At 39.3% G+C, this 144,179-nt stretch overlaps 2 protein-coding genes and 1 pseudogene across 3 annotated transcripts; all 3 read left to right on the plus strand.

The window, feature by feature from the left end:
• The first annotated feature begins 32,789 nt into the window (after positions 1 to 32,789).
• Positions 32,790 to 34,343, plus strand: LOC148028448 (uncharacterized; annotated as a pseudogene).
• Positions 34,344 to 41,937: 7,594 nt separating this feature from the next.
• Positions 41,938 to 84,963, plus strand: LOC148028449 (AT-hook motif nuclear-localized protein 5-like). Its single transcript, XM_087690243.1, has 5 exons — positions 41,938 to 43,024; positions 43,700 to 43,752; positions 74,605 to 74,727; positions 84,033 to 84,194; positions 84,274 to 84,963. Exons 1-5 carry the CDS (start codon positions 42,424 to 42,426, stop codon positions 84,580 to 84,582), a joined length of 1,248 nt encoding a protein of 415 aa, XP_087546369.1. The 5' UTR covers positions 41,938 to 42,423; the 3' UTR covers positions 84,583 to 84,963.
• A 1,348-nt stretch (positions 84,964 to 86,311) lies between these two features.
• LOC148028450 (uncharacterized) lies at positions 86,312 to 92,673 on the plus strand. Of its 2 annotated transcripts, none has more exons than XM_087690244.1 (8): positions 86,312 to 87,808; positions 87,956 to 88,172; positions 88,317 to 88,808; positions 88,941 to 89,514; positions 89,816 to 90,959; positions 91,052 to 91,199; positions 91,333 to 91,776; positions 91,907 to 92,673. In XM_087690244.1, the coding sequence occupies exons 1-8, from the start codon at positions 86,466 to 86,468 to the stop codon at positions 92,426 to 92,428; spliced, it is 4,884 nt and encodes a 1,627-aa protein (XP_087546370.1). In that variant the 5' UTR covers positions 86,312 to 86,465; the 3' UTR covers positions 92,429 to 92,673. The 2 variants fall into 2 exon arrangements, with proteins under 2 accessions (XP_087546370.1, XP_087546371.1); XM_087690245.1 differs by having other exon boundaries at positions 91,055 to 91,199.
• Positions 92,674 to 144,179: the final 51,506 nt, after the last annotated feature.

A 144,179-nucleotide genomic window follows, 5' to 3' on the forward strand; every position in this document is an offset into this window, starting at 1 on the left:
ATTAAAAGTTCAATATGTTTAAACCATTATCAAGTTACATAATAAACATATAACAATTAACAATTAAAACTTCAACGTGCCTGAAAATGTATGCATCGATCTAGCACACCGCCAATTGGTTGAACCATGCTAGCAATTGAAAACAACAATATTCGACAAAATGGAACCTACAAAGAGCACAACATAGCCCCTATAAATTTAGCATATGCTAAATAAAAGCGTATGTTAGACCTAGAGCACTAACTTGCTTCTAGCCCATGGGCTCCAACATGGTAGACTATGTACTAGGTTCCATCGAGATGATAGAACTAGTTAGATCATTGACCACCACCCCTACTTGATTGGAGCAAATCATACCTACTTGTCCCTCACCATATCCTCCTCCCCACATCCACCAATGCCAACCACTACCCATACCCATTCCACCACTTTCTATCTTAGCCATGAGTTAGTTTACATAAATAGCCATCACATATATGATGGGCTCACACAATTTGAGCATATTGCCCCCTTAGGGACACTCGCCTCCTAGCTCATGTCCATCCTCCACTCGGCTACTCTCCACATCTTCCCACACTCCACACGCACTAGCAAACCCACCCAAGTTGGGACCATGCCTCAAAATAGGTGGTATGATGGTGGGTGCAAAGAGCTATACAAACACCATCTAGAGGGGACTAGGGTCAATCACAGAGAGAGGGGCCCATAGGCAAATGCAAATTTTGAATCATCGTAAATGACAAGCATACAAGGAGGCATAATATTGGGATCTGTACCATCTAGTCATTGTGAGAGTCACGTAACCCCACACTCAACAATGACTCAAAGACATTGCACTCTTGAGAAATATAGCACCTACAACATGGATGGTTGATGGATCACATGGGTATACATGGTGAGCATTTCATTTTATGCAATTGAAATTTCGACTTCACTCCTTGCTTTTATGTTCAATAGGGGCCTAGTAGAAGGCTTCCCAAATGAGTGGACCATGCATACAATCATGCCCATCCACATCTGGAGACCCCCTAGATCCAAGTAAGTACATAACTATCATGGCGAACCACATGTTGGCAAAGATATATGGAGCAATGATGGAGGCATAAGTTACAACAATTTGTGTGATGATACAATCATCTAACAAAGAATAGTAAATGTAAATGAAGAGTAAAAGGAAGCTAAACACTATAGAGCTAACAATTAATAGAGAGTTCTAGCAATACAACCATGAGTGGTAAAGCCTAATGTACATGGATCAAGAGTGGTAATATCATGCAAGTATATGGGGCTTGGATTTAGCATGTGCAATGATCTCATGTATCCTCACATGCGTATGTTGGTGCCACATGTGTGGGGGTTTAAAATGTTTGGATCGGCTAAGTTGGAGCTCTCAATCAATTAGTGTCCCTCATGTTGTTGTAGGTTATGGCTATGTTAGAGTCTTGTAATTGCTCCTCTTGGATGTACATTGAGACTAGGGCTGAAGCCCCCTAGGTCTCCCTCATAAAGAAAATTTGTAAGCTATTGAGAGACAAGATAAGAGACCCAAATGACCCAGGGGGTCAAACACAATAGGGCATCCCCCAAGACAACAACCCAAAAATTATGGCATAATTTTAGGGGCTATCCTTGCACTCATAGCATCAAGCTCTTGCTCCTAGCACTCCTTCCACTTATTACTCAACATTTGGGGGTTCTTCCCAACTTCTCTAACTCTGTCTTGAGTTTTGTTTGCAAGGTTTGAGGTCAACCATTGACCTAAGTTCAGAATAGGTTTGTTATTTACTATTTGGATAGTTTGATATGTAGTGAGTTAGTTGTAGATTGGTAAATATTCACTACTTTTGGGAGATCTAGCATGCACGGTTGGCTTATGTACATGCTACATTCTTGGTTGGTATTACATCTATGTCTTTGATATCTTTGGGTCTCTAACAATATTTGGCACCCTGGTGGTTTATGCTTTGTATTGTATTGCTAGTCACATTATATATCCCAATTGTTACTCGCTATATTCTTGGCAGTGTGCAATTTTTATATCTTGCTCATTTTCCTATAATTGTGCATTCATTTACTACAGTTTTATGACCATCGACATTGAACGACGTTGAAAATTCAATTTTGAACAGTTCTTTGAGAGAGAGAACACTTCAATTGTGCACCCCAATGCTTCTTGCTTGTGGACAACAATGTACTGGCTTAGTCTCTCCTTGTCATATGCTTTTTGGTTGAGTTTTTGGGCTGATTTGCAATTATTACAGTAGTCCACATTCTCTTTGGTTTGCAAACACCATGGCAAGTGTTTCAAATGCTTCTAGTGATAGTGCCATCTTTAACATTGAGAAGTTGGATGGCAATAACTTCCAATATTAGAAGACTCTGATTTACCAGCTATTGGTGCAAAAGAAATAAGTTAGGCCATTAAAAGCCAAGGAAATAAAGCTAGAAAATTGGGATAGAGATAACTGGGATGAGCTTAATGAGCTATACAAGTCCACCATTATATTATATGTGTAAGAAAGTGCACATCAATGTTATTTTGATTGAAGATGGTACCTATGGTTCATGAAAAAATATATGTGATTTTTATGACAAGCAAAGTCCTGCATCACAACTGTATTGGTTGAAGAAGCTTATGAATATTTACATAATGGAGGGCATGCTTATGCCCACTCATTTCAATGTGTTTATTTTTAGCCAATGTGAGGATAATATAAAGTATTTGTTCTTGCTTGTCACACTACTCGAGTCTTGGGGTACATTCCATACTACTATGAGTGCTAATCCTCCTAAAGATGGTTTTAAATGTTACAATGTAGAGAGTGCATTGTTTATTAAAAAAGTGAATAGGAAGTTCTCATCTACTTACAGTTAGAGGCTAACATGATGGAAAAGAAAACAATACTTGTAGTAGAGACTCATAACCAAACAGGGGCTTGTCAAAGTTGTGGGTAATCAGGCAATAAGTCTTGTTGTCCTAAGCCCTCTCTTACATGTCATTATTGTGGGTTGCATTAGGCCCCAATTCCATAAGATATGGAATGATATGGATGAAAGACACAAAGGGAAATCATAGAACAATATAAAGTCTTCTAATGATTGCACCACTGTTCCTAAGTGGTGTGTTAAAATAGAAGAGATAAACGCCTTGAAATATAATTAAGATGATTACATACTTGCTACTTCATCACTTGATTCTACTTAGCTACTCGATGTTCAATTTGCTTATTCTTAGTGTTCGCTTCTTGATTGGAGAGCTTCTTTCCATGTTACCCCACATCATCATTGGTTTTATACCTACTACACTATTACATATCTAGTCACTCTCAATGATAATCATGTATGCAATATTATTGATATAAGTGATGTGAGATTGCAATTTGATATTAGTGCTCCATTTATGCTTCATGATGTATGTCATGTTTTAGCTTTGAGTAAAAGCCTTATTTTAGCCAGTGGATAGTTGGACGATGATAGGTACCATGTCTCTTTTGGTGATTTTGCATGGAAGATTGCACATGGCAACCTCATTTTTGCTAGAGATGCTAAGGTTGGTGGCCTGTATCCCTTGCTTGTATTTGAATCTACTGATCATGTTATGGTCATGACTGATCTTGTGTATCTCTCTCTTTGGCATTGCCATTTTGGGCATATATCCCTTAAAGAAATGAAAGCACTCACTTACTAGCAATATGATTACTCATGTTTTGACTCTTATGATCATTGTTTATATGGTAGGTAAACTTGTAACTTGCACAAAAAGTCTAGTTCTATGCACATTGTATGGATGAGTTGTTTAACTCTTGTGTATTCAAATGTCTATGGTTCCATGCCCTATCAGTCCTAGGTGGTTCTAAGTATTTTGTCACCTTTATTGATGATTATTCGCACAAGATCTAGGTCTATCTTATTGAGGAGAAGTCAAAGGTGTAACCCACTTTTTAGTGCTTTCTTGCTACGATTGAGAACCAATTCAACACCATATTAGAGATTTTAAGTCCCACTTTTAATTAATGTCTTATTTTTGTGAATGAAAGAGAGCACTATCTTTACTTTTATCTTTAAAAGGCACTTTGTATGTTACAAATGTGAGATTACACATCTTGAGAGCTTAAGTGTAAGCTATGTGGCTATTAGGAGATTTGGATTTCACTCTATCTTTTCCAGCATATTAACAAAATACGATGTTGTATGGTGGTGACATTAAGGAGGCTTAGCTAGAATATACCTAATAAATTTCAAAGTTTGATATAAGAATACAAACGTTTGAAGGAGTGTAGAGAGAATTTAGAATACAAGAGCCTCAAACATTATATGACGATATGTTATCATGGCCAAAATTTATAATATTATGGATTTGAAGATATTATAATATGAGTTTCTTCTTTTAGATATAGCATCATTTAAAGTGACATGTATAAGTTTCATGAACTAAGGCCTTAAAAGAGTCACTACTAAACTAGGTGTGGTTTAATAACTTGATTTGATACCATATAGTAATAAGTTTGGATAACCTATGATGTGATGGTTCTTTTTTTGTGTGTAAACCAACATACACATGTATGTTAAATAATTGCTCACTCCATTTGCATTTTTTGTATGTATATGTTACATATATAAATGTATTTTGTTCAAAAGTTCCATCTATCTAGATGGATATTGGCTTTAGCCAAAATCAACTAGCTTAACACTTTGAATAACTAAATGAACTTTCATATCATAAAATGAAAATTTATATACAAAGCTAGAAGTTTATGATTTCTCTAAGACCAAAGATTTAACCTTTGACCAATGGTTTGTGTTTTCAAAAAAATAGACATAAATTTTATTATTATTTAAGACTTATTTATCAGCTAAGATATAAAGTACAAAATTGGACTTAAACCACTTTACAAGAAATTTCAACACAATTAACTAATGTTATTGAAAGAATAAAAAACGTTAAGTAGATTCTCTCGTTAATATTTGTGGTGTTTAAAACACTAAGGTAACTAGATAAAATACTTTAAATTTCTAACAAGCATATATTTCATAGCCATGCAAAAGCCCTTAATATAAGTGATATATTTATTATGAGAGTGAAAATTAGTCCATATAAAGTCACTGCCTTGTTACATCATGTATATTGAAAAAATACAACTTTTGTAGATTTTGTATAAAATGTTTAGGTGCACTATCATTTATGAAATGTTTGTGATATCCTAATTGATGAGCAAGTTGTATTGCTTCCATAACTTTCAAAGTAAAGACTAAAGGAGTCTACTTTAACTTGGATAATTGTGAGCTATTCAATGTAAGAGACGGATGGCATGAGGCATTTGTTGAGGATGTTTGTATATTAGATGGTCTCTTGAAGCAAAAAGTGATTGAAGGTTGAATATATCTTCCATCTTTATCAATCATGGTCTCGTGCGGTCCTAATGATGAAGATGAAATATCATCATTCTCTGCTCTCTAGTCCATTCATCAATGACAACCTTGAATTGTGTATACAATTCATGTCCATATTGAACTGGCTCATCTCCATATTGATCAAACTTGATGACTTCATCATGGTATTTGCTTAAGCAAGTCAAGTATGATAGAAGTTCTTTGATCAAGATAGAGTCTCCACAATCAATATCAAATGTTTTTGGATAAATTTAGCTCTCAATAGGATTTGGACATCCTTTGTAAGGACTATTTTCTATGAGAATAGTCTTGGTATACTGACAAACATCTCCATATTGATCCCATATATACTTCAAAGGCTTGAACATTGCTTCTACTCCCATCTTATCTAGCCTATATATGATTTTGAGTGGATGTCTATGACATTGTTCTTGGCCCCAAACCATGAAGAAAGGATACCTCCTTTTTACATGGATCTCCAAGCACTTAATAACTGCCACTTGGAATCTTGCAAATAAGGCTTTAAGAAACTCCATACATCCTAGTCAAAGAACAAGCCATTACTTTCCCATTTCAAAACTTTTAAACTTTTTAGACTTAGCAAAGCATTCTTGTAAAAGAAGACCATTGAGATCAAGTATTACACATAATTGTATTGCATTTCTTGTCAAGGACACATCAATCACACCATTATGCTCTATTGTTATTGAATCTATTAGATATCCAACCATAGATGTCTTAGTTGAAGTTACAGAGAAGAAAAAGAAGCATGTTAGATTCATTTATTTCCTCATCATTCTACTTAATGTTTGAGCTATAAACTAGCATAGAACACTAAAGCAATTTAACTTCATATAGACAAATACATGGATAGGTACTAGTTAATAAATGATATCTTAATTAAAGAGACATTTGACCATGTGGACAAATCTAACCAAGAGTAATATCATGAGATGAAAAAATATATATGATGATTTCTTTGAGGTAAAATCTATTCTAATAAAGTTATTTTTCCATACCTAACTTTTATCACTAGTTATAAGTATACTTGGGCTACTATCAATAGATTATTATTGTTATTAGTTACAAAAATTATATTATCATTATAGTATTAAACATACTTGGATTCTAAAAAGGCCTTCAAAATGGTATGTACAAAGAAGGTGTTTATTAATTCTAATTATTAAAGGAAAATTTAAATATGATACATTTGACCATGTGACCAAAACTACTATCACGTATAAGTGACACATAATAATTTAATTGAGATAAGGTATACTCTATTTGGATAAAGTTTTCATAGTTTCTTCTTAAGGACTAACCATTCTTTTTTTAAACTAGTTGTATCCCATAGATATTTAAACTTATGAATTGTAATAAGCATTTTATTTTAATATTCCATATACATATCTCAAAAGATACATTGGAGGTGAAATCTTTGTTGTAATATTTGCTAGTGAGGTAAAACTCCTTTGGGAGATGCAATGAAACTTTTTTGGGGTGTGTAATATATTGTTGGCTCTCTTATCCTAAGGTACATGCATAGACATACACTAGTGATGTAGTAAAAGAGATTATAAGAGATAAGAGATTTTACAATGTGGACAAATCTAACCAAAACTAACATGACAAGATCATTACACAACACATATGAGAATTTGAAATAAAATCTAAAATAAAACTAAGTAAATTTTACATAGCTAGCTCAAACTTTTCATTATGATAAGTGTTCTTACACACTAGATTACAATATCTCCTTTAAATGGTTATCCTTACAAAGGATGATAATTTTTAATGAGCTCTTTAATACTATTTTAGCAAAATATTTACTTAAATAGATTTTTTTAAATAAAACATGCTTGGTACCTTTTGCAAAATAGAAAAAAAAAAGCAATATCACCAAAGAAAGAAAAGATCGCAAATGCTAATGGAGGTAACTTTTCAAGAAAAAAACCAAAATTATATCAATGTGTCTTCCTTAATGAAAGGAGAAGGAACAAAGTTTAAACACCTAAAGTAGCCTTTAATTTATCTTTCATAATTAGACTTGCTATATCTTGGCTTGATTCTTCTATGCCCTCGGATGGTACTTCAAGAACTTGAACTTCAGTAGGAGGAACCTCTTAGGCATTTGAATTTTATTTGTCAACTCTCATGGACTCTCCACAATTGTGCTTCAACTTCTCTTTGCTCTTGACTGTTGCAAACCACTGCAATAGTATTCATGTGATTTACCAATGCCACCTTAGATGCAAGTCCACTTGCATATACATCAAATACAACCTCATGAGCATCATTGAATGCTTTGATTGTAGTCCGCCTAACTTTCCTTTTCTTTCTCAAAACAGCCTTTGCAATCCTCTAGTCTTCTTGAAGGTCTCCATCATTGCACTCCTTGTCCAAGCCTTCAAAGTCCAAAATGGAAGGCTTGTTGACATTGTTTATATATCACTCAAAATTGATGAAGCTTTTTTCCATGCTCACTAATGTCAAAACCACAAAGGAATCTATAGATCCAAAAGCAAAGGTTCTAACCATTGGTAGGAAGTCAATGCTACCAACTAGCATGTGATACTTGCAAGAAATGCTTTTTTAATAGCATTTTTCAAAGCTACCATTTACTTTCAATCAAGAAATGATAACAACATGAATTGTTTAGGTTCAAGTGTCATTTGTAGTAGAGTGGATACAACCTTTCCAAACTTTATAGAGTCCCATTTCATTCCTTCAACTCCATATGCTACATTCAGAACAACAACCCCCATGGTACTTGGATCTTTGTAAACATTATGTATAAGTTCAAAGGTTTCTAGATTGCATCTGACAACATTTATACGCCAAGGCAAACTAGTGGAGGACTGAAGAGGATTTTACTTTTTTCTAATTAGAAAGTTCACAATATCTTTTGCTCCATTTGGTAGGGACCCTACATCAGCTCCATATGTGAGCTTCTTTGATAGCCAATCATTGCGAATGCCTAAAATCTTTGTGTAGACTTCATAATTGATATCATAGTCATCAACAAACTCTTCCCAAGTCTTTATCACAGTGCTACTTTTTGGAACCGAGGCATTGAAAAGAGTGATTAATTCCTCCTTTAGGACCCTATCTTGCTTGATTTGCTTAGCCCTTGTTTCCATATCAATCATATCTTCCTTATCCCATCTGTTTCTAAGAAAAAGGATACAAATTTCATTGATCTCCTCTTATAGTAGAATGTCTCCATACTTTAGACCCATAAGGGAACAAAATGCAATAGGAGAAGGTTGCCTTCCCTTCTTTCTCGAACTCTCCTCCTAGGATATAAGCTTACCTCTAGAGTATCTCTTCATGAATTTTGATTCAACTATCAAATATTTCCTGGGAGCTAATAATCATATGGCAATCTCTAGATATACAATTTCTCCAATGTATGCCACAAAACTCTACAAAAAAATGATCAAAATAGTAAGCATAGAACAAAATAAAGAGCATCACATTAATCTTCACAAAAAGAGAATGTAAGCTTATATGTGATTACCTGCCATAGTACTCTTTGAGACCTTGTCTTAGAAAGCCCTTGTTGGGGTTTTGGTGGTGAACCAAATGCTAGCCAATGATGATCTCTTAATTGTTAAAGTTGCTCAACATAAGGGGCATTCTCCATAACATTATGTGATTCCATATTTGTCATTTGTGAAAGCTCAATGCACATTTCGGCAGGACACTCAACTAATATTCTAGCATTTCTCACGGTGTATAAATGCTTGGTTGCTAGAAAATGTGTAGTATTACTTTGAATATATATCTTTGCTACATGAAATGAGTGACACCCTGATATAATCCAATAACTATAAGTGTCCAACTTATTAGCATCCACCTCATCCCGATGCATGGGTCTCTTCTCATTGTTATCTTGTACAAAAGGCATAAGATATGCTACCATTGTTGGATACATGGGATTGTTTATGAAAGACGTGGTTAGCTTCTCCACATAATCCCAACATAGTGACATATAAGCATACAAAGGTGGTGCCTCATAACACCTATCAACAAGAATAAAAAATTGTGTTGTTGAATCAAATGGGAATATTTTTTCAAACATGTGAAATCTAGATTCTTCCTTCTTTCCTTCTTCTTAATATTGGCTTTGCAGGTGTAACTTCTAGCATGGAAGGTAAAGTGGCATTATTCTCACTAGTGTTAGCAGCCATACTAACAACTAGAACCTATGACAATGAACTTTATTGCGGTGATTTTGACTTTGAGCTTGTGGGATTTGGTATTTTATTTTCTTCTTGAGGAGTAGTGAAGATCTCAAGTTTGTTTGTTTATCTTGGAGCTTCATTCTTTTGTTGGGGTAATCACCTTTTCTTGATAAAGAAAGTAGCTCACTATTTTGGACATCTTGGAATGCTGATATAATGTCTTTTACACCCTTTACCTCCTCAAATTAGGTCCATCCATTTTTTCAAAGAGTATTCTTCGTCCTCTTTAATACGTGCAAAGTGAAATGATAAAAAATCAAGTTTGTATACTACATCTTTCCTCTTGATCTTAACAAGATTACATGGTATTCTCTCTTTCCTAGCATATCCATCTATTATCTTCTCTATGATACCATCTTGTTAAAAAAATGCAATATCACTCTTTAAAGTAAATAAGAGAACATTGTTGGCCCTTTTTCCTATACTATCATAAACATCCACATACCATGGATACACAAAATTACCACTAACTCCATCAATGGCTTGGGTCTCCTTTTTTGATGTACTATTTTTCTTTGCCATTGAAAAGTTCTACAAAGAGAAAAAGTTATCAAACAAAAATAGATTTACAAATAATCAAAATTCACAAAACCTAAATAAATGTATAAGATTTCTAGGTTGAAAATTGAAAACACAACACCACAAGATTTTACAAAATACAAGATAAATATACTCCAAAGGAACTCTTTCATAAAATGAAATATTAAAATTTGAGACTAAATGTAGTATGAGATCTAACCATAAATAGATGTGCTTATGTATCAAATCTCATGGATTATTTTGGCTCTAAGTTAGCATTAATTATGTTTTTCTTGCAAGAATCATATAGTAGAACCGTTGCCATGGACTCTGGTCAGAAGATCAAATTCTATTAATAGTGAGACTTGGCTATGGGCTTAACTAAATGATCAAGCAATAATGAAATGTTGATTGTCATTGTGGTATGAGATATAGTGAAAAATCATTGTGGTTATGTAGAAAATCTCATGGATGATTTTGTCCCTAAGTTAACATTGGATTTCTTCTCCATGTAAGTTGCAAGGATCATACTCTAGGAACTTTGCTAAGGTTTTTGGCCATGTGGTCGAATCATCCCATTTAATCAAAGAATGATATTTAGTCCAATATGAGATCCACCCATATATCAATGTGGTTATGTAGCAATCTCACGACTCTATTTGGCCCAAAGTGAACATTTTGATTGTTGTACATGTAAGTTTCCCTTGGAAAGAGTCATATTGTAGAAACATTGTCATTGGTTTTAGCCATGTGGTCAAATTCCATTTAGTTATAAGACTTATCTATGAGATTGGAAACTTTGCCATGATTTTTACCATATGGTTTTTAAAGGCTAGCTAAACAAAGGACGGGGTTTATTGTGATATGAGATTCATATATAAACAAATGTGGCTTTGTAGCAAATCCCATAGATATCAACATAAGATAATGTGAAAAACACTTAAAATGTGGAGATTTGACCTCATGGTGAAACTTACAAGATATCTATATTTTTATAAAGTAGTTTTAACCATATGGCCAAATCTAGTTTCATAACCATAAGAAAGTGGTTTATTTGTTGCAACATGTTGTGAAATTGGATTTGACTATATAGTTAAATATGGTTTTGTAGTGGAATGAAAAAAGTGGTCTCATGGTTTGCAAGATGTATGAGATTAGATTTGATCATAGGGTCAAATGAAACAAGAATGGGGGGTTCTTGGATGCTAACAGCATTGATAACAAAATGAAAAATTTGACCATATGGCCAATTTTTGTTTTGTAGTGGAATGGACAAAGTGGCAAATTTGTGGCAAAATGACATGATATTTGTATATGACCATATAGATAGGAAGTTATGAAAATTTGAAACGAAACAAATGGTTTATGGAAACAAAGTGGTTCGCTGTTGCTACATGATAAGTTTTGACCACATGGCCAAACTTCATATAAATATAGTAGGTAATTAAGGAGTTCCAAGTAGAAATATAGTCTTCCGTTTTGGAGATAATATAGAGTATGTTTGTCCTAGAAGATTTTGCCATATGGCCAAATTTGGCATATCCAAAATTTGTGTAATCGAAACCACCATAGATTTAGTTTTACTTTTTCAGGATTAATTTCCAAAAAAGTGGTTTGTTTGTTGCAAGACAATATTTGACCACATGGCCAAATTATAGAAAGTAAGGAATTCTAAGTAGAAAATAGTCTTCCCTGTTGGAAGTAAGTAAAGGTTGATAATGTAAGAAAGCATCTGACCAAATGGCGAAATGTCGTTCTTGTAGTAGAATGAACAAAGTGGTCGATTTATTGCAAGATATTGTGATATTGCAAGAGTCCTTGTTTTGGCCAAGAGATAGCTTAAGAAGAACATGGCCAAATCTCACAGTATATTGGAGAAAATAATAGAAATCGCATCTTATATTGTAAGAAAAAATTTGACCACATGGGCAAATCTCAAATTGTATTGGATAAGATAACAAAAGGTACTTCTTATATTATAAGAAAAATTTTAACCATATGGTCTAATCTATAGATTGATGAAAAATCATGATATGTGTTATTAGAAGATCACATTTCATCCTATGGCAAAATCATATATTGCATTCCATGTAATATGCTCTATTGAGTATTGGTAAGTATTGTATGGCCATATGCTTATTGTAAAATTATAAAGAATATAACGATCAAATATTAAAAAAATGATTTTACTATGAAAATATAGTATAATAGAGAGTGTTATATAGTAAAGTATCATACGATGCATAAGAACTTCATAAAATGCTCTAATATTAGTGAACTATACAACTGATATAAGGCTAGATTTAGCCTTAGGGTAAAACCTTAAGTTATATACCATCACACAATAGAAAAAAATGTTAGTACTTTAAAAGCACTCGTTGATGAAAGCATTACACAAATCATTTATTTCATATTCATATCCAAGAGAGTTTATTCGGCATTACATGAATCATATATTTCATATTCACAGCAAAGGAAGTATATTCTGTGGAAAATCAGAGTTGGAAGCATGAAAGAGTGTGCACAAGAGGGAGAGAGAGAGCTCAAGTATAAGAAGAAGATATTGCTTAGTAAGTTGTTCAAGGTACAACTAGTACACTCTCCTCAATTGTGAGGGTATACTTTAGGTAGTTTATATAGCCTCTAGAGGAGTTAGGGTTAGGGTTTCCCCTTGCTCCCATGTCCTCCAGTTCATTTACACCTAGCTACCCTTATCCTCTCCAGTATAAGGAGAGTTCACATGCTTACTTCTCAACACCCCCCTCAATGCCAAGTGGCATTGGATAAAGCATGATAGGATGCCTCCCCTTAATCCACAATGAGATGTCTTTATAAATCAAGCTACAAAAGATGGTTATAGGTAGAGAGTGTTACAAGACTCAAAAAAATCGATCATCTGTAGATTGGAAGGCAAAATTGGCCTCTAATTCCTTAGGTACTTTTGGAACACTCGGACACTTACTGGTGATATGCCCCGGTCTTTTTGCATTTATTGCATTTAATTTTGTCAGGATATTTCTTCCAACAATTGCTTACAATATGCCCTTTTTTGTGACAGAAGGAGCACTTAGTAGAAGTTGTATGGACTAACACTTTCTCACGGGAAGTAAATGTTGAAATCCCTTCATCATGGTTCCTCTTCTCTTCATCCAGGCATGACTAGATGGTACTTGCCAAGGTTGGGTTTGAGATATTAGTAAGGGTAGTAACAAGGGTTGCAAAGACCTTCACAGACTTCAAAAGGATGGCAATGGCATCTTCATCATGAATGGGTGCTTGAACAGAGACCAGCTGTGCCATGAGTCCCTTCATATGTGAAATAAACTTGCTTAGATCTTCTCTCTATTTATACTCCAAGCTAAAAAACTCAATCTTTAGAAAGATCTTGGAGTTCTTCCCTATAGCACCATAGAGCCTTTCAAGCTCATCCCACTTCTCCTTGGCAGTGGAGAGTTGGTCAATATGATGAATTCAAGATTCATCCAAATGAAGCATGATGATGGAGCTCTTTCATCATCTTCTACATCAAGGGGATTGGATGGGTCAATAACTTTGGTCCCTTTTATGAAGGACCAGTAGCCTCATTCCATCATTTTATATTTTATGAGAACTTGCCAGGGATGGAAATCTTTTCCATTGAACTTGTGAATTTGAGGCCTTACATTTGCATAGGCCATGGCCATTATAGAAAGATCTTACCTATTGCTTTAAGTAATGACAATGTCTAGTCCTTTACAGATGGCTAAGTACAAACCAAATAGCAGAATTGAAAGCCCTACAAATGATAACCAACTTTAAAACTGTAAAGATAAAAAAGGTTGGAAATCATACATATGTAATATCTCAAGATGGTGGTTCTATTCTGCGAACAACCCTTGATTTAAGTTTTACTATTTTCCTAGGTTTCAATGAGGTGAACTTTGTCTGGACTTCAGGCTCCTCCTGATAATGTGGCCTATTTGAGGAGTTCTTGGTGGAACATGGCTTATCAATCAACTCTATGCTATGGGATGAATTAGATGAGAGTACAATAACACTCACTTCTCTGATTTACCAGCCAGCAAACAATAAGAAGCATCAATTGAATGCATCGGTAGTGCTAAGAAGCATTCTTACCAACTTTCATTCTTATACTCATAATGTAGGTTGATCTTTACAAACTTAATATTGCCCATGAAATGAGAAGAACCTCTGCATTTAAGCTCCACAGGGTAGTAACAAATCTTGACAAGGGTTTTTCAATTATTAAATTCACTGTTGATAATGCCTAGATTGAAAAAATAAATGAAAATGAGTGAGCTTGAAGCTTCTTGGCTATGGCTACTAGAAACCCACATTTAGGGTTTTGCTGATAGCAGCCAGCAGAGGAGGAATTTCTCCAAACCCTCTTAGAGGGAGATGGCCCACTAGGGGCGCTATAAAAGCCCTATGGTGACCACCATCATTGCGCCTTCTACTGGTCATGATTCAACTCAAGGCATGTCATTGTCAAAAACCGCGCCGAATCTATGTTTGCTGTAATGTCGTCCTTTTGCGTCCACGATGTTGGGGTGTCTCGTGCTATGTTGCTACGCCTTGAGCTGGGGAGGAGTTATTTAGAAGAAATTAGAGGCCAATATGCCCTCTTTTGCTCACACAAGCTCCTCCAATGGAGATAGATACTAGCTGGAGGTTGAAAGATCAAGATGAGAAAGTGGAGCTTTTCTTGTGCACTTAGGTTGAGCTGAGGTTTAGGAAACCTAAAGGGATCAGAGATGGCTCTCATACCATGTGGAAAATAAGAGTTGGAAGCATGAGAGAGTGTGCACAAGAGGGAGAGAGAGAGAGAGCTTAAGTACAAGAAGAAGATCTTGCTTAGTAAGTTGTTCAAGGTACAACTAGTACACTCTCCTCAACTGTGGGGGTGTACTTTAGGTAGTTTATATAGCCTCTGGAGGAGTTAGGGTTAGGGTTTCCCCTTGCTCCCCTGTCCTCCAGTTCATTTACACCTAGATACCCTTATCCTCTCTAGTATAAGGAGAGTTCGCATGCTTACTTATCAACATTTTCAACATTGCACAAAATCATATTTTTCATATTCACAATAAAAAAGATATCATTTGTTGCAGGGTAGTGAGCATAAAAAAAGACAAGCACTCTAAGAGATCAATCAAGCAATTGAGAAGAAGAAGAAGAAGAAGAAGACATTGAATTTCCAAGAGTAAGTGCCTAATCTCATTGCTACAAAAGTAAAGATTACATTTAATTTTCATACGTGATTCTTCTTTAGATAATGCTTGTGATGCCTAATCTTAATATCATTCTATACTAATCATATGAAAGATTAGTTGTGTGATTTGTAGTAATTGCATGGATTGAATTGATCAAGAGAGAGTATGTATTAGTAGAGATTAGAAAAGAAGTGGAGAATCTGTTATAGAATCCGAGATACACGCTCCACTTTCTTATATACTTAAAATATATATGGCGAATATTATGTTGGCATAGAGGGAGAATAGATGAGAGAAAAGAAAGATGTAGAGAGAGAGGTAGAAAAATTAGCAACACACTAGGGACTGGAAGATGGGCAAGTCCCCCCCCCCCCCCCTTGTGGAGTTATATTATTGACAAGGAGTAAGCTCCTCCGTTACACATAAGTCAGTTCTTACTTATAGATCTTGGAAACAAGATCACGGTTCCTTGCACGATATACAACCGGCTAACACTTGCACAACTTGGAAGTTGGCACCTTTTGATCCTTCTTAAGTCTCCTTCTCTCCTATACAATATGTGTAGGGCTCTCCTCTTGGTGCTTGATTTCAGCAGAGCTTCCACAACACTTGCACCTTCTCTTCTCCTCTTGGAACTTAATTTCGGTAGAGCTCCCGCAGCACTTGCACCTTCTCTTCTCCTCTTGGAACTTGATTTCAGTAGAGCTTCCACAACACTTAATTTCAGCAGGGCTTTCACAGAACTTGCACCTTCTCTTCTCCTCTTTGATACATGCAAAGTGATGCTTCCTTCATGATGTTAGGATGCATATTTCACGGTGGATTCCGTGCCACGATGGATTCCGTGAGGTTTTACAGTGGATTCCGTAAACTTTTATTACTGGGGCTCATACACAAAGTGGATTCTTTGTGCGAGAAGTCGATGGGGATGCCTATCCTTTTCGGGTGTTTTGTTAATTTAGTGTGTACATGGGTGATTCTGCAAAATACATATTTAAATTAATAAACGTTTATGAGTTTAGAGTGCGCACTCGTGATAAATTAAGGTTATGATTTATTTCTAACCAATTAATTTATTTATGTAGCTGAAGACTGCTAGGTATTCACTTTTGTCGGTTTAATTGTATTATTTTACTAACGATTGTGAATGCTTCAGTTGATGTGTAGAGATAGCAGTGGTGGCAGAGTGGAAAGCATTGGAGGATAGCGTGTATTCAAATTTATCGTCAATATTTTGATGGGCGCATACCTTAGGCATGGCGCCTATATTTTGTCACACTTATTTATCAAGGCGCTTGATATTTATTTATTATTTTTATATACACATGGGCGCACAATTTAGATATTTATATTGGACATTGTATTTGGGTACGCTTGACTTCTTGGGTGTCCATTAGCTTTATTTCTATTTGGCACAAAAGCAAACTCAAAAGCTAAAGCGTGCTATTTTGTAAATTGGGCTATTATTTGAGCTTGAAGATGATTAATATATGAAATACATGCTTTGTGGAGTGCTCACACAAGGCATGGGGAGAGATTGCATCCAATTGGTCTCTTGTTCATGTCATGCAAGCTTTCTACATTGATTTTTGTGCAAAAAGTAGAGTTCTTTTGTTCTTGGGGACTTTCTGACACTCACTACGCGCGCTTACGGCATCCGATCTGTGCAGCAGTGGTATCAGAGCGAAGCTGAGATCAAGAACTTCCAATCACTTACAATCTTGCACGAAGGCGAAGCTCCTGGAACAATCGAGCTCTACAGTCAATTTCGTCGTGAACGATCGATACTGGTGTATTCCTGACGATCAAGAACCCCTATCTGCATCCTCTGATTGCGAAGGACCGGCCTGAGGAGGCGGAGGACCACTTGTACATCTCCTTCTTCAAGTTTTTTTGAACCAGAGACAGTAAGCTTCCATAGCTACAAAGCTTAAAAGCTTTATATTAAAGTTTATTAAGCTTAAGTGATAAGCTTTATAAGAAGCTTTAAAAAAGCTTCAACTATGAAATTCAACGAACTGATATCGCGGCATCTCGACGTCAGAAACGGCAGCAAAAAACAGCCTCCCCTCTTAAAATCGAATTCGTTGCCAGTGCAGAATCTCCAAGCTTAATCACATAAGCTTTAAACTACTAAATCCACTAAGTCTTCCAAGTTACTTTACTCCTGCAAGTTACTTAAGTCACAGAGGTCATTATTGACTTATCCAACTACTCCATAAAGACTGTTCATACGCAGAAGCACAAAATTTGTTTATTGCTCTCTGGAAGACTATGTTTCTATTTGCAGACTTACTGAACTAGTTTCAGCAAACGCAGAAGGTCATACGCAGGTCATACGAAGATTATACGCCACTTCTACGAAGACAATGAATACCGCAACTGCAAAAGACAAAGACTACAAAAGCCAAACAAATTTTATAAGCCTTGTATACCCGACTTTGAGCTACGCTCATCCCGCTAATCAGATTTCGAGAGTGTGAGGTCTTTTGGATTTTATAGGATGACGGAACAAAATATGGACGATCTTATGGCTGAAGATGATTTACTCGAACCAACTATGGAACAAAAATTGGATTTGATTATGATGCAGCTTGATGAAGAACGAAGAGCCCGACAAGCTTTACAAGTTCAATTGGCCAATTTGCAACGATCTACCACCAACAAAGATGGACTGCAACTCGAATATCTTATACGACGTATCATTGATACGACACTCAAAGCCCAATCCATCCGCAAAGAAACAAAGATAAGTAAAAGAAACTTCAAATTTCGTACTTTCAATGGATCTCGAGATGAAAAGACTGTACTTGCATTTATCAGCCAATTTGATGATTACTTTCATTAAGAGACATATGCTAAGAAAGACAAAATTAAATATGTCACTAATCATTTAGTCGATCGAGCATCTCTATGGTGGACTATGGTTCACAAGAGCATTGATTGTCCCACTTCCTGGGAGAGTTTCCAAAATTTTTTTTTGCAGAATTTCCTTCCTCCTCAATTCCATGAAAAATCCATAAAGCAATGTGATCTTCTACAGCAAAGAGATTGCAAACCTATTTCCCAATACACTGAACGTTTTTGGAATGCACTACTACAACTACGCATGCTTGAAGATGTACCTGAAGCGACTCACAAACGCAAGTTTATGTCTGGCTTACTTGGACATTACTATGTTGAAGTCAATATGTTCAAGCCAACAACCCTTGAAGATGCAATTTCTTTGGCTCATGACACTGAAGACAAGATTCGAGGAAGAGACAAGCGTCCACAACAATTTCAAACTAATGGTAACTATGGTTTCAAACAATTCAATTCAAATTTTAGAAGATTCAATCAAAGTTGTTTTCTTCCATCTTCATTCCGTAAGTCTTGGACACGACCACCTGCTTTGCCATCAAATACCAATCCAAACCCTAAGCCATCCTCACAGCCAAATCCCAATATTCCTAAACTTCCTACCATTACCAACAATGTATCTAAAGCCAAACCAATAGTTTGTTACAAATGCCATCAACCTAGACATCTAGCAGCCAATTGCCAAACCAAAAAGCCACCTGTCCATATCAATTATCTTGGAGCAATGGAAGAAGAAGAACATGAGGAAATGCCCAACTTTACAGAAGATGATGACGACATTGGTACTACTTCGGATACTTTACCAGGTATGCCAACTCCACATTCTTTGTTGACAATGAAATGTTTAGTGCATGGTAAAGAAAAGATTATTTTACATGATAATGGTAGCACACATGATTTTATTTCTGTAAAGTTAGTGAAAGAATTGAAATTACAAACTGTTTCTACACATTATCGCATTAAAGCAGCATTCTTAGGTACAATATATAATGAAACATAAGAAGTGCATAACTTAGAAATTAAAATTGGAGAATATACTGAACGAAGGAATTTCCTAGTTGTACCTTTACAGTCTAGTGATATTATCTTAGGTATGCCTTGGTGTCATCAGTATAATCCTGACATAGATTATTCTACGCATTCAATTAAAATTTATTTTCAAGCAAAACAAATCATATTGCATGGTATGCATGCCTCCAATAATTTTTCATTGCTTACTCATACTCAAGCTAAACGTGCATTACATAAAAGTAGTAAATCTTATTTAATTTGGGTGAATGAACTTCAAGCTAAAGAAAAACATATGCATCCTAGGCATACACAATTTCTTGCTCAATTTAAAGATTGTTTTGCTGATGATTTACCACTTGGACTACCACCCTCATGTCCTGAAGATCACAAAATAGATTTAATTCCTGGTACACAACCACCATGTAAAGCACCATATAGGCATAACCAAATTGAATAGAAAGAAATTCAAAATCAAATAGAAGAATTGCTTAACAGAGGATTAATTAGACCTAGTAGTTCTCCATTTGGTGCACCTGTCTTATTGGTAAATAAGAATAATAATACTTATCGCATGTGCATTGATTATCGTGCCCTAAATAAAATTACTGTTAAGAATAGATATCCAATTCCTAGGGTAGATTATCTTATGGATAAACTACAAGGTTCTGCCATATTCAATAATATAGATCTTAAATTTGGTTATCATCAAGTAAGATTGGATAAATCTGATATATTCAAAACTACATTTAGAACACAATTACTTAATGGAAACATATATTCAATGGAAACATTACTTAATGGGTTCTGAATTTATGATTAAAACTGACCAACAAAGCATTAGACATCTCCTTAGTCAATCCCAAATATCCGACCAACATATTAAATGGGCAGCTTTCATTCAAAGTTTTCATCCCCTTATACAATATCAACCAGGAAAAGAGAATGTTGTAGCCGACGCTTTAAGTAGAAGACCAACAATTCATAATATTTCTGTGATATCATTTGATTCCCTTATCCCTATGAAAGATATTTATCATCGGGATCTTACTTTTCAAGCTGATTGGAATAAATTAGGTGCAAATAATTGGATTCCTATTGATTCACTGCTTTACAATAATGGATTCATGTTTTATGAAAAGAGATTATGTGTGACAGTTCCATTTAGATCTTTTGTTTTGAATGAGATTCATTGTCCTCCATATCAAGGTCATAGAGGTATTATATCTACTTTGCGTACATTGACTGAAGATTTTTATTGGCCACATATGGACACTGATGTATCTAACTTTGTTTCTGAATGTTTAGTTTGTCAACGAGTTAAAAGACACCATGGTAAACAATATGGTTTACTAATGCCATTATCTATTCCATCACGACCATGGGAACAAATTTCAATGGATTTTATCACTGGTTTACCTAACACTAAAGCTAACCATGATATGATTTGGATTGTTGTATACAGGTTTAGTAAACAAGCATATTTCATTCCATGCAAGAAAACTTTAACTGCATCTCAAGCTGCTCAATTGTTTTTGAAAACTGTGTTTACTAATCATGGTTTACCAAAAGTCATTATTTCTGATCGTGATTCTAGATTCTGTAATAATTTTTGGATTACTTTGTTTGCTAACTTAGGAACAAAGATTGATTTTTCATCTGCATTTCATCCTGAAACAAATGGTCAAACAGAAGCTACTAACAGTACTATTTTAGATCTTTTACGTGCTTACACCATTTCAAAACCACACACATGGGATACACATCTACATTTACTTCAGTTTGCATATAACAATACACCACACACAGCTACAAAGAAAGCACCATTTGAAGTTATTTATGGTTATAGATTGCCTACACATGTTGCATCATTATTAAATAAAATTCAGACTGTTGATGATATTGCTAACATGCACGCTACTATTTTTTAGGAAGTTAAAGATATGATTACCAAAGCCCAGCAATGATATACAAAACAAGCAAATAAGAAAAGACAAGCCATGAATTTCAAAGTTGATGATTATATTTGGTTACGTATAGAAAAACGTAGATTACAAAGTGTAGATAAACACTCAGTAGTGAAATTGGCACCTAGATTCTATGGACCATTCAAGATCATACATAAAATCAATGACAATGCATTTAAACTAGAACTACCACAACATTGGAAAATCCATAACACCTTCCATATTAGTTTATTACGACTCTTTAGAGACCAATTACCTGTACACCCTGTCTATGAAAACCCACCTTTGTTAGATGAAGAGACTGAAATCCTTGAACCTGAAACTATTATAGATACTGACTTTATGACCACTAGAACTGGCCGTAGATATTCTAGATATTTGGTCAAGTTTAAAAACCATCCTATTGAAGAGGCCCAATGGATGCACACTAGAGACTTAAATGCTTTCCCCACTCTGTTAGCTCCACATTGAGCTAATAGCAATTGAGGACAATTGCTATCCCACCCCGGGGGTATGATGCCAGGAGGCATATTTCACGGTGGATTCCGTGCCACGGTGGATTCCATAAACTTTTATTACCGGGGCTCATACACAAAGTGGATTCTTTGTGCGAGAAGTCGATGGGGACACCTATCCTTTTCGGGCGTTTTATTAATTTAGTGTGTACATGGGTGATTCCATAGCGGGTGATTCCGCAAAATACATATTTAAATTAATAAATGTTTATGAGTTTAGAGTGCGCACTCGTGATAAATTAAGGTTAGGATTGATTTCTAACCAATTAATTTATTTATGTAGCCGAAGACTACTAGGTATTCACTTTTGTCGGTTTAATTGTATTATTTTACTAACAATTGTGAATGCTTCAGTTGATGTGTAGAGATAGCAGCGGTGGCAGAGTGGAAAGCATTGGAGGATAGCGTGTATTCAAATTTATCGTCAATATTTTGATGGGCACATACCTTAGGCATGGCGCCTATATTTTGTCGTGCTTATTTATCAAGGCGCTTGATATTTATTTATTATTTTTGTATGCGCATGGGCGCACGATTTAGATATTTGTATTGGACATTGTATTTGGGTATGCCTAACTTCTTAGGCGCCCATTAGCTTTATTTCTATTTGGCACAAAAGCAAACTCAAAAGCTAAAGCGTGCTATTTTGTAATTTGGGCTATTATTTGAGCTTGAAGATGATTAATATATGAAATACATACTTTGTGGAGCGCTCACGCAAGGCATGGGGGGAGATTGCACCCAATTGGTCTCTTGTTCATGTCTGCAAGCTTTCTACATTGATTTGTGTGCAAAAAGTAGAGTTCTTTTGTTCTTGTGGACCTTCTGATGCTCACTACGTGCACTTACGGCATCCAATCTATGCACCACTTCACCTCTCCCTTACACCCAAGGAGAGCCTCCTCTTTTATAGACTTTCAAGAGGTTCTCTTCTTGGAGAGAGAGTTGAGTTGATCTTCATGCAAGATGTGGTTGTTCCACTCTGCAACACTAATTTTGAGATATCTCTTTGTGCGTTGTTTGGATGAAAAAACGTCCAACACAAAACTTATAGATCTCGCTGTTTTCGATAACCGTATTGGCCCGTTTTTAGAGATCGTTTTTCTATTGCGAGATATTTTTAAAATGGATTTTTCAAAAAATAGCTTTTTAAACTGTACTCTTAACTTGTGGTCTATGCAACCACCTTGAGTCATAGATAAGGAGATTTTATTAGATTGCATTGGGCCTCAATCTTAAGATTGAATTCCACACAAAAGCTTGTGTCATTTTAGACCTTAGAAAGAGAAAATCACTTCTCTCCTCACTTCTAGAGGATCACATCTCTTATCTTTCTTAGTGAGAGAATTCCCTCTCTCGTCTTTCTTAATGAAAGAAAAGACCTTAAACCTTGACTTGTAAGGGAGAGGATGACCCCAAATGAATGCAATGCTCATTACATACAAGTAAAACATTCCTAGGCGTTCGTGGATGCATACATAAATACATATACACAATGCTAATGCACTTCCTCTTCCTAGAACTCAATCCATCTTCATTTATGTGTAACTCCTTGGTTCTTGTGTATACTCTTACACTTGGCAGACACTTCTTTTCCCCTTCATAACTTGTACTGCCTGTACCAGATATCCCCGTCGCAGTGCTCTGATCACCCCATTAAGTGATGTACTAGGAATATTGGTCTCTAAACGGTCTCATGGCCATGCTAGATCATCATGAATACTTAAAGAAAAGCGAGTCATTAATTTATTGACATGAATTTATTAAATAGAGAATGCGTAATAAGCAATCAATTTAGTGACAGAATCACTAGTACTAAATAAGTGTAATTTAACTTAAAATCATAAATAAGGTAGAGAAGAGTTTAAAATATGTTGTAGTTAGTAGAAGTAAGCAATCTGTACCATTCGGAACATAATAGAAATCACTCATGAAGCAGAGCAAACATGTTGGGGAGTGGTGATCATTCACTGCTGCCCTATAGAATTGCTGAACCCTTGGAGCAAGATTTTTTATTTGAAGAGACAAGCAGTTTTGGTCGTAGCACTAGATTCGAATCAAAATTTGCACTACACAATTTGTTTTAGTTGAGAAAATGAAACAATAGAGAGTACTCAAAGAAAAGTAGGGGGACAAAACCACCAAAGATTAGGGCCGCAAAACTTGCAGTAAGAGAGGGGAGATAGGAGTAGAGAAAAAAACGCAGAGGATTAGGGATGCAAAACTTACAATTGTAAAAATGCAACAGAGAAAACACTTAGGTTAGAAAGTTGTGTGAAAGAGAGAGGGAGGGAAAGAGAAACTCGTTTTGAAAAATGCCATGATTAGTTGTAAAGACTGAACTCATAAAAAGAATTATTTAATGTATCATGCTATTCAAATTACCATAACTTATTACGAAATACGAGCAGATTTAGATCTTATTTTTGTTACTATTTTTTATTTCTTTAAAGATTTTAAGTCGCGATTTTTTTAAAAATCATGTAATGGCTATACCATCATCACGCTACTTCTGGACCCTCACTAGGGGCATTGCCTCAAGATTCCCACTAGAGGGCATTACCCCCTAAGTGTGTTGCCCCTAGACCCCACCTAGGGGCATTTCCCCTAGACGGCCCCCCCTAAGAACCCACAATTAGGATAGAGTGCTATTATTTAGCAAGCTCTTCATTTGGAGCTTTTTAAGTGCTTCTTGAAGCTTTTTGGTCATCACTTGGATTTTTTTGGTTATTTTATGGAGCTTTTTGTTTGATTATGTTATTGCTTTGAATTTAATTATTTTGCAATTGCAAACTAATTAGATCAATTATATTAGGATGTTGAATTGCAAACTAATCGCAAACTATTGAATGCTTTGATCTCTAACAAAAAATAGGTATGCAACTACTTCTAAAGCATGAAGTTTTAGCATAATTTTATAAGTTTATGAAGTAATCCCAATTTAAGTGAGATCCAAAATCCATAGAGTCATACATAATTCCCAAGCATCATCAAGTCCCATGGCATGCACTACCAATACAAGGCATCATATTAAAAATAATGCAACTACAAATCATGTGAAATCATCATCGTCACTAGGCTGTCCGCATGCCACATCAACCAAGCACTGGTTGTAGAGGCTAAAATCACCCTCAAGGCACATGCAAAAACGATGCATCTCTATACATGCTCTACCAAGGCCGCCACAACCTGAAAAAATATCCAGCACATAGTCGAGATCCTCTGTGAACGTAGCAAGGGGCCACCTACAAAAGAAACCATTTAGTAACATCCATAACAAAAGCATGACATATCTCAATGCAAAGTATAAACCAGTCTAAGAGTATATAACGCACCTATAAAAAACTAGTGATCTTTCTGCACCCCCTCGAACCTCTATACCATCCACATAAGTGTGCTCAAATGATGTGCCCTGGAGGTCTGTCTCGAAAAGGAAGCTACGAGAGGCAGGAAACCTGTATGGGCTAACCCTCTCGCCAGCCTCTCTATCATATGAAGGGACATGCATCCCTCGATAAAACAAGCCAATAGTAAGGTCCATGACCTAGCAATGCAGAATCATCTTGTTAGCTACTTAAACTTTTATTTTAAAAAGTTACAAGTTTGTCTTCAACACACTTACCTCCTCTCGAGTATCAGGGTGTCTATATCCACCCTCACACACGAGAGTCCATGTGCAATGGAGCTTCAATCCAATGGCATGAGCTCCTCTAAGCACTTTTCCAAAGTGTTGTGCAAGTCCCAAAGTCACCAAGAACCCCTCATCTGCCAAGAATCTATGGGCTAGGTCCATGACACCTTTGACAAGTGCACTAGAAAATGTATTCCATTCAGGAATCCCTTTCAAATGTAAAGATGTATAAGACCATGCAATATCACATGAGTTTATAAACTAAACTAATGCAAGCACATATACCTTCTGCCTCAAGGCCAACAACAAGCAAAGATGTAGGAAAATCTGCAAACAACAACTTAGCAACCTCATATGATGGGACACCATTACACTGGTAAGAGTTGATGGTATTTCCCTCCATGAAGCGTTTAATGCTAAAATTGAAAACACAATAACAAAGCATAAGTAACCATTACAATAGATGTGTATATAGAGAATGGTGATAAAATATACCCATCCAATGCAAAATCATCGATCGATATCACGTCTACCAACAGAGCATCTACGATAGTTTGGTATTGAAATCCTATCATCAAAATAAAGTTTACTTACAAATATTGATGTTGGCTAAATGTTAAGACTCAGAATGTAAAGCTAGAAATCTACATACCTGTCTTGCGTATAGCGGGACGTCTACAAGACTCTTGTATAGGCTTTGATGATTGAGTCATGAACAACATAGCCCGAGAAGGTGTAGTATGTTGCAAAGATCCCTCAAAGTGACCCTCACTTTTTTCCTTTTCTTTCCAAATGCTATGCATGTCAAAACCATCTTTTTTACCTAAAGTTGTAAAGAAAAATATGAAGGAAAGCAAATTATTTAGTGTTTAATGTTTAGATTTTATATTATCTTCAAAAATATATAAAAATGTACTTTTAACATGACTCCAATAATCCAAAAAATGATACTTGATTCACCTTCTAATTCTTCATCCAATTAAACAACTTTCTCTTTGTGTTTAGACCTTCGCTTTGTTGTACCAATCTCATTTGATTCACTTATATTACCTACGCAATATAAAGACAACAAAATAATACTTTAATAAATTGACTCGTCAAATGAAAATCCTAAACTCTATCATTCATGCAAATTTGCTTACCCTTGCTATGCTTCAACGCATCATCTATCGTGGGGATATTCTTATGTTTTCCCATGGACTTTTTCTTCATTGTAGTATCAATAGTTGCATCACTAATGGCACCTAAGTAGTGTGAAGTCAACACAATATAATATCATATTCATGCAAATTAGAAGCAAGGCTACTTGGATCAAACTAAAAATTTACATTCCATCCAATATACCCTTTGCCATGCTACCACCACAAGTCCCCTTTATCCCCACAATATAAGGGACCATGTCTATTGTATTGGACATTTCTAATTTGCAAAAACAACAAAGTTAAGAAAACACAAAAGTCTAAAAAGTTATGATAAGTTTCATGTTAAACAAATACATTTTTAGAAAGTACCATTTCCTTCATCCTCTTCTTTGTGCATAGAAATTACTCTATTTTGTTCCAGAAATCCTGCATATAAGGCAAGTATTACTAAAACAAATAGCTAAGAGCAAGAGTTACCACATATTTACCATGTTTGGCTCTCAAAGTACTTACTCTCTCTTAATTCAATCTCTTGCCGTGGAATGTCATCCAATGGATAGTCTATCCACCATGGACAAATACGCATTTCCCATTCCGATAGACCCCTCTCAAGCAATGCTTTTGAGAACATACAATTTTCACATCCCAAGTCCATCCACTCCTCCACTAGAGGAGGGAGGCTTTCTAGCACTCCACTTTCATGTAGACTACGCAACCATCTTTTCCAAAAACATAAGAACAAACAACAAAAGCACTCTTAAGTTAGAATACATTTGTACATATGGTATTTAGAAAATATGGTTTCTTTATACTAGAAATACATGTATACCACCCTCTTGCTTGATTGTGTGAGCTCTGGAACCTTCTCAGAGTCTCCAACATTCTTCATTTCACCAAAAATATTTGCAAATGCCTTTAAAATATGTAAACGTCTTTGGCCTTTTTAAAAAAACATTAAAGCCTCCTGGAATCTCAGTGCCATCAACTTGTAAGCTCCTGATCAATAAGGAGCATTCTCCAATCATATGAAACCAATACACCTCTTACTTCATCTAGCTACGAAATCTCCTTACATCCGCAAGGTGTGACATAGTGGAGTCCTTTGCCTTTGTGACAGTCATGAGAAGTAAAATCTCCCTTTTTCTAATATATTGGTTATTGAACAAAACATAACTTCAATATTGTTGAACCAAATTATATTCAATTCCAAAAAATAAGAGAACATTAGTCCATGAGGAAAACATACCTCTCCGCAGCAATATTAGCACTACAAATGGCATACAGTTTGTCCTTGGTAATAGCCATCATGTTCTTTTCATCCCAATTCAATGCAAACAAAACAGAAAAGAAATCCTCTCCATGCGCAGGATTAGCTATTCCAAGGTACTTGTATCCTTTGTCCCTCCATTCATCTTGCTCTTTGTTTATGAATTGTTTTCTTTTTGCCTCATAATTTGCCTCTGGCAATGCAAGCTCCTTGAGGTGGGCCTCCTCTTTGAGTATGGCAGAGTTATAGTCATCCTAAATAGAAGAACCAATACACTATTCTTAGTTATGGTTAAATTCAAGATACCACAATTTGTTATGCTGAAAACTAAAATACTATACCAAACTTTTTACCTTCCACACCAAAAGTGATATTAGCAAACATGGGTTCTTGTACCATGGATCATTGCCATGGTTACTTTTCCCCTCAATTTCATACTCTATTTCAGCCCACCGTCTTTGAGAAGGGCTCATCCTTTCCAAAATGGTTTGTTTATCAGCGATGCCAAACTTTTGGAACATGAAAATTTCATGGCCTAGGTTGGGTTTGACATGTGCTCTTGTTACACTACAACATTGAAAATTGTCTTTAAATTTTAAGATTCACACATAAATAAAACCTATTCACATTCACATAACTAATAAATGAAACCTATTGGCATTCACACGCAAATGAAACCTATTGTTATAAATAAAATATCTTAACATTCACACATAAATTATCTTTATATTTTGAGATTCACACATAAATAAAAACTATTGGCAATATTCACACACAATTGATGATTTATTAACCCATTTGAAAAAGTTAATAGTGATAAGTATACTTACGCATTTTATGTATCCAATGCTAACAATAGTTCTCCTTCTTTCTTCTTCTCCACTTGAATGAATTGACATAGAACTCTAACATGTCGCGAAATATATTCATTATAAACTACATACATCAAATAATAAAATAAATAATTAGTCAAAGAAGGAAGTATCATCACAATAAATAAGAGAAAGCAAGACAATGCATAGTTACCTTCCTTTATCCTCTTCATCCATGTCTTCAACCTATGATTACCATCCCATACCAAAAACTTGCGCCCTCTTAAATCAGCCCAGTCATCAGTCAATTCATCTTCAAACCTTTGGTTAACTTATCTCCAAAGAGGGCCCCACTCTTCCAAATTTTGGGGAGATACATCCATTAGCTCACTAGTGGGCCTTCTCAAAGAAACCAAAAATTTCCCCATTGTTTCCATATACGAAGCATTATCGAAAGATAAAATCAACCATGTAGCAGAACTAGATACAAGCCTTATAGCCTCATAAGGCACAAGTCTACACAAAGGGATAGGAGGAGGAGAAGTAGACATCGTTACAAAAAATGAGGCCAACACATCTGACATAAGCCCAAACTTGACATTCTCTCCAATGTGTCTATCATGCTCACTGACCTCTTTCTTTTCTTCATAAGCAACATCCTCATTCACCTCTTCATTTTCCTCATGTACAGTTTGCAAATCTAAAGACCTCCCTTGTGTTGTTTCACCACACTCCGTGGTGGTAGTGTGGGTGCTCATAGGATCAGCATGAATGTCATTGCTTGCTTCATCCATGCTATCCTCAAGTGCTTCATCATCAATGAAAGAACATTTTTTCATTGGTTTTCCACCCTTGTTATTTGGAGATTCAGAGAATGCACGGGAGGATGCTTCTTGATCGATACTTACTAGTCTATTGCATAGACCGGAACTTAACCTTGTAATTGGAGTATCTACAAAAATAATTTGAAAATAGAATATAACATTTATATGGAACTTTAAAAGAGTTGCTTAATCATTAAGAATGGAATATGTAAATTTACAAGAGTGATTGAATGACTTACTTGGAAGGCCCCTTCTGCTTTGACCTCTCCTACCACCACCACGCCGACCTCTAGCCATGCTCAGAAGTACTAAAACAAACCACAAATCATTTTAAAAATGAAGACAACTCAACTAAATCACATGTTCTATTAATTAATCTCCACCAAAATATGACCATTTGACGCAGACGGCACACTTTAATATCATTTGTTATTTGGTTTTAATAAATGTATTAAATTTTCTTAATCATTTGAATCTCCTGACCACATTTTCACCCCCGCACCCCCAAAGGGGGGATACTCCCAACCCCTTGTTCCTGTCTGCGTTGACGCAGACAATGCTGAGTGCTTGACAATTCCCAATCCAAAAAAATCAAATCATGTCACACTTATTTCTTTAGGATGATTTGCGTACGATTTAAAAATGGTTTAATTTTTCATGCCTTGGACTCGCGCGATTTACACCCACTCTATATGGAGGGGGGTGTAGGGGGGGCATCAGCCCCCCCTACTACTGTCGCCTGGGGATGGCGGGGGTTCGGGGGCAGCGCCCCTGAAGCCAAAAATTGTAGGTAACTTGGCTATAGAAGAGGTTTAAGGGGCGGTTTAGGGAGGCGCAGTGGTTTAAGGATGAGGGGCTGAGAGGGGAGTGGTTTAGGGAGCAGGGACTGAGAGGGGAGTGGTTTAAGGAGGAGGGGCTGAGAGGGGGGCGGCTGTGCACTACCCGCCCCATTTCATAAGGTACCCCGCCCCCCCACCAGGTCGTCTATGTTGACGTAGACAACGGGCGGCGGGTACTGAGGGTTCCCCCTCCTCGCCTTCTCCCTCTCCTCCTCCTCCCTCAAAAGGGGGTTGTGCCCAACCCTCGAGAGTTATCTGCATTGATGCAGACAGCCCCGGGTGTCCCAAAGGTCTCCTCCTCTCCCATTTTTCCAGTTTATCGTCTCCTTCTCTACCTCCCCTTTCCTTCTCTCCCCTCCCATTGTTGTCCTCTCATTGTCTACCTGCTCTTCCATTTCTTTCAGCCATGGATGAAAAATGAAACTTGAAATATAGATTTTCAGCCATAAGGATGGAGTGTGGAGCTTACCCGGTGAGTTTGATGGAGAATGTTGATCTTGTTTGAGCTTGTTGCAGGGGCTGCTCTCCTTCTTGCTTCTTCTTTATGCCTTCCAACTTGCAATGGGAGAGAAGAAGAGGGAAACAAAAGAGAAAAGGAAGAAGAAGAAAAAGAAGAAGAAAAAGAAGAAAAAGAAGAAGAAGAAGAAGAAGGACAAATAAGAAGATATGTTTAAACCGTTACACACAACTTTCAATGGCAAGCGGTACGTGCATATTGAACATCCATCATGAGAGAATGTTTCTCTCGAACACCGAAAATTTATTTACTAAAAAATATAAATGTTGATGGCGCCTGACATCTGACAAAATAAAACATGCTTATAAAAATATGTGCTACAACACGACATGATTTTCGAAAAGACATGTTTTTTAAAAAAATTTATTTAACTAAGTTTTGTGATTTTTCAATATGTAGACTTTTTTTAATGATTTGGTTCATTAATGGACTGATTCGCAACTTCAACCGTCACTAAGAACTTGCCCATGGAGTAAGAGCTCATTTAATCCATATTTGGTGGGGGTAACGGACTATTATTTCTACGTTCAAAGAAATTGATAAACAATAGGCATGCTATTAGATATAATATTTCGCCTTCATAGCTCCATTGTTTGCTGAGTTTCAAACCGGCTTTTGTGAGAGACGATGGCAGAAGTTACTCTTCAATGGTCAATTCGCTCCGAATCACTGGAACGTGTTGTGCCCCTGAGGGATGGAAAGATTCTTACGAGCTCTTATTTTCTTCAATCACTTCTACCCCCTGACCGGAAGCTGGTAGGTTTGTATGCTATTTTCCAACTTGATGCTTACAGTGAAGAGATCGCGGTTTATGGCCAAGCGGATATCAATGGTGCGGAGCAATTTTTGCTCGATTCTTCTCTTTCATGTCGGTATAAAATAGTACATTGTGATACCACTTTCACCATGGACCAAGATGAAGGACTACACACTATAGAAAATAGCAAACAAGCTCATTCACTTTCAAGACCTGTTGTAGACATTACATCCGATTCCTTTGCAGAGACGTCGTCTCAAACTTCTTCGCCACTTATAACAAATGCTTTTTATGCACCCGTCTCAACTCCGACTATTGACTTAGAGTCGGATGATGGACTTGATAGTCCTCATTCATTTCCACAAATAAAGAAAGAGATTTTACCTTGGATTGCTAATAGCCCTAGAGGAAAGAAGTTGAAGGCTTTATTGCGGATGAGCGAAGGCCCTTTTTTTGTTAGTGAGATTCCAAGAGAGTACAATGGTTCTATTGCTTTTGTTCTTCTGCCGACATATGGCACATCTTCAAACATGGATGGGATGCAGCAATAATATGATGGTCATGTCTGGACAAGACCCCATCCAACTAATATTTTCCCTGATGCTACTTCGAGAATTAGCCATTGCCTTGGAGACTTACAATGTCATCGAGTCAATTGTCCTTACTATGAGAGCACAATCAACATAATAAAATGTATTTTCATGGTTACCTCAATAGCACAGTGAGCAAGGGGCTACTTGCAAGTGAAGAAAAACATTCAATCACGTGTCACTATTGTAGTAAAGCTGTCACTTGTTATGCAACTTGTGATTGCAAAGTTTATTACATTTTACCAAAGGACACAAGCATGGAGAGATTGATGCTTCATGTAGGCACTCACACACACAATGTGCAACCAGGGACTTCAATGGCTGCAATTAAAAAAATTAGATCTCTAGTTCACTCAGTTTTGCAAGTGAATCAACATTGTGGTGCTTGGAAGATTCAAATGATTGTAGCAAAACAAATTATCACTGAATCTTTGACAACTAATGGTTCAATGGTGGAGGGAGAACAAGAGCTGACAAACTTTTTGGAGGAGTTGATGCCATTGGTTCAAAATCAGAGGTTAGTTTCGATTATTCAAGTCTGCAAACTATGGTTTGTAGCATTGTTATTAGTTTAACAAACTTTCGTTTGTTGAGGTTGCAGGTCCAATAGTATCGTGATATGCCAGAAAAAAAAGAAACATGTGTTGTTGGAGATGGCTTTGATAACATTTTGGAGTTGAAAAAAAGATGCATGTTTCCTTTTTTTCATGGTAGTAGATTTCTAGGGCAAGGAGGGGTGGGTGAAAAAAGTTACATTTTCAAGATGTCTACTAAAGGACCCGGCTCTGGAGTGGAATTGGTTAATCGAATGCGACGCTTAGGAAATGGAGACCTTTGCAAGTCTTAGGTTCACTTTGACTTTACACACAGAATAGATGACTGGGCAACAATGTCTTGTTCTGTGCACAATCCATGGTTTGTTCGGGAACCTTACTTGTTATCAATTTTTGTTGACATATTCTAGTTGCTAATCACTGTATTTCTTATTGTAGCTTGAAGGGGATCATGGTGATTGCTATTTGTGATACAAAGGAAGAGGATACAGAAACACAAATTCTTTTTTGGAGATGCCTTAATAATGTGATGCTCGAGTATGGACACCCTCTTGCAGACTTTGCAGGTTTTATGGCGGACGAAGCCGGTGCAAATTGGATGGCGATCCGCACTATTTTCAATGCAGGACCTGACAATGTTTTGGAAGGAAGAGAGCGATCGTGTTTGTTTCACTGGGAACAAAGCTTACAAAAGCACACAACAAAATACGTGCCTTCAAACCTTTGGAAGCATCACTTGAATTTATGTGAGAGGTGGCGCCTTTCAAAATCCATTGAAGAGGGCAAGAGGAATGCCATAGCTATACAAAATTGGTGGCAGCAAGTAGGACTATCTCGAGATAGTACCGTACCATTGAAGAGATGGATCAAATGGTGGGAGAATAGGATAGACCGTTGGGGTAGTACTACACATGTAAATGTTTTTTTTTTGTTTCTATTTGTTACATACACATGTACTAATATCATTGGGGTGGGAATACCCAAGTATGAGAACAAAATAGACATGTAAGAGGAATTGCTGAGTTTTTTATTGGGTTGCAGGCTTCCTTGAGTCCTTGGGAGAGGGCTTGTATTCCCAACAAAAATCTTTCTGAGAGCGTGCATGCAAGTTGGTTGGCAGGGGAGGATGGAAAGAAGAAAATTGGTTTGTATGATGCATGCGTCACTGACTTGATCAACTCATATATTCAATGTTCAAGGCAACTGGCCTTCACAACTGGAAGATACTCTGGAAGTGGTCCCAACATGGATGCTCTTATTAATAGGGTGGTTGCAAGAAATACCCCTTCACATGCATTCATAGCTCAAACAGTTCAAGGAGCAGTTCTTGGCACCCCCATGTATGGAGAGCCTTTCATTTCTGGAAACAAAGAAACAGTTCAAAGGAAAAGAAGAACTCTAGATGGTTGTAGCTCTCATAAACCTGGCTATGTAATGGAGTCAAGGGATAGAAAACAAAAAGGACGACCACACAAGATAAATTTTCAAAATAGAAATGACCAACTTACAGAAGTGGGCTTGGACCATGAGGTGCATGCAGTGCCGATTGAAATGGATCTCCCAACTAATATTGTCTCAGAGGAGGAAATGCATAGAAGTTTGTGGGCCATTCGGAGAATGCATGTTCATTGCAAAAGAAAATGTTTTGGTATTATAAATAGAAAGAAGTGCTGCAACGTGATAGAAAGTAGATCACCTGGGTTACTTTGCCCTTCATTTTGGTCAGAGAGGGAATTTCAAGGTAAGTCTATTGCACAATGGTTCTGGTTTTGCAATCATGATGTGGAGCATACATGGGATGTTGATAAACAAGTTAAGCATGTGCCCTTGCGACCAAGGATTTGGTCTATTGACAAGGGCACCAATGCTTCTGCAGAGGAGATTTCAATTCTTATAAAAGGAGGTTTTGTATTCAAGCATGATGGCATTCCACCTACCCCCAAAAATACTACGACCCATGGGACAGAACCACTTACCTCTTCAAGTGGCAAGCGAAGAAAAAAATGGAGACATGGTATTTCTAAGGATGCAGAAAGAAAATTTGCATTGGCTGAGACATTGGATGTAGTTTTCATGGAAGAGAAAGTAGTGGTGGCAAATGAGAAAGTCATATTTTATGTTATGTCAGAGCATTTGTATGAGGTGCATGTCAATCCCGAGCCCTTCTACACGTGTCCTAACTTTCAAAAGAGAGAGTTGGAAAGTAAACCCTTCCTGGCCTGCAAGCACATGTATTATGTCTGCATTTGTGTGCTTGTGATGGACAAAAATCAACATATGATGATGCATCAACCTTCCCTTAAGCAAACTGATTTAAATTTTATGCTTACCCTTCCGCGATGCATAAAATGCAAATCAAAGACTTGAGAGTTTTATGTTGGCTATTGTTCAATGAGATGGGGACCATGCAGTACTGAATGAAAGATTTAAAAGGCATATGAAGAAGTGAGGTGGACGTTCATTTTAGATACATGATGTGAAGGGACCACATATTTGGTATTTTTCTTTTTGAGCATAATGAAAACTCTAGTAAAAGTAAACATTATTAATCATGGACTAGTTATCCATTTGTGGACATGATTGGACGAGGATCTAAAAGTGGAATTATTGATCATGCTTTTTTAATTCATTGAGGGGGCCATCTATTTATAGGTTAGGGATCTTTTTATAAACTATGCTTATTTAGTATGCAAAGTAATTTCATTTTTCCTGATTTGATGCTCCAACTTCATTTTTGTTGAGCCAATTTTTTTTCAAGGTAATCTAGATCTTGCTCCTCTTCTCCTATTATGAAAAGTATGCAAGTTTATTGTTTGCCTTTTGCTATGATGAATACATCCATAAAGCTTGGTATTCACTGAGGGGGGTACCTATTTGTAGTTGATGGATCTCATTATAAATCATGCTTATTTTGTGTGCAAAGAAATTTTATTTTTCTTAATTTTAATGCTCCAAGTTCATTTTTGCTAGTTGTGACAATTTTTTTCTCAAGGTAATCTCGATTTTGTTTCATAAAGCTTGTTGATCACTTCATTTTAATTCCCCTCAGAGGATTGTCTATTTATATGTGAAATATCTCTTTATAAATCATTCTTGTTTTGTGTGTAAAGCATTTTCATTTTTCCTGGTATTGATGTTCCAAGTTCGTTTTTGTTGATTGTGATACTTTTTTCTTAAGGTAATCTTGATCTTTGTCCTTTACTCCTATTATGGAAAGCATGGTTACATAGAATCTAATCATGTATCATCTACTCTAGTCACATTTCTAATATATATTATGGTTGCTTCTCCTTCCCATATTACACCTTCTCAATTGTTTGCTTCCCCTTATCACGTTATCAAGGTGTTTTTTAATCTAAACCATGTTCTAATTTCTAATTTTCATTTGTTAATTGGGTATTTTTTATCTAAATCATGTTTCATCTAACCTTTGATTGGCAAGTCTGCTATTGATATAAACCATGGCCAAGTTTGATGTTGAACCAAACCATGATATGGTTGCTTCCCGTCCTTATGCAACAACTCTACTCTTTGCTTCTCTTTTGCATATTGCTCTTCCTTCCACTTTCCATAGTCAATTCTACTAATTTTTATTTTTAGCACAAGGTTTTCTTTAAATTCTACATGAGTCAAATCATGCCTAAACCTACACAGGAGGAGTTAGACATGAGAAAGACCTTCAGAACCGCAAATGGTAAACTAGATTCGTTGTCAAAAGCTACAAACTATGATGAGAAGTGGTCAATAAATGATGCAACCTTTGCCATTGGAAAGGTTGAACAAATACTTGGCCAAATTTTTCAACAAGAGGATGAAAATGATATATCCCTTGTAGATATGTTAGAGTTAAAGCTCCCTACAACCATTGCATATATGAGAAGCTTTGGAATGATTAGTAAAAAAGATTAGGAAGATATTGACATTTATTGCTATCAAGTCCACATGTCGATACTATATAATAATTATATATAAGTGGCTTTCATAATTTGCCTAAATAGTTGCAAGAGAAATAATTATATTTTCCTATATTGAGTTCTTTTTGTGTTTTGTTTAGATTGACTCATAATTTTAGAGATTAGTCTGATTGATAAGGGTACTTTTTGAGATGTGTGGTAGAAACCCAATTTTGTTCATTTTTCTCTCTTCGGTATATTTTGAGAGTTTGAAAAAAATTGTCCCTTGAATAGCTTGTTTAATACAAATTTTCAATATGGGTAACAAGATTATCCCTCATAAAGTTACAAATTTTATGAAAAAACTCCAAGTTTTGGCAAATACATTGAAAAACTCCAAGTTTTGGAAAATCTTGTGAAAAAACTTCAAATTGGGAGCTTGCTTTTTTAAATCCCCCATTAGGATATTGCCTCCTATTTCCACAACCAGAGATATCACCTACACACTCCCTATCCTACCCTACTAGAGATTCTACTCTCGAACTATCACTATGGTGGCTTCAAAATTCTCAATGACATTACACATTATACATTAGACACATTAAATATACATAATCTTATAAAATATGATTTAATATATTTTAATTATATTTATTAATTAGTAATAAGATCACATTAAAGTGTATTTTAAAAGAATTTTTATATATATTTTAATACTATATTCTATGACATGCACATCGTAGGATATATATTCCATGATATTTTGATACTATATTCCATGATATGCACGTAGTACGATACATATTAATATAACATGATTTAGACTAAAATAGTATAACATAAAAATAAAATGCAATATGATACAATTTATTATAAATATTTAACCTTGATACAAATTATCTTTCATTCTTAAATAGCTTCTAATTGATGGTGAAATTTCCTCAATCTTTATAGCTTCATGTCATAGGGAATGAAATCTCGTATTCTTTGGAGATCCTTGTGGTTTCAACATTTAAGCATGAGATCAATGTTTTTCATAAAATATCTTTATACTTGTTGTCATGTGGAATACATGAAATAAAAGTTTTGATCATTTGACCAAATGTTTGCTTATGGAGATCACAAATACATATAATAGAGTCTTTGACCATTTGGCTAAATCTTATTCAATGGACATCACAAAAAATTATTATCCTTGCTACCATCTAGGTTACATACAATATATATTTTGACCATATGGCTATATCTTTTCTTGTGAATATCACAAAGATTTTTAATCCTAAGTCTTGTGTAAAATACTTGCAATAGAGGTTTTAATCATTCGGAAAATCTTTTCCCATAAAAATCACAATGAATTTTTATACTTGTTGTATGTATTTTACTTGAGGTTTTGACCATTTGGCTAAATATTTCTCTATGGAGACCATAATGAACTTTTATCCTTTTGTTATATGGAATACATGCAACAAAGGTTTCCATCATTTGAATATGTCTTTTCCTATGGGGATCACAAAGAATTTTTATTTTTGCTATGGTGTGAAATATATACAATAGATTTTTGACCAGGTGGCTAAATCTTTTCCTATATACATTATAAAATATTTTAATCCTTGTTCTCATGTTGAATAAATATAATACAAGTTTTGACCATCTATTATATATTTTCCCAATGAGAACACACAAAGAAGTTTTTGCTTACACAAAGAGTAGCTAATACAATAAAGTAAAATCAAGGGCAACTAAAAATAATAGAAGAATTTTCTTATTTAGTTTAGGATATAGTTCATAAGAAAGTCTATTTTTAGCCACATGGTCAAATCTATCCCCTTTTTATAAGATGTTTCCAATAATACTTAGTATTATGGAGGTTGGGCTCATTATATCTAATGTTTGAGTGCTTTTTTCTTTTCAATGAAACTTGATACTTCTCCCAACAATCAGCATGTCATCAATATATAGCATTAAAATGATAACACTACTACCACAAGCCTTCTTTATGTAAATACATAGATTCATATCACTACGCGAGTAACCTTGTGGATGCCCATTCAATGTTGCGTTTACTTCTACCCATATATCTACCTGCTTGTAAACATATAGGATGACCAATTGTGTCTTCCTTGATCCATCTTGCATTGTTCTACTCTTATGTGACATTTGCTCTACATTCTTCTTGACAACTAAGGATGGCTCTTCCCATCTCTATATGATCCCAAGCTACTCTTATTCCCCCTGTAACCACAATTTGGAGCAGGCGGGCAGCAAAACAGGCTATAGGAGTGTGTATCGGGTTGACAAAGACCTCCAGGACCTTGGTATAACTATGACTCCTAGATATTGCATTTGGACTCTATGAGTGCCATTCATTTAGCATGTAATCTGATCTTTCACGCAAAGACCAAGCATATTGAATTTTGTTACCACTTTATTACAGAGATGGGGGTAGGGCAAGCAAATAGAGCTTATTAAGATATCGACTGACAAGAATCCTGTAGATTTGCTCACTAGAAGTCATCAAATGGAATGTTATCCCTTCCTTAGGAAGATGATGTTTATTTCTCATCCTATTGTACTTCTATGTATACATTGTACTTTGTCGCTTTTTTCTTATTTTTTCCACACTTAGGTATCTTTGCCCTTAAGTGGGAGGTTGTTGGGAATTAAAGGCCACATGTACCTAGTTGTCTACATTTACTTGTACTTACTATTCATACACTTGTACACTGTAAGTAAGGGCCGTACGTCATTGTCACTTTATTCTTTATTCTTTATATGAAAATAGAATAAGGGAAGGTAGGTCACACAATGTGATTGTTGGAGTTTCCACACACCATCTTGCTCTATCTTGCTTGAGCTAGCACTTGCATCTCTCTTGCTTTCGCTTCTGCCTCCACTCCTGCTCCACCTTTCATTCTAAAACTAAAGGGACTTTTCATTGTCATAATGGGTATGCCATGCCATTGATGATAACATTGTATCATGGTCAAGAGGAATATGACATGGTGTTTTGGGGGGATAGGCAATAGAGGCATGCATCATTCTTGGGGGCATTAATCCATAGGTGGGTAGAAGGGCAACACCTTATCATGTATGTGTGACATACAATGTTAGAGGGTGTCATATCATGATGACATATGACCACCTTAATAAAATAGTGCACGTCTACTACTAGTGCTTCCAAAATCTTGAGATGGTAGCATTTGACTCTTGAAGGTTGATCATAAGATTCTTGGCCTTTGAGAGGCTTAATTTGCGCATTCATCTTGTGAGGTTGCATTTGTTTAGAGTATTGATGTAGAGAGTTGCATTTTCTACAAATTTACATCATAGATTGAATTTATTATTCAATTGTATAAATTAAAGCACACTTGCTTGTAAATAGTTTGTTAATGTTTGCAATATAAGTCTCTCTCTACTTTAGTGAACCAATACATAAAATTAGGTCTATCTCTACTTTAGTGAACCAATACATAAAATTAGGTCTATCTTTATTTACGATTTATAAACAGATGATGCTAACTTCCTCATTTCATTGTGAATGCAAGAATGTATTACCTTTCTCATTATAGCAATAGGATGTTCCCATACTCATAGTAGAGCACCCACTTTTGGTGTTTGAGGGTTTATCGTTATATTATTTTTGCATGTATTTTGGTAGTATAGAGATTGTTTTTAATGTTATATTGTAGCACTTTTATATTGATCTGTTTATTGTTGCTTATTTATGGTGTTTTGTGTTCTTAGCTCTATACAATCTAGGCATGGGAGATACACATGCATAAATAGCTCATTTATGAGACTAATGTGATGTTAGCGAGTTAATGGTATGTATTTACTATCTTAGCATTGCTTGGTATATTTGTCTATGTATTGGTGAGCATGTAAAAGTGTAAGTCATTCAAGCTAAGTGTATCCCTCTTACGTTGATGGTCCACACTTTGGAACTTATAAAGACCATCCTATATAACATTTCGCATTTTAAAGAATGGCACATGCAATAGCTCAATTATTATCAATTAATCAATCAAGTTTCTTGGTCACTTCAATAGGTGAGTGCACTTAGATTTCTTTCTCACCCTTCCATATATCTACTTTATATTGCTTGGGTTTAGCTTTGGTTGCCAATAAAGATAACAATTATTGATGCATGCAACAAGGTTGTGATGATCACACAAGCTCACATTAAGAAGCATTTTAATGATACAGGTCAAGTAAGTAGGTTAGGGTACAAGCTAAATACCATGTTGAAGCACTTAATTCATTGGGCATGTGAAGTGGATAAGTTTTGCTTATTTTATCATGCAAACCTATTATGTGACTTATTTGTATATCATTTGTACAAAAAGTAATCATGAAGAATGATGAGATGGTAGATTCCATAAAGTTCCATGTTATGAAGGCTAAGAAAAATTACAAATGAGATTTGATCCTACAAAAGTCAAGACAATAAAAAAATGGTTTGTGAAAAGTTCATCCTTGTAATGCAAGGAACTGGATAAAGTTTATTCTTGTAATGGAACTCGACAAAATAGAGAATGCTTCGCATATCGACATGCCTCAATGGAATCTCTTATGTGGAAAATTGACAAAGCAAGGACAAGGAATGTCTAGAAAGGAGGGAATGAAGTGGTGAAATAGTTTTTGAGATGTAGATCTAACATTATTTATTGTAGGATCTAACATTAGTCACAATAATTATTGTTTGAGCATGGTATACAAAGAAATGGTGGCTCCAAATCACCTCAAAAGGAATGAATTGTCGACTTAAAGTGCACTTTCAGAGGGGTACAAATGTTTTATGATTCACCTTGAGAAGAGCAAATCATAGAAATATGATGTTCAATGTCAAGCAAATTGTTTGCTCAAAAAGTTCTTGGAATTTTTCGAGAAAGCGTTTTCTAATTTATAAACCTTTGATCAATTAGGTCGTTTCGACAAATCTTCTCTCATGCCAAAAACAAATGATTACCCGCAAATAAAAGAATAAGCTGAATCTAAGCTCTTGATGTCGCTTTCTTCTACGCTTGTACTATTATGATGTAGAGTAGTAAATACAAGCAATATCCTTAACAAAAGCTACATGTTTCACGGCAACAAATATAATTTACGGAATAGCTATATATACATTATACATTTTGTAATGTGGAAGAGGCATATGGATTGTGATTGGCATAGAAAAAATGCGTGTAAAACCGCGGGTACGTCCTAAGGGCATCCTAGCAAAGGGAAAAGGGGGAAATTGTGTTCCCAAAGCACTCTTACAAGAAGCTATTTTCCTAAGAGACACATAAGGGGAACCTAATATTGGTCCTTAGAAAAGAAAAGGAATAGAAGGTGGTTAGGCTACTAATTTTTGAAGGGAACCAAACGACATCTCTCGCTCTCAACCAACGACATTAAGCGAACACACACGAAGCTGCAACAAACAAACATACAAAGCAAAGCCAAACTGCCGCAGCAACAACAACAACAACATCATCATCATCATCAAAAGCACCTTCTCTCTCTCTCTCTTCCCATCCCTCATCACATCCTCGTCGTCGTCATCGCTCGCCATCCATCCATCCATCCATCTTCTCCTTCCCTTCCTCGCTTCGCCATATCCGCGTTTGGTCGTTCGTACATGCCTCCCCGCCTTCGAGAATCCGTTTCTTGGCCCCTCCCTCTCTCGGCCTCCCCTCCCCTGCCCTCCTCCCCCTGTCCCTCTTCATGGCGTCCCGCTGCCCTCCGCATTGTGCCTTCGGCGGCCCTCCTGCCCTTCAAACCTAGCGGTTTTCCCTGAATGCTGCGGCAATTCCCTCCCCCGTCTGAAGCGTGCTACGCCGAACGGCTCCTTAATTCAACGTCCTAGGGTTCCCGGCGCTGTCTTTTGGCATGCATGGATGCGAGAGACTCAGGTGGCTCTCGACCCTTGGGGATGCAGGGGGCTGCGGGGTCCTTCGGCGCTTATTTCCATCATCACCAGCAGCAACAGCAACAGCAACAGCAACAGCAACAGCAACAGCAGCAGCAGCAGCAGCAGCAGCAACAACAACAACAGCATCAGCATCACCAGCATCGCGCTGGAGCTGCAGGAGCCTTCTCTCAAACCAGCAATCCGTTGATGTCTAGTCCTGCATCCATTATCCATGTACCCGCTGCAATGCGATACCCCTCGGCTTCTGGCTCTCAGACCTTGGCTAACCCTAACCCTAACATTGGCTACCCTTCAACAGCAGAAAGTCCCGTGCACATGATCCAGCATCAGATGCCATTGGCACCAAATCCTTCCCCTGGTATGAGCACTGGGATGGGTGTAGGACCGGGTATCCCTCGATCGGATCCAGTCAAGAGGAAGAGAGGGAGGCCAAGAAAGTATGGCAATGATTCTAATGGGGTCTCGTTGGGACTGTCGCCAATGCCACTGTGTGTTGCCTCTCCTCGTGAGAAGCGAGGACGGGGATCAGGATCTGGCAAGAGAGCACAATTGCCCACCCTTGGTTGGTGCCACCATTTCTCGTGAAACTGAATTGTAGAAAGGTGCTAGTAATTCGTGCAGGTCATTGTGTCACATTGGAGTTAGCAAAACAGCAATCCTTGTGCATGCGCATGCTATGAACTGATTGGTGGATAGCATTAGTGCAATTTGATGTCTTAATTATTTGTCTTTAAGTCAGAGGTAATTCTATGAAGTAAGACCTTTATGACTTGAAATGCATTGGAGCAGCTTGTAAGAAGGTATAGATGCAGTTGCAAGCTGAATCTGAGATTGACATGTACAGATTTTTGTGAAAGATCTGGGCACAGCCACATCAGCTAATTCCGCTGTTCGACGCCTGTTTATGGAATTGGAACTAGAGGTGTTGCAGTACTTTTTTGTGGCATCAAGAATCTTAAACATGTTGCAGCACTGTTGAAAATTAGTTCTCAGGGAAGACAGGACTAGCTAGGAATCCTTTACCTTTGCACATTTGAAAGTGAGTCTGCATTGTAGAAGTGGGAGTTTGTTCACTGTAACTAGTGAGTAGTATATGCTATTCCTGTCATTGAAAAATAACGTTGGCTGTACTTGTATAACTTGATATGCAGGGAAATTCATGCTTAAGCACTTGCAGTTTCAGATTTCTAATGGAGTTCTGCAATGTGCATAACAAGGTTGTCTTTAACTTGTGCAGGTGCAACTGGTCAAGGTTTCACCCCTCATGTCCTACCAGTTGCAGCAGGAGAGGTGCAAGACTTTAACTGTTCTTTTAAATAAATTTAGAAATCTTTAAAGACCTTTATGCACATCAGCTGTGTGAAGTTGCAATAAGAATAAATGATGATTTGCACAATTTGGTAAATGCAATTTCTGCTTGAAAGCTACAATAGACATGGAAGAGATATGCTTGCCCAAGTTCAAACATGCTTCTATCTTGATTTAGCAATGAGCCCGTGTCATCCCAAACAGACCTGAAGAGAGGCACCTAGATTTTCATCCGGACATTTACAATTGCATCTTATCTGAGGCGTCTCTACACATGAAGGAGGCGTGCATGCACCATTCTAAGTCATAATCCTGCTTGTGTGGCAGTGCTTTTTAAATGGTACACTGTAAACGTTCACTTATGTGAATGCTTACAAATCTCTGTGATCTCTCTGCCTTCGAGATGCATTCATGAATGAGGCATGGCTGCACATTAAGTTCAGAGTCAACATTTAGCTTTTGCCATAGGACTTTTGAACGTACTATTAGGTAGGTTTAGCTGAAAATGCAGGCCATGATTAAGATTATGGAATCAGGTATTTGTGAGACGAAAGATAGAAGGGCTCTTGGGCTAGAAATCGCAACTAATAACACGTAATGAGATGAATGCTAGGGTGAGCTAAAGGAAGGGCAGTGCCTATTTTTGCACATATGGAAAAGTGCTTGTTGAAAAGAAAAGTGATATAATTAGGCTCACATATAAAGTAATTACTGTCAAGATGAACAGCATGGGAAAGTTTGTTGTAAGGCTGTCCCACTCATGGGATTTCCATCTTTCAAAGCTAACAAGCATCCTTCCAATTTACTTCTATGGAAGGCTTTGGGCTACTTGAGGATTCATAGTCCAGGTAACAAAGTCATTGAATAGAAGAGCAGCAAATATTCCTATGAAATGTTGCTTGTGATACTTAAAGTCAATCCTTGTCCTATATTCAAGATCCATTGCTTTGCATGATGCTTGGGAATTTTGCGCAACGCTTAATGATGGCTGTTGCTATCAAATTGCTATTGAATAAGACTTTAATAGACGTGAAGTAGACGAATATCGGATGCCATAATATTGTAGATTGATGCAATGAAAGTGGTGGTTGTAGTGCAATGAAATTTCATCTCTTAGGTTATAGTGAACTTGGCTTTGCTTATGCAAATTTGTCATTTATCATTAATCCAGTGGTATGTGATATTGGTTGAGGATAGTGTAGTCCATTATGATACCAAGGGTATAGTACTATTTAACAAAGAAAGAGAACCTTACTCATTGAATTCTTTAACTCAATACTAGTCATTTTAATTGTGTTAGTAGTGACATTTGTTGAGATGAAAACAACCGCTTGTGGTGTGTTGGCTAGTATTCGTTTGAAGTTGTTCTATGCTAATGGTTCTAGGTGTCTTATTCAACCTATGTCATCCAAGATTGTTGTTCTATGGCAAAGTTTTTGGGTGTCCTTATTCAACTTATTGGATCCAAGATTGGGTGATCGACAATCCAATGAGCTTGGAAGGATTCACTCATTGAGGAGGAGTTGATTGTTTGAGAGTTTTGAAAAGATGGCCTTCTCTTACACTACCAAGCAATTTTTTTGGGTGTAAGATTCACTTTTTGAGGAATTGATGATTTTGTCTCCAATGTATGAAAATATAAAGTTTTAGGTGTTCTTGTTTGACTTGTTTGATCCAATATTGGGTGATGGGCAACACAATGAGCTTGGAAGGGTTCATTTCTCGAGGACCTTATGCTTAATCAAGAGCCTTGAAAGCCTTACTTTTTGCCTATATTAGAATCATGCAGATTTGCTCAGGCTCATAGAAGATATGGGCTTTGCATGTATCATTGATCAATATAAGGCAAACTAAGAGCACGTTTTTGGAATTTTGCATTGACCCAACCAATACAACAAACTCAAAGATTGGAAGATTTAAAACTAATTTAATGCGTAGGCTTATGGAAGATCTGGGCTTTACATGCATCATTGGTCAATCTAGGGCAAGCTAAGAGCATTTTTGGACTTGTTTATTGATCCAACCAATTGGATAAACTCAAAGATGGGAAGATTAAGAAATAACTTGTGGTGGTTGTGTTCTTCATTGTATAGTATGTCTATGATTTGGACTTACAAGCATGTTCAATATGATGATTAGACTAGGATGCAAATGCATTAAGGCGCATGTCCAAGCCTTTATGATTGCGAAAAGGTAATCTTAGCAAAGTTTGGAAACATATTTGCTGAGCTACTTAAATGAAGATACTACTTGGGAGGTCCTTTTGTCGATTGGAGTGACTCCCTTGGAATGATGCCTTGACTTTTAAATGAGGATGGAGCTATGTTTCTCCTCCCTTGTGCATCTTGCTGGGCCTGAGAAGAGGTGTTGAACAAGTAAAATTAAGGCCTGAATGAAAATTTTAATTTATTTTAGTTCTCTAGTTTGAATAAACTTCAAAAATAGCCCTCAAAAATAATTATTTAAGAATGGAAAATGCTTTAAATGTGGTAGGACAAATGGGTCAAAAAGTCCTATAACTAGGCAGTTGTGGGCTGATCACTCCATTCCTATTACCCAGCTTTTCATTGCTATTGTTGCCTACTCCATTCCTTACTGGTCATCACCATCATCTAGCTTGTGTTTTCTGCACTTGCCCCTCAATGACCTCCTCGTGTGTCCTGTGTTTTCACTCCAAGAAGATTGCTGCTATCATTTCCAGCCTTGGTAGTCTGCCATGCCATCATTGGTGGCCTCTTGTTGTGTTGCTCTAGATCCGTCTTGGGTATGACATAGTTTTGGATTTGTCTTTGGTGTCCTTGGCTCTTTCATTAGCTGATCTCAACCTCAGTCCTCTAGACATGGAGGCTGAAACCAGTCTTCCTTCTTGGATGGGGTGGTAGATGGACCTGATTCAACACTAATTACAGCAAGCAAATACGTCATAAATCTGAGATAAATATTTTACCACAATAATCTTGGAGTACTGACACTCCATTGGCTCCAAAATTGGTGGCCCTTTCTTGTATTTCTTTAAATGTGTTGCTTGAACATGTAGTACACTGTGATGTAGTCTGATCTCTCAGAATTCCAATACTTTGGGCTGTCCCAAATGACCACCAGCATAATGATCCAATTTGCCCCTTGATTTTGACACAGTTAAGACACAAAATGAATTGTGAATACTTGCATGGTGATTAGGATGAATGAGGATGTGCTAACCCCATCAGAGCAGCTATAATTTCTTCAATTGCCATTGCTACTTTGACCATTGGGCCTTGAGGCAATGGACACGTTTCACAAGATGGCTGAGAAACCCTAAGTTCTATAGTAAACTAGGGTTTTGACAACAAATGCACTGTTGTCCACCTCCAATCAGCTGAAAGCTGCTGAGAATTTATCGGAGGAGAGAAAAGAATCAGCTGGAGAGAGAATTTTTCAAACAATAACTTTGATGGCGTCAATAATTTTAAAAGCGGGTAAAACACTAGCATAGCTTTGGTGAGCCCTTCTCTTCTATTGTCACCTCTCATCGAGGTGGAGAAGGAATTTGTTGCCTGTCTTGTCACTCACACGTGATCTGCTGTTGCATGTTGTTTTCTCTCTTCGTGATGGCTGTTACCTGATTTGGCAGCCTGCTCCCTGCTGGAAATCTCTGACTCAGCTGTTGCTGAGACTGGAATGGGTTCTTCTCTGCCTTAGCCACCCCTAAACTGCCCTAGATCAGCTTGCATGGTAGGTTCCCTCCTTGGCTGCCATCACACACATGTGATCTGCTGTCGCCTGGTGTTTTCCCTCTTCTTGATGGCTGTTGCGTGATTTGGCTGCTGGAAACCTCTCCCTCAGCTGTTGCCGAGGCTGGGATGGGCTCTCTCTCGCATGGTAGGTTCTCTCCTTGGCTGCCATCTGGAACTTCTTATGCAAGACTTAGCCTCTAGACCTGATTCTGAGCTATTTATTACTGGAAATCAATTATTCTCTTGTCTGTGCCCATTAATTGGCCTTTGCCCATCCATATTTAATGCAATCCTTTCAACCAGAATTCTCCTATTAATACTCCAATATCTTTGCCATCCTTTCAACCTGAATTCTCCTATTAATACTCCAATATCTTTGCCATATCCGCCACTACTTAATCTACAAGTTGAAGGGCGGTGTAGTGTGCACAATGATCAAAACTAAATGTTGGAGAGAATTCGGAGTTCCGAGTTGGAAGAGCACACATTGATATCCACCACTGCTTAATCTACAAGTTGAAGGGAGGTGTAGTGTGCACAATGATCAAAACTAAATGTTGGAGAGAATTTGGAGTTCCCGGTTGAGAGGAGCACACATTGATACGGCTACAATGGCTATCTAATGTTATATGGTTCATATTTTGTTTTTTCTTCCTTCATTGGGCACAAGTTACTATGGAGACTCTCAACTCATCCTAGAATGAGAAGAGGAGGTTTTAGAGGTGGAAGGACATGTAAGTCTTGAAATTCACAATTTTTTTCTTAAGAGTTTACTTTTGGTGTACCATCAATTTGAATTCCAAACCCATGGATCCCACCCACTTCTCTCATTCTTATCTTCTGTTAGTCTAATCTACCATCCTTTTTCTCATCGATTCTCTACCCCTATGTACTTGAGGGTACTCGTTTATCTACACACACAACCCATGGGTAACTAATGATAGTTCAAAGGTCAATTAATTCCCAAGACAGCTTGGGAGGCAAAGCAGCCTAGTCAATTTAATTGTGGATGGGCACATTAAAATTTTTTGGGATGGGGACAAAGGCTGAAATTAATTTTCAGAATTATTAATTCTGAAAAGTAATCAAATGGTTGGTTGAGCCTCATTCTAGCATGGTGGAGGTTGGGAGAGGAAGAGAGAGAGCTGCTGTTGCAAGTTTCCAGCCATTGGTGATCAGCCTAGCCATTGTAGACTATCAAGGAGCTATTATGCCAGTTGATCAGGAGGCCATTAGAGGCAGGCGATTGCATGTGGGGCTCCTCTTGATGGTGGACCGCAGTCATTCAAATATTTCCAGCAGGGCAGCAACAAATTTGAGCACTTCCTCGTGATAAAAATTAGAAATTTCTCTCTCTGTAGCTTTCTTGCTCATCTACAGTCGTTTTCTTAGTGTTTCTTAGCCATAGAAGGTGGACAATAGAGCATTTGCTGTTGTGAATCCTAATTCACAACTGAAATTAGGGTTTAGCAACCAACTCGGGCCTCGTGCTAGGAAATTGAGTCCAAAGGCCCTTCTTGAAGTGCAAGGGTATGATGACTGTTGCTGCATACTCTGGCTACTAATCATCAACGAATACATGAATAGCTACTTGCCGCACATAGACCATTGCATCCCCTCCAATGACACTCCATAAATCAAACATACTAGTTGTTAACATTACCTACTGATCGAGCCCTCATTACATCTTTAGGTAGCACCCCTATCCAAAACAAAGGTTCCTTGGCTCCTTTGATCTCATTGGCCACTTCGTCTTCACATTTGCACATTTCATTAATGCCTAAGCCAAAACACCAAGCACAACATGAAAATTTCATGTCAACATTAGACCTCCCCCTTGAAATCCTTGTAATCGCCCTTGATTACACTACAATTTGTCAAAAGCATCCATTGTCATTATTGGGAATACATGCTAGCAGCATATGGTTAAACATCATGTATACTTGTTGCTTAATCATGCCAATGTCCTCTACATGTCTGAAATTCTATTGACTTAAACTAGTAATAATCCACATAGTGAATTATAACATTTGTCAAAATCATAAGGGATGCATCCTTGTGTCAAAACCCAACATTGTTTTGAACACCAAGGCAAAGTAATGCATAAATTGCACATAAAATAATGCCTCATAGAAATGATGTACCACATGATACTCATGTAAAGCATACACCAATTGCAAACCATATATAACTTAGGCATTATATAAAACTTCGGCAAATGTATTTCTCTTACATGACCTACAAATGTACATAGTACAACATCCATGTATCCAATACATGCCTTGCGAATGTACATTCCATATATCCCATGTACTCTATATGTGCCAACAACCTTGCAAATGTATAGTTTGAGAGTGTAGTGTAAGCCATATATATTAACTTAGGCAAATGTACTTCTCTTACATGACCTACAAATGTACATTGTACAACATCCATGTATCCAATACATGCCTTGCAAATGTACATTCCATATATCCCATGTGCTCTATATGTGCCAACAACCTTGTAAATGTATAGTTTGAGAGCCTCGGTGCAAGCCTTACATATTTGCATATCAACTCACAGTGACTAGTATATTGGATAGTGATTATAATGGCAAAAATATTGTGAGTACACAGTACCTTGGATGAAAACCAAGTACATCCAAGTTCCACTATATAATTGAGGTATCCATTATTGCGGAGTGGAGGTGCAACCCCCCCCCTTGAGCATTGAGCATCAAGCAATACTCTGGACCGTCTATGCTGTGTTGAAGCTGAAAGAGCTTGATCCACTATTAGCTCCAACCAAAACTCATCAATATATAGTGCAATTGAAACCAACCTTCCTTCTTGGAGAGGGTGGTAAGACTTGATTAAGCACTTAATTACAACGATTAACAAATAAACATAAACTGAAATGCACTCTTTATCATACCATTCTTGGACATTGGTCACCCTATTGGCTGCAAAATTGGTGCCCTTCCGGTATTTCTTTAATTTGTATTGCTATTGGATGGAGTACAAATGAGATTTCTTAATCTCCTTTGCTGATCCAAAAGCCCCTTGCTGTCACAAACGATTAGCAAGCCTTTTGGGCAATTGGCCCCTTGATCTTTACCCAGGACTTGTACAAATTGGACCCTTGATTGACTAAATGCTGCCCCATTTAAATGGGATGGGTTGGCATCTGAAATCCTTGGTAGTTCCTTGAATTCAAGTTGGCGATTTTAGTGTACAATGCCTTTAGTTGCTGGCACACGGGTCCTAATGTGGTTGACTAAACCCTAATTTTTATTGTGAATTAGAGTTAACAATAGAAATTCCTTTGCTCTCCACCAAATTTGACTATGAATTGTTGAGAATGGCTGAGATTTGTTGAGATAATTAGAGAATGTTGAAGAAGATAAGAGAATGTTGAGGAGGGAGAAAATTTTGAGTTTTCATGTGGAATACCTCTAAACTGCTTGTTGCCTACTCTAATCAGGATTTAATGCAGTCGCTTGTTGCGTGGAGCCTCCAAAATGCTGTTGCCAGCCCCAGTTGAGTGCATCCTTGTTGTCACTTGCCTCTTGAAGGCCTTTGGCTACTGTTGCTTGCTCTAGAATGCTGTGCAAAACTCCAAAATCTGATTAGCAGCTCCCCCTGGCCCCGCCCAGGCCTTGAGTCCCCCCCTCTCTCTCTCTGAGCTAGCATGAATTGAATGCATCTCTATAGCTCCCAAATAGCCTTCTCCTCTATTGCTTGGGTATTTTTGCCAAGTGGCAACCTTCTAATCCCAATTTTCAGCCATTTAACTAAATTTTAGAATTAATTAATTCTGAAAAATAATCTTAGCCCTTTCGACCCTTACGCCCAAAATTAGGTGTGCCCATCCACAATTTAATTGGCTAGGCCATTTGCAACCTTAAGTGGTTCCCTACCTTAATTGACCCTTGGACATGCGCAAATTAATTAATTAGTGCCTAGTTCTTAGTGTCATCACTATCACTTATTGGCCAATCAATTGTCTTAGGGCTAAATTGGCACCAACTATCAAGTGATGACACTTATTGGCCAATCGACTTGGGGCTAAATTGGCACCAACTGTCATCCAAAACCGAGGTGGCATAACTTGTCACAACTTTTGTCTTTGACATCCACTACTTTCTTAAATCAATCAAATGTTACTAGCAAAAGCAAAGCATCTCAAAAATTTCACGTCCTTGTGAGAGATCCCCCCTTGAAATATGTGCAATCGTCCTCGATTGCACAACAATGTACCAAAGCAAAAAGATACCACGTGGGAATTTCCACAGGGCATCATGGTCATAATATAGGTTATTGCTGTCTAACCATGCCATATGCCCAACACTTATTGAAAATTTCCAGCAAATATTAACATAGTATAAGACTGAAAAATAGTCCAAAACTGTTTGTAGAAACGAAAACTGATCACAAACTGTTGTAAATGTGACCCCAAATCGATCACAAATTGAATGCAAAAACTGACGAGAAAGTGATGTAAAACTGATTATAAATTGATGTAATTGTATACTCGTAGAGCCACGGTAATAACCATACTTGTCTACATATATCTCACTATGACTAGTATATTATATAGAGATCTCATGGTAGACATACTGTTAGCACAATACATTGGATGTATGCTGAACACATCTGAGATTCACTGCATACGAGAGCTGTCCACAATTGTATTAGTAGTGCTATCTTCCCCTTGAGCATTGGGCACTGCTTTGGAGCCTTGCTTTGTTGAATGTGACTGAGCTCAATCAAAGTCGGCTGAGAGTCATTTAGGTAAAGTTGCACTAGAGATGGTTTGCCAAGTTACCCTCTTCCATCCATTCAACATCCATTGGTAAATAATTTCATAGAGATGTGAAATTTTGAGATGCTTTAATCTTGTTGATAACATTTGATTAAGTTATCAATCAAATGTGCAAGGTTGTTTAGCACATGTGATGCACATGGTAGTTATTTCATGGTAACAGGCCAAGGACCCCGAGGATGCAATGGGTATCAAAGGCAAAAGTTGTGATAAGTTATGCCAGTTGGGCTTTGGGGGTCAGTTGGTGTTAGTTTTGACCTTAGGACAATTATTTAGCCAATAAGTGTTGGTGGTAACACTAGGGACTAGCATTAATTAATTAACTAATGCCAGTCTAAGGGTCAACAGAGATTGGGAACCACTCTAGGTTGCAAATGGCCTAGCCAATTTAATTATGGATAGGCATATTTAATTTTGGGAGGGTCAGAAGGGTTGAAATTAATTTTTAGGATTATTTAATTTTGAAAATTAATTAAATGGCCGAATAATGCTGAAAAATAGATTTAGAAGGTTGTCACTTGGCAAAAATGCCCATGCAAATTGAGAAAAGGTTTTTGAGGGTTAGGTCTCAGCCATTCAGTTAGTTTACAACTTGAGAGAGAGAGAGAGAGAGAGAGAGAGAGAGAGAGAGAGAGAGAGAGAGAGAGAGAGAGTTGGTCTATTTTTTGATCAGAGAACAACAATTTGCTGCAGAAGACAACCATCTGGGGGCCTTAGTATGCAGGGGACAGCAAGGAGTCACCTTTCAAGGGCTGGCAACAGCATTGTTGATTAGATGACAACATTTTGAAGGTGCTTGTAGTAGGTGATTACATTAAATTTAGGTGGGAGTAGGCAACAAGCAGAATTTAGGGTTTTCTCGCGAAGAAAATTAGGTTTATCTCCCATCTTGGCTTCCTCTCACCTTCTCCAACCCATTCTTAGGAAATCTCAGCATTTCTCAGTCATTTTGAGTAGACCTCAACCAAATTGGGTGGACAATAGAGAGATCTTCATTGTAAACCCTATATTTCTAGTGAAATTAGGGTTTTTAAGCCACCTTGGGACTCGTGTCAATTGGTGAAGGCATCGTACATTGAATTTAGGACTTGAAATTTGTGTAATTGTCAAGGAATTTAGATGCCAGCCCATACATTTTAATTTGGGGTAGCATTTGGCCAGTTGGTGGTTCCATTTGTGCAAGTCTTGGGTGAAAAATCAAGGGGCAATTGGCCCAAATTGATTGTTGATCATTACTTCAACAAAGAGGCTTTTTGGAATAGCAAAGGAGATTGTGAATCTTTAGCTTGTATTCATTCCATTAGTAATCAAATTAAAGAAATACCGAAGCTATATTCATTTGTTAATTGCTGTAGGTAAGTGCTCAATCAAGGAACTATCATCCTTTCCATGAAGAAAATTTCAAGTTATATTCATTTGTTGATTGCTGTAGTAAGTGCTTAATCAGGAAACTATTGCCCTTTCCACGAAGGAAGGCTGGTTTCATAGTTCCATTGTCGGATACTACTCAATCCCTTGATTTGGTGGGCTTGAGGCACTTGATTGCAAACCAAAGCTTTGTGCTGGTGCTGATTTTTGCTCTTAGTTGAGAAATTATAGGAATATGTCTTCATACAGTGAGATGCAATCAAGCAGTGAGGATGCCTCTTAGTATAAATATTCTCAAGCGAATGAAGAAAATGCAATGCTTGACCTTGGACAAGGCTCAAACCATGGACAACAAGTTGAAAATGTTGCTATTGGGCAAGATGTAGGGCCTTCAAGGCATAATGAGGTTGATGACGAGCATAGTGAAGAGGAATTTGATGACCAGTTTAAGAATTGGATGAGAACAGTAGCAAATCTCTTTACTGAACTGGCAAAGGATCCTCAATTTACTCGATTTTTGAATGCTTCGAAGAAGTACAGCAAAGGCAAGAAGAAGAAGATGTCTTCCACACCTTCGGGACAGCTAGGTGCATTGAAGATAATGCCAAAACCTTCATTTGAAGCTCCCAAAGATGCTAACAAAGTGAAACAATTGGTACCTATGGGGCAAGGAATGCAAATGCAAGGCCATCATGGAAGTGCCAATCCAATGGATTTTGGATAGTTGGTTATGCATGCTATGATGGGGTAGCCAAGATATTTTGGTGAAAGTACGATTTTTCATGCTATGGTTGGATAGGGACCGCATACGGGAATGTATGGCATAAATCTCTATGGTATGCAGCAGCCAATGTATGGTGTGCAAGGCCCAATGTATTCAGGTATGATTGGAAATGTGCAAAACCCTATGTATGGCAGCATTGGTTTGATACCTGGGGCATAAAATTGCATGTTTGGTAATGCATTTGCACCCCTGAATGCTTATGTGGCTCAATGAATGAGTGCTGGCCATGCAAATGCTCTATTTGGTGTTGGTTTTGATGTAAATTCAGCAAATGCACCCTTTTTGCAGCAGCCAGTGTATGACAACTTGATACCCAAAGGGGCAGCAAAAGATTGATGAGGGTAGAAAAGCAATGAAGTTTGAGTCCATTAGTGGTGCACAAGCTAGGTTGAAAGCTTTGACTTTCATTCAGCTATTTGATGTAGTCTATTCAGGGGGAAACTTCAACGAGTCCTCGAAGGTTTGAAAGGCAGCCACTTTCTTGAAAGGAAATGCATTGCAGTGGTGATCCACTCTTCTTATGCAAGGTAGAGCACCGTCAACGTGGACACAATTCAAGCAAATGTTTGTATCGAATTGGTCGAGAAGTACCTTTAAGGTGGACATCATGATAGCTTGGAATAAGCTGGATGCTAAGGAATGTAAGAATTTGGAGAAATATAATAAGAAGTTTTGGGATGCATTGCTGCCTATTACTTCTTATCACCCTGTATCCCTTCATGAGCATGTGGAAAAATATATTTGTGGGCTATCCAAAAGAATTAGGGATTTTTGCATTAAATCCACTGTGTCTAGCATGTCTCAACTCATAGGGATTGCTACTATAGCCGATACTTTGATGCGTGGGAAGGATTCAAGCTTCCTGGAAAGTGGGGAGAAACGAATAAAAAGTTGTTTAAGGTTGAGAAAAGGGGCATTATGAAATTTAGCTTGAAAAGAGGCCAAAAGAGCAAAACATTGGCACAACAGCGGGAATTGATGGCTGCAAATAAATGTTTATTTGTGAATTGGAGAGTCACATTGCAAGGGATTGTCCCAATAGGTAGCAAGCTAGAAAATCGGAAAATCAGGGAGATTCTAAAGGAAAGAAGTCTAAGACATCAATGGAATTGGTGCTCGATGTTATTAATGATTGGCCCAATGATGATACTAGTGAGTTGTGCAAAGCATGGGGCAAACTAAAGATCAATATGCATTGATTTTCTTTGATAATGATGCATGTGTCAACTTCATCTATGTTGACATGGCAGCTTGTCTAGGCATTAGAGGGGATGAGATGGGACCCATGGGAGAAGTTGGAATGGTATATAAAAGCCATGCAGAGCATGTCACCCTACTCATTGGAAAGCTTCGGTTGTATATATAGGGATATGTGGACAGCAAAGAGTTCTTCATTGCTTCACTCGAGGGTTGTGATATATTGCTTGGTATGTTATGGTATCAATGTATGCATGAAGTCATTGATTTTTGTGCGAAAAAAATCACTATTCAGCAAAAGGGAAAGACACTCACACTTGTTGTGAAGTTGAAAGGTGGATTTGTCCCTTTTGTATCCGTAGTGGCTACTTCTAAAGTAATGAAAAATCATATTTCAGTGTACTTGGTTTTTACTAAGGATAAAGATGATGGTGAGAATGTTGGGAACATGTCTAAGTTACAAAAGGATGGTATGCCATTTCTGAAAATGTATGTCGATTGCTTTTCTCAATTACTTCAAGGGCAGCTACTGCGTGAATGCCAGAAGATTATGGCATAGATCTTATCCCTGGAAGTAGCCCATCTAATAAGCCACCCTACAGAGTTGGTGCAGCCCAACAAGAGGAGATTACAAATTAGGTGAATGAGTTGTTGAAAAAAGGGCTGATTCAGCCCAGCTCATCTCCCTTTTGTTTTCCAGTGCTTTTGGTGCAGAAAAAGGATGGTTCATGGTGTACATGCATTGATTATCATGCTCTGAACAAGATCGTGGTAAAGAATTGCTTTGTGATTCCTCGAATTGATGATGTTATGGATAGATTCCAAGGGGTAGCCATATTTAAGTGTACAGATTTAAAAAGTGGGTATTATCAGATGCGCATTAGATGGGAGGATGTGTCTAAGATAGCTTTCAGAACATCTTTTGGGCTATATGAGTTCCTTGTCATGCCTTTTGGCCTTATGAATGCTCTTGCCACTTTCAATCGGATGATATATCGCATTTTTAGGCCACATAGAGGATTTGTGGACACCTTCTTTGATGACATGATTGTTTATTCAAAGAATGAGGTAGAGCATAGAAGACACTTGGAGATTGTGTTCAATGAACTGCATAAGTAGAGGCTGGTTATCAATGACAAGAAAAGTGAATTCTTTTCGCATGAAATCCACTTTTTGGGGCATACTGTATCGGCTGATGGTATTCGCATGGACCTTGCAAAGGTTGAGGCAATACGATCATGGCCACCTTTGAGAAATGTGCATGAGATCCGTAGCTTCTTGGGTTTATGTTCTTACTATAGCAAGTACATACGCGGTTTGCTGAAATTACATCTCCATTGCATGCTTTGCAGAAGAGGGATGGAAGAAAAAGATGTCCTTAGTGCATTCGCACTATTGTGACCAATGCTAGTAGTGCCATTCGGATGTCTAGGGAGGTAATAAGAATGACATTTTGGAGTATAAGAACATGAGTGTGATCGAGATGGCTCGAACTATGATGGAGCATGTGCAGACACCTCAATGTCTTTTGGCTAAAGTAGTGGCCATTGTAGTTTATATTCTAAATAGATCATCCACATTGTAAATTTGTTGTTATTGATATGACTTCTGTAGAGGTATATTTTGGACTAAAGCTAAATGTTTTCTATTTTGTGGTCTTTGGATGTGATGCCTATGTTAATATTCCAAAGAAGTAAAGGGATAAGTTCGAGATAGCTTCCAAGAGACAAGCATTTGTTGGCTATAACTCAGTCTCAAGATACAGGATTTTTGATCCCATCTCACAGGATCTCTATACTAGTTGAGATGTTCGGTTTGTGGAGTTTCTAGCTGCAAAGGGGGGTGAAGAGCACCCTATTCTTGGAGATCAAGTGATAGTTGGGCACTTGAGCCAATTCACATGGAGCCTATGCCTCTTGAGACACCAATTGTAGGGGAGGAGATTACCTCTCCATTGGATTTCCCACCAGAGGATGTTCAAAAGACTTCGGTAGAGGTATAGCAGCAAGAGGAATATTGACCTTCTCATTGGGCTTGTGAGACACTCCATGATGCAAGGATTGAGGGGCTTCTGAAGGAGTGACAGCTGTAGGATGGCTTGCGGTGATCTCAAAGGAACCAAACACATTCCACTGAGCTTGTTTGTACTAATTGTGGTTTGATGACTTGTGCCATGCAAGATAGGGAGTCGATGCCGATAAAGAAGGGGCTACATTTTGATCATCAATAGAAGGCCATGGAGCATGAGTTGGAGTCTATAGAGTGGAATGGCACTTGGTGCCTTGTGCCTTGGCCCACTCATTGTAAGGTGATTGGAATCAAGTGGGTCTTTAAGACCAAGTATCTCACTGATGGCACACTTGGCAAGCAGAAGGTAAGGTTGATTGCTAAGGATTTTGCACAAAGGCCAAGTGTTGACTTCCATGATAATGATACTTTTACCTTCACAGCTTGCATGGCCATGCTTGCTCTTGCCAACCGTAGGAGATGGCTAGTTTACCAGTTGGATTGGCAAATTCTAATAGTCCCTTGTATTGCCAATGTGGTAAAGTACACGAATGATTAATCATCAAAGGGTAGCAAGTTTAAGGACTTGTGAAAAGCCTCAAACTTCTCATGAGGTAGTGCCTTGGTGAAAATGTCAGCAATATTTTCTTGTTTAGGAACATACGTCAAGTTGATCTCTCCTACATAGCATCTCTCTTTGATATAATGGTAATGCACCTCAATATGTTTCGTGTGAGCACAAAACACAGGATTTCATGCCACTGCAATAGCACTCTAACTGTCAGAAAGAATGGGTGGGTGGACCCTCCAATGGTAAATGTAGGTCAGTCAATAATCTGCGTAACCATACTTGTACATCCCATTGTTGCCATGAAGGCTACCTTGTACTTAGCCCTACAGGACGAGGTAGCCAATACAAGTTGTTTCTTGCTTAGCCATGAAATGCATGAACGACTCTAAAAGAGACAATGTTCACTAGTAACTACCTAGTATTTGCATCACGAGCCCAATTTGAATCATTGTAAGCTTGTGATTGCAAGTCTCCCCCTTGGGAAATAATAATGCATGTGACTGGGCACCTTGCCGGTATCTGAAGATCTACTTGATAGCTTGCCAATGTATAGTCCATGGGCTACGCATATACTTACTCACGTGAGATATTGCATACTGAATGTCAAGGCATGTGTTGCAAAGATAAGTAAGACAACGAATAGCCTGGCAGTAAATTGCAACATTAGATATCTCTTCACCATCATGCATAGACAGGTTCCATAGGAGTGCACACATGTTTGCAATCTTGCATATTAAACCTGTGTAACAACTTATCCACATATTGTGACTGTGACATGATGATACCATGCTGATTTTGGGTGAACTCAATCTCTAAATAATAACGTAGCAAATGCATGTTTCAATACAACCTTGAAATCTGCAATTTTTGCTTTTGAAGGTCCAGTGAGCAGATGTCATCTACATAAAGAATAATAATGAGCAAGTTTTCCCCCTTCATTCTTAATGTATGGTAGCAATTGGACTGTTTTTGAAACCTTTGCTGGCCAAATATACATCAATTTTAGGGTACCACGCATGAGGAGCTTGTTTGAGACCATAAAGAGCTTTGTTGAGCTTGCATACTATGTGCTCTTTCCACTTAACCACAAACCCTGGAGGTTGTGACACATAAACATCCTCATGCAAATCCCCATTCAAGAATGCTGTCTTAATGTCCAACTGATGTACCTTTCAACCATAATAGGCAGCCATAGCAATTACACATCTCATTGTGCTCATATGGGATGTAGGAGCAAAAGTCTCTTTATAATCTATGCCCTTCTTCTGTGCATAGCCTTTTGCTACCAACCGTGCTTTGTATTTGTTTATGGTACCATCAGTCTTCTTGCTAATTGGTAAATCCACAAGATCCCATGTAGAGTTAGTGGCAATAGAGTCTAACTTATCTTGCATGGCCTGCATCCAATATATATCTTGTTAAGCTTTGTCCAAGGAAGTAGGCTCATCATCATCCAACAGTGAGCTCATAAATACATGCTAATCACAATCATCTACTTTCGTAAAATCAGCTCAATGGGCTCCCCCTGCATCATGTGTTACGTGTCTAGCAGCCCTTATAGCGCATTGAGCTAAAGGAGCATCCATTTTATTCTCTTGGAGAGTTTGTAACAGCCGTCTCGGGACTGTTTTTACTGCATTTACATCAGTCCTTTCACATTGTATTGCATCTTCCATTGCATGTGGCAAACAGTCATCAATACCCTATTGTTCAGGTGCATATGGTGCAGCAACAGCTTGCTGTATTATGTTTGTCCGGCCATTTACAGTAGGCACGGACTCCAAAGAAAGTGGCAAGAGACCCTTAAAGGCATCACCAATGTCATGGGTGACTGGGATTTGAAACCGATCATGTGAAAATGTAGCATTTTCAGCAAATATGAAATCCCTGTCGACAAAAATTGTCTTTGTGTGTGGGTCATACAAATAAAAACCCTTGCTTTCTAAACTATAGTCAGTAAATATGCATTTTATAGTCTTGTCATCAAGCTTCCCATGAAGCTCTTTCAGAACATGTGCATAGGCTATGCAAATAAACACCCAAAAGTAGTCAACCTTGGGTTTCTTGCCATGTCAAGCTTCAAATGGGGTGATCGTCTTTAGTGCCTTAGTGGGTGCACAATTCAACACATGATTTGCACACTAAAGGCCTTCTAACCAAAATTTATGAGGCAATTCCTTGCTTTTGAGATTACAACGAGTCATCTCTATAAGAGTGTGATTCTTCCTTTCAGCAATGGTATTGTGTTGAGGAGTCCTTCTTACAGAGGTGAAGCGGAAGCAAATAGAGAAAGAGAGTTGTGAGTTGAGAGCAAGCACGGTGATCGAGGAGTTCAATGACCCAGAGCTGAAGAGTGTTTGACAGTGATAGAGTGAGTCGGGTCATCGGATAGGTGTGTACCAGTGTGGTACACACAAAGAATAAAAGAATGTATTTATACTTAGGGTATGGTACACTTACACCCGTTAGGTTCACATGTGAAGTAATATATACATGAGAGAGCAAATAAAAGGGCCTTTACACCCAACAACCTCCCACTTAAAGGTCTTAAGCGAATCTTTAACCAACTTCCACAAGTCTAATACAATGCTCATGTTGAGCCTTTGCAAGACTTTTAGTGAGAACATTTGCAGGGCTATCCTATGATTTGATCTTAGTTCGGATGACTAGACCATCATCCAGAACCTGTCTGATAAAATGTTACCAAACATCAATATGTTTGGTACGTGCATGAAACATGGCATTCTTAGCCAGGCATACAACGCTTTGGAATTGCGAGAGATTAGCTGTAGACAACATGCACCGAATCTTCTTACATAATGTGCGATTCATACACTCAGCCATACCATTAGAAAATGGATTGTAAGATGTTGTAAGCTCTCGTTTAATCCCATCGTCATCACAAAACTTATTGAAATTTTTAGATATACACTTTTCCTCATTATTGTTGCAGAAATTTCACGACTTCTGCAAAAGTCCCAAATTTCAAGGTCCAACAGTGTACAATTTCCAAGAAATTGGCTCATCCAAGCAAAACTTTCACTTGCATTTGAGAATTCCCAAAAATTTCTGAGGCATGTGCACTCAATGTTTGCAATTTATGGTCCAGAGGTCACTGCAATATGTGTTAGGCACCAAATTTGGGAAAAGCCCAAAATTTTAAGACACAGATTTGCACACTGTGCTTGTATCTGTGAACCCCCCGTAGAGGGGGAAAAATAAGATGAAGTAAATCAAAGAAAAAATAGGTCGTTGACCCTCTGTCTCTGCCCATTGTTCGTGTGGCCAAAAAGCCTTGTCGCTCGTCATGTGGAAGCTTTCCATTCCCGTCACGCAGCGGTTATCGTGCAGCCGCGTTGCGCAACAACTTCGTCTCTAGGCCTGTCGGGCAGTAACCTCGTGTAGTAGCCCTGCGTCGATCAGTAACATTGTGCAACCGCCTATCAGTCGTGAGTCCATCTGATGCTCGTTATACCTGCACGTTACTCGACCTGATGCCTGCTCTTCTACTCCTTAATAGCTTGCGTGAGCCATATGCTCTGATACGTGTTTGCAGAGGCGAAGCGGAAGCAGATAGAGAAAGAGAGCTGTGAGCTAAACACGGTGATCAAGGAGTTCAATGACCCAGAGCTGAAGAGTGTTTGACAGTGATAGAGTGAGAGTGAGTCGTCGGATAGGTGTGTACCAGTGTGGTACACAAAGAATAAAAGAATGTATTTATACTTGGGATATGGTACACTTACACCCGTTAGGGTGGATTCGCATGTGTGAAGTAATATATATACGGGACAGCGAATAAAAGGGCCTTTACATCCAACAATTCTAATAGTGGCTTGATGCATAATGCCATGATCAAGCAAATATGTCTCAAAAGCACAAGAAGGCAAATCTGTGCATCTTGCCCAAAATACATCCCTTGCATGCACAAGGAGGTGGAGCGTCTATTGGAGGAAATGCATCTACCATATGACACACCTTTGAAGGGTCGTCAAACTCCCAAAACTCATATGTCCATAGTTGGCATGCCATAGCTTTGCGTTCTACCTAGTGGGTGATAGAGTAGTGATTGCTAGAGCATCATGAGATTATGCATCATAGGTATCCAACAAAAACAAACCCTTATATAGGATTCTAGACAACTTGAGTGCATAATCCATCTCCTTGTCTCTGAAAATGCATTTGTCATCCTCAAAGATGACCTGAAAGCCATACTTGTTAAAATCAGAGATAGACAAGTTGTTCTTTGTAATGCCAAGCACAAACAGGACATCTAGAAGCATGAAGTTAGAACAATTTGTAAAAGTAATAGTGATTGTCCCAATGCCACAAACATCATAATTGCTGCTCTTCGCATATGTAGCATGCTTTCCAGCAGGGGCTAGATGCAAAGAGGAAAACAAACACTTCTTAGAAGTGATGTGCTTTGAAGCTCCACTGTCAAAATACCATGTTTGCTGCATTTTAGCAGCTTTAAATGCTGAATCAGCCATTGTAGAATCATAACTTCAAGTCAGAAATGTATAGTTCTTCTCCACAAAGTTGGTTGAAGCATCACCATTAGTAGATTTGCTGGCTGATGTCTCTTGGACAGCCAAACTGGAGTTCTTTTTCTTCTCTTTGACTAATCTCTTATGGCATTCATCAATATAGTGACATGGCTTCTTGCAATAATGACATTTCTCCTTCTTTTTAGACTTTTCAATGTGTTGGACAACCTTATTTAATGGCTGTTCAGCATTACCCTTTTGTTGGTTTTTTGCATTTTGCTTGAGTTTTCCTTTGCCTTCGAACTTGGAACGTATAGCCACATCTCCTAAACGCAATGCAACATTCTTCTGAGTTTGTTTCTCTTGCAATAAAAGGCCTTTCAACTCCACAAATGTGAGGGGTTGCTGCCCCCTCCTCAAAGACAACATCAAAGAGGTGTGGAAGCCAAGATATGACTCGAGAAGAGAGTTTAGTGTGATGTTTATCAATTCAGCATCATGAATGATTTCATCCACATTGAGTAGGTACTCAGGCAAATCCTATATGTGAGTAAGGTGATATGTCACCCTCATGCATGTTCACATTGGCCAACTCTCTACAGAGATAAGATATTCTAGCCTCGTTATGTGTTGCAAACATACGCTCAAGTACATCCCATGTTGATTTTGAGATCCTACATGACTAGATGTGTCGAATGATCGATCTTTTTATTGACAAGGCAATCAAAGAAAGTGCTGGTGTATCTTTTGAGTCCCATCTTCTCTGATCCTTGGTAGGAGGGGGAGGAAAGGCAGCATCACCGGGCAGCTTGTCCTCTAACATAGTTCCACAAGTCCACAATGGGTAGTTTGATCCATCAAGTTTGTCCTCTTGAGTGAGGAGACCAAGGATGTTACTTAGATCATTAGTCCCCTGATGTGCCATGTTGTCAGTAATGGATAAAAATCTGTAGCCAAATACTTCTATGTTGAAGTATAGATTGTACTCCTTGGAGTACCAAAAATCCCATCGAGATTATGCAATAAGTACCAAACTGTCCCAATTTGACCCAGATCAGCACTCAGCCAAGAAATAACAGCAATGCATTGCGGTACCACACCTGCCTCGTATTGCGTGCCCTCAAAAGTACAAAATACAAAAATTTAAGCAGATTCTTACCAAAGTTTTTTCATTTTTCCAAAATTTTTTACTCAATCTAACTATAACACCAATTAAGTGCTTTTGTACCACTTGTTTGCTACCTTGGAATGCGTGTCGGACAAAAGCCCCGAATTTCATTTTATAATTAAGTGCTTTTGTACTTACTGAATTGAAAGAATGAGAATGAAAGGTACAAGATAGGTCTAAGATAGACCTAGATCTAACTCAACTAGAGTTAACTGACTCTAACTCTAACTCTAAGAGTGGTGACACAACTTGTAACTTTAGTTCTGTTCACACTAAGAATTGAAAAAGAACTAAAGACAAACATTGGGCATTGCCCATAGAATTGGCAAATTCTAACATAGAAGTTGTGACTAGTTATGCCAATTGGGTTTTAGGTGTTAATTGGTGTTTGTTTTGACCTTAGGACAATTATTTGGTCATTAAGTGTGCTGGAAATCACTTGGGGTTGCAAATGGTCTAGCCAATTTAATTGTGGATGGGCACATTTATTTTTGGACAGGGTCAGAATGGTTGAAGTTAAATATTAAAATTAATTAATTTTGAATTAATTGGCTGAAAATGGTTGGAAAATGGGATTAGAAGGCTACCACTTGGTTAAAGGGGTGAAGAAAACCATTGGCAAGAGTTGACAACCTTTTGGAGGTGCTAAGGAGTAGGTGACGGCAGATTTGAGATGCTTAGGTATTGGCAACAACAGGAGGAGGTTGGTGGCTGCATTTAATTAACTCTAGGTAGGTGGCAACATCATTTGATGCTGTCTAGGATAGGACAACAGGCAGAGTTTGGAGTTTCTTGCAAAGAATCCCAGATCTCTCTCTCTCTCTCTCACCTCAGCATTCTCTGACTGCACTTTAGTCAAAGGCACTTTGGGATCCGTGCCATTAGTCAGAGGCATTGTATACTGAGATTAGATCTGAAATTCAGGGAATTACCGGGGATTTTAGATGCATTTAAATTTCCCTACGAGAATTAAAACATGCTTAATGCATCCTTTCCATGTGGGGCTAATTTTCGGAACCTGGGCATTCAATACCGGGGCATTGTCCACTCTCGTACTTTGTGTGGAAGCTCCTGCGTGTGCTCCTCTCGCCTTTTGCTTAGGAGCCATTGACGAAATAGATTTCAACTTAGCAAACTCTCCTTCATTCCCTTTTTCGATTTCAAAAATTTCCTACTGCTCGAGATCTCCCTTGCGGCACGGGAAATAGACCTTGGGGAACACGGATTAAAAATTCGGGAGGCACAGGTAAACTAGGCCTAGGGAAAACCATTGGCAAGAGTTGACAACCTTTTGGAGGTGCTAAGGAGTAGGTGACGGCAGATTTGAGATGCTTAGGTATTGGCAACAGCAGGAGGAGGTTGGTGGCTGCATTTAATTAACTCTAGGTAGGTGGCAACATCATTTGATGCTGTCTAGGATAGGACAACAGGCAGAGTTTGGAGTTTCTTGCAAAGAATCCGAGATCTCTCTCTCTCTCTCTCTCTCTCTCTCTCACCTCAGCATTCTCTGACTGCACTTTAGTCAAAGGCACTTTGGGATCCGTGCCATTAGTCAGAGGCATTTTATACTGAGATTAGATCTGAAATTCAGGGAATTACCGGGGATTTTAGATGCCAGCTTGGCCCTTGTAAATTGGAGCAGCATTTGGCTAGTTTGTGGTCTAAAGTCTTGGGCGAAAGTTAAGGGGCAATCAGCCCGAATTGTTTGCTGATTGGTTGTACATCAAAGGGCTTTTGGATTAGTGTGGGAGATTGTGAAATCTCAGATTGTACTCCATTCATTAGCAATTCAAGTTAAAGAAATACCACAAGGGGGGCTAGTTTTGGAGCCAACATGGTGTTTAATGTCCAAGATTATCATGGTAATGTGTGCATTTTAGTTTATGTTTGATTAGTAATTTTTGTAATTAAGTGCTTGGTTAGGTTTTACCACCCTTCTAAGAAGGAAGGCTTGTTTCACTGATAGGCTTCGATAGTTCACCGTGTCACACTGGGATTCACTTCTCTTCGACATTATAACATTAATGATACATGATAACCTTGATAATACTCAGCCTTAATCAAGATTAAACCATTGTTCACGTGCAGCCCAATTTCTTAAAAAAAAATTGGGGCTTTTGTCTAAAACCACCAAATCTAACCAAAATTTTAGGGATTTTTGTGTCTAGTGTCCAAAACTACCCAATTTCTTGCCAAAAATTTGGGGCTTTTCACAGTGAGCCCAAATTTCAATAGCTAAATTTAGGGCTTTTCTAAAATTTTTCCAAATTCATTGACATTGAGGCTAATTACACCTATATTGAGATTCGTGGACATCGGAGCCTTTTTAGCTACAAATTCTTCTTGCCATCATTAATTTTGTGAAATATTGTAAGTTTTTTGGCGTTTTTTTTGCTTTGTTTGTGTGCTGTCCTTGCATTTCTACTTTGGATAGCAGCTAGTCACAACTACCAACAATTTGTAGTGATAAATGGTAGGGCAAAATGATTTTCTTAATATATTTAGAGACTCCAGTAAATTGGATGGCACTAATTATCCCATGTGGGCATACATGATGAAGCATATCTTGGTTGCCAAGTAGCTTTGGGGTTATGTATGCTGTTTAGAGATTAGGTCTGCAAGCCTGTCTATACAGAATGCTATAGGTTCATCTAGCTCATTTACTGTCACGAGTCGGTCTTTTGCTCCAACTCGTGTTGCACCTCCCACTATAGATCACTTGAGATGGAATAGGCGTGATACTCAAGCTCATGTTTAATTGCACTCTCATGTAAGAGACAGGTTATTCCACATATTCGGTCGTGCACAATGGCCAAGGATGCTTGGGATAAGTTTGCTTCGTTATATTAGGTGTGCAATGAGGCTTGTGTAGCCTATTTGTGCAAGTAGCTTGAGATGGAGCACATGATAGAGGGTGATTCTGTGGATGAATGCCTTGTACGTGTCAAGGACATCATGGAGGAGCTTGCTAATATGCATGAAATAATTCCTGATGCCTCTATTATCTATAGTCTTAGTCTCGGTTAGCCTACCTGATACATCATACTTATTGGAGCTTTGCCACTATACTTTACTTACTTTAAAAGGAGATGCCAGTGCATACACATTTGATGCATTGGTGTTATTGCCATTGCAAGAAGAGCAATCAAGGGTGAATTGCTCTAATGTAAGTATGAACAATCAAGCATTTGCAGCCAACTATAGGAACAAAGGGAAGCCATTGCAGCCCTCAAACTCAAAGGGTAAAGGTAAACCAGCTTGTTCCAGGGACTCCTCAAGCACCAATAATGACAGTGCTAAGAAAAAGAGATGAAACTATTGCAGAAAAAATGGGCATATTATTGAAGAATGTAGAAAGAGAATGGCAAATGAAAAGAGGATGCAGTAGCACATTTAGCAAGCTTGGACATTGATAGGCCTTATGCTTGTGTTATGGGTTGTTCATATGATTCTTCTCCACATGAACATGGTCTTTTAGTGGCTGAAAATTGCAGCACATAACATTTTGACAGTGGAGCTTCCAAGCACATAATGCCTACTCACAATGCATGTGAAAGTTGTGTACTTGGCAAAATGCATCATGCTTTGTTTCCCAAAGGTAGAACACAATGCATGCTGATAAAAAATTATGACTTATACATAGTGATGTTTGTGGACCTATGCCGTCAAAGGATACTTGTACTTTGTTACCTTCATTGATTATATGACTTGTCATTGTTGGGCATGTGCTTTGAGAGTTGGGACACAAATCAAAAGTCTTTGCATGCTTTAAACCTTGGTGACCTTGGCTGAAAACGACAATGGATGCAAGCTGATTATACTCTGTACTGATCGATGGGGGAATAGATGTCATGGGAATTGAACTCCTTTTTGGCCTAAAGGGGGATTATACATTAGTGTACTACGCTTTACACACCTCAACAAAATGGTATGGTTGAAATGAAAAATCACATTTTGATGGAAATAGCACATTGTATACTATCACACAATAAGCTGTTCACAAAGTTTTTACTTCATGCTATATGTGTGTAGTGTATGTGTCGAATCACAGCCCCACTAAAGTATTGGTTGAATGTATGCCTTATGACGCTTGAAATGGTTGGAAACTAGTGGTGTCACATATTTGTGTCTTTGGTTGTTTGGCATATGCTTTGGTGCCACAGGCACTAATTATAAGTTGCAAGACAAGTAAAGGATATTGCTTGTACCAATCCTCCATCTATAAGATTTTTATTAGTAGGGATGTGGTATTTGTTGAACATACTGGTCAGCTCTTCATGGACTGTAAAAATCAGTCCAATGAGGGGTCCATAGGTATGTTTGAAAGTTTCTTGTCATTGTTTTAGCTATAGTCACTAGAAACGTTTCGTCTTGTTTCGTGTTTTGGGGTTTCAAGGTTTTGTTTCACGTTTCGTTTTGCTAGCCATCTTGAGATTTCAAGGTTTTTAAAAATATTAATTATAATATTAAAATGATTAATTATTCTATATAAATTATAAGTACGTATAATGTAAGTTTTATATCCTAGACTCTAGAGTTAAAAGCTCAAAGGCTAGAATATGAATATCCATTTCAACTTTTATCAAGATTTTAGATTATACTCGTTTAAAGATTAGCAATCATGTTTCAAGAATCACAAATCACAAATAACACATCTTTTTGAAAAAATCATTATAATTTGTATATATTGGCACATGTACAATCCCTTTAACATAATGTAAATTTCAAAATAAAACTGAAAAGATCAAAGTAAGATTAATAAATCGTGACTCATGATAATATCGACATACATGATAGATGGTAGAATATAACTTAAAGTTTAAACTAGAAAATGTGAGGAAAATCTCATGAGTGAAAGACATAAGGGTTAAAGCTCTTGGTTGAATCCTAATACAATCAAAGTTACACAAATAGCAATAAATTAAAAGTTATAAGCTAGAGAGAGTGCGTACTTATTTTTTTTTCCGACTCAAAGACTTAATTAATTTACTGAGACTATCTGGATATAAGCTTTCTATCACTTAAATGATTCGTATCCTTATAGAAAGGATGGAGGAGGTATGAAATAATGTGGATTGGTTTATGAAACCAATCTCATCTCTCATTCCATATATGGATGGGATCACTAACTTAACAAGTTACATAAAAACTCTCATTAGTAGCTTTCATTAGCAATTTACAAAATAAATGTATAAATTAATGTTTAGTATTTACCTCTCCATAGAGAAAGCACATCAAGATGACATGACCTTATAAAGCTCTTGCATATAATAATAATGTAAGGTCATGGTACATCCCTCATGATCAAAGAGCCACATAAAATAGAGAGATGCAATGGCTTCTTTGATAGTCTTCACCTTATTACAAAACCCATTACTCAAGATGTAAGTTGTTATTTCTCATGCTTTAACATTTCAACTTCCACTTCATGCATTTTACTTCTCATTACATACGAGTCGATAAAAATAATCTTTTGTTTGCATCATCCTAAGCATATAAATAAAAAAATAGGACTGAAAACTCTTGAAAAGTTGGAATATTTGTTTTATGTCAAATTTTAGTGTGCATATTGATGGTAGATGTATCATGTATCATGCAACATAATTATAATTTATAATGAAAACAATAAATGATTACTTATCGATGAAGCATAAGAAATAAATAGCCGAAACATGTCTTTGATGGCTTCACAAGGTGGTAATGACAAACACTTTTGAATAGAGTCAAAGTCAAGGACTTGCGAGTAATAAAATTGATTATACGCAAGGCTTTTTTCAATGTTGGCTCTATCCAAGAAGTGTTGCCACATCCTCCATCATAAGATTGAGTGAGTGTGAGTCACATGGAGTCCACACAATAGTGGGATAGTCCCTCTCAACATGCTCACTCATCTTGACACAATTTGAGCAATTATTTGTCATGACTTGGACTACATATTATGCCCCAATTTCATCTACGGTTCTCTTGATATGGAAGTAAATCGACTCCCTAGTAATGCTTAAGCTAGGGATTGAAGCATCCACTACATGCAACAATGTAGTATTAGCATATTAATCATGTATCGACGTCTTTGTAAGTATTAAGAGACAATAATTGTCAGTAGTAACTACTAACTGCAAGATATCAAGTTCGTGTATTTAAAAATTAAAAATAGAAAAACCATATATGATGCATTATTTAAATTATCGGAAAAAACATTAAGTAAGTATAATTTCTAACTTACTCTATCACTCTATCCATTTGACACAATTCTGTAGCCATATTGATGCCAACATGACTTGAATCCAGTTAGCTCATTTTGAATGTAAGTTACTTGAGCATCTAAGTGAATGGTTCTTAGAGAATCTGAGCTAACCAGATGTAAGCTAGTAGCTCTTGCTGTAGCTATGGCAACCAATGCATTGTAGAACTTGATATAAGCCGCTACTCGAGCAATGTTGAATGCAAGGTTGCATTGATAGAAGAATCTACGCTCCATGACTTGAGCTTGTTGCTTGAGTCTTGGAGCAAAGCGCGCTTGCAATGTGCTTTGATTGCCTTCTCTACCTCTCTTTCTTGATTTGCTTGCCAAGCCTTGTGAGGACGTAGTGAGTAGAGATGTGTCCTCACCACCAAGAGCAGAACCGGTACCATATATAAATGCTACCTCATGATCTATTGTGGTGGAATCTGTTGTTGAAGGCACACCAACTGTGTTATCCAATGGTTGTGATGCTTGTGTACTTGTAGGCACATTCGAAGCACTTGGACCATCGTCCTCATCATTATGCTTTGCTTGACTTGAGTTTCCAACTTCACTTATGTGATTTCTCTTTGCTTGTTCCCAGTCTTCTTCAATTTGTTGTGAGGTTAGTGGCCTTCTTAGGAGTGACCGCATCTTGGCCAATTTTTCTTGTGTACCAACATGTGCCAAGAAAATACCCTCGGGTACTCTCCTACAACTATATCCACCTTGCTTATAGTCCATTTGAAATGCACCCTTGTTTGGGTGGAACTCCCTTGCAATATGTCTCCATAAAACTTGCAAACTACAATTTTGGATTGAGATGTTTCATAACGATGGACAAACACGGTATCTTCCCAAACATCTTGAGAATAATCTTTGTGATGAGCCATGGAGGTTCAGGTTCAAGGCTCAAGCCTTAAGGTGGATGGAAGAGGAGAGAGAGATGGATGAGAAAGAGAAGAAAGAGGAGTAGAGTAGATAAATGAGGGGAAAGAGAAGAAAGAAGAGTAGATACAGGAGTTGAAAGAGATGGAGGCGTAGAAAATGATGGAGGAAGAGGAGGAGACGGTTGCACTTTGAATGGGCTGGTGACCTACTCCGTTTTGCGAAACAAAATAAAACATTTTAGGGTTTCGGGGGTTTTGCGTTTCATAGGGACAAAATACGTTTTTTGGTGACTATGGTTTCAGCTAAGTGCACCTGATTTTGGTCAATTTCAGCAACCTATTGAGGGTTCACAGTAGCAAATCAGTGGCAAACACATGCTGAACAGTAGCCTAATTTCAGCCCATTGATCAAGGCATTGCTGATGATGAAGTGGTGGAGGAGAGGTTTGCTATTTGGGAAGCTAAAACAGTCCCTAGATGGCTGTTAGATACATTACGGGATAGCAAAGAGTCGGTTCCACTACTCAGTAGAACTTGCGAAGCCACTCGCTCATTCTTTATGTGGATGACATGCTGTTGACTAGACCTCATGAGAGAGTGATCTCAGCCTTAATAATTGAATTGCAGCATGCTTTTGATGTGACAGATTTTGGCCACTTCCACTACTATCTTGGCATACAATTAATTGTAGTTGAGAGGGGCATTATTTCACAATAGTCTAAGTACAGTGCTCAGCTTCTTGAGCATTTTCAGATCCAAGACTGCAAGCCTATCTCTACTCTAGTTGAGACAGGCCATAGGTTTACACTTGAGGATGCAGGAGATCCATTTGATGCTTTCTTTATCAGTAGATGTCAGTTGTCTATTGTACTTGTGTAATATATGGTTGGATCTTCAATTTGGGGTCTCTTAGTGCGCATGCTTTATGCACAGCCCTAGTACTACACATTAGCAAGCAGTTAAACATGTCTTTCGCTAACTCAAAGGCACTCAGATATTGGTCTTTTTTTAATCCTAAGAGCACTTCTCTTTGCTTGCATGCTTTCATAGATAGTGATTGGGCTAGTTGTTTTGATACGATGGTGTCCACTAGTGGTAATTGTTTCATGCTAGGTGATTCATGTATTTCTTGGTTGAGCAAGTAGTTTGCAACGGCCACATCTAGTTGTGAAGCTAAATATAGTGCAGCATTTACAACTACATTGGAATATGTATTGCTGAGACGCCTTTTGGTCGATCTTAGTATGGGACAATAGTCACCCACTCCTATGTATATTGAAAGTCAAAGTGCCATGGCAGCTGCAAGGAATCCAATTTTTCGTGTTCGCACTAAGCACATTGAGGTGCATTATCATTATGCTAGGGAGAGAGGTTCCATGTAGGGGAGATTGACTTGGTTTATGTCCCTACAAAGGACAATTTGGCAGATGTATTTACAAAAGCTTTCTCTAGAGAGAAGTTTGAAGCCGTTTTCAAGGCTCTAGGCTTGGTACCATTCAGCGATTGATCTGCCTATTCCTTGTATACATTAGTGTTTCTCCTAAGTTCTGGTGTGAATGCTCACTTATCCACAAACACTTTTTACCTTCTAGTTGGAGAAAAGTTTTTTAATGTGTGAATACCTGTCAGCAGGTGTGGTACTTAGTACCTTAGGGATTATGCTTTCACATCATTCTCACATAGTGGATGTGACATTCCAACACTCCTCTCTTGCCGTCGAGTGTGTTTGTGTGTGTGTGTGTGCTGAACCCTAACCTAATAGTTGAACAAATAAATTTAAGGCCTAAATTATCTTAATTTGTCATAATTTTCTAGCCTAAATTAACTCTGAAAAAGCTCAAATAATGTGTCGTTTCAAAAATAAAAGATATTCTAAATGTGGTAGAACAAATGGCTGAAAAAGTGTTCAGTGGATGTTTTCATGGCTGTTTGAATATTTGCAATTCTTCATTTTGACCCGACATTGGCATTTTGGAGAGTGTGTCTAAGAGCTATTTTACACTTTCCTTAGGGGTCTTATAAAAAATTATCAGGACAACTTTCTATTTTTAGAATATCATCCCTACTTTTTATGAATAGCATTTTTAGGCGAATTCTAGGCACTTTAACATTCAGGAACCTCTGATAATTAGAATTCTAGGCACTTTAACATCTGGAAAACCCTTTTTGAGTGAAATCTATGCAAAGGTTCTAAAGTTTCTTCAAGGTAAAAGTTCTTTGTGTTTGGTGGTTGACTTTTGGGATTTGGTTGAGCTTTCGTGGTTTGAAAGAGAAACTTTTGGGTTAGAAAGGGTAGATATGATCTTTCCTAGTCTGGACGGTGAAGACTTTTGACTTAGATACTCAAGTTGTTTCTGAGTTTGGAGGCTTAGAAATACTTCAGTTTTATTATACATTGTTAACATAGGCAGTGGGGCCCTTTTTCTCTGAATAATCTTTTCATCATTTAGATAAAATTCAGTGTCCGCATCAATTAGAGTGTATGCACAAACAATTTTATCCATCTAATTTGTGGAATGTGCTGTAGCAAATAGCAAATATTAGCTCCTTGCTAATTTGTTTCTTTATTGCGTTTATGGTTTTATCAATCACTTGCTACAGGGGATCCCATTCTAGGTTGTACCCCCCCCAGAATCGGAGAAAGAATGGCGAATCGTATAGACAGTGCTATCTCTTACTTGTTGCAAAAACTAGCATCGAGATTCAGAAAGAGATTCAGAAACGATTCAATCAATAACATATTCTCCAAGATAGATACCACTTTTGTTTATCCTCACTCCTTAAATCCGAAGGTTGAAGGGTTTCCTTCGATAGCCTCAATTAATTCCTATTTCCCTTTGAACTAAACCCTTTACCTGTAATTGATCTTCTAGGTTTTTCTTTATAACATATCCTCTCTGGTTCGTTCTTGATGCAGAAATAATTTGTAGTTTTTCCAAATTTTTGGGTTTTCTTAGAGGAGATTTATCGAGGATTCCAAGGAAGCATAGTGATCAAATTTTAATATCTGGATATGTCTCTGTTGGGGTACTTGTTACTTACTTTTAGTATTGCTAGCACTATCAGAGCAGAGTGATCCACAAGTTTCATATGTCAACAAAGATTTTTCAGGATAGTTTTGGAGACTTCTTTAGCCAAAAGAGATGTTATTTAGTGGTGCTATTTTCATAATATATTTTCAGTTTTTTGACCTTAGAAGTGTGCTCTGTTGGAGCCTTCAGCTCTGATGGCATATTGAATGTAGCACTCAACCCTAACTAGTGCCAGAAAATCAACTCACAGAGGCAAAAAGAGGTGTGCTGAAATCTAATCATTTAATGTAGAACTCTGATGAAAAAGCCTTATTATGCCAGTTGAGCTTTTGTTTTCCCTCTTGTAAAGATGTGCATCAGAAGAGTGTTTTTTTTGGTTTATATTTCTCCGGATCACATACCTATATATGCCTATGAGATGCTGATGACAAAAAGAATCTCTGAAGCTCTTAAATAAAATTTATGAAACATCATTTGCTTTAGTCTCTTTTGTTGCATTCTTAGTCTTTTAAATTCATGCTTTGTTTAATTGTGATGAACTGGTGTTCAGGTTTCAACAAGTCTACGTGTGTTATTTCATTTCAGGATGTAGCATCAAAAATAATAACTTTTTCCCAGCATGGACCTTGGGCTGTGTGTATCCTTTCTGCAAATGGTGCTATTTCAAATGCAACACTTCGGCATGCTGGTGGTGCTGTGACATATGAGGTCTCTCTCCCTTGAGTGTGCTTGGTCCTCTCAATGTATAGCTTGGTTTTGATCCTCACTACCCTTCTGTCCCCCTCCTTCCCCTTTGTTCATTTTTATTACATGTTTGATGCCATGTTTATAATTGCTGTTGCAGTTGAGGGTTTGATATTGTGTAAGGAGATTCTCAGGGCTGATTGTTTGATGCCGTAGCCTTCAAAATGTCTGTTTTAGTGTGGCATCATGAATTCAGGTGCTTAGTATCATGTAGAATTTGTAATTAAGCAATGGCTTCTTCTTAAATAGAAATCCTGCAGTCACTAGTTTCAGAAATATTTGATCTTTTCTGTGTTAACTAATTCCTGTTTTTCTGGTGAAACCAAATATTGGAAGAGATGACCTTGATGTTTTGCCAAGAAGAGATAGGCAGAGGCAGCTGAAGGAGGTTCCTGTGAACCTGCTCTGTAGCTGGTTGGAGTTCCTGAATTATAAAATAGAAACAGCTGTGAAGTTGTCAAACAAAAGTTCAGTCAGTAACAAGTGAAACGTCAGCATGCCAAATTGCAAAATATTCAAGCATTTGTGGATGTATAAAATATTAAGGGTGTATAAACTTGAACAGTAACATGAGTTTAAAGCACAGGACTCTATACCGCATAGGTAAACCTTAGTCATTCATCATTGTTTTAGTGAGTTGGATGCTGTAACTCAAGCCTTCAAGTCTCAACCCACTATAAACATTAACACTTACTGATCAATGACAATGAACATATGTAAACTCAAAGGATTGTGCAAGGGCAATGCCAATGAGCTACAAAATGGCTGTTGTCTACATAGTGTCAATATTGCAGCTTTGTTGCATGCAATAAACAACCTTGCTGGTTGCATTGCTCATGCGCCTATCTTGCTTGGTCTGGAAAGGTCTTGAAATAAGGAGCAATGCAGCCACCCTGTGGGCTACCCAGCCACCTGCACACAGACATGTGGATCTGCAACCTTCATGTCTACTGTTCTACCTGTTGATACCCCCTTTCTGCAGGTTGTCAGAGAGACGCAGACAGTGAGACAGAAAGGCTTTGACCTCCCTCCTGCCTGGTGCGCCTTGCGTTTTATCTTGTGGTGCTCGCTGCTTTGTTCCTGCACAGTTGCAGAAATAGGGTCTCCAGAGAAAGGGCAAACAAGCAACTGCGTTTGTATTATTTTGTCCAGCCTGGGGGTGCCCTTTCTGTGACCTCTACAGTGCTGCTGTAAGCTGTTGTGTGCGCAGTCTACATTTCTTCTTCAAACCACACACCATTTGCCCATCTGCAGTAAAAACAAACACACACACACACACACACACACACATACAGAGAGAGAGAGAGAGAGAGAGAGAGAGAGAGAGGGGGGGGGGGGGGGCGTGGGTGCTGTAGTTGCAGCACCTGCATACAGAGGCAGTAGCCCTGTCTGTGCTTCCCTACAGGCAGGGTTGACTTTGCAGGCCGACAGATTTAATTCTGCAAGCTGATACGGAGAGAGGAAATCAGCACATATGGATGGCTCTGATACTGTGTTTCTGGATCAAATGGAGGCCACCCTTGCTTTGGTTCTTGTGGCTGACAATGAAGAGGAAATGGTTCCTGTTCAGAAGAAATGGTACCCTGTTTGGATAATCAGCTGGTAGGCAAACGTCCTAAACATGCCTCCGAGGAACCTATGGTATCCATGGAGGCTTCTACTCCGGTCCATACTCACCTTTGATCTTATGCACAAGTGGCCACCATTCATGAAGATTCCCAAGAGTTGGATTGACAGCACCTGCTTGAATTTGCGAACACTCTATTGGGTGATTATGTTCACCAAAACCTCTCTAGTGCATCGGACAATGCTGAGGAGGATGTCGTGGATACTAATGTGAATACTAAGGTTGTGTTGCACTCTTTTTCTGGCTTTTATGAAAAGGGTGTCATTGTTTTTTATGGGCAAAATTACGATGCTTGCTTGGATTCATCAATTGATGTTCTATTTGATGCAAGCTGAATGTGTGGATGAAATCTTTGTATGCCCTAGGAGCTTTTATGAGGTGCTTTTGCATTCTTCTCAGATGCAGGATGCTCTATTGGCAAAGTTACCTTTGTTTTTTGATTGTTGTTTGGTGTGTGAGCAGTCGGGACAAGTGCAGGATTGCCATGTCAGCAGTCAGACAGGTTTCCTTGCAGTTGGCCATATTTCTGCTGCCCGCTGCATTTAATGCAGCCGACCTGTACCATATTTTGTGCATATTTATATCTGCCTACCTGCACACACTCAAGTCACTTCAGATGCAGATTTCCAGTCTGAGATCGTGGAGATTGCAGTAGACTTCGAGGTGTACAGCAGGTGGAGATACACAGACGTTGTGCTTTGGAGGCCATGGCAGATTTTCACTCTCTGCTTCAACGTGAGTGTCCCATTTGGGTTGAGGTTGAAGCCTGCCCAACAGTATATTGGCCTTTGTTGAAGGATGTGATGGCTACAATTGGCATAGTCTTGGTGCCACCAACCTTGCGTGCTCCTAATCGGAACAGATTATGTATGTTGTGGAACATCGGCCGCAAGAGGCGTAATTGGTTGCGCATAAATTGCTCTGGTATGCATCCATCACTTTTTCAGCTCAAATGGGGCTCTTGTGGATAGTTGGGTCACTTTAGGTCGGAGTGTCGGGAAATAGTGGATAGAAAGGCTGAGCCTGTGGGGGATGGAGACATGTTAGTTGAGAAGTGGAAGCATAGTAAAAGCCCCTCTAAGGGCTGGATCCATTTGTCTGGGCTGAACAAGGGTATCTACGATCCAATGGGGTGATGGCCCTACCCATTCAATCAAAGGCAAGGCGTGCTAGCAGGTCCTTGAGATGTTCAGTAGAAACAATAGCGCCTCTTGCTCTACTTGGTGGAGGGGAAGAAACATGATCAAAAGCGGATACACCCTTCCTTCGCGCATAGCGCAAGGAGTTTGGGAGACTCAAGTGTTGAGCTTGTGATGGCTGAACATACACGCTTTTGTTCTTTTTGGAATGAACATTCATCCAAGCAGGTGTTAACCAATAGAGAAGAAGATCCCCCATAAAGAATAGTTTTGTGGCAAGGGTGTTGGTGACTAAAGATCATCGTTAGCTAAGATTGGAGTAAAACAAAGTTGGAGAACAGAAAAAGAAAGAAGCACACTTTCCATAACTCGAAACTTGGAAGGGTGATGATAGCCTAGGTGATATATGAAGCTGCCCAAAACTCAACCTCAAGAGAGAAGCAAAGCACTAGCTGTGCTTTGTCTCCATATTCGTAAGAATTTGAAGGCAGTTGGAAGCTTGGGCTTTGAGAGAGAGGATGCTTGTTGCTATCCCCAATTAGTAAATTACATTCTTGAGAAGATTCAAAGGTGTAGCCACCAAGGCATGGCTGAATTCTAGTTCTTTGGGTCAATGGTGGAAGGATGGAGGACTAAGGTCAAGGGTCTTCACCATGGTGCTCAAAGCGGATGGATGGTTGTAATGGATTGTGACCCTCTCTGAAGAATGTTATAAGTTGGAAGAGCCTCATGAACGTGGAGGAGACTCAGAAATGAATACCAAGAGATTCCCCTTTGAAGGGGATATGGAATCCATGCCTCTAGAGATTGGGGATTGTTCTCCAAGAGTGCCGTAGAAGGAATCTAGGATTGGAGTTCATGTTGAATAGGGAACTACAAGAGGTGGCATTTTGGGGTGGGAGGGAAGGGTACTAGCAAGCCAACGCATGAAGATGGACCTGCGAATATTTGATTCACCATGTGATTTTGGAGACCAGACATGCATGCATTGTCGATAATCTGGCTTTGTTCTGTCAGTCCATGACAGTGGTGTTCTCAGCCAGCTGTCCTTCCTCAGATAGAGATTGTTGCTAGGCATTATATTACTATGTTCGATCATTCCAGCCCCCAAGATTACTCCGCTTCGGCATCTAGCCTGCTATTTTGCTGTCTTAAGTTCTTTGCATCAGCCTTTTACTTCAATTGGTGGTTTGCTGCACTTGGGATCCATACATGGAGGGCGAAACTCTTCAATGCTTTCCACTTAGTTTGCTTCTAGAAGAGACAATGGTTATTGAACAGTCTTGTTCCTTGAGCTTCCTTCATCTATATCACATTCATTGATTTCTTCATCTTTCCTTCTGTGTTCTTATCTGAGTTCATTGTGTGTGTGTGTGTGTGTGCAGTCTCTGTGCCATATTTTTATAAGCGGCATAGACCTTTTGCCACGGGACCTAGGACATTTGTTTTATGTTTTTATTGCAAAGAATTTTGTGTTTTTCGCCCTGTGTCGGATATTTACATTATGCCTTTTTCGTATATCTTGAGAGAGAGAGAGAGAGAGAGAGAGAGAGAGAGAGAGAGAGAGAGAGAGAGAGAGAGATATATTTTTACAATGGAATTGTTTCTTTTGTACCACTACGGTTGAGTCTTCTCGTCACAGATTCATCTTGTGCCCTTTTGCTTGGAAGGTTTGGGCCCTTCTTTTTGACATTTGGCATGTTGTGGTGGGGGCTAGGCTGCATCCTTTTGATTGAGTCTTTGGAAAAGCTAAATATCATGGTCCAACACAACCTCATATGAATGTTCTGTTTCACTTTCTTAGATTCTGGGGTTGTTGGCATATTGGGGTCACTTACAATGCATTCATTTTTTATGTTGCCTTAGGCATCCAACATCGTTGTGAAGCTTAATGGACTTCTTCAGTGGCAGCTTGATCTTACTCAACATGCTGATATCTTGAGTAGAGATGATTTGGTTTCTTCGCATCGGGTGGTCTCTTCAATGACCTTGCCTGACTTTTGTACTTCTTTGTGACTAATATACATGGTGCATACTCTTTATGAGAGAGAGAGAGAGAGAGAGAGAGAGAGAGAGAGAGAGAGAGAGAGAGAGGGGGGGGGGGGCGGGCGGAGGGAGGGAGGGGTTGAATGGCAAGAAGTGAAAGACAATACCTCTTATCAAGTGTTTGCTATGTTGACTCTGGTGGCTGATTAAATGACTTCCCTTGGTGCATCCACCTTGCATGTTTGTATCCATGGTTGTCCTTCAACAAACTTTTGTAATAAGGCCAATTTACAAGCCAAGACATGAAGATGGATGTGGAAAATAACCTACCACATGATTTTGGAGAGTAGACATGCATAGTCAATAATTTGACTCTGTTCTTTCAAATCCCTGACAGTGGTGTTCTCAGCCAGCTGTCCTTCCTCAGATAGAGATTGTTCCTAGGCATTATTTTACTATGTTTGGTCATTCCAGCCCCAAAGATCGCTGCACTTGGGCATTGAGCTTGCTATCTTGCTGGCATAAGTTCTCTGGATCAACCTTTTACTAAGATTGTTGGTTTGCTGCACTTGGGATCCATACATGAGGGGTGCAACTCTTCAACACTTTCCACCTAGTCTGCTTCCTTCATCTATACCAGATTCATTAATTTCTTCATCTTTCCTTTTGTGTTCTTATCAGACTTCATTGTGTGTTTGTACCAGCCTTCATCTTTTCTCTACAAACCGTACTGTATCTTCACAAGTGGTGTAGACCTTTTGCCAGGGAATCAGGACGTGTTCCGAGTGTTTTTGTTGAAAAGACCTTTGTGTTTTGCTGCACTTTGTATTGGATATTTGCATCATGACTTCTCCATATATCCTCTATATATGTGTGTGTGTGTGTGTGTAGAGAGGGACAGAGAGAGGGGGTGGGGGGTGTTTGGGGCATGAGAGAGGGAGGAAGGGGCTGAATGGCGAGTAGTAAAAGACAATATCTCTTGTCAAGTGTTTGCTATGTTAACTCTTGGCAGTTGATTAAATGACTCCGCTTGGTGCGTCCACATTGCATGTTTGTTACTAGCAATATGTTCCCTCTTGGCAACGTGTTTCTTTTTGGTGATGTATTTGCACTTGGCATGTGCTTTAATTACAGTGTTCATTGTTGGCATCTCCATACATCATGTGTGTTTTTCATTTTTGGTTGGGGATTTGTTCTTGTGGATTTTTGTGCAGCTATTTTCATGCTTAGTTTGGACACTTCATATCCCTGTGTTCATTTGTGTTTTGATCTACACGTTGGTTCCCTTCCCTGTTATACCTGAAGAGGAAAATTTACACCATTGATTTAGTGTTTCCACGAAACTCAGTATACTGTTGATCTTGTTCTTATTGTATATGTGTGTTATGATGTTTGCAGGATCTCTCATCGTGTGTCTTGCTCTTTTCACTAAGATTAGTTTGTAAAAGTGTCGTGTGCTGACATTGTTGTTGGCTCCCAACTTCCAAGGTCTCTAGGGTGTAAGGTAACTTGGTACACTATCTTCTTGCATAGCAACTTTACTTGTGGCACTTTTATTCAATGGCTTTGGAGTATCACTTCCCACGGCCTATGTCCTTCCTTTCAGGTTTTCTTTGAGGGTTGAGAGTGAGTTTGCTCGAGATTGTGGTCTTTAGCTTTCATTCCTTATACTTGGACCATGGCTTTGATGTGGTAGATATCTTTTGCATCTTGTACTTTTTGAGCCTGATGGTTTTTGGTGCTGTCTTTGAAGATCCTTGATGACATTTCATGGATGGTGCTAGGGGTGGCCTATGCTATGCTGATAAGTTGCTGCCTTGCTTACTTGGTGATAATCATACACTTGGGTCTAGTGATCATTTTAGAGAGGGCCATTGGTTTCTCTTTTGGTACAACTAGTCCTATTTAGATGATTGACATGTTCCTGCTACATTGAGCCATGAATTCTTGTTTTGATTGGATGCGTCCTATTCCTTACCTGCATCTCATGTCAAAGTGGCTTGGTGCTACTGCAGCTATGTTTTTGGCTGGTCTCCTCTATGACTTTTATCCTATATAGTGGAGTGGACACTCCCATCTGTTTTTGGGCCAGAGGGACAAGGACAGAATGGTGGTTTGGCAAGCATCATCTTTGACTGTCCCTCGTTGGCCTGAAACATGTGAGGAGTATCACTTCACTGTTATAGAACAAAAGCATACTTGCTAGCTTGGAATTCCACTGGATTATATGATGCAGTGGTGGGCCATGTCTGTGGATCATGCAGGTATGACTTTCTGGTGGTTATGAAAGCTTGGAGTTTGTTTGACTTTAGGTCCATGATAGATTTGGCGGCATTGAGCGTGTTTACTCGTCTTGTATTAGCATGTAAGGACACTGTGCCAGGATGGTTGGCAGCAATGGATCTTTACTTAATGGAAAGTGCTAGGGTATCCATGCGTATTTGGTGGTTCGAGCGTACTTGATGTGATGTGGTGGTATGGGACATGGACGTTTTGGAGACTTTGATGGTGGGGTGCGGGCACTACTGTAAAGAAGTGTGTGAACAGAGATAAAGAACTCAAATTGCACGACAAAAACATAGAAATCTTTGGCAGCCAACTTGGGCACTGCAATAAAGAAATTGAGGCAAATAACTTGAGTTAATGTTGATGTCAGCTGATTGGATAAGCAAGAGGATAATGGGTGACAGCAAGGTGACTTGCCTGGCATCAAAACCTAGTGGACAGCAGCCTGAAAACGACCTCCAAATGCAGAATGCAGCTGTTTGCTGATGGGCGACTGTCAGAGGAGAGTGGAGTATTGCTGGGTGGCCTGGAACAGTTGGAGACTCAGCCCAATCTATGGTGACAGCTGCTGGAAGGCCCTGAAAGTGTGGCAGCAGGTCGGATACTGAAAACACAAGCTGGAAAGGGTGCTGAATCAGGTCATCAGGCTGGGAACAGGTGTGGGACAGCTGGGCAAGGTGTTTTGGGTGATGAAGATTTATGGGAAGCACTCATAGATCAGGTCACATGGCTGGTGGACTGTACAAACAGCTGGGACAGCACCATGAACTGAAATGTCTGCCAATGGAGGGGTGTGAGCAGCAGTTGGCGAGATGATGGCTGATAGTAAGCTGGAATAATAATTGTGGGATAAGGGATGCACTCACTAGGCTTCTATTTAGAGAGGATTGGGGTTGCATCTACTCTAAAAAATAAGCCATTTAATTTAAATAATTCAGCCATAATGTGCTTCTGGGTCTGCTTTAATGAGACTTAATTATGGGTTAAAGGGAACCCTAAATTTAGTGGCTCAGCAGGTATGTGATTCTTTATTTTGTTGTGCTAACTGCCCATGATCTGAGAGAGGGTTTTAGTTGTATTTTTGTGCATATTGTGGGCTTATGTGGCCTTGGGTGGCTTTGGGCATTCACTTAGGTCACTTTAAGGTAACTTATTCGTGAGCTCCATGCTTTTCTATCGTGAGGTACCCCATCGTTTTTCGATGTGGTGAACATTCTAGATACCCTCGGTGGCTGAGTTTGGGTACCGTATCATTGTTTATCTTGGTGTAGTGATTGCCCATGGTCTGATAGAGGGCGTTAGTATTTGGCATTGACAATTGTGGATATCATGGGGCTTGTATGGTCTTGTACTTGGGCTTGGGTTTGGGCATTCACTTTGGTCACTTCTGGAAAGACCCCAGCCGCGCTTAATATGTACTTGATGTCTCTTTGCATATCATGGATCCGGTTCTGCTGTCAGTCTTTGAGAAAGGCTTGTACATTGTTGTTAGCATCGTGATTACTTCTTATGAATTTGCCAACTATCTGGTTGTTGGGTGACTGACCAGTTGATGTCTGGAATCTCTGGCTGCTCAGTTGTTGCCCCTGGGAACTCCCATGCTGTCCTGGTCTTCTTTGTCTGCAGAATAGTTGTGGTAATACCGTAATATGTATGCATGTTGGTAATGTGACTGAGGAGCTGGTTGATTGCTTTGTAATTTGTCTCTATTCTTGGTAATGACCATTATCTTTCAATTTGTGACTATTCTTGGTAATAACCATAATCTTTCTTTATTGGGACCAATGCTAATGACTGTCTTTATGTGATCAATTAATTTGTAGTCTAGACACTTTTAGAAAGAAGCATACCTTTTGGATTGTCAGTCTCTTTGCTTAGTATCACAACCTCAATGCATGCAACTGTTAAAAGAGGTGTATGTAATGTAAATTGTTGAGAGGGTACCCATAAATGTCGCCATAGAATATTTAACTGATCTTACACCGTGCTTTGACTACCTTTCGCCAGGTGTATGTAATGTAAATTGTTGAGAGGGTACCCATAAATGTCGCCATAGAATATTTAACTGATCTTACACCGTGCTTTGACTACCTTTCGCCAGGTGTATGTAATGTAAATTGTTGAGAGGGTACCCATAAATGTCGCCATAGAATATTTAACTGATCTTACACTGTGCTTTGACTACTTTTCGCCATAAAATATTAAACTGAACTGACTTCGTGCTTTGACAGGGACGCTTTGAGATTCTTTCTTTGTCTGGTCTATTTCTGCTGACTGAAAGTGGAGGGGTGCGCAGCAGGACCGGAGGCTTAAGTGTGTCATTAGCTGGACCAGATGGTCGAGTTGTGGGCGGGGGAGTGGCAGGATTCCTTATGGCAGCAACCCCAGTTCAGGTGTGGCTGATTATTGCAATCCTTGTGCATGCACGTTTTTGGAGCTTTTTCCTGAGTTGTCGCTTATCTCATGTTGCAGGTCATAGTAGGGACTTTCTTTTCTGAGAGCCGCAAAGGTCAAGTACGTACAGGCTTTGGAGAAGGCACATCAAGTATGCTAGCTGGTGGTTCCGCAGCTGGAATGAACTCACCAATGCCTCTGACACACCCAGATCCTACAGGCTCCATGCAAGATCATCTCACAGGTCCTGGAGCTGTTGACTGTGGAGAACAGCACCATGTCTCCCATGTTATGCCCTTGCAGTCAGCAGATTGGCCTGGCAGTCAGTTTGACATTGAGACTAGAAGTGAGGCAGACCCGATGACATCCTCCCCAGCCGGATCATGAAGATGGCAGAAAATTAATGTCATACACAAATTTGGCTTTGTGCTACTTTTAAGGTTCTCGTGTGGCACAAGAGTGGATCCTCAAAAATCCAATGGCAGTTGAATCTGCAGGATGTGGATAAGAGATGCATTATTTGGTTTGGGCTGGAGGGTTCCGTGTACCGTGATTAGTTTTAACACCTTTGTGGTGTTTTCAAGTCACTAATGTCCGTTCGGTGGTTAGGGCTTTACTGCTGTTAAAGGAAGACGCATGCACCTTGATCCCTATCTCTCTGCTCAAAGGCGGAGTTTGGGATGATGTTAAAAATGATTTTTTTGTGTGTACTATATGTGAGCCAAATAACCCTGTTTTATCTATGAATACAATGGTCAGTTTTGAAGCTTTCCTTGTTGCAGTGCTTTAAGATCACTCCTATTAAGTGCTGGACTTGCTCTCTGTGTTCTGGAAAACTTGAATCTGGCGCCTACTTCCATAGTGACGATTTTATGAAGCTAGTAACAATGGGTTTGGCTGAGACATTGTTATCCTGTAGCAGATTCAGATATGCATAACGTGATGATCTTTACCCATCGTCCGTTCTCTATTTAATTCTGGCATCAAATAGTAGTAGTGTTACTGCAGCTATTGGTAAGTTCGCATTCTGTTATGTACAGGGCAATTTCTTGCGGCAGAGGTGAAACGAGAAAAGCAGGCTAAGCATCTCTCTCTCTCTCTCTCGTCACGAGTGGGAATACGTCAAAATTTTCCTTACAAAGATAATCCGGATTAGGCTTTTCATGAATGGGGATGGCTTATCACGTCGGCTTCACCTTCCCTCGCACAATGTGATAATTAACATATTTAGAAGGAAGAAAAATCCATATTTGTAGGCGTTGCTAAGCAGGGTTGTCTGCATGGTCAGGCCCTTTGGAATCGAACAGAGTTCTGTTGAGCGTATAAATATATGTATGTAGCATTTACATTGTGGGTGAGAAGTTAACATGTATGTGGCAAGCCATCCCCAGGGTGACTTGATGACCATGTATCTAAGGCTATCTGGTACTGATGTCAATTGTCCGAGAGAGAGAGAGAGAGAGAGGAGCGTGCACGGGCCTCGACCACGGCCCATATGGAGATGTGTGTGCGTACTAGCCCCATGACTACACGTTCAATCTGTCGATGTACTTCATCATGCTTGTTCGCAGTTTCATGTGGTGAATATCAACCGGCACCTCTGCGTAAAACGAATTTGCTTACCGGGTTCCTGGCACGATTAACTTTTTCTCCCGTACGCTCAGCTTTTCCTCGTCGTTGTGAGAGGCAGATGAAACTTTACTGTGTGACGGCTAGTAGCAAGCGTTGAGCAGCGTAACATGTTATATAACAGCTGTGAATGAAGGTGGCATGATGTGCGTTATAATGCTGTCGTAACAGCACGAACGGCAATGTATTGGATGGCAGCCTTTTCTTGACGCAGAAAATGAACAAGACGCGGCCTTCGCACGCGAGGACAGCATCTCTTTCTCTTCGTTCTGCACGTCTTTACAGGACCAGAAGCTCAGCCACCACCCGTGTTGCGATTTGTATGGGTGGGTTTGACAAGAACGTCCTTTTCTCTTTTCGCCGATACGACATTTGTTGCTTTGTTTCAGAGAAGGAAGACAAACGTTGCTTTCCTTTTTTACCACTCTCATGCCGAATAATGGGGGTATACTCCCTGTATATTGTGGTAACCCTGCTGGATTTTTGGCACACCCTTTGTTAGCATCAGGCTTTTATCCATCGACCCACATTCAATACACGCAGTCCATGAACGGGGTCATGTAGCTGCAACCTGGTGCCCAAAATCTAGTAACAAAACATTCCGATAACCAACCACATGAGATCAATATACCTGATACTATATGAGTGTAGGCATGTTAAGGAAGTTAGGCGGTCGATCAGTACCCGCCACCCCAAGATCGGCACAACACCAGTCTACGCCAACTGGAGCAAAAGAGAAATCATATGTTGATCATGGTTACGAGCATGATGTTGCAAATAGGCCTAATCAAGGCTCCCCGACTGATTTGAGGGGAGCAGCTGTTAACCATCAATGGCTGCCAGTAGACCTAGTGCTGTCCCTGCTAGATGGATTCGCTTATACCCTTCTGATCGATAGCGAGAAGCGTGCCCTTCTCAGGGCAAAATGTCTGCGCAAGCAGTTTGTGAATGGTGAAAATGAAGAGCTGATTTATTCTGATAGCAAGGGTCCATCTATCCTTGATAACAGCGGCAGCTCTGTGCTAGCCTATATGAGCTGGGGAATGGAGCATTTTGAGAAGGCAGCTGCTTGTCGCAGCAAGGAGGCGAGGGTGGAGCTGTTAGGCAAGGCAGAGCCCATGCTGAGCAGCTTGACCAGATCCATGGATGCCCAGGGCTGGACTGGCGGATGCAGCAGCAGCCGCCATGTCCCCAACGCAGTCCTGCTGGGTTTGGCGCATCTGTATCTTGCCCTCATCTGGAAGCTCAGACTCAATGCCGTCACGCGTGTCGCTGCACACATTCTCCAGGTCTTCATCGTCTGTCCCAAATATGCCCGCCTCAGCTTTGCACCTGAGCTGTGGCAGCAGCTCTTCAAGCCCTCTCTTGCCGAAGTGGAAGCTTGGTACAGGAAGGAATACAACGCTGTCACTGGCTACTCCAAATCTTTGTCTGCTTTCGTGCGCTCATCTCCCTGCAGCCCCATCAATGCGCAGGTTGAAGATGACGAAGGCTATAACCATCCACATGAAGACGCTAGGAGGACCAGTGCTGAGATATTTAATTCCAGGCAGTTTCTGGCATCCGTAGAGAAGAAGCGTGCAGACAAGATCAAGATGCAGATTAATCTCCTGTACGAGCTGTATGAGGAGACGCTAGACGAAGGCACGCAGCAATATGCTTTGCATTATCAAGAGCTCATCTCTAAGGTCAGCCTGGGGAACGAAGCCGGGGGCAAAGGTTTATATAACCGTGCAGCTAATCAGCAATCCAACAGGCGGGGCCTTACAATTAATGTTAATGAGTCCAGGAGAACATCCAATATTGTCATGGGGTCCAAATCTCGAACACAGGAAGATTGTACGGTGATGACTGAAACTTTACCAGATAGTGAAGGGCAGAAACAGAGCTTTGATGGAGACGAATGGATCCCTGGCGCAGCAGCATCGTCGACGTCGATTTGGACGTTCGGATCAGGAAAGCCTTTACAGCTGAGGAGGAGCTTGTAAGCCATAATTTCATTCCAGTCTGTGTTAACGCAGTGGTGACCTTTATCGAGTTGCATTCATGATGTGTTGTCTGTAGCATTACTAAGAGCTTTATATGATCTGTTGTACTGTTGCTTGTATTTAAATGACGTTGGCGTCACTAGATACGAGGCCATCTTTGGAGCAGTCTTCCACAGCAGTGTCGGGAAATCGAGCAACAATAAGTCAGCGGGGAGGCCAAATACTTACAGTAGTACGTCCGCTGCTTCTACTCCTGGCAGCTTCTTGCGGCTCTGCCATAAGGAGCTACCACAAGTGCACCTTCATGTGAACCAGAGCAGCTGCATTGATGCCTCTTCGACTCCAGTTTCTTTATCCAAGGTAACGATAACTAATTCGCACAAATGTTCAGCTGCATTGTTATGATGCTTATCAGCCTAAGTAGGGCCTTTATGGGAGGGAGGGATGGTTATTAGCTTAATAGCCAGCTGCTAATTGAGGGTTATGTACAACATTCTGTCTCAGTTACAAGCTAGCGGCAGTGGTTTCGAGGGGCGTCGCCCCGCAGCCATAATTCCTGGGGACACGGAGCTGGATGTCGATCGTGTGCGTCTTAGCGATGCATTGGATGATGTTAACTCCAAGGGCGAGGACGACCCTAGGCATTGTGTAGCGGCAGGATTAGCAATGCGATGTTCCAGTACGAAGAGCAGTAGTAGTAGCTCCCTGCGAGAACCGTCATCCTATCACGCGGCACCCAGGTGCCCTCCCGCACCATCGACACTAGTGCCGGATCAACATCGTGCGACTTCGGCGATTAACAATGGCGGCATTGAGCCACCAGCAAGATTGGCGGGCGCGGCCAGGAACTCTCATCGCTTGATCGATTTGATTGTGGATTCAGAACCAGAGATCAGCCGCACTGATCACCCTATCCGGCCTCAGCAGTTAACTGCCCTGCATCAGTCATCAGCAGCTACGGTTCACACCCAGCGACACGCCAGCAATTCGAAGAAGGTATTCAAATCATCAGCTGATCGGAACATTCCGTTCGAATCACGAATTATGAGTGGGTTGATGAGACCCCAACGATGAGTTAGATCTCATGTGATCTTGTAGGCATGAACCTGCTATTGGTTGTGATTGCAGATATCGAAGGGGCTGGATGGTGGCGCAGATCAAAGAACACCCGCGGCAAACGTCGATGAGAGGGGCAGCTCAAGAAGGAGCTCTTTTAGCTCAGTTGAAGGGCCCACGAGAGAGAGGGATGCGTTATTGACTACTAGCCAGCCAAGGCGCTGCCTTTATAATGCCGGCGATCAGTATAGAAGGGGTAGCTGTGATGTTAGGAAGAATCTGGCGGAGACGGCGCGGCTCGCACGTGAGGGCAAGCACATTGTGCTATTGCAGCCAGCGGATCACCATAGTCGATCATCTTCACGAGTTAAGAAAGGCGAGGAGGCCGGATCACTGAATAAGAGCAGCTGCAGGTCGGCTGACCAAAGGAGCGATGGTACTGTGCGCCAATGGAACTATGCGGCCGGCGGTAGGACGAGAAGGTTGCAGCCAAGGCAGCTACAGTATAGTACTGCAGCGAGACGAGGATCAGGTACGAAAGAAGAGGAGGTCCATGAAGAAGAGGTGGTGGAGAAGGCAGTGGTTGATAACGCATCCCAGGATAGTAAGACGAAGAAGGAAGGCCAGGATATAATTCGTCTGAGAGGTATATTCACCGATAGATTTTAGACAGGTTTCCATGATGATTCCCACATAATTTGTGAATTATGACAACATATATGAATTTCTCCGAGGAAGGGATCGCATACCTGGATAGGTAAGGTTGGGGGTAAGGGCTTGCCGGCACCCAACGGGCCTCTGTCCTCAATCTGCACCTTGCTAGGTAGGCGGTGCCTTCCCAGTAGACGCACCTTATATGGAACACTATAATAGGTAAAAACCAAGGAAAAAAGCCCCTTTCCTCGAGCCTTGGAAAAATATCAAAAACTTCTAGTCTTTGAATGCAGCTCGTAACGGGGAGCGGGAGCTGCGAGTTCAAGGTAAGTACAATAGGATTGATACTGCGGGAGAGGGTGCGCTGTGCATGACGGAGCTGGTGCAGGAGCTGCGGAAGGAAGTAATGGCGGCTCGCCAGGGAGAGGGCAGCGTGGAGAAGTGCGAGGAGGTGCTGCTGCACCTTTCTCAAGCTTGGTTAGAGTGCAAGAAGAAGAAGAAGAAGAAGCCGGCATTGAAGTACGACGGGGAAGAAGAACACCATGAATCAGATGCAGCGCATGTTGTGCTGCGTCAATTAGGGCAAGTCGTAGACGAGCTTCTGTACATATTGGCCACTTCCAAACTCCCCGAGGCGCAGCGCCTCTCTTTGTGCCTCCTCTCCACCTGCACCAGCTGCACCCGCACCACTCTGAGCACTGAGGGGCGCCACAGCCATCATAACGATTTTGTTGGTAGAAGTACAGGTGCAGTAACGAAGACAGCTGCTGGGTCCCCTCAATATTATAACAACTCGACTCATGAGATCTTGTCTGTGGCCCTATCTCACCTCCTGCAGCAGCCCGGCCGCCTCCCGGAGGCCGCCCTGCTCCTGAACCTCTTCCACCCGTCCGCCGCCTCGCGCCATCTCCCTCTCCTTCTCCCCCTCCTCCTGGACATCATCATCTCCGAGTGCAGCAAACCAAGCTCCTGTACGAGTTCTCCTCGTTCCGGCCATGATCCTGCAGCACTCGCATATTCATCTATCGATAGCTCTGCCTGCCACCGGAGTACCTTGGTATCCCTCGACGCTCAGCTTCCCCCTCGTTCCCTCGCCCTGAAGCTCCTCTCCCACCTCCTCTCGGCCGCCGACCCCGCCTCCCGCCTCCGCTGCTGCAGGCACCACCTCCTCTCCTCCCCTCGCGCCCTGCCTTGCCTCCTCCAATGCCTCCATCGCTCCTGCCGCTCCTCCATCGCCGCCTCCCTTGACGAGTGCGTCGCAGCTGCCTCCATCCTCACCGCCTGCATCCAGTGCTCCTCGGATGCTCCGTCCCGCCATCGCATCCTTGCGGAAGTCGAGGCCAGCTCCCTCGTGGCCCTGCTGCAGCGCACCGCTGGCACTGTTGCTGCATTCAAGGCCGCCGTCGGATTTGTGACCGAGGTGCTCTACTGCAGCAGGTATTCAATACTGCAGAATAGTATTTGTATTTCATGTCGAATATGTCATGTGACCTGATCTGATGGCAACGTCCTAAATATTTTGCAACTAGAAGAGCTTATTGGATTGACATCTTGGGTCGAATACGACACGATGGCCTGCTCCATTGCATGCATGCGTTAATGGCGTATCTACAGAGCGCTTCCTTGGATGAACAACCCCCGGCTGCAGGGCTGCTGCTGCAAATGGATCTACTAGCGGTATGTCTAAGCTTACAACAACACACACATAATTTTGGTTTCTTAATCCGGTAATCCACTTGATTCTGTCTGTGAAAATCGTCGTCGTCTGCATCGATCTCTTCGTTCACTTATGATGGGCGGCCTCCGGCAGGTTAAGGACGGGCAGCATCGTGATAGTGTCTTCAGTGAAGAGGCGTTGGACTCGTTGGTAGCTGCTTTGGACTCCGATAGAACCATTGACATGGAGGCCAGCTTGAGTGCCGCTCGGACCCTCGCAAGGATTGCAGGCTCAGCGCTTGTCCACTCTGAAAGATCCGTGTCAGCACTAGTGGCTAGCCATGACATAACTCATTGCCATCAGCAAGGAGTATTGGAAGCGTGGTTGCTGAAAAAAGCCGGCCTTGCAGCAGGACAATACAGTGGCGACAGCAATGCTTATCCTAACAGTAAGATGCACAGGAACAACAGCAAATCTGCAATATCATACGGTCAATGGCCGTCACTCTCCGCCACCTCGACAAATCATGAACTCTATAATCAGGATCTTCCCACAATTATTGAAGTAAGCGGAGAACAAGACCGACCGTTAGCGAAGGTAGACAGCTGCATAATCGTCCATGTCTGTCGCTTAATACAGGTCTCATGTGAGCCCTGGTTAACAGACTTGATGAGGGTCATTAATTTGGTGATGAGGGTCATTAATTTGGTGTGTAAATTGGTTACAGGAAGTTGCAGCGGACGAGGTGAGCTCGCAGTGGGACGGCAAACTAGCGGTTTCGCTGCTAGACCATGGAAGGCCACTGTTCTTGGCTTTGGCCAAGCATGTACGAGCTGTGCACTTGCCCGAATCATCGCCATTATCATCATCGTCATCAACGGTAGCGGCTGGTCATGAGCTTAGGAAGACGTGCTTGGTGCTGGTCGCATGGCTGAGCTGCTACCTGGGTACTACAGAAGATCAACCCTGCACGCGCATATCATTTGGCGACGCGCCTCCTGCAGGACGTCGTGCTAAGCCGCGGAATGATTCCGTGTCGAAGTCAGCAGCTCATGCGGCGTCGGCGATGAGGGAGGCCGTGGCCTCGCAGTTGCATGCTGTCACGGCCAACGTAAATCACGACCATCGCCGAGGAGGAGTAGGAGCAGCAGCAGCAGCAGGAGGCTGGGCCATTGACGAGCGCATCTTCGCTGCCCTGGCACTAAAAAATCTTGGCGAAGGGTCGTATATGGTCCCATCCGAATCCTGATCCGACAGACACACAGAGAGAGAGAGAGAGTGTGTGTGTGTGTGTGAGAATATGCTTCCAATTTATATATAGGAAGGATGGAGCTGCATCCCTTTTATCACCATGGGAAAGGGAAAACTAGCGAAATAAGGAATAGACCTTCAGTCCAATATTGTATGTTTCATGTTGATGGAATTCCCCAAACCTTCTAAATCTTTACAAATAAGGTTTTATAATCGATACTAGTTATGCTTTCAAATCTTTCTAACCATCGACAAAAGTTTAAGTTGAAGGTTTTTGCTATCCACTTTCAACAATGTTTTCCATGAACACTCCTCTCATGAATCAATGTCAAAACAAACATGATAATATATCAATGGATATAAAAAGTGCATTCAAATGTGATTAGTTTAAAGAAGGCATTGAGCAAATTCAAGAGAAGTTTCGATAGGATAAAAGTGCTGCTGGGAAATGTTGGATTTTTGTTGTTAAATTTCTCAAGATTTCCTTTAGGATGTTAAAGTTAGAATCCATTCGCATAGCAACTGGGGCCAAATGGGATTTGGTGAACTTTTTAATCACATCCTAACCTAATGAAATTGGGGAGAGAAGCCCATCTTATAAGTTACTCATTTTTCTCTAACTTTAGGGCTGATTAACATTACATAATAGCATCACCTCTCCTCTCTCAATTTTATTTCTTTTCCTTCTTTAATAGTCACATTCTTAAAAATTAGGATTATGACCTTAAATAATAAAATTTTGAGTTATTTTCATTTTGGATTTGAGTTTTTAAAAGGTATCCAATTTTGCTCTTTTGTATGTGTGTGTGTGGTTTTTTTTTTTTTTTGCCTCATACTTGTTCTTACTATTTCTTGTTCTCCCTCTATGTATGTATTCATGTGCAGCATTGGAAGAGGCTTGAGATATCATTTGAATTGCAATGAGCAAGAAACTCTTCAATGTATTGTTTAGAATATTCGAGTCTTTATATTTGCATTTGTAATAGTTAATTTAAAAGCCATAATAAAATTATATTTGATTGATATAAACATTGCCCTCTCTCACTCTCAACCTTGAGAAGGTTATCGACTGCTTGAATACACAATTAGGAGATACTTAAAGTTCTTATTTGGATTACCAAGCAATTCACTTTCTTTCCAAATCTAGGCAACTACTGTTTGAAGATTTAAAAAGTGTTACAAAACAAAGTGATGCTTGAATGTTGTAGGCATGATGAAGATTCAATAAAAGGAGTCATATTTACATAGTTGTGTAAAAGAACAAAGGTAAGAGATGAAGACAAAAAACACATTGATATAAATTGGGGTTATATCTAGTATACTTGTTAAAAGATAAGGGTCATGATGAGATTCACACACATCATGCCACAATTTGGTTTACAAGAGATGGAAATGGCAATTTGCTTGGATAATATAGTTGTTTGCATTCTCAATGTCAAGCAATTGAGATTCACAGGGTTAGACAAATAATTTATCAAAATCATAATGCTAACTTTTAAATTGTAGGTACAAAGTAATCAATAAATACTCTTATAAAATTCCTTGCTTGCTTTGAGAGCCAACATTACATTTACCCTCTTTTGGGATGATGATGGCCCATTGGGCAGACTAAAATGCAAAAGCATGTAGTAATGACAATCCAATGGAGTAATAAAAGCCATCCTCTTCTGAGCCTCAAAAGTAATAGCTAGCTGAAAATATATATGTGGCACAAGCTTAATTGTTCATAACGTACTACTTGTTTGGATGTTATGGAATGCACGGAGAGAGAGAGAGAGAGAGAGAGAGAGAGAGAGAGAGAGAGAGAGAGAGAGAGAGAGAGAGAGAGAGAGAGAGAGAGAGAGAGAGAGAGAGAGAGAGAGAGAGAGAGAGAGAGAGAGAGAGAGAGAGAGAGAGAGAGAGAGAGAGAGAGAGAGAGAGAGAGAGAGAGAGAGAGAGAGAGAGAGAGAGAGAGAGAGAGAGAGGCAGAATTCTAACTTACCCCAAGTATAGCCTAGCCTAACTTACCCAGAGCGTAGCCAAGCCTAGCATGGCTTGGCATAGCCTAGCCTACACTTAGCACATGTCTATACTTTGCATAAGCCTCACATGGCTTGGCATAGTTTGGCATGTTCGTATAGTTTGGTTTATATATACCAAGCCTAACATGGCTTAGTATAGTGTGCCTATAATTAGCCTACAACTATGCCTTGTTTTGAAAGCTTAACAAAGCCTAGCCTAGCTTGCCTTTACCTTGGCTAAGCCTAGTGTGCCATCAATCGATTGCCATATTTTTCATTTAAGTAGTTTTGACAACAACATTGTAACATATGATTTGGTAAGTAGTTGATGATATAGTAGGTAGTTGACGATAAAGCACATTTTATGGTTTGCAACTAAGGCTTAGCTTGGTAGCATAGCCTAGCCTATACTTAGCCCACACCTATGCTTGGTGTAGGGTTAGCAAAGTCTAGGGCCTAGCTTATGTACCCCTAGTCTACACACCATATCATAGTATAGCTCAATATGGAATAGTGTAGACTAAGCTTGGGCAAGTATAAGCATTGGATAAGTGTAAGCATATACTTGGTTTGTCTAGGGTAGGGGTAGGTAAGCTAGGCTAGGCTTCACTACAAGCCTAGGCTAAGCATAGTTGCAAGCTAAGTGTACATGGCTTAAGCGATTTAGGTAGCTTTTAAGATATTTATTAGGGAAATAGAGACTCAATGCTTGATAGGACAATAGAAACTAATAGTAGGGATATGGTCCCTGAAAAGTCTAGATCTTGCTAAAAAAATTCTACACTCATCGATCATGTATGAATAATTTTTTACCATAGTGCACACTGTACAAAATTGAATTAGGACACCACATTTTCGACACAAGTCATATGAAAATGAAAATGTATTAATATATAACTTATTTCTACAATGAGTAAATTTTGAGTCGGGCACCAGTGTATAAGCACAAGAAGTATAAGGAAATAAGTCTTGAATGTGCTCCCCAATGTGACTAAGCTAACCAGTCTCACTAGCTTCTTCTCCACAAGAATGATCTTGTTTGCATTTGCAATGATACTATAGACATAGAGCACCTTTGAAAGCACTTTGAGGATGGTAAGATGGGCATGAGCAGTAGGGGTAAAGCCAACATGCACCACAATAATATAATGAGGGGGGATGCACCCGATGTACTGAGCTAGGGCGACATCTCTTCCAAAAGCCCCTCCCCCCTATCTACTAGCAAACTCATCAATATCTAGCATGGATCGAAACCATAAGAAAATTCATTAGATAAATACACTAAACTAAAAAAAGATACACATGAACTATTAGATTTATCTCTTAGGCTTCATGAGCCTCAACCTCAACCTCCCTTGTTAGGTCCAAGCTAGATTTTTCTTCATCAATTGCTAGGGGGGTTGACACCTTGAGTGCAAGTGTGGGGCATCTCATGGTATCCACCCTAGCATGGGTGGCCTTGAATTATTTAGTACTGATTGCAGCCACCACAAGGGCATCAATTGCATCCTCAATATTTTCAAAGGGATGATAAGGAGTCGATAAGTGTGTCATGGTGTTGAAAGGGAAGCCACATGCTATCACAAGCATGGAGAGTGCCTCCTCCCACAAACCAAACATCTTGTCCACAAACCAAACATCTTGTCCACTCTGTGAGGCCAACAAAAACCTCAACCATATGGGACACCTTTGTGTAGGCATACTGGCTCTCATCCACCTCCTTGTGGACATTAGAGTGGACTTGGGCCACTCTTACAAGAGCGGATCCCCTAGAGACTCCCTCTCCATCACCACCATTGCTAGTGGCCTTTGTACATGAGTCCTTGATGGGAATAACCACAATGGTAAGCTCTTTAGCTATGGCCTGTTCTTCTTATGCTTTAGTGAGTGGCTCCTCGAGCTTAGGGTCCTTGGCATCTTTTAATAACCCATCGATTTTACCTAAGTTGATTGACACGATAGGGGGATAGGAATAGGAGAAATGTGGTAGTCCAAGAGAGGAATCGCTGACCAAATGGCACAATCCTAAGTGCCTTGGCCTCTTAGCTAGTAATCTTTCTGTAAAAGGTAGGGGTTAGGTTCTTCACAAACCTAATGAGGCACTTTTTGAAGGCATTATCTGCATTGATGTACTTCAAAAGATTAATGGGAACCCAATCCTCTTGGGATCCCTCCAATGATACCATAAACTCGTGAAAGTGGGTATTCATGTATTTGACAATCCCTTTGAGACTAGACCCATGCTATAGCACTGCGTGTTAGTAAGAGCTGGGAGGGTTGACAATTTGAAAGAGATCTTCATGACCTCTAAATTCTGTCTTGTCCAAGAAGGCCATGAAGTTTCTTAGCTGGGAGTCCATGCTTGTGCACAGTGGATTGGAAGAACACCATATTGGGGAATATGGGAATTTTCCATAAGTTTGGGGCACGTGGTCAAATCTTTGGATTTGTCATAAGTTGAACACTATAACTCCAATTTGAGTGCTCTATAGCTCAATAGATTCTATTTTTTAAGTGCTTTTCAATGATAGGTCACATCATATGGTTTTGAGAAACTTATGGGCATGTTATCTGGGTGCCACCTTTTTAGTATTCAAAAAAATGGGAATTGGGAGATTCCCAAACTCACTAATATTGTGTTGAAGGGATTCAAAGTAGGAATGCTTGGGTGAGAGAGAGAGAGGCAAGAAGCAAGCTGTGAAATGTGAGAATGAGAGCCCAACAAACTCATATATATCGGGTCACAGATAAGATCATTAAAATTTAGAAATAAAATAAATTTAAAAACAAGAATTAAAAAAATAAAATCTAGAGAAGAGCAAGATTTACACTCAAAGTAAAACCAATGTAATGAGCAAGCAAAATATATAATTATTTGTTTATTTCCATCATCAAATTGAACATGGATCTCAACTCCATTCAAAGCGATAGATAACATGAAAGATTTTTCGATTCTCTTTCCGATCTACAAAAAAGTTAAAACTCTTATGCTTGCATGCATCAAAACATAGAAGATCCTAGATAAACTCAAACAAACATACCTTCCTACGTCCAACTTGAAAGCTAAAACGATCAATATCCACAATCCCCTCAGAGCTAAATGTTCATGGATATTAAATAAGCCAATACTTGTTCATCAAGGCTTTCTCCACCAGTCCATTTGGCATATAAATTTCAGTGTCAAGGTTGGTCCATCATCTTTGTTGGACTCTAGAGGGAATTAGTTTTGCCCACTTTTTTCATCCACCATTGATAATGGAAGTGCATATACAAGAAAGAACACGCAATCAATTACAAAAATGTAATGCTATTGCTATTGACCCGACATGAGCACACATCACCTCTTATGCATAATGTCCACCTAATCCCAATCTTCTTCGAACATAGATGCAAGTAATGTTTCATCTATACCTTTGCAAATGTACATAGAAGGACAATGATGTGGATTATTAGCCCTAAAAATATGCATGAAAACATGAATTGGCAGAAACCAAGGGAGTCTCGTGGACAGATCTTGATGCTTTAGAGAACTTCATGGATCTATGAATATCATTTAGCATTTTTGTTGCCAGAAGCTACATGGACCATTGATTAGGGATCCGCCACTCAATTGAATCGAATGGTGGGAAAGAAAGAAGTTCAAGAGAACCATATGGATTTAGAGATGTAGGCACCAAATATTTATACTCATAAAGATCTTTTGAGCAGAGAAGGCCTTGCGAAGACTTCCCAAACCATCAAGATTTTGCCTATATCAACATGCAAAGCTTCATAGGTTCGAGTTAGGCTCCTCAACGGTTATTCCTCTATTAAATTTGATGGAAAAATATATGCAAGGAGAGAGTATACATGTAAGTAGATGAAATTCATGACTACAAAGCAAGTAAACTAAGAAAAAGGGTATTATCATGGGAACTTACAACTAGATGGGAAGATATGACACGAACTCTCTTGAACCTTGTTAAACCTGAGCAATCTACCTTTCCAGTGATTCTTTAGTAAATCACAACATCTTACTCGGTGAGGGTTTGTTGCTCTTGGTTGCATGTGCACCCTTGAGTCTTTCTTGAACGTTGTTCCAATCTATTGTCTATGCTCATCCTTTGTATTATGAAGATAAACAACCTCGATGGAATCTTGAGGACATCGTTGATGACATGTGGATGCCATTAGAATAATTCAACAAGAAGGAAATTGTAGTTCGTGTTAGGAAGACAAGGAGTTGAGATTGCAAGAAAGGGAGAAATGGTGGCTCTTGAGTACCAACAGATAATGGTGCCCTTGTGGCTATGGCTATGGCTGTGGAAGGAAGGAGGTAGTGGAAATATTTGATGGATGGATTAGTGGAATGGAGAGCAAGAATTCCAAAAGAAGCAACAGTTCTCAAAGAAACACACCAAAAAATCTTTTTTTGGACTATATACAATATGAAATGAGTTTTTTGAGTGAGAAGGGGCCTTTTGGGAGAGGAGGGAATTTTTTCCTCCCACTTTTGGACGCCCTGTGGGGCCCACCTAGGATGGGGGACAACATTCTCAAAGGTAAAAGTTAGGGGGTGGGAGTGGGGGCAAAAGTGGAGATAGGGGGACAAGTCTACTTGTGGTGGGTCCAAGGGAAAAAAGGGAGTGGAGAAAATGTGCATGCTATCCCCTCTTTCATTGGTCCACCTCAAATCTTGTCATTAGTAGAGTTATTAACTCTTAAGCTGAAGGGTCCTTTTTGAGTCCATATTTTTCCTAATGCCAGAATATATAAAACTTTGCATGTTGATGTAGGCAAAAAATTGATGGCTAGGAAGTCATAGCAAAGCCTTCTTAAATTGATGTAGGCAAAAAATTGATGGCTAGGAAGTCATCGCAAAGCCTTCTTAAATTTGAAATTTTCTTTTGCAAGTATAAATATTTGGTGTCTACATCTATAAATCCATATGGTGGTTTTGAACTTCTTCCTTGCTTGCCATTCGACTTGATTGAGTGGCCTATCCTTGATCGGTGGTCTATGTGGCTACTAGCATCAAAGATGTTAAATGATATTCACATATCCATAAAGTCCTTGAAAGCTTCAAGATTTGTAGACCTTTCTTGGCTATGCAATTCATGTTTTCATGCATATTTTCAAGGTTACTAATTGTTGTCCTTCTATGTACATTTACAAAGATATGTGTAAACTGTTCTTTGCATCTATTTTTAGAGAAGGTTAGGATGGTGAATAGTATGGATAGATGTTATGTACACTCATTTAGGGTGCCCACCAGTGGCATTACATTTTGGTACTTGATTGCACATTCTTTACTATATATGAATTTCCATTGTCAATGGTGGATGAAAAAGCTAGGCAATTTGATTCCTTTAGAGTCTAACAAATATGGTGGATCCACGTTCAACATTGAAATTCATATACCAAATGAGTTGATGAAAAAAGTCTTGGTGAACAAGTATTGGAGCTTGTTTAATGTGTGTGAATATCTACCTTTGATGGGAATGTGGATATTACTTGTTTTAGCTCTCGATTCGGACGTAGAAAGGTGTGTTTGTTTGAGTTTGTCTATAATCTTCTATATTTTGATGCTTCCATAACAATTTTCTTTTTTTTTTCCCCCTAGGTGGAAAAAAGAATAGAGAAGGTCTTCATAGTATCTATGGCTTTGTATGGAGTTGAGATCCATTTGCAATTTGATGATGGAATTGAAAACGAAGAATGATATATTATCTTTCTTTGTTTTATTTTTCACAACTTGCTTTTTGCCTTTCTCTCACCTTAGGACCCTTGCCTTGAATCCCTTCCCATTTGTGGTACATGAGCATGGACTTCCAATTAAGTAGCTTCATGGTTTTTTTGGAGAGGACAAAATTCAAAGGTCTAGAAGATCTCTCCCAAATTTTAAGCCTTCGATCTTCTTCTACACCACAGTACTTTGGTATGGGGTGCCGGTCTTAAAGGGCCTATAAAATACGCAAACACCCACTTGCAAAAGTATCTGGTGTTGTTCCAATTTGTGGTACACAAGCATGGACTTACAACTAAGTAGGTTCATGGCTTTTTTAGCGAGGCCAAAATTCAAAGGTCTGGAAGATCTCTCCCGAATTATTAAGCCTCCAATCTTCTTGTACGCCATAGTACTTTGGTATGGGGCTGGTCTTAAAGGGCCTACCAAATACATGACCACCCACTTGCAAGAGTACATGGTGTTGTTCGAGGGATCCCACGAGGATTGTGTCCCCATTAACCTTATGATATATATTAATAGGGATAATGCCTTGGAAAAAAGCTGGCTAGGTTCATGAAGAACCTAATGCCTACTTGTACAAAAAATTTACCATTCAAGAGGCTAGGGTTATTTGGGATTGAGGTTGTTGGTCACCAATTCCTCTCCTAGACTGTTGCATTTGTCCTCCTTTTGAATGCACAAGATGATCCCTGTGCTTTCCCAATCAAGGAGGTGGATCCTATAGGTGGCTTATTAAAAGATGCTATAGACCCAAAGCCCAAGCCACTAAAGATAGCATAAGAAGCAGATGCTACAACCAAGGAGCTTGCCATAGTGGTTGCATTTGAGGCATCCTCATCTGCAAAGGCAATTGGTAGTAGTGGTGATGGTGAGGCTGCCTCTTTAGGGGATCCTCCCTTCTAAGAGTGTTCCAAATCCACTTCAAACCTCATGAGAGGAGGTGGACAAGAGTGAGGATGTGGATGCTAAAGTATCCAACTTGGACGGGATCTTGGTCGGCCTCATAAAGTTCATCTCGTTCCACAATGTGGAGAAGATGTTTCGTATATAGCAGGATGAGGTACTCTCCATGATGGCCATAGCATGTGACTTCTCATTGGACACCATGTAAACATTGCTGGTTCCGCCTCATCCCCCATGCTTGAAGAGATGAAGAGTGTAGTCAATCCCCTCGTGTGGTGGCTACAATAGACATCTCTAAGCAAGTCGCTATTAGGGTCCAAGAATTTGAGGCTACCTAGGCTAGGGTGGATGCCATGAGATACCCCACCCTTGCACTTGAGGTACTGGCATGCCCCCCCCCTCCCCCCCCCCCCCCCCCCCCCCCCCGCCCCCCGTGGTTCGATCAATGAAATGGAATCTAACTTAGACCTAACCAAAGAGGGTGAGGTTGAGGCAAATGAATCCTAGTAGGTAAATTCACTTGTGTCTTCTTAATTTAGTGAATTTTTCTAATGGGTTTTCTTTTGATTGCATGCCACATTGGATATTGATGATGAGTTCGCAAGAGAGGGGGTCAAGGGGATTTTGAAAGACATGTTGCCCTAGTTCAATACATAGGATGCATCCCCACTCATTTACATTGCTGTTGTGCACACTAACTTCCCCCCTGATGCTCGTGCCCAACTTAGGATCCTCAAAGCACTCTTGAAGGTGCTATATGTGTCCAACATCACCTCGAATGCAAACAAGTTTATCCTTGTACAGAAGGAGTTGGTCATACACGTTTTTGGCATGTGCTTACATGGAAGGATAATTAGCTCAGTGGCTTTGGGGAGTGCATTCAAGGCTCCAAAAGTGGAGATGCTGGCCACAATGGTGCAGGGGTGACTGCCCAGAGGCAAAGAGATGCTGCAAATAAGTAGTTGAAGCCATTAACAAGTTGCCTATTCAAAGCAACTGATACATTTGAAAATCATTACCTTGCACTTCTATAGCTCTACAGTGGTGCCCACCTCAATATATTTTCCTTTTTACAGGACTTTTGTTTGAAAGGATGGTGTCCTGATCTTTTTCCTACCATTATATGACACTATTCGATAAATGCGTTGAACTAGTAGTCAAATTTAACCCAAAACATGTAATTAGGTAGATTTGTCTTCAAAGTCAATGTTTTCTACTCAACTCATTTTGTAGGGCTTGGGATGGCCTATTCCACATCTGGCAAGGTTTTTTGCATGTGCTGCTACAAACACCCTTGCAACCCACTAACAACCCTATTCGACCATTTTGAGTGCAAGAACAACTATGATCAAGATAGAGGAGTCACCATATCAAAATAACTTAGAAAATCCTCATACAAGAAATCCATGCACTATAGATGCTCCACTTTGTCAAAAAATTCAATGCATAACCTAGCTTGTCTCTAAAGATTAGCAAGGTTAATTGAAGAGGGAAACTCAATAGAAGCATCAAAAATAGGTGGAGGACTTGATAATAACGTAGTAATACGACTCTGTAAGTTCCAAATTTTTGTCTTTGAAGACTCAATAATATTGCAAGCTGAGTGAACCTCACACTCACAATTGAGTTTTGTGGCCAATACAATGATCTTAGAAAGAGCGCAATCCTTCTCCTAGGTAAGGGTAAGATCATTTTCTTGAGAGGCTACTAACTTAGTTTCAAGATCTTGAATGGTAGCCTTCTCTCTATCCATGATAATAATAGATGTAGTAATCTATTTATGAATGTCACTCAAAGGAGCATTTTTGAAAGCCAATCCTCCAAGGCTTTACTCAGCTGAAGAGTCAAAGAGTCCATCTTAGCCTACAAAGAAGTATAGACCCTTATATACAATGACTAGAGATAGGAAGTGACTATTGTCTCTAATGTAGGTTGGATACTAGAAGCCATTTGTAGAGCATATGATTAGCTACCAAATTTTGCAAAGATGAAGGTATCTAAGGATCAAATTGCCTTTTCTTTGTGCAATAGAAAGATTATTACTATAAGAGAGGAGTGAGGGAAGGAAGCTAATAGACACAAGAGGGGCAACAAGAGCAAGATGAGAAGGACCTTGTGAATGAGAGTTCTTCTTGTGGATGACCAATAGTGGAGCATCATCATCAGAGGAATCTTGTGTCAGTAGAGGGGAGGAACTATAGATGGAGGTTATGATGAGAGAGGAGCAAGATCAGAGACAAAAAATCCACATGGGGAGGGAAAAACATAATGCCACACTATAAGAATGCCCCATAAGTCCTTGGACAAATAGTTTGGCAAGGTGCTAGACATGCATAAAGTGATCCTGAAGGAACCAACAAAGCTGCTTTGAGAGAAGAATAGAAATGGCAATGAGACAGACACCCCTAAATTGCTAAAGCTGTGACTCGATGTCAAGGGATCTAAAGTTTCTTTCTATGTAGAGTTGTCACAATATGCTAAGTGGAGATAAACACAGAACTCGGAACTAAATGATCAATAAGCAAGGAAAATGCCTCGCTAATGTTGGCAAGAGAAAGTGGAAAATGTTTCTCATAGACCACCTCAGTCTGCCTCTTTATAAGTAGAGAGAAAAGTGTAGCAAAGGTTCTGATCCAGGGAGAGAACTATAAGGACATGAAGTCTTCGTAGGTCCACATGGCAATAGTCAACATCTAAGAGAAGAGAATAGTCATGGACTAGTAGGGGGACATAATAAACCACAATCTTTAGACGCCGTTCAAACTATATAGAAACACACACACACACACACACACACACACACAGAGATGCTAGGAGAGATATTCCACGGTGGATTTCGTGAGACCATGGTGGATTTCATAAGGTTTTGTAGTGGATTTCGGAAAACTATATTTATTGTCGGGGCTCCTACACAAGGTGGATTCATTGTGCAAGAAGTTGACGAGGACGCCTGTCCTTTTCGGGTGTCATGTTAATTTAATGTGCACGTGGGTGATTCCGCAAAATACATATTTAAATTAATGGATGTTTATGAGTTTAGAGTGCACTCGTATTAAATTAAGGTTAGGACAGAGTTCCAACCTATTTATTTATTTTGTAGCTAAAGACTGCTAGGTATTCATTTTTGTCTATTTAATTTTATTATTTTTCTGACAATTGTGAATGCTTTAGTTTATGTGTAGAGCATGTAGCGATGGCATTGGGAAGCATCGGACGATAGAGTGTATTCAAATTACCTAGAAAATTTTATCATTTTTAATGGACGCGCACCTTATCATTAAAGGCATGGCACTAATATTTATTTAGACACTCTTATTTATTGAAGTACTTGATAAATATTTATTATTTTATATGTACATATATGGGAATTTTCCATAAGTTTGGGACACGTGGTCAAATCTTTGGATTTTTCATAACTTGAACACTATAACTCCAAATAGAGCGCTTTATAGCTCAATAGATTCCATTTTTCAAGCACTTTCCAATGAATGGTTACATCACATTGTTTTGAGAAACTTACAGGCATGTTATCGGGTGCCACCTTTTTAGTATTCAAAAAATGGGAATTGGGAGATTCCCAAACTCACTAGTATTGTGTTTTATGGAATCCATCGCAAAACCTCACGGAAACCATCGTGGTCTCACGGAATCCATTGTGGAATATGCCTCATGGCACCAGTGTGGTGCGCAAATCGAATGTTGGATACATACGTAGCGAGCGCCGGAAGGTCCCCAAGAACAAAAGGACTCTACTAAAGCTCATAAAACAAGAAGGAAGATTTGCAGGACATGAAGAAAAGAGACAAATTGGGTACAATCTCCCCCATGCCTTGCGTAAGTGCTTCTCACAAGGCATGTATTTATAAATTTATTCATCTCAAAGCTCAAAAATAGCCCAATTTACAATTAGCGTGCTTTTAACTTTTGTGTTTGCTTTGTCCAAATAAAGAATAAAGCGGTTGGGTATCCCAAAATTCAGGGCTGTGCCCAAACACAATGTCCAATAATGAAATATTTAAACTGTGCGCCCGTCAAGGTGGATTCCTTGTACACAAGGTGGATTCCTTGTGTGAGAAGTTGATGGGGATGCCGGTCCTTTTCGGGCATCATGTTAATTTAATGTGCACGTGGGTGATTCCATAGCAGACGATTCTGCAAAATACATATTTAAATTAATGGATGTTTATGAATTTAGGGTGCACTCGTATTAGATTAAGGTTAGGACAGAGTTCCAATCTATTTATTTATATTATAGCTGAAGAATGTTATGTATTCACTTTTATCGGTTTAATTTTATTATTTTCTAACAATTGTGAATGCTTCAATTGATGTGTAGAGCAAGCAGCGGTGGCGTTGGGAAGCACTTGGCAATAGCGTGTATTCAAATTACCTAGAAGAAATTATCATTTTTACAGGCGTGCGCCTTATCATTAAAGGTGTGGCACTAATATTTATTTAGATGTGCTTATTTATTGAAGCGCTTGACAAATATTTATTATTTTGTATATGCATAGGTACACGGTTTAAATATTTCATTATTGGATATTGTATTTGGGCATAGCCCGACTTTTGGGGCGCCCAACCGCTTTATTCTTTATTTGAACGAAAGCAAACACAAAAGTTAAAAGCATGCTAATTATAAATTGGGCTATTTTTGAGCTTTGAGATGAATAAATTTATAAATACATGCCTTGTGAAGCGCTTACGCAAGGCATGGGGGGAGATTGTACCCAATTTGTCTCTTTTCTTCATGTCATGCAAATCTTCGTTCTTATTTTATGAGCTCTAGTAGAGGTCTTTTGTTCTTGGGGACCTTCCAACACTCGCTAGGTACGCATCCAACATCCGATTTGCGCACCAGTGGTATTACAGTGAAGCTGAGATCAAGGGCTTCTAATCGCTTATCATCTCGTGCGAAGGTGAAGCTCTTGTAACGAACGAGCTCTACATTCAGTCTCACAATAAACCATCAATACCAGTGTGTTCCTAGCAATGAACAATCCCTTGGTGGGCTGTTGGATCAAGAAGGACCACTCTCTGGCCAGTGGAGGACTACCTCCCAAGCTTCCTTGCAAACTAGTCTTATTGAGAGAGAAGAGTTGAAATTTAAGTGTGGTATTATAAAGCTTAATAAGCTTTATAATAAAGTTTATTCTTCCTAGTTCCAGCGTCGACGCGAGAGGACATACTGCAGGACATCGACGTCATCGAAAAGCTGCCGCGGTCCCTGTCGCAGCAATTCGAATTCACAAAGCTTTTTATTCAAAAGCTTAAGCTTAAAGTCTAAAGCTTAGACTAAAGCTTAAGAATTTTACTCTTTAATCTCTTGCCTAGCAAAGCTGTTCACACTAAACCAATCCCGAACTGATTTTGCAACTCCAGTAAACCCCTGTTTGTACATGCACCCTGACAGAGATAGTTTCCAGCAAGCAAACTGACACACAGAGTCTATTGCCCGCTTGGAAGAAAACCTTCATCAATTACTGTAACCGCAAAGAAGAAAGATCACAAAAAGTAAAATTTTAAAAAAAAGCAAGCCTTTTAAACCCAACCTTGAGCTATGCTCATCCCTCTAATGAGATTTTGAGTGTGTGAGGTTGTTTGAGATTTTACAAGATGTCCGATCAAACCATGGAAGTTTTTATGGTCGAAGGTGATCTATTGGAACCAACAATGGAGCAAAAATTGGACCTAATTATGATGCAACTTCAAGAGGAACAAAGAGCATATCAAACTTTGCAAGGTCAACTGGCTACTCTTCAATGATCTGATGTCGATCAAGATGGACTGCAACCCGAAGATGTTATATGGCATACGATGGATGTGACACTCGAAGCACAATCTATAAGGAAAGAAGCCAAGATAAGTAAAAGAAATTTCAAATTCCGTACTTTTAATGGGATACATGATGGAAAAATTGTTCTCGCTTTTAACAGTCAGTTTGATGATTATTTCCATGAAGAATAGTATGTTGAAAAAGATAAACTCAAATGTGTCCACTAACCATTTAGTGGACAGAGTATCGTTATGGTGGAATGTTGTCGGCAAGAGTATTGATTATCCTACTACTTGAGAGGCTTTTTAAAAGAAAATTTTGCAAAAATTTCTACCACCTCAATTCCATGAAAAAGCAATCAAACAATGGGATCTTCTACAACAAAGAGATCGTGAGTCTATTTTGCAATACATTGAGTGTTTCTGGAACGCCTTATTACAACTTCGAATGCTTGAAGATGTACCTGAGGCGATCCACAAGCGCAAGTATATGTCTAGTTTGCTTAGTCACTTCTATGTGAAGGTGAACATGTTCAAGCCAACGACTCTGGAGGATGCGATTTCTTTGGCCCATGATGCTGAAGACAAAATTCGTGGACGAGAAAAGTGACCACAACAATTTTCAACTAACAGTAACTTCAGTACAAAGCAATTTAATTCTAACTTTCAAAGATTCAATCAAAATCACTTTGTTCCTTCTTCTTTTCGTAAATCTTGGACATGACCCCTCTGCTTTACCATCAAACACAAATTCAAATCTTAAGCCATCTCTTCAGCCAAATCCCAACATACCTAAACTCCTAGCCATTATCAATAATGTTTCCAACGCCAAGCCTATAGTTTGCTACAAGTGCTACCAACCTAGACACCTAGCGGTGAACTGTCAATCCAAAAAGCCAACTGTTCACATCAATTACTTGGGAGCGATTGAAGACAAAGACCATGAAGAAATGCCAGATTTTATGAATGATGATGATGATGATATCGGCACTACTTCTGATACTTTACTAGATATGCCAAATCCTCATTCATTATTAACGATGAAATGTTACAATTGGCGATTATGTTGAGTGCATAAATTTCTTGCTTCTGCCTTTGCAAGTTAGTGACATTATTTTAGGAATACCTTGGCGTCACAAATATAATCCCGATATAGATTTTTCACACATTCAATGAAAATTCATTCTAACAGTAAACAAATCACATTACATGATACGCACACCTTTGATAATTTTCCATTACTTAGTCATACACATACTAAATGTGCATTGAGAAAAGGTAGCAAATCATACTTAGTATGGGTGAATGAAATTGAAGCTAAGGAAAATCAGATGCATCCTAGGCACGTACAATTTCTTTCACAATTTAAATATTTTTTAGTTGTTGATTTACCCCCTGGTTTACCACCTACACGTCCTGAAGATCATAAAATAGATTTAATCCATGGTTCTCAACCACCATGTAAAGCACCTTATAGACACAATCAGATTGAACAGAAAGAAATCCAAGCCCAAGTTGAAGAAATATTAACAAGAATACTCATTAGGCCCAGTAGTTCTCCTTTTGGTACACCTAACCTATTAGTTAAGAAGAGGATGCACATTGATTATCGTGCCCTAAATAAGATCACTGTCAAGAATAGATATCTGATCCCTAGGATAGACAACCTCATGGATAAACTACAAGGGGCCACTATTTTTAGCAAAATAGATCTCAAATCTGGATTTCATCAAGTACGATTGGATATACCTAACATTTTCAAAATTGCATTTAGAATTCAATTTGGTCATTATGAATTCCTTGTTATGCCTTTTGGTTTGACTAACGTACTAGTCACATTTAGTCGTATGATGAATTGAATATTTTTGAAGCATCAGTATTGTGTAATTATTTTCTTTGATGACATATTGGTTTTCAGTAAGAATGAGAATAAGCATTATGAACATTTATCTTTGGTTTTAAAATTGTTGAAAGAGAATCAATTATATGCTAACCCTGAAAAGAGTAAAATTTTTCAAACCCAAATTGAATACTTATGACATATTGTTTCTTCTGATGGTATTAAAGTTGATCCTAAAAATATAGAAGCAATTTTGAATTGGTCAATCCCTAAAAATATGCATGAGTTATGTTCTTTCTTAGGTATTACTAGCTTTTACAAAAAAATTGTGAGAAATTTTTCATTGTTTACATTACCTTTAACGAAATTATTAAAGAAATGTATTGTATATCATTGGTTTGATAATCAACAAAATTCTTTTGATTTATTGAAACATGCTTTAACACATGCACTTGTTTTGCAATTATCTGCCCTAAGAATACTTCTATAAGTGTTCAATGTATTAGATGCTCCTTCAAGTGCCTGTAAGTTTGCAAATTTCGTAGAGAGCTTCTATAGCCTACTAGTCCATTGGACAACTATCTTAATGAGTAGGTGCATTGTTCTCAAGGGGAGGGATATCCTAAATTTAGAATCTTCATACACTTAAAAATCAAATATAAATGCGGCACTTTGTTCCTGCCTCTCACTATACATGCACATAAGTTGTTATGGGCTCTTCCCTTGCTCTTCTATCTCCTGTATGTTTAAAGGGGTATTTGTCACTTTCTGCCATTGAGCTTTCCATATCTTTAGGCTCCTCTCATAGGCTTCCCTTTGCTTTGTGATGGAATCTATGGATTGTTGTGGATTTGGAACCTCATTAGTAGTTCCTTCTAGTGTCACATCATAATCTAACAACTCTACCCAATCCTCGAAAGGCATCACTAAGGGTGGCTCCCATGTTTCCTCTATCAAGTGTTGATTTCCTTTACTTTTAATGATGAAGAGGTAGGTACCTAGAACCCCATGTCCTTTAATCTTTGCTCATCATACCCCTGCATGTGGCAAAGATGGGCTATTAATATTTCCTTTGTACACTCATAGGTCAACAACCTAAATTTTGCTCCAAAATCATACTTTTCTAATGCCATAATGGCTCCTCCCAACTGGACCTTGAGCTACTCAACATTATGTCTCGAATTTCACAGTAGTCATTACTGCCTTATGATACATTCATTATTGGGTGGCAAACATAACATGCTTGCACACAACTTCTTACTCTTTATATTGACCTTCTCATGCAAGAGAGCGCTACCTAGATCAATAGCCATGCGCTAAATTTCTCCAAGCAAGGCTAATTTTCCTCCTTCATCATTGTTTCTATTGCCTTTATGAGGCTGGTCTCCAACATGGCTTGCAAGCTTGTATAGGTAATTTGTAGTTGGGTGTGGTCTTGATGAGTACTTGCGAGTTCCTTGATAAGTCCTACTACCTTGTTCCATCTACACTATAGTCTCTGCTAGTTGTTTTATAATCTCGGCCTACTTTGCAATTCTTTCATCCTTTGACCTTGTAGTTTTGGCTCTTCTAGTTCCTTGCTTCTACCCTCTAGTTGAGTGTGGAGATCTTGTTATTACATTTTAGTTTTCTTTAAATGCTCATGGTATGTTTTTAGTACTTTGTCAGACCTCGCTTATAATTCTAAGTTGTCTCTAAGCATTTGGACCTTCTCTTTCTTCAGCTAATTGCACAGTTGCTCTAGCACTGGCTTGCTTCCTCCTACATATACCAATTGACCACCTTGCTCATTAGAGCCAATTGTGGAGTCATCTAGTCATTACCTATTCTTTTTTGAGGCAACCTCCTCTACATATCACCCTTTCTTTAGTTCCAGGAACTCTACTTGCATTGTTTGAAGGGTAGTTAGCATTAATTGTAACTCTTGTTGTCTTACTACTAGTTTTACCTCCCCTTGTTGCCAATTGCATATCAATTTTCCTTGCTAGCTCCTCTTCCCTCCTATGCATATCTTTCTCTTTTCTATGTAGCTCGTCTTCCTTGCTAGCTGTTCTTCCCTCTTGTGTAGATCTTCCTCCTTTCTATATGGCTCCATTTCTCTCCTACAAAGATCTTCCTGATAAGATAAATGAGTGCCTATAAGGAAATCTTCATGTTCTTTTAAGAGTGCTACTTGCTCTCATTGCAAATTCATCAAAAGATTCCCTTACAGTTGGAGAAAGATTAGATTGTTCTTGCCTTAACCACTATGATTTTTTTCTTTTCTCTTTCCCTACCTCTTCTATCATGTCTTTTGTTTCCATATCAGCCTCCTCCTCTATTTCCCTTCTCCTTTTTTCTTGTTCCACTTGTTGTGTAGGATCATGATGTTGGACAGGGAGGACTTGTAGCTAGAGTCTTGAGATGCTCCACTAAAGCCTCATATCCTCTTGATCATGCATTATGTCATGGTGATAAATGCTAGTGAGCCTCTTACTTATGACAAGGCTATGCACAAAAGATGATAGTCACTCTTAGGAGAGGGCCATGCAATCTGAGTATGATTTAATGTAGAAAAATTATACATGGGATAAACATTTATTTCCATGTAAATGGATGTACAAGCTGAAGAGCACCCTTGGTCGCCCCAAGCCAACATAATAGGCCAGATTGGTTGCTAAGGATCTTAAGTAGGAGAAGCGAGTTGATTTTGATGAGATATTATCTCATGAGGTCAAGATGACTACCCTATGCTTGATCTTGGCCTTGGCTGCACAGATGAATCTGGACTTGTACTCGATAGATATAAAAAGTGCTTTTCTTCATGGGGACTTACATGAGGATATTTATATGCAATAACCTAAAGGCTTTGAGAAAAAGGGCAAGGAACACCTACTAGTGTGCAAATTGAGAAAGAGTCTTTATGGACTTAAGTAGGCACCTAGAGAATAGTATCATAAGTTTGATATCTTTATGCATTCATAGGGTTACTTTTACGATGATATGGATTTGTGTCTTTACAAGAAGAAGGCCCATGATGGTAGCCTTATCATTTTGATGCTAGATATGATGATTGTTGGGAGTTCTCATGATGAATTGGATGCTTTGAAGACTTAGCTCAAGAAGAGCTTTCAAATGAAGGATATGGAACATGCCCCTCATATACTTGGTATCTGCATATATACAATTGATTTAAGAGACTTCTCTACTTATTATACAGAAGGAGTATATTCATAAAGTCCTTCAGGGGTTCCGTATGCAGGGTGGTAAGCCTATTGACTACCCCTTATCTTATCATGTGAAGGTCAGTTAGGTAGATTGTTCTTGGTCCAATGATAAGAAGGCCAAGATGGCCAAGATTCCATATGCATCCACAGTGCGCAGCTTGATGTATGTCATGATAGCCACTAGACTTGGCATAGCATTTGCAATGGGAGTAGTTGCTCATTATATGGTAACATTTGGCATGCAATATTGAGATGTTGTGAAGGACATCATGAGATACCTAAAATGACACTATAAATATATGCAATTGTTGTGGTGGTCAAGATACTACATTTGTGGTCTACATGAACTTTGATTATGTAGAAGATGCAAATATTAGGAATCCCACCTCTGACTATGTTTTCACCTTTGGTGGAGGTGCTATTTCTTGGATGTCTAGGGTGCAAAAATGCATTGCTTACTAACAAGGCTGGGTACATTGCATCCATTGAGGCTTGTAAGATGGCCCTATAGTTAGGCCATCTAGTGGTAAACCTTGGTATGACTATGACTCCTATCTTGCATTCAGACTCTATGAGTGCATTCAATTAACACGTAATTTGATCTTTCATGCAAAGACCAAGCACATTGAGGTCCGTTATCAGTTTATCAGAGAGGTAATTGAGGATAAGTAGATTGAGCTTTTCAAAATCTTAACTAATAAGAATCCTATAAATGTGCTCACTAAAAGTCTCCCAATGGAACATTATGTCTTCGTTAGGAAGATGATGGGCATAGGATGAGATTATGTCTACTCCTCATCCTGTTATATTTCTATATACACTTTGTACTTTGTCACTTTTTTCTTGTTTTCTCCACACTTGGGCATATTTTTCTTTAAATGGGAGGTTGTTGGGGTTAAAGGCCACATGTACCTAGCCACCCACATACACTTATACTTACCACCTACACATATTTACAAAATAGGTGGTAGCCACTCATCATTGTCACTTTATTCTTTATTCTTACCATGATAAAAGAATAAGGAAAAGCAAGTCACACATTGTGATTGTGGTGTTGAAGTTTCCACACAATGGTCTCTCTCTTCTTTGCTTGAACCTCCATAACTCTTACTTGCCTCTTGCTTTCACTCGTGCTTCCACTTCCATTCCACCTTTCATTGGGCTCTAGTATTAGCTCTAGTACTCATTCAAGTAACTTGCCTAAGACGAAGGTCATATCTAAAGAAAAAACAAGAATTGAGACTCCCTCTCCGATCAATTCTTCTGCCAATAAGGAGAATGCCATGCCTTTAGAACTCAACTGCACTTTGATGGCTTTGTTAAGGTTAAAGGGGGAGAGTCTTTCTCTCTCAAGAAGAGGGTAAGACGTACACAAAACTTTGTTAATTTGTATGCCCCTTTGGGCAAAGTGGATTCTAATGTTTAATCTTTATATGAGGAAGTTAATTATCATATCATGAAATTGCATGGTCTAGGTAGGAATCTCAAATGTTTCGGGTACTAAATCTGATTAGAAGTCAAAAATTGGATGTACTTGCTCTACAAGAAAGTGAAATGTGGCATAGATTTTCCTTTTAGGGTGAAAGATTTTCAAGTGTTCTCTTATGCTCCTATTTTTGGGTCTAGTGATACAATTCTCCTTTGTAGGAACTCTCTAGATCCTACACTTATTACTAATAATGGTGAAAATAATTTTATAGCTATCAAAACGAAGTATGGAGAGTGGAGATAGCAATTATCTATGTTTATGCACCTAATATTTCACTAATGAGATCTCAAGTGTGGAAGCACTTAGCTCAAATCAATTCTAGTACTATAGCCATTCATCGTGGTGATTGGAATATGTTCATTTTGCCTAATGACCACTCACATGATCCTATAACAAGGGGACTTGAGGAGATTTCTTCATGGGATTAGCTATATATATCTCATCATCTTGTTGATGCTAATGAGCTAGCTAGAGAAAGTGACTTATGCCTTTTTACTTGGAGAAATAAGCATTTGAATGAGTCGTGGGAGGCAACACGATTGGATAGGTTTTACTTCTCAAATGGTACTTGGTGGGTTCAACTTAGTACTATTTTTTGTATGAGTAGCTCCATTAATCTTTTTTATTATTTTCCCATTTGGCCACCTTTGGAGATTTTGTATGATTCTTTTAGAAGGTTTGGCTCTCCAACCTTCAAATTGAATCTATCTTTTCTAAAGAATCCAAGATTTGTTAGTGAGATTGAGAGAGCTTGGTCAAATGATATCATAAAAAAGACCCCTCTGCCATTTAGGATAAAAATATTCCAATAGTTATAGTTTTGTCACAAGATTTTGGGAGGAAAAATGTAGAGTGTCAAAGATCTTCAAGCTCCCTAATTGTGGTTGCTTAGGGTTCACCTTATTGATGGTGTATAAGAGCATCCTAATGATGAGATACTCGCGACTATTTTGGTTGGAAGCTAAAGCTATCTTGCAATCTCACATTGAGGAGGAGAGAATTGAGGGCTTGCAAGTTCAAGCTCGTAACATGTGGTTCAAGCTCAAGGATTTCCCGTCTCCATACTTTCTAAAGGTAGTGAAACAGAAGCATGTACAAGTCCTAATTATTCAAGTTGTAGATCTATTGTCACTAGTGATAATGGGATTGCAAATGTATTTGCCTCTTTTTTGACTAGTGTTGTGGGGCTAATAGTCTACCTATAGATGCTCAATGGTAACCCATAAAAACATGCCAAACTTGCAACATTTTCAAACAAAATTGTATCTATCTGACACATTGTTACCATACTTTCAAACTAATTTCATACAAATGCATTTTGGTTGATGTCTTGGAAAATCTTGTCTTCACAGTCCAGCAACAGGTTAATTATGGTACAAGGGAACTCTCATATGAGAGAGGTAGAAATAGTGTAGGGTTACGGAAAGTTTGTGATAATTTATTAGTGCATTTATCTAGTGTGAGTATTCCCACTACATACAAAGTACGTCCTACCCTAGTTAGATCAGAAAGTCGTATCTTAGGAATGATTTTTATGACTTAGAGGGTTGGTGACGACCATGTCCCATATCTTTCACAAATAAGGTTGTTAAGTATTCTACACCTAGTGATAACACCATGTCAATAGTCTTGTCCTGGATCTTCTCGAAAATGAAATGGTTTTAAAGCCTTCGAATGAGAGGAGGTGTGTGCTAAGTCTAAGGTTATGGATACCTTGGTTTTGAAGTTGGGGGCGAGGGTGGGGGAGAGGGGGTAGGGTTTGGGTTTTTTTTATTAAGGTTTATAAAGAAACCAAGAAATAAGAGAAACAAAGCATGACACTTTGGAAGAGGCTATTGCATCAACTATGAGGAGGGAAGAAAAGGCATGACTATGCTACACCTATAGAGAGGAAAGAAGGAGAAGCAATGTCATTGCATTGAACTGATTCATCATTCTAATTTTACTATATCCTCTTTTGAATGATTCTTGTCATGCTTTTCTCCTTTCGATCATTACTACCCTTTCATTCATCATGATCATTATAATCTCCTCCAATCCATCATAAATCCTCTCTTGGTCTCTACCATCCTATTTCTACATGCCTGAGGCGTAATCATTTTGAGGGTGATACCATTCTATGGTAATCCATGATGATGGCAATTCATTTTTGTGAATCGATAGAGAAAGGAAAAGCATTACATTAGCTTTTCCATTGACCTTTGTAATAAAAGGTTAATTAAACAAGTCATTTAAAGCATAGTTCATGCGCTTTAAAGTACAATGACTTGAGAGAAAAATCTAAACTCTTCGCGATGGAAACAGATGATGAAGGGAATGAGCCTAGAGTGGAAGCATGCGATTGAAAAAAAAAGCTATGGTGGAAGGAGAGAGAGAGAGAGAGAGAGAGAGAGAGAGAGAGAGAGAGAGAGAGAGAGAGAGAGAGAGAGAGAGAATATGTGAGAACTCCAACAGTCATAATGTGTGACTGGCATTTCCTTTATTCAAATGTCACTAAAAGAATAAAGAATGAAGTGACAGTGATGGACACCTGACCACTTGCAATGTGTACAGACGTGCGAGTACTGTCAGCATAGTAATATATGGGTGGCTAGACACATGTGTCTTTAACCCCAACAACCTCCCACTTAAAGGAAAATGTAGCCCTAGTGAGGAGAGAAAAAGAAAAAAGTGACAAAGTACAAATGTATATAAATACAATAGGATGAGAAAAGACATCATCTCATCCAATGCCCATTAACTTCCTAAGGATGCCAAAATGCTCCCTTGAGACTTTTTGTGAGCAGAACTATAAGATTTTGGTCACTTGAGACCTTGACAAGGTCAATAGACTTATCCTCAACGACTCTCTGATGAAGTGATAATGCACTCAATGTGTTTCATCTTCGCATGGAAGACTAGATTCTTAGCTAACTGGATAGCACTCATAAAATCTAGATGCATTGTAGGGACCACATCATTAATATCAAGGTCTTCCATTAGACGGCCTAACTAGAGAACCTCCTTGCAAGCCTAAGTGGCTGCAACATACTCGACCTTGATAGTAGTAGAGAGGGCATGTATTTTTGCACCCTAGACATCCAAGAAACAACACCTCCAGTAAAGGTGAAGGCATAGCTAGAGGTGGACTTCCTACTATCTGTATATCATGCATAATCAAAGTTTGTGTATCCCATAACTCCTGCATCCTAACCACCATAATATATGCACATAGTTATTACACCCTTCAAGTATCTTATGATATCCTTGATGACATCCCAATTCCATATGCCAGGTGTAGCTATATAGTGTACCAGAACTCCCACTGCAAATGCTATGTCAAGATGAGTGGCTATCATTGCATACATTAAACTGCCCATGACGAATGCATAAGGGATCTTGGAAATCTTAGCCTTCTGCTCATCAGACTACAAATAATTGGCATGACTAACCTTCACATGAGAAGGTAGAGAATAGCCAATAGGCTTGACATCCTACATATGAAATTGCTCAAGGAATTTTTGGATATACTCCTTCTATGTAACTGATAAAGGAGCCCCTTAGAGTGATCACACATGGTGTGCATCCCAAGAATATGTGAGGCATGTCCCATGTCCTTTATCTCAAAGCTCTTCTTGAGTTGAGTTTTCAAGGCATCCAACTCATCATGAGCTCTCCCAACAATATGTATATCATCCACATAGAGTACCAAAATCATAAGGTTGCCACACGAGCCTTCTTCGTATAGAAACATGAATCCATAGCACTATGGATACATCCCTATGAATGGATAAAAGCATCAAACTTGTGGTACCATTTTCTAGGTGTCTGCTTTTATGCCATAAAGGCTATTTCTCAACTTGCACACTAGGCGTTCCCTGCTTTTTTTCTTCAAATCCCTTAGGCTGCTGCATATAGATCTCATCATGCAAGTCCCCATGTAAAAACATTGTCTTTACATCCATCTAATAAAGGTCTAGATCGACTGAGCAACCAATGCTAATACCAAGCATAGGGTTGTCATTTTGACCATAGGAGAAAAGACTTCATCAAAGTTATGAACACCATATTTTTGCTTGAAACCCTTAGCTACCAATTCGGCCTTATAAGAAAGCTTGGGGCATGTAGGGATACTTTTGAGCTTGCATATCCATTTGCATGGTAGTGCCTTCTTGCTACTAGACAAAGGAATCAAATCCCACATATGGTTAGTCTACAAGAGTCAAACTTTGACTGCATAGCCATGTTCCATGAGTAACTATCATCTCTGTGTATGGTCTCATCATAAGAGAGACGCTCACTTGCGTCTATCACCATAACATAATTCATGGAGGGCATAAAGCACTTAGCTAGACCATCTCAAAATAGGTTGATCTTGCACAACAACAAGTGGGTCATGGGCCACTAGAGCATCAACTGCTATAGGTTGTCTAGCTGGCTACATGAGAATAGGAGACTCCTCCTAAAGGATAACCCTACATACCTCAACCATTTACTCAAGATGCTTATGCATCTTTTCCTCATGGAAAATAATGTCATGGCTATGGAAATCTTGCGAGCCTACATACCCCATAAGTGATAGCCCATCTCACCTACATTCCCATAACCAAGAAAGGTGCATTTCATGGACTTATGATCCCACTTATTGCACTTGTCTTTGGAAGAGGGCAGAATGCCTACAACCAAAGACATGCCAATGATCATATGATTGAGGTTTTCCAATCTATACCTCCTCTACAACCTAGAAATCAATGGCAGTGCAAGGGGACATGTTAATCAAGTGTACAGTAGTAGTAACTGCCTCAGTCCAAAAGTGTTGGGTTAAGCTTGCCTAGCTAAATATACAGCAAACTCTCTCCTAAATCTTCATGTTCATGCATTTGAAAATACCATTTTAGGCAACATGTGTGTAGGGGGGAGTCAACTCATATTTAATATCCTGCGCATCGCAAAATTTCTCAAAATCTTTTGAGACATATTCATCCCTATTATCTGACCTTAGGAATTCTAGCCTATACCCAGACTAGTTCTCAATAAGAGCAAGCCAACGTTGAAAGGTAGACAAGGCATTTAATTTTTTCTTAATAGGATAAGCCCAAATCTATGTGAGTAATCATCAATGAATGTGACAAAGTACTTCGCACCACCTAGCATAGCTGACACAACATGGAACCACATATATCCGAATGAAAATGAGCCAAAGGCTCACCCATGCACTTCATGCAAGACTTCTTATGCATACTATGTGTTTGCATGCCATATAAACAATGATTACAAGACTCAAAACACTTATAGTCTAGGGGCAGAAGATATTGCAATCTGGTGAGCATTTTCATTCCTTTCAAAGACATGTGCCCAAGGTGGCGATGCCAAAGAGATACAAGTGGAACTAGAGCCATAACCAAAATATGGTCAATTGACCCAGACAAAGGATAGAGGGTAGTAGACTTAGTACCATGTGTACTAACAAAATTCCCATGGGAAATCTTCCATGAGGAATCACCAAAAGAGACAACATAACTTGCATCATCCAAGGTGCCAATAGAGATAAGGCTCTTTGTGATGAGAGCTAGTACATGACGTACGTCATGAAGAGTGAATATGCTACCTAAACTAAAATGCAATAGGACATTACTAATGCCAATGATTTCCAATGCCAAGTCATTACTCAAATAGACAAAACCAGTCATACTATGATAGGATTAAAACCACTCTCTATGAGGGGCACATGAAAGGAAGCCCCTGAATCTATCAACAACGACCAACACTGAGTATATCTTGATAAAGAATTAGTCAATTGTGAAGCATCCAAAGAAGAAGTTGCCAAGATAAGATCATCAGATATATCAAACTGCACCACATTAATCTCCTCAAACTTGACACTAGACTTGCTAGGCACAATGTTGTGATCAACATTCTTGTCCTACACTTTAACATTTCTCTTTTCCGTGTGCTTGTCTTCACCTATTTTATGGCACTATGGCCAAATATAACGTGCTTTCCCACAACAATGATAAGTAAGACTAGACATATGGCCATGAGACTTATTGCGAGACTATCCATGTGTCCTAGATTGAGACCTATTAGAGTCTCTACCATGGCCATTTCCATCCTGCCGGCCTCTCACAATCATTACATGGATATACAGGAAGCATCCATATTCTTTCTATTTACCTCTTCTGTCAAGAGGGCACTCTTAATATCTTGCAATTTTAGCCCATTCTTAGCACAGAGAGTCGTATAGAAAGTGATGCATGACTCAAGTAGAGTACCAAGTAGAAATGCCCCCATATTTTAATGGTCCAACCTATGAATTCTACACTAAAACCTACTATGTTTGGTTCTTCCAATAGTTGTAATTGGTCCCATTCAATTTTTTAATTGAAGATAGAACTATTGTGAGAATCACTAGCCATAATGAGACCGAGTAAGTACACAGAAGGGCAAGACCAGGGTACTACAATACCCTGTATATCAACCCCAAAGCCACTACTAAATCAAGCATGAGATAGGAGAGATACTACCAAAGTAATGAGTTGTCCACAAAATGTAAGCAAAAGACTATCAAGTCCAAGTGATTGCCCTCAAATAGAATGCATAGAACTGAAATGATCGGTTGTTGCAATAAATTGCAATAATATGCCGACAACCAACAATTAGCAACCAAGAAAGAAGAAGCTAGGAACAACCGGCACTAAATACTGTCACAACTACAATGTGTTAGAAACCATACATGCAATAGGCATAAATATCATGCACATGGTAGGTCTCAAAGGTAAATGAAATGAACTTCCAGATACATAACCCATTGAACAAATCTCAATACATAACCCACAAGCACATCAATACCACTAACAACACCTTGACAAACATAAGTACCAAATCCAAGCCAAGATATCAAATCAGTCCACGATAGAGTAACTGCATCCAATAAATATGAAAAGAGCATGTATATGTCACAATGAGTCCCACTATCTCACTGTAATAAGCTCAAGCTCAACTGCATAAACCAAATGCTTTGTAGTATATCCAAGTGCCAATGTGGCTTAGTACATAAATCCAAGTATCTCCCACTGAAGCAAAAGTCAAATGCCAAATAAGCAAGCAAAGCTCAAAACATCATGTGAATGATATCCAAGTATCTAAGATCCATAGAGCATACATCCAGAAGCACTGAATCCAAGTAGTCTGCAAGACTCTGACTATAGCATCCAAGTAGCATCTAAGGACAAGAATGACATCCAAAGTGTTGGTACATCCAATATGTGGTACCCGAGTAGCTTCAAAGCATAATGAGCATAATCTTTATCAAACAATTGCTTGTTGTCCACTATTAACAACAGGGATATGATAGTCAAAATTGAGTGAATGCAAACTCAATCGAAGTCCAAAAGCATTCTAAGACATGTATCAAGCATCCCCAAGTGACAAGCAAACATTCGGGCATCAATACCAAGCCCAGAAGCATCAGTGTAAGACGTATATGCTTTTCCTAGATAAATGGCATTTAGTTCTATTATTACAGTGATGAAACCTATGAGAAAACTAAGCCAAATATGTGCTCAAATCAGCCCAAATCATAACCATATCATCTCGGCACCAAAATAGCATCCCCAAAGCATCAAACATGCATAATGAAATTTATTGTTTATTATTCAAACTAGAAAAATTATGTTCTCTGTGAAATAGAGAATAAAAAACTACACATAATGAACTTTATGTATGCCAAATTTGTAGATCTCATCGTGCTCTTTGTTTCTAACTATAGAACGCCTAAATCTAATATCATATACCAAAGTTATGGCCAAAATATAATAGTGCTATCGAGTTGCCATAGTTGTCAATGACTTCTATAGCATGCTTCTATATCCACTCAAAATGGATAAAATGGCTATTCCTCAGTTCAATAAGCACTCAACAAGGATTAGCTAAGCCTTAGGAAGCTCCTCAACAAGTATAGAGCAAGTTGGAATAAGCCGAAAGAAGGAAAGATGCAATGCATACCTAGAGAGAAAGAGACATTGGATGCCATGAAACCTTGAGTTGAAGCTTTGAATGTGGGCTAAAGTAAAGGATGAAGAAGCTCCTCAAATAATTAGCTCTGATACCAATTGAAGGAAGTGAGCCTAGAGTGGAAGCATGCGAACGAAAGCAAGAGCTATGCTAAAAGAGGAGAGAGAGAGAGAGAGAGAGAGAGAGAGAAGATGTGGGAACTCCAACAGTAAGAATGTGTGACTGGCCTTTCCTTTATTCAAATTTCATTAAAAGAATAAAGAATAAAGTGACAATGATGGGTGCCCGCTACCCTCTAGTGTATAGGTGCGCATGCAGGTACTGTTAATGCAGTAACTCACGACGAGCTATGCATAGGCACCTTTACCCGCAGCAAGAGCGAAGTGATTGTGGAGTAGAGGACTAATTGATCATTATCTTGTTGTGTCAAATTGTGAGTCAAGCCCTTTCCAACACCTACGTGTGTCAAATTCTAAGTAAGTACGGTACTCATTTTATGAATCACAAGTATGAAAAGTTTGCAATTCCTCATGTTTAAAAATTTTTATCACTACATTAAAGCTTAGTTTTTCACTCTAATTTGTTGCTAGTATTTATCAATTTTTAATTTAATGTTTAAAAATAAAAATATAAAAAAGTCTAAAAATCGCCTAAAAACTTAATTTAGAGGTTCTATAACATGGCATAATTGATATTTTTAGATAAAATGTATGCTTTAAAAGTTTGTAAATTTTTTTTAAGATTATTTAAAAATTTAAAATCTAGTCATTTTGATTTATAATTATTATTTTTACTAATAAAAATTATGTATCCTTATTTGAAAATTATGATAATTTATAGATATATAAAAAATCGTTTTTATTTTTTAAATTAAAGATTTCATAAATAATTGCAGTATTATAAATAAATTTTAAAGAGAAATACTCATTGAAAATCTTCATGTTTCACATGTATTGCCAAATGAAAACGTATCTATTATTCAGATATGTGGCACACAAGGGTGCTGGGACTGTATGACAATCTTTTCTTAATATTTGGATTGATATTTAAAAATTTGTAAGAAAAAACAATTTGAAATCATTTACACTTATAAATTCAACATGATATTCTAAACATAAAACATGATATTTACGTTTAACCAATACGATGGTATAAGGATAAGCCTTAGCACTAATGTTGAAATTCTATAAAATAATTTATTTTTATGTTAATCACTTTGTTCTTTTGGTAAGATGAAAAAGAGTGGAGGGTCAATAGACTATATTCTTGATTTATGGGGAAGAAATTTGGGTTTTTTTAAATGAACATTATATGTGCACGTGTAAGCAAAGGCAAGACGAAAAATATTTTACTTTTCTTGCCATTTAAGTGAATGCAAAGAAAGAATGGCATTCTTATCAAAATTCAAAATAAATTAATTGTTTAAACACTTAATGCCCAACAATGAGTTATATTCTATGGAGAGGGGTTACCTTTAAAAAGAGGATTAACATTATGGATTTCTAAACATTAGATTGATTCTTCCAAATGCTTTGCTTTCAATTGTGTAAAAGGAATTAATTTATAACATGTGGAGATAGAAACATTAAAAAAGAATTTAAAGGTGTGGAAATATAGATTAAGTAGATCTACATCTTAAAACAACTCCTCAAAAGCTCAACAAACAAACTCCTGGATAAACAACCGCTAAAGCGGTAAGGAGAAAACTTATAAGGAGCCACCCCTGCAAGATGGAGAAATCCATAGTCCACTTAGGATTAGAATCCTAGTGCATGTCTAGTAACCTAGCTATGTGTTATCAAGCAAAGTAGAGCATTGATGAATAAATATAGATGCAATTGAGTAGGTTTACTTAGTCCATAGAAATTATGAATTGTTGGTTGGACTAGTATTGTAAAAGAGTGTGGTCAATGCTTGAAAGGTTGGCCAAAGTAACCGAACTTAGTAATAAAATCCATCTAATTGATGCAGCAACTCACACGAGTTAGCTTGGAAATGCGGTCATCAAAAGTAACACGTTTGGCTAGTCATTTTTTTGTGTGTTTGCAGAGAGCCGAATGCACTTGTTAGGTGGTTGAGATCTTTAGGTTAAACCAATCTTAGTTACATGCTTTTGAGATTAATGAGTGAATACGAAGTCTCTTTTCTAAGAGACTGCTTCCCTAATTTTCCCTAAGATTATCAACGATGAATACTAAATTGGGCAAGGGATAGTGATATGGTTGTTGATGGTGGTAGATACTTCGAGCCACAATTATTTGTGGTTGTCAAAAAATTGATGACTTGGAGTTGAGCTTATAATGATTGTGCTCAAACAATTGCATTGTTGGTAGCACATTTCAAAATAGCCAATGAGGTGCAATTAAATACAATCAACATATCATTTCATTTCAATTGATATCATCAATCATCCTATACAACTTTTAGGAGAATTAACTCGGACAATGTATCACCATGGATATGTGTATCCAGGGGCCTAAGTATAACCTTTGATACAAAAGACGTGAGAGAAGTTGTAGAAATTCTAAGCATAATGCCTAAACAAGAGGAGAAGTTCCCTTATGGTGAAGAGGATCCAGAATTTCCAACCATTCTTAAGTTATTGAGTGCTCATACTTTAGCAAAAAACTTAAGCTTGGAAGCTTAAGGAACAATCTACAAGTAAAATTAGATTATGGAGATCATAGTAGCTTGTGTCAAATTTAAGTTGAGATAGTAAGGAGTGAGGTTGTGGATGAATTCTAAATAGAGACAAAGGAAATATAATGAAGCTATAGATCAATAAGTAAGGGGATGAGCAGCTAGACAAGAAGCTTGCCTACTAGAGAGACTTGAAAGATTTAATGCACTGTTGAATTTTGGCATATATCTAATGTCTAGTTCAAATAAAGAATGTCTCGGGCTTGAAATCCAATCAGACAAGACACCCTCAAAAGGAAGCAAGGTAGATCCATATTATTGGGATAGGGTTGCTTCTAGTATAGACAGCCCAACTAAAGAAAGGATTGAGCAAAGCAAGGGTTGTTTTCAAGCAAGCAAGATTAATGCTACACTAGGCAATGATGAACCATCCATTGTTTGGGACTTATAGTCTAATTTTGGTTTAAACTAATTATTTAAAGAGCTGGTGGAGGTTTCATGGATAGATCAAGTATCAGCTTTAGGATTATGATCCTTATTTAGAATCCCTCATATAAAAGATCATTGCAAGTCTTGTCTGACATGGGGTTAAGATGCCTATTTAAGGAGGCCAAGGAACCTATGTGGGTTAACCTTACTCAAGACTTCGAGCTAGAGATCTTATTCAAGGAAACCATGGTTCTCAATCCTATAAGCCTACCTAATTGTACCCAATTCAGGGGGGTTTTGAGATGAAGATCCCAATGCACATGTACAAAGGTTTGAAGTAACATATGTAGTAAATGAGATAGTGGACAACGATCAAAAGCTTCATATCCTTTGGTTGACATTTAAGGATGGGGCAGCGAGGTGTTACAAGAAATTAGCTCTCAATATAAAGGGACTTATGCTACCTTATCAAGAGCATTCCTATAAAAAATTTGGTTGCAAGTGTTCCAAGATCGATTACCTCTTCAATTGGATTATCTATCTCAAGGGGTGACTAAGAGTGTTGAACACTATATTGAACATATGGAAACAATCATACAAAAGATGAATCCGGCCCCCACTCATGAGCCGTCCAAAAGGGAAAAGTTTATAGATGGTCTCAACTTGGATGTACATTAATATGTGAGCTTGCAAAGGTCTACCATGCCAGTAGAAGAAAAGAACCATGCTCCATGGTGAGAGATGAATCAGGCACTTGACAAGCCGACCCAAAAGCAAAAATTTGTAGATGGTCTCAACCTAGACATCAGTATGTGAGCTTGCAAAGGCTTGCCACATTAGCACAAGTAAAGGACCATGCTTAATTATGCGAGGAGGTTCAACTTAGTCAACAATGATTAAAGGATTTATTCAAGGAGTCTCAAATGTATTATCCTAGTACTTCAAGTGGAGTATTTAAGAATTTTTCCTATGTGACTATTCCATTCAATCCATCTGCAACTACCAATTCGAACATGCCAAATGTACCTCTAAATCCTTATACCTGAATTCCAATCTATATGATGTAGACATGAATGTCATTTGTGCCCCAGACTCAGTCTACACTAAACTAAGCTAAAGTAGCGGATATACTCACAAAGTCTCTAGGAAAATTAAAAGAGAAGATAATGGTTGCAATTCAAGAACCATTAAAAGAAATTTATTCAATAATGATGCAAGCCACCAATTCACAATAGTCTTTGAGTAGTTTGACTATGAATCCACTTCAATAGAATATTTGATGTGATAAGTGCCATGGGTATGGTCATGTTGCTACTAAATCTCCAAGTGCCTCAAGATTAACACCAAACCATGTACTACTCTATACCCTTTTTCTTGAGACAAGGCATTTAGACACAAATTTTTGGCACAAAATAGGTCAAAAGCACCAACAGTTGGGCCGTTTGGTTCATGACCTTGGGATTGATACTATAACTATGTTGTATTCGGATTCTACGAGTGCTATTCAGCTAGCCAAGAAATTGGTCTTCCATGCGAAGACGAAACACATTGAGGTGAGGTATCACTTCATACGTGGGGTCGTGGAGGACAAGTCTATTGACCTTGTCAAGATCTCCATTGACCAAAATCCTGCAGATTTGCTCACGAAAAGCCTCACTACTGAGCGCTTTGCCTTCCTCAAGAGATTGATGGGCGTTGGATGAGATGACGTTTTTCCTCATCCTGTTGTACATGTGTACATTGTACTGTCTTTTCTTTTTCTTTTCCCTCCTCACTGAGGCAGATTCACCTTTAAGTGGGAAGTTGTTGGGGTAAATGTGCCTCTGCCTAGCCACCCGTGTATTACTACACTGACAATACCCGCCACTGTACACTGCAGGTGGCAGGCACCTGTCATCATCACTTTATTATTTATTCTTTTAGTGACAGTTTGAATAAAAGAAGGCCCGGTCACACATTGTGACCGTTGGAGTTCCCATTTGTGTCTCTCTCTCTTCTTGCTCTTGCTCTCCATCATAGCTCACTTCCAAGCAAGTTTCGATCCTTCTCACCTTTCACATATAACTACATGAAATGGATTGGCAAGAAGCACAAGAAATCGATACTACAAGGAAATGGACTTGGCAGGAAATGGAGGTGATCAAAGCAAGAAACACAATAGGCAATGGAGGTGATCAAAGCAAGAAACATAGCATGCAATAGAGGTGATCAAAGTAAGAAACACATCAGGCAATGGAGAACAATGGAGCCACATAGGAAACACCTAGGGAAGGAAATGGGCATGGCATGAAATGCATGAGACAATGGATGCAAGGCACACTCAAGGCACACATGCAACCAGACAGTGATGTAGAGAGAGAGAGATGGGGAGAGAAAAAGAAAGAGATTTTTAATTTCATGTGTTATCAATTAGGAGACAAAGTGTATGGGTACATTTTTGTAGAGAGAGAGGGGGGAGGATATTTATCATAATGAAGAGGCGGTTTTCATTAAGATGACATTATGGCACCCGACAATCTACTATCACGTCATGATGCTATGATGCCATGCTCACAATATGCATATAGTATTACACATTTGAATGCATTACACATTTGTGCACATGATGGGGTGCTTTGTTGCACTGCTTACACACTTGGCTACTCATACTTGTGCATAACCTACACAAAGCACTCAAGTGCACCCTAGTCCTCCCACATCTAGATTAGGCACTCATGCATAAGGCACTTGTGCACAAGAGTCCAATTCGACTCATGCACATCGAGAAGTAGGTTTTAGTGCATGTTTCATTAGGCAATTGTGCACATTGGTCATTGGGGTGCACTCACACATGTTCACTTAAGTTACTCAAGTTTACTAGTGTAAGCATTAGATTAGTTATGGTAAAAATACACTCATTAGAACACATCATAGTTTGTACCCAATTGCATTAGCTTAGGCACTTATCCTAGGTGATATTCATGCACATTAGAACTTAAAACTCAAGCATATTACGCTTAATTCAGTTGCACACATTCACATAATCACATAAGGCACATAGAAGCCCTTTGCACAGCTACAAGCACTCTATGACATTGCCTTATTCCATTTAGGGGACACCTACACCAACTATCCTAGGGCACATCTAGTTAGGTGCATTTTGACTTAGGCATTAGGGTATACTAGGGCATGAATTAAACACCCATCCACTTAAGAGCATTGGACACTTAAAATTAAGACAAACTTGTGCACTTGGTCTAGGGTATACTAGAGCACTCTTTGCACTAAAGTGCATACTACCCCAGGTCATTTAGGACATGTGGCTTAGGACACATAATTGATAGGCACTCTTGCGAACATTAGGTAGGAGCACTTGTTTACATTTAGGGTGGACACTCAAGCACATGAGTATCTAGGCACACACCACTTATCCTTAGCACACATTACCATTGCAAATATAGAACTAAGACACATAACATCCATATATTAACCTAGGCACATTGCACAAGCCATTTTAGGGCACTCGTAACACAATAGGGCACCACACACATATTAGACCTTGTGCTCTTATATAAACCCCTCTGTCACAAAATTCATGTAGAATACTTAGGTCATTTGCACATGATAGAAGAATACTTTAGGAACTTTTTTCTCACAACCACCACTTCCTAGGTGCATTAAGTACAACTTATGACACATCCCAATTCCCTTATCTAAGGTGCTTATACCTTTCATTAGGGACACAAACCTTTCACCTTCAAGGCACAACCCTTTCTTCATATAGGAATGAGCAACAATTGTTAAACCCTTGCTATCTTTTGCATACATTAGAATATTCGCCCTTGCACCATTCCATTTTGTGCACACTACACAACTTGTGCTGGAATTTAGGTTTCAACTAAGCGTGTTCAATACTCTTTTCTAGACATCATTGGGGAATCTATGTTCCAACTAAGAGTATCTAATATTCTTTTCTAGGCATTATGGGAATCACCCATCTTGGAGAAACACTATCTTTTACATCCTAAGGTGCATTTAGGACACAAAGACCCTTGCATTACATGAGCATAGAACCAATGCATTGGCATTGTGGTAACCAACCAACTTTGTTGAATTGTTTAAGCATAAAGGCACACTATTTGAGAAAAGTAGGGAAAGCATGTTTTAGCACAATGCATCCTTTCATATCAATTATACAAAATGTCAAAAAGAAAATCGCGAGCTAGACAAAAACCTTGGGGTTATTCAATTCCCATTCAATTGTATACACTTGAGAAGTGGTAGGGTGATTCTAACTTCTACTAAGTAATGGAGCTCAAGGCCTAAAAGATTCATGGTAGTATCAACTACTAAAATTACTTCAATTATAAGCTTGATTACCCCAATCACCCTTCTCATTGACCAAATGATTTCTTCTAACACTCAAGGATCAAGGTGGGAAAGAGACAATAGGAGGAAGGGTTGGACACACCCCCCCCTCCTTTTATAGTTGGAGGGGGAAATTAATGGGATACCTACCCCTAATGTATACACTTATGCACCCTTTGGAAAACCCCCCCTCCCGCACACTTATGTGATTTTGTAAGTTACCCAGGGTTAATCCTTCGGGCATAAAACTAGCTCATTGATTATCTCATTACATAAAGTTCATTGAACATCCTTTAAGGACAACCAAAATACTTAAAAATACTCTTTTACAAACAATTTCTTAATGATTTTTATACGAAGTGACTCCATGATAAAGAGGGCACAACATTGCACCTTTTTTTAAGAGGATGAGGGACACACACACACGCACACACATGCACACACACAAAGTTTTGCTCTAAATCCTTAGCCAAATTGAGGTTTGAAAAGAGTCCAAAGTAGTTGTGTCTTGATATGATTTTGTCCATTGAAACATTATCTCATCCACTAACATTCGTACAAGTAGTAAGGCAATATTCACTCTCATTTATTCACAATTCAATATCTTCTTGTAGACTTGCATTGCCATATAAATGAGGCAAAAAAATTTCCTAACAAGAGGTGCCATTTTGAAGAGTCATCCAATCATGTGTACTCACCTTTAGAAGACTCAATGTTTTAATGGTCATCTAAGTTGTGGTGTTTGAGATATATCTAGTGACTTTGACTATCTTGTACATTATGCTAAGTCTTTCATAAGTAATGTTGTGGGGAATATGAATTCTATTTAGAATTAAATTATCAAAACCTACAATATACCCTACAACAATCAAAATAGTTTTCCCCGACCTAATGTTGGCATAAAAACACTAGTTAATAATGAGTATGGACTAGAAAAAGTATTAGTATATCATGTTGAAGAACAACTCTATATCAATCTGTTCTATTTATTTTTACTAGGAACACACCCAAGGTGCATGTCCATCTACTAAGAAGTGAATAAGTTGAGAAAGTTATCAACATGAAGACTCCATCATATATTCATTACTCAAGGGGCTTAAATGATCTAGGATCTTCTATATTAGCAACATGTGTGTATAGGCATGCCTACAAGCACATGTCACTACAACGCCCTAGATTCTAAGCCAAGGTGTTTTCGCATGTCTAGGGACTCTAGGAGTGTAGCAATTGATTACACTGGTTAACAAATCTTTGTGGGCTCACCCTTGTGATTAAGACATGTGTCATGACTATTTCTCGGCTCCCTTAATGAAAAAATGTAAATAGGTGATTAATGACATTAATGTCACATGCTCTACATGCACATCAAACATGATTATATTTGTTGTTTCTTAAAGATCAAGTGTTTGCTTAAATGCTAGTATTTTACAATCCATCACATGAATTCCATGTCATATATCAACCTTTAATATTTGTTGTTTAAATAAATATGTGAAATTTTATTGCCACACCTAATGTTGTGACTCTTAATATTGCCATCTTGCACCCATAGTGGAGATACTTTTCCAACTGTCATGGCCAAAAAGTTAGTAAAACAATGTGATCTACAACTCCATTAAAATGTACAACAAATCTAGTCATTTGACCACATTTTTAAACTTTATTCAAGAATATGAACCCAATTCAAAAATGTGTGTCCTGTGGAGTCCACCACGGGTCCACTTGAGTGCACTTTGGTACATAATGTAGTAGTTAGCCTAAGTATCCTAGAATTTTTGTGTGAACAACTTAAATACTTTAGGGAAAGTAGGAGCTCCAGACAAGAAAGTTTCTTACTAGATCACACTTCTTTTAGAATCTTGCCATCTAATGGCCTACTTAAGGTGACTAATTAATCAAATGAATAGCAGTCTTAATAACTTTTTTCAAAAAAAAACCATAAGTGAGACATGCATTAAAGTTGTCAGCTATCTTAAGAACTTTAGCCCAAAAACCATAAGTCAAACCTATATTAGATAACACACTTTGAACCCTTTCTTAGATGGTTCTATTCATCTTTTTAGCCACATCATTTTGAGGTGGGTTTTTTGAAGCAGTTAACTCTTTTTGTTGCCACACATATCACAAAATTTCTCAAATGCATGATAGGCCTTCTCGTCACACCATTATCAACCCTTAAGCAATTTAGCTTACTTTCCTCACTATTTGCTAAAAACCTTTGGAATGTCTTAGAGATCTTTTTTTGCCACACATATCACAAAAGTTCTCAAATGCATGATAGGTATACTCTCCACCATTATCAATCCTTAAACATATTAGCTATTTGCTAAGAACTTTTGGAATGTCTCAAAGATATCACTCTTCTTATGAATAGGAAGTACCCATAATTTCCTAATTGCATCATCAATGAAAGTAACAAAGTAATATCCTCCACCCAAAGAAATTTCTCACATATAGTACTATGTACCAATTTCAAATATCTTGATCTTAAGTACCAACACCCTTTTCCTATAACACTTTAGTTTGTTTGTCATGCATATGATGCTCATACATTCCAAGATAAAAAAAGTTAAAAATAGAAGATACGACAAACGTGAACAAAAGCTCATTCTAGTAATATGTAAGGCCTAAATGGTGATGCCAAAGTGATACATATGGTTATTCCATGATGGCTAAAATGTGTTCTTTTATATTAAAATACATGTAAAGGCTTCCATATTTTGGCCTTTTAGCAACTACAAGGAGCCTTTACATATCTTCCAAACATGATAACCATAATTATCCAATTGTCTATTACTTATCAAACTTTTCTTCAAGTTTGTTGCATAATGTACATTCGCATGTACAAAAGAGGAACCATTAGTGAGTGAAAAATGCACATCTCCTACTCTAACAATGCTACATGACAAAGATTAGATCCATGCATCCCTTTCTTCTAGCATTATACATAGCAAACCACTCCCCATGGGAGTAAGATGAAATGAAGCCTTGAATCATGAACCCAATCCTAACACATGCCATCATTGGTATGCATCCCCATAAGTAGAGCTATATAGCACATCACTATTGTGGGAGCTTTTGCTTAACCGCCAAGACCCTCGGACTGCTTATTATTTTAAGTGTTCCAAGCCGAGCACTAATGGCTACCTCTCACATAGCCGATGCGCCATCCATATCTACAGGTGTAGTGAGCTTACCTCCATGCCGATCGAGTTACCTCCTCTCCCACGCACTCCGGTAGCTCCATGATCCAAGTGCAAGCTTCAAGCAAGCTCCATCCTCAATCTCCACGCTCCAAGCTCCATCACCGCGAGCAAGACAAGAGAAGAGAAGAGAAGAGAAGAAGAGAGGAGAAGATGGAGAGCTTCTCCTCCCCGATCCCTCACCCTCACACACTCACTCCCTCACACTCTCACACTCCCTCTCTCAAGCACAAGCTCAAGCAAGCAAGAAGAAGAAGAAGAAGAGAGCCACTTTTGGCCACACACAAGAATGAGCTTCTCATTCCACTTTTGGCTTTTATACATGCCCTACTTCTCCTTGGGTGGTCTTCCTCTTTTTACATGACCGGCCATTGGTCTAGGTCCTCTTTTCCTATTTCCTTCCTATCCTTCTTGCTTCTTCTCCACCGCCCGTCTATCTTTACAATTTGCACAGGAGAGAGCCTGGCACTCTTTTACAAGATTTCAGGGTGCACCTTTCCCCTTTTGCATTTGCCTTGGACTTTTAAGGTTGCCCTTGCGCTTTTGGCCTTTTCTCCTCTTCTTTCTTCAGTCGGGGTACCTTTTTTCCGCCTTTGCCCTGCGTCTTTTTTATTTCATTTTGCTTTCTTAGTGTTGGGGTTAACATTACCCCCCCTCCTAGACGAGTGCTAGTCCCATGGCACTCTTCGTCGAAGGCAGCACATGCGGAGCTTGCACCGAAGACGTGGGTGGAAGGGACTATTTTGGTTTGCCTTAGAGGAGTTCTGATGTTGGTGTGGATGAAGGTCGTTGGTGGCACTTTGCTGTTCTGATTGGTTGGTGATATGATTATTGTAGGTGGTGATAGGGCTACTCTTTGTTGGGAATGGTCACTCATAGCTGGCATGGGTGTTGGTGTTCTTGGGATGCTCATGGTGGATTCTACTCGTGATGATTCTCTGGTGGTCTTGCATGATGAAGTAAAGGACAAGAGTTCAAAGTTGAGTGTTGATGTAGAGCTGATGGCACTTTCGTTGGAGTCTTTAATACTTGCAATTGGAAAACCTCTCATGTGGTCTCTCCCTAAGGGGTAGTGCTAGTCTTCTTATCGTGCACAAGACATATTTTGATTAGTTTGGGAGACAGGTCGAACTCTAAGCAAGCCTGGAGTATTGTCCTGCACTTGAGGACCCAAACCGTGTATAGGTTATAGTGTGAACATTAAGTGAATACATATGCATATTTAGGTATTACTTAGTTAGAAGACTGTCGGCCTGGTTCCTTGTATAGCAATGGGTCAATGAAGCAAGGGGCTAAGTTGATGGAAAAATTTGTCGATGAAGACAAGGAGTACACTTGAAGATTGCTTGAGACATTATTATGGTCTTGTCAAGGCAATGTAGCATAATTAGCTCCTTGATGTCTTAGCTTCTGGTAGCTAGTGGCTACTTGTAGTGCTTGAAAAGTATGGTGTACTTTTCCATTGTCTTTTATGCCTTGCTTACCACTGTTGGTTGTAATGGCATTGAGATGGAGTGCAAAAGAATTGTGCAAGTGGTTCAGGGTGACAGGTCTAACCATAGGCGAGGCGAGCTCCCTAGGTATGTCCTGCCCTTGATGTGCCCTGAACAATTGTGGGGGATGTACAAAGGGCTAGGGGATTAGGGATGGAGCCAGTCGACCAAGGCCACTGGACGTACCTAATTTGAGGACCCCTAGGTGCAGTGTTGTGATCGTGTGTGCTCTTTTCTTTTCCTTTTCTTTTCTTTTCTTTTCTTTGTTTCTCTCTTTTTTTCTTTTCTTTTTTTTCTTTTTTTTGTGAAAAAAATGAATACAATCAATGCCATACATTGAGGCTGTTAGCCTTTTATTTGGATTGAGAAATGTTGGGATCCAAAGGCTATGAAGAATGGATATTACAGAGATGATTGTGTCCTCAGCCTTGATGCTAGAGGAACTGTTGTTGAGATGAAGAGATACACTTGAGTTTTTGCAAACCTCTTTGTAACATGTGAGACATCGAACAATTGAGGTAGCACTTGGAGTGAGCTGTATAGGACAAGGGCAAAGCATCTTGCAAATTGAATCCTGGATGATGAAGAGACGTTCGCCCTTGTTGAGAGCGTGGCTCCTGCCCGAACATAGAGTCTGGCCAAGAAGGAGGAGGTAATCGATGATTATGCTTTGGCCATGCTCAGTTGCAATATATGCTTTCTGCAGAGGTGTCCTTGGGTTCTCATCCAATGGCGCTTCCGTCATGGCTTTTGTTTCTTGGTATTCCTGTCACTTCCTCCATAATGGTTCTTTGTGGGGTTGGTGGTCTTGTGGTGACTTGGATATTAAACACTTCTAGGCATTGACCTGTGTCATTCTGCATTCACTTGGAAAGGTGTGAGAGCACATGCAAGTCACATGCTTCAACCATAATGAAAATGTCCAGCTAAACAAGACATCACCAACCTGAATCCCTTAGTTTTGACTTGATGTGTATCACCTACACTTGGTCATCATTGCTCATGGGGTGTGTTGGCCTCTGCTTCGTTTGGTATTATTTACACAGTCACAAAACACATTGTTTATTTATGTACATGTTCATGAAACCATGTCACTTCACGAGGATAAAAGCCAATTGTAGAACTCTGGATTGTACTGGAGTGTGGCACACACATCTAGTACTCGTGGCAGCTTACTCAATACCAATAGATATTTTGCAGCATCGAGTAGCATGGAACCTTGTCCGAGTCTACTGGCAACATGTAACTCCTCCTCAATGTGAACCTTACCAAACAGAGAGTTCTCTTGGCTAGTTTCAGCTAAGTCCGTACCCCGAATGGCAGTTAGCACTCGAAAGGAAGTTGGTGCCACATAGGTTGGGTCTCTTTGAGACTGCCATTTGGCCAATCACTCCTCTGAGACTGTCATGATCTGGGCTCCTAGTTTGGCCATTGCAATGCAGTTTTCACACCAACGTTGTTCAAATCGACTTCGACCCTCTGATAATCGCTTTAGTTGCTCTATCTCTAAGAGATTTGGTTGGCATAGCACATCATTGAATGTTACAGTTAAGCGTAGTTCGTCGGATTCCTCATCAGAGATGAGTCGCATACATTCATACAGGAGCCTGTTATAGTGCTCATCAGATGTTCTTACTCTTCCCAAGATAAGGGAAATGGCAAGTATTCTTCAAGCTGCTATTTAGGGAATGCACCCATGTCTGCCAGGACATAGACACGTGCGAACACTTTGAGCTTAGCATCCAACTCGGTTAAGCATTCTGTGACACTTCTATGTTCAACGAGGGCTTGTTCGGTTGCTATCTCATACAAGGTTCTAGGAGTTTGTCTGGGCTTCAGCATAGCTGGGAGCTCAGGTCTAAACGAGCAAGTTTGGCCAACGCTAGGATTTCTTATGCTCCTAGGGTTTCCATGTTTCTCCTGAGACTTCGTCATTACGTTATGGTTCTCCTTGGATGTGACTGGTATAAATTTGTCACCCCATTGTGACAGCATTGTATCCACTCTTCATTGGTCAATGCGAGTTCTATCGTCGGTGGATTGAGTGTTGAAAGCAACCATTGATGGTAACGGCTACTTTGATTTTTCAGAGCACATGGATGTGTATGAGGTTTCACTGCTACTAGGAGAGGCATCAATGGGGTCATTGATGGATGGACTCGATGCTTTATTCCTCAGCTCTCCAGCGCTCTTGGTGTCAATGTTCTTGGGGTCCACAACCACCTGTAATAACTGCTCTTGTTTTCGTTGTTTTCTCCTCTTTTTCTTGGTCAGTGAAGGTGCATCTCTCAATGACTCAGGACCCTGGACTAGGTCAACTGTTGATGTGCTTGGTTGGGCCTCAGCATTCTCTTTCCCTAGTGTGTCCTTATGGGACATAGCTGTGGCCTGTTGAATAGCCTCACTAGGGTGTGAGGGTACAATTGCCTCCCTTTTTGGAGAGTCTAGCCCTTCCCTTCTATTTAACTCCTCCAGCCTAGACTTTAGGCGCTTGGGAAGTGTTGGAGTTGTAAATGAAGTTGGTTGCGACACCTCCTCCACAAGTAAACCACTAAGGACACGTTGCGCAAGGGGCATTGTCATGGCCAAGGGCTGTGACTACTATGATCCCTGATTGGAAGTAGTAGCAGCTAGTCCAATGGGCTGGCTACTCTTGGTGGATTGCAGTGTTAAGTCCTTAGGTCGATTGAAGTAGTCATGTCTTTTGTTGCCCTTAGAGCATTCACTTGAGTATTAGTTGAGCTAGCCATGGTGAATTGCATAGGCATATCCTTAGGTTGAGAGCTAAGGGTGGTGTCGTATCCTACCTCTTGGACATTTGGAAGCTCTGATGTAGGTAGAGATTGGGATCGAGTAGCCGCACTTGACGACTGTTGTGCTTCCTGTGTCCATTTAGGGGAAGAGGGTGTAGGAGACTTGGGACTCCTGATGATGAGTGGTTTTGACTCTGGCTGGGAGATTTGCTCGTGGCTGTTAGATGATTTTGCTATTTGCTTTTGTTGAGCATTTAACCTTGCTATGAGCAATGTTGTGCCTATGATGCCTGCTATTCTCTTGGGGAATCAAAAGCTCCTTGGGCACTAGCGGCTTCTACGTATCCTCAACGATTACATCTGACATCTACTTGTCAAGCACGCTAGGCTGAGGATCTACCCTCCGATTGGTCCCATTTGGTTTCTTGATTTCGACCATGAGGGGCTCGGTCACTCCATTGTCGTTGACTCGAGACTCGGTTTTTCGTTTAGATCTCCTCCTATGCTTCTTTGCTCTTGATACGATCTGGCCTTCAGTCAACCAGGGAGGTTCAGCAAGGGGTTTTGGCACCCAAATCCATGGGTTACCTACGTGATACCCTTGAGCAAGTAGCAATGCTTTGGACACCCATCGTGGCGTTGTGCTGACCCTCCATCGATGCCTTCGTCTATAAGGCTTGGGCTTCTTTTGGGGTCTTCTACGATATTTGTAAGTCCAAAGCCCGTCCTTGGCATTGTCTCTTGACCTTCTTGTTTCAGGCATGGCCTCACTCACTAGTTCTTGTTGTTCGACATGTGCTTGTATCAACTTTTCCAGCAAGTCCTTGCTCTTGTTAGTAGGCTTGACCGTTATGTCAGCACCTTCCTTGCCTTTCCCTCGAGGTTCGATGAGGTCACCCTTGCTAAAGGTTGTGACTATCCTCACACCCGGTAGTGTCAGGTGTATCCTTTGTGCTACATAGTCAACCTCACATTTGGTCGCCCTTTTGAAGGGTCTTCCTAGGAGGATTTCCTTTCCACAATTCTCGCCATTTGGAGGAACATAGAACAGGACTGGCAAGCTTTCTGTTTCAATAGTTACAAGGATTCTGCACTTCCCTAGAAGTGCTTGTGGGTGTTCCCCGTAAGGATTAAGAGTTGCACCAGTCGATTTGAGCTCTGGTTGACCTAGTAGAGTCCATGCTTCATAAGTCAAGATATTGAAATCTGCTCCTTCATTAATCATAGCATCGATAGTATGCTCTCTTTTCGCGGTCAGTTTGACCCTAAGATAAGCAGGTGGTGCTATGTCTTCGTCTTCCAGGTCTTGGCTTGTAAATTTAAGCCTTTTGACAAATGCCCTTGAGTCCCTAACTGCACGACCAGATGTGGATTCTCCACCGATGTCTTGGGTTGTCTGTGTAGTGCTGCTCAAGGTACATCTCTCGTCAAGAGTGTCACGTCTAGTCATCTTCGCATTTGTAGCTTACTGATGTTGCATTTTGCTCTCACTAGACACCCTCTGAACACAATGTCTTTGTGTTCTCGTGGTGTGGCCCTTTGCCTTTGATGGCTAGATTGGCCTATTGAGGTTCTAGGGTCTCTTTTTGTCTCTGTTTGGGTGTGGGCTTCTGTTTGCTGCTTTGTAAGTGAAGATCTATGTTTGTGTACAGCCATTACTACACTAGGGCCTAATCCGGAGGACCTATCACAACGCGCATTTTCTCTCCAACCTACTTGGGGGAGGTGCGGAGGGGGCAGAGCCCCCTCTATGGGGGTCCGGGGGGGCAGTCCCCTTGGCCCGCAAGGCCGTTACGGTAAACGCCATGCCCAAATTGAAGGACTATTTATAGCCAAATTTTGAACTACTTGTTGAGATATCGAGCTCCACTCGTGATATGCCAGGGTGACCGTTGTGCATTTATGTCACCGACTTCTTAGTTGCATATGCGATTGGTACACCGCCCATGAATAATAGCTAGATGATAACTATCCTTATCTACTCTAGTTTGTGGCTCAGTTAGTATGCCACCTTAGTTAGTTGAGTTTGGTTTGAGACCCATATATAGGGTTCTTCTATTTCTATGTACTTGTGTTCTTTTGGCTTACACAACTAAGAAGAGGAAAACTGTTTTCAGCCTCCACCTGTGTGTGTATTCCCCCATTGTGCAAGCAAGAAAGCTACAAGTGAGACTCCTTCCTTCTCTCCCACAATCTTGACATGGTATCAGAGCCTTGTTCATGGTAAGGAGCTCAAGAAAGCAAACCAAGTTCACAGTGTTCTGGTAAGAGGACCAGTGTTGCTTTCATTTTTCTGTTTTGGGAGCAAGTCTCTGCAGGTAGCACAGCCAGAAAGTGCAAGAGTGCATTGTCTCAGATTGAGACGCCCTTCGCGGTGTAGCAAGAGGGCAGTATATGCTGCGGGAGAGGCCTTTAGCCCTTGATTGCCCTGTTTTTCTGATTTGAGGCCATTTCGGGGCCTGTTTTGGAGGCGGAAGTTTTCCGCAAGCACTCAGGAAAAGGCCCTGTTTTTTGCTGTGCGACCACTGTTCTACAGATCGTAAAAAGTTACCGTAGAAATTGCATTGTATGCCTGTGCGCAGAGACATTGGGAGGTACAGAATCATCCTTGTTGCCTATTGATGCAAAATCGTCACTAGGAAGTGACTGTGTGGTCAAATACCACTTTCCTCAGTTTTGGAGATTTGCCCTTGTGAGGCTGAAGCTGTGTTTTTTGCAGTAACAGAATTCTTTGCAGTGTTCTGTAATGGCATCTAATTCTCTTTCACAGATTGTCACTGAAAAGCTTGACAAGAACAACTTCCAAGCATGGAAGTTTAGAATGACGAATTTCCTTATGGGAAAAGGATATTGGGAATTCGTTGCAGGAAATGAAGAAGAACCAGTTCTTCCTAATGTTCCCAATCAACAGCAAATGCACGCATTTAAAGGATGGCATGAGAGAGCCAGAAAAGTTATGTACTGGCTATCTATCAGTATTTCAGACTCTATGATTGTGCATATTCAGGATGCAAGTATGCCAAAGGAGGCATGGGATACTTTGTCAAAAATGTATAGCACAAATACGCAAGCCAGGAAAATGCAGCTCAAGCAAGAGTTGCACAATGTGCAAAGAGAAAGTATGAGCATCAATGACTACCACATGAAGGTGAAGAAGATTGCAGATGCACTTGCTTCCATTGGGTCGCCAGTGGAAGATGATGACTTAGTTTCTGTGACCTTGAATGGTCTAGGAAAGGATTATGCATAGTTGCGAACATCCATTTCCGTCCGTTAAAGATTTCCTAATTTTGAGGAGTTGATTGCTCTTCTAATTTCTAAGGAGCAGAGAAATGGTGGTGCATCTTCTTCAGGAGGAACTTCAAAAGAAACTATCTTCTACTCAAATGCTGGAAGAGGTAGAGGCTGAGGTAGAGGAGGCCGATCTGGAGGCCGTGGTAGAAATCGGAATATGTAGTAAACTCAAGAAAACCAGTCCTATGGAGGAGGACGGGGTAACTCTAGAGGCAGGGGAAGCCAAAGAGGTCGTGGTGGATGGCAAAGAGGCCAAAATGTAAACAACAATGTTGAATGCTACTACTGTGGTAAAATGGGTCACATGGCTAAAGACTGCTATAAAAAGCAGAATGACATCATGAATGGAAAATTGCAACAAGGGAATTATGCATCTTCTAGTAGACAGGGTGATGACAGAAATGAGCATTTGTTTATAGTGCAGCACATGAACAATTCTGTGACAAGTGTAGAAGAAAGCAATGAAGTGTGGTATGTTGACTCAAGTGTGTCAAACCACATGACAGGTCATGCAGAATGGATGCAAGATACAAGGAAAATGGAAAAACCAGGATTTGTGGAGATTGGTGATGATACTGCACATCCTATTGTGCAGATTGGAAAAATTCATTTGTCTATGCAGGATGGGAAAAAGAAATACCTATCGAATGTATTTCATGTCCCGAATATCACCAAGAACCTAGTTTCTGTTGGTCAAATGGTTGAGCAGGGCTTGCATGTCAGATTTAATCCTCATGGATGCTTTGTTGAGGATATGAAAAATAAAGGTCGCTTGATAGCAAAAGGAAAGAAGAAGGGCGGAATATTTACATTGGATGCAAACATGCGTGAATTGAGTGTAGCAATGTTTGCACATGGGACCGGTGTAGTTGCAGATATTGATATCTGGCATAAACGCATTGGTCATGTTAATGTACAGTAACTTAAATCAATGTAGGCCCAAAATATTGTTGCAGGATTGCCTAAATTCAAGGTTGCAGAAATGCATAAGGTATGTGAAGCCTGTCAATTTGGAAAACAGGCAAGGAAACCATTTCCTAGACATGTTCAAGAGAGTAAGAAGCCATTGGAATTAATCCACTCTGATGTATGGACTACTAAAGCTGCATCTATTGGAGGCTGTCATTATTTTGTCACTTTTATTGATGACTATAGCAGAAAAGTTTGGCTGTATTTTATAAAAAAGAAAAGTGAAGTTTTTGGGCATTTCAAAACTCTTAAAGCTATGGTTGAAAAAGAAACAGGCCTGCAAATAAAATGCCTAAGGTCAGACGGAGGGGGAGAGTACCTCTCAAATGAGTTTGCAAGGTTCTTGCAGGAGCATGGCATAAAGCAGCAATATTCATGTAGTCATACCCCACAGCAAAATGGAATTGCAGAAAGAAAAAACAGGTATATTGGAGAGGTATCTCGTGCCATGCTCAATGCAAAAGACCTGCCAGATTTTTACTGGGCTGAGGCAATTGCTACAGCAGTCTATATAATGAACAGGACTTCCATTGCAGCAATAGATGGCATGACTCTAGAGGAGAGGTATACTGGTAGGAAACCAGATATTTCTCATTTGAAAATTTTTGGTTGCATTGCCTATGTTCATGTGCCAGATGAGTTGAGATCCAAGTTGGATCCAAAAGCTGAGAAGTACATCTTTATTGGTTACTCTCTGCAGCAGCAGAAAGTGTATAGATGCTATAACCCTTCTACTCATAAGTTTACAGTGAGCAAAGATGTTGTTTTTTATGAGATGAGTAGATGGTATAAACTAGTAAATGTGATTGATAATGTAGATGCACAAAATGGTAATGCTGCACAGAATTCACAGTAGCAGTCATAAGATATTAGTGGACCTGGAGTATCCTCTAGCAGTGGTTCACATTCTTCACCATGGACAGGCAGATTGAGATCAGGAGAATCTTCTCAAAGTAATGCAGATAGTGGTATGTAGGTATCACGAAAAGGAAAAGAGAAGGTAGATCAGCCCATGTTTGATGTGAATGAAGGTCACTCTTATGTGGATGGTGAATCCAGTGGCTCAAAACAGAGCATTGATGATGAGTTGGGTATTCCTTCTGTTGTTATACCTGGAGTAAGGAAGACCAGGGATGGTTTGAGAGCATCTGGAAGTGAGCCTACTTTGCGCAAGTCTACCAGAGCTAGGTATCCTATGGATAGGCTAAAATATGATGGATTTATAGCCATTCACTATGCCTATATAATCAAAGTGATACAGGAACCAGAACCCACTTCTTTTGAGCAAGCCATGGAAAAAGAAAAATGGGAGAAAGCCATGGATGAAGAAATGGATGCGTTGGAAGCAAATGCTACATGGGAATTGGTACCTTTGCCTAAAGATAAGAATACAATTGGTTGTAAGTGAGTTTATAAGGTGAAGCACAATGCAGATGGCTCTGTGAACAAATACAAGGCAAGATTAGTAGTCAAGGGGTATGCACAAACATATGGCATTGATTATGAAAAAACATTCAGTCCAGTTGCAAGGATGGCAACCGCAAGAGCAGTCATTGCTATGGCTGCATCAAAGGGATGGTCTTTACATCAGATGGATGTAAAGAATGCCTTCTTGCATGGTGATTTGCAAGAAGAGGTCTATATGGAGCAGCCACCAGGTTATGTGCATGCTGTTCATCCTGAGTTTGTTTGCAGGTTGAAGAAAGCCTTGTATGGCTTGAAGCAAGCACCTAGAGCATGGTCTGACGAGATAGGACAGTATCTTGTCACTATTGGCTTTCAGATTTCCAAGGCAGATTTCTCACTTTATGTGAGAAAAACAAAGAAAGGTATTATGCTGCTTGTCATTTATGTTGATGATTTGATTATCACATGTGATAGTGATGAAGATATCCTTCATGTAAAAATGCTATTGAAGCAGAAGTTTGAGATGAAGGATTTGGGAGAGCTGCGTTATTTCTTGGGCATTGAGGTGATTAGATCACCAAGTGGGATATGGCTCTTTCAGAGGCAGTATGGATTGGGCATGCTGTCCAAATATGGGATGACAGGCTATAAGCCTATTTCAATTCCTTTGGAGCAGAATGTGAAGTTGAGCACAGATGCAGGTGAGCTTCTCGAAGACCCTACTATGTACAAACGCATAGTAGGAAGTTTGATTTATATGACTATTACCAGGCCAGATTTGAGCTATGCTGTTGGATTGGTAAGTCAGTTTATGCAGGCTCCAAGGAAACCACATTTGGATGTGGCTAGACGCATACTCAGGTATGTGAAGTCCACACTACAATATGGACTATTTTATGAGACTGGGGTTCAGATACAATTGCATGGATACACTGATGCTGATTGGGCTGGTAGTATTTCTGATAGACGATCTACTAGTGGATATGTGTTCTCTTTTGGGAGTGCTGCAGTCACTTGGAGCAGCAAGAAACAACCTACAGTTGCCTTGTTGAGCACAGAGGCTGAGTACAGGGGTGCAGCAATGGCTGCATGTGAGGTAGTTTGGTTGCATAAGCTACTTTATGATATGCATCAGTCTACAGATGGGCCAGTTGTCATTTATTGTTACAACATGAGTAGTATACACTTGGCAAATAACCCAGTCTATCATGCTAGAACAAAGCACATTGAGGTGCATTATCACTATGTGTGAGAGAGAGTTTTACTAGGTCTTATTGATCTAGTTTATGTCGGCACAGAGGATCAGGTAGCTGACATATTTACGAAGGCATTGGGCACAGAGAAGCTGCGCAAGTTCAGAGACCTACTTGGTGTGCATGAATTAGGATTGAGCTCGAGGGGGAGTATTGAGATATCGAGCTCCACTCGTGATATGCCAAGGTGACCATTGTGCATTTATGTCACCGACTTGTTAGTTGCAGATGCGGTTGGTACACCACCCATGAATAATAGCTAGATGACAGCTATCCTTATCTACTCTAGTTTGTGGCTCTGATAGTATGCCACCTTAGTTAGTTGAGTTTGGTTTGAGACCCATATATAGGATTCTTCTATTTCTATGTACTTGTGTTCTTTTGGCTTACACAACTAAGAAGAGGAAAACTGTTTTCAGCCTCCACCTGTGTGTGTATTCCCCCATTGTGCAAACAAGAAAGCTACAAGTGAGACTCCTTCCTTCTCTCCCACAATCTTGACACTACTTGCTCTAAATTTCAGCCCAGTGATGGACCTGTGATGTGCCTTTAGCTCTACACGGCCTTTGGGGTCAATTTCAGGGTTTAGATGTGTCAAAATTTGTATTCTAGATACCTGTCCGATTTTGACAGTTTTCTGTCCGATTCTCAGATGTCCGATTTTCAGGAGTCCGATTATCAAAATCGGACGTCCAATTTTGGGTTGGTCTGATCGGCCCAGTGGTCCGATTTTGGTCACGTCTGATTCTTGCAATGGTCCGATTCTAGGAATCGGATCGGACAAGGTGGTCCGATTCTACTAGTCGGACGGTCCGACTCTAGGAGTCGGATCGAAAAAGTGGTCCGATTTTCGAAGTGGTCTGATTCTAGTAGTCAGATGGTCCGACTCTGGGACTGGTTCAATTCTAGTAGTCAGACGGTCCGACTCTAGGAGTCGGATCGGAAAAGTGGTCCGATTTTCGGAATCGGACGGTCCAACTCTAGAAGTCGAGCAGTCCTATTCTGGGACTCGGATGGCCTGGTCCGAC

Source organism: Lygodium microphyllum, chromosome 12 (assembly GCF_053477565.2).
Source record: "Lygodium microphyllum isolate KBCC chromosome 12, Lygodium_microphyllum_v1.1.10, whole genome shotgun sequence".
NCBI classification, from domain to species: domain Eukaryota; kingdom Viridiplantae; phylum Streptophyta; class Polypodiopsida; order Schizaeales; family Lygodiaceae; genus Lygodium; species Lygodium microphyllum.

What these genes read in the sequence shown, in the direction of transcription:
- LOC148028450 (XM_087690244.1), top strand. Translation starts at nt 86,466, where the DNA reads ATGAGTGTAGGCATGTTAAGGAAGTTAGGCGGTCGATCAGTACCCGCC. An exon ending in GAGGTGCTCTACTGCAGCAG is followed by an intron (nt 90,960 to 91,051) that starts GTATTCAATACT and finishes TTTTGCAACTAG; the next exon opens with AAGAGCTTATTGGATTGACA. An exon ending in TGCAAATGGATCTACTAGCG is followed by an intron (nt 91,200 to 91,332) that starts GTATGTCTAAGC and finishes GGCCTCCGGCAG; the next exon opens with GTTAAGGACGGGCAGCATCG.
- LOC148028449 (XM_087690243.1), top strand. Translation starts at nt 42,424, where the DNA reads ATGGATGCGAGAGACTCAGGTGGCTCTCGACCCTTGGGGATGCAGGGG. An exon ending in AGCACAATTGCCCACCCTTG is followed by an intron (nt 43,025 to 43,699) that starts GTTGGTGCCACC and finishes TAACTTGTGCAG; the next exon opens with GTGCAACTGGTCAAGGTTTC. An exon ending in GTGGTGCTGTGACATATGAG is followed by an intron (nt 74,728 to 84,032) that starts GTCTCTCTCCCT and finishes GTGCTTTGACAG; the next exon opens with GGACGCTTTGAGATTCTTTC.